The sequence below is a fragment of the Vulpes vulpes genome, chromosome 6, assembly GCF_048418805.1.
Source record: "Vulpes vulpes isolate BD-2025 chromosome 6, VulVul3, whole genome shotgun sequence".
NCBI lineage: Eukaryota > Metazoa > Chordata > Mammalia > Carnivora > Canidae > Vulpes > Vulpes vulpes.
In genome coordinates this window covers 20727787-20871965 of record NC_132785.1, presented here as the reverse complement: position 1 = coordinate 20871965, position 144179 = coordinate 20727787, and the positions used below count along the sequence as shown (strand labels likewise).

Here is a 144179-nt window from a genome sequence, read left to right as displayed (position 1 = left end):
CTTCATGCCAAAAATAGTGTGTGGAGGAAATATTTTCCCATAGGAGCTTCCAATCTTAAAGACAATACAAACAATTCTTTTGCTATCCAGTCTTTGTTGGCAATGGACGTGGAGAAAAATACCCTTTTAAGCCAGTAAAACATTAATCTCTTAGACACTTCTCCCTATGAAACTGAAAAAAATAGTCTTAGATCAAAATATGTGTTGGCTTTAAGTCTTTGGGGGATTTTTCCTCTTTTTAATTCCTTTTAATGCTGGAAATTTAAGGCATCACTTTTGAGTCCAGAACCATCTTGTGGATACATAAAATCTTGTTTTGCCATTTTAAGAATTCAGAGAGGAGAGGGAAGTGAAAAGACAATTGTAGAATACAATAGAATAATAAAATTAAGTTGTCACTGAATGCTATGAGAGATCAAATATGGTTGTTTTGTGATACATAATGAATCTTCCATCCAAATTCTCTCAGTTTATAAAGGAAATCTTCATTATGGATAACTGGCAAAAGAAAGATGCAGATAGTAAAATTTAGAAAAGTTGAAAACATTTTGGTGCTTTTCATGAATATGAATTATCAGATCCAGAGAAGAAAAGATTGTCTTGAAATATGGAAAATATACTTTTATATTTTATTCTGTATATTTCATGGAAACTCTTTGCTTTCATTCAGACCTATTAGATTCATAAAGTCTAAAATATTCTGAACTTTTTCACATTATGAATTACCTATAGATTAAAATATTTCTATGTAATGACTGTTACCTGTTTCTCCCAAGTCTCAGCTTTGTGTGTTTGTAATTAAAAATGTTTTATTTTTTGAAAGTATTACATGTTAATGGTTTGTGGAAACTCTACCTAGATGTTTTTTATCACTTAGTATATGAAACCTTGATAATATGCTGATATAACTCACAAATGACATTAGATCTGAAAAAGTTTTCTTTAATATAAATAAAAAGCAATTATCAATGTAATAAATCATTTTTTGGATACATTGGTATTTCTTCCCATGAGAACATTATCTGTGGAAAGCATTGCTATCCATGGAGTATTTGTGGCCCCTCCCAAAATTCATAGGTTGAAATCTAATCCCCAATGTCATAATATTTGGAGGTGGGAGCTTTGGTAGGTAATTAGGTCATGAGGGTGGAATCTCCTAGGTGGGATTAGTGCCCTTAGAAAGAGACCTCAGACATCCCCTTTGGCCCTTCCACCATGTGAGGACTGGGCAAGAAGTGGGCTCTCATCACAAACTCACCACACTGGCACACTGAGTTTGAACTTTCAGCGTCCCGATTTCTGAAAAATGACGTTTTCACAAATAAACCCCAGAGTATGTGGCAGAACATTATAGCAGCTCAAACAAAGGAAGATATGCAATATTATTTTCATAAACTATTAGACAAAGTTCCCAATAACCAATAATGTGGAAGTATTCATTAATCTGGTTAATTCACTGGTTAATACAACTTCTTCCACTTCCCAAACAGATACAAAACTCCACCACTTTTCCTTTTAAATTCTTTTCACCTTTCAGAAATCAGTTCTTTACTAAAAGCCTTCAACACATTCATTACTTAGATTTTTCTGAATACAGTGAGAGAAAATACAGGTAATGAGTAAAAAAGGAGAGTACCTCCTAATGCACTACAAAAGGCCCTATTCCATTTTGTCTATCAGCATGACTTACTTCCACATTTTTTCCCTCAGCTCATTGAGCTAAATTTACTCATAACACATTTTGTAAGAAGCCAGCAAATAGTCCCTTGGTTTCCAGGAATGAGAAACACTTCTTTTAGTCCACCGAAATGGAAAATAAGTCTTGAATGTGTCATGAAATTACAGATTCACCTGTCTTGCATGACAGTGGGAACCTCATTATAACCCTCTCTTAAATTTTAAAGCAAGGATGCTTAAGACACTGCAGAATAATTTCTTAGGCATTGCTTCCCATTTGTTTTACTGTAGATTAAAGAGAAGCAAATGATTGCACAGGAGCAGGAAATTGGAAAACCATACATTTTAGCCTATGAGAGAAAGAGAGAGAGTGAGGGAGAGAGAGAGAAAAACACAGGGCAATCTACAAAAATTTAGGAAGAAAAGTGCTGCTATTAGGGCCTTTCAGAAAGGAGTAATGGGAAATAAACTTGGTAAACTCGCCCTTCAAGGAGTAAAGAATGAGACCAATCCTACTAAACTCTGGGAGTGATTGAGCCCAAAGATGGCGAGTTACTTAGGATGGCTCTGCTTTTTTTTTTTAGTGAGGCATTATCATTTTGGACTTGATAAATGATTGAATCTTATCTTTTAAAATGGGGATAATAAGTTCACTCCCTTTGCCATTATTTCAGAAGACTGTTCAGCATCACCCTACGCTTGATCCTTGCTTATCACCTGGAACAATGTTAAAGTGACAGATGGCCATAGAAAATGGACGGAGCACCATCTACCATATCAATAATCTTGGGTATGATAATGAAAGTAAAATAACAAAAAGGTTCAGTCTTGTTTATAGATAGGATAGATCTATTGGTCTCTAGTAGAGGACCAAGTAATTTAACTTTGTTTTGGGTAGTGGTGCTAGCTTGTTAATTAGCCAGCTGCACACTTTCCCCTATTAGTTCTAGTAATTAAAAGCTCACTTTCACAAAGAAACATCCTTGATATCAGAGCAGAGTCTAAGGTTATGCAACAGACCACAGTTAAATGGACCACAGCGAATAGTGATGATTAAAGTTTGTTTTTATTCCTGTCACGAAATTTCCTAAGACTGGAGGGATTGGGATACACAGCTCATCGTTTGCCCAGTGAATTTATGGGTTACTGATTTTTGGATGAATGCTGGAGAATCCAGCTGGTTTTCTTTGTTCTTCTGTTTTCACTGTTCATAAGGAGAATTTACAATCTTAACTGTTTCTGCAGATCAGTGTTTATCTAAGTGTTTGTGTATTACAAGTGGCAGGGAATATTAATTTGTGCTTGACATAAAAAAATGGGTTTATGGTGGATTTGAAAAAAAAAAGTCAAGCAGGTGTTTTCAGTGCAGTATTCTCACAATCTCATGAATCCTAACATAAATTGTGTATGGAGAGGGAAAAATGTATATTTCCAGAAGTTACTTGACCATGTACATATTGTTTCCTCCATGAAACATGACTAGGAAGCAGGAACTAGATTTCTTGTGACTAGACTGGAAAATTCTATTGTACTATTCTCCTTAGATTTCTTGTGACTAGACTGGAAAATTCTATTGTACTATTATCCTTATAAAGTTTATTAAGTAAAACATGTACAATATTCCTTACTATGCATTAACTATATAATCCTGGGTAAATAAAATTTCTAAGGCTCATTTTTTCCCCACATATAGTTAGGACAAAAATTCTTTCTACTTCATACAGTTGCAAAATTAAAATATTTCATATTTGTGAAATGCTTAGCGCAGGACTTGATACAGTAGTAAGTTACATATAAATTAATAAAGACTAACACATGGTCAAATAAATAAATGAATGGATGAAATCATGTAGGTCAAGTGTCCATTTCCTATGTCTAGGGACCATGGATTTAGACTGCAATTGCTATAAGACAGTCCTTACTGGTCATCTTAGTGTGCCCAGAACCAAATCTATTGTTTGGTTTACAGTGAGGACTTCAAAGTGTTTGCTAAAAGAAAACATAAATTAAAATATTTTAATTTAAAAAATAAGGTAACTAAATAAACTGAAAGATCTGCATGACTTTGAGTCTTTTTCATTGTAGCACTCTGAGAGGTGGCATTTTCCTTTGCTCTCTCTGAAACCACAATGGATTATGTGAAACTTAAAAATGAAATGAAAAATACAAGCATAAAAAATTATCCAGTTTCAGGTCTACAAGTCAATATATGGATTTGCCCCCTCCGAAATTCTAGTAATAAGGCTTTTAGAATTTAGATTCTGTCTTCCAGTCAGAAAAAAATATCAGCAAATGTTTTTGATTGTGTTAATGAGATTTTAACCGTGTGAGAGTAGCTATTCCTTAGAAGGTATCAAGCATTTACTTATATTTCAAGCAAAGAATAGACAATTAGGAGAAAGTGTTACCTTACCTGTAGTGATATGGTAGAGGTAGAAGTATTTACACCAAAGAATTGACAGGAGTTCATTTTTATTAAGCTTGTATATTAGAAATTTTAAAGATGACTTCTACATGGAAAAATATCCCCAGCAAAGACTGGAAAGCTAGATGAAAACTAGTACCCACTGAGACTTTAAAAAGAGATGCAAATACAATATACATTCATTTCTTTACTTGGCACACTATTTTATGTAATAGTGTCTTCAATGCTGAGTTCAGACAATACCTCACATTAATCAGTTAAGGGCCCTTAAAGTCTCAGAATATTAAATGATTTAACCAATGACCTGCAAATAAAGTATTTTTAAATAAAACATGCTGTTTTTCATAGAACATTTTTAGATTTTTTAACTTGCAGTATTTTCCTCCTTAATGTTGTTAATTGTTTTATAATTACTCCTTTATGTTGTTAATTTCTTATACTGTTATGGAAGACTGGATATAGAATTTACATCTTTATTAATTCAGAACATTCCACCTGGATGATGACCTAATCATAATTCGAAATCATGACTGTTTTAACAAATGTTTACAAATTTAAGGTTTTCATCTGTGAGTTTTAGTGTTTAACCCCCTGGACAGCAATGAATGTCCTTTCACTTGCCCCCTATTACTTAATTTGTATTACAACATAATCATTTAATGCACATCATGCTTTTGAGGTTATAATGCAATCAAATTTACTTATTACCAAAAAAAAAAAAAAAAAAAAGAGAGAGAAATAATGCCTTTTCCTCTTCAATAATTCCTATGGAGGGAGAACATGAGCCACAATTTGCCCTTGTGTCGTGTCATATTTGACTTATCTGATTTACACAGCAGAATAAATAGTTCTTCTAACAGAAAAGCCAAAAGGCATGCCATCAGTTGCACAATAGGCATCTGGGTAAGTACACAAATAGCTGATTACAGAGGGTGTCGCTGCCATTACTCAAGTCCCACTGAGTCCAGTAATATGTATTGACCAAGGATAAATGTGTTTCCTCTCTGTGGGCCAAACTTTCAGCAGATTTTATATTGCTCCAGTGTCAAAGAGACAAAATAGATTTTGATCGGGCATAGGTAGCTGCCAGAGGTCTCTAATTTGTGAATGGCATTAAGCTAATTATACCCTAAGTGACCTATAATAATCATTTAGCAGTTTTTCTTCAGCATTTTAACATAGTCACCTTTCCTATTAAGTTCCAGGATCCACTACACAAAAGAACATATTGTAGAAAAAAACAGAACAAACACTAAGCATGTTTCCCCTTTATTGTGCAATAGACAACTTTAATGGTTCTGTGTGAAAACTGAAGTTTTGCCAAGCTTGTTTGAATTCTAGAAATTGCTTCATTATAATAGGAAGGAATGAAAAAGAAAAAACTAGATTCCCTTTAAAGATTACTTTAAAGTAAATAAAATTGTATTTATGAGTAATGTCATTGCATGTTCCCAGCTACCCTGTTCTTTGCAAAAATTTTATAAAAGGTACTTTTTATAAAAAAAGTGATAATCTCTGCTTGTTTGTACTAGTTTCTCTATGAAAACTATACCCCTTATGAAATGCTTCTTCTTTCTTTGTATTTGCCTGTTTGCTTATCACCAAATCTTTTCACTTTTATCTTCCTGCAAAAGAATGTAAGTACTCACTCTTGATATGAATGTGGCTCTAGTTTGAAGGTATATTTATATTATAAATAAATATATATTTCCCATTGTGTTTATGTCTCTGTAATCACACACTACTAATGTTAAACTAATACCTTGATTTAATACTTGTTTTCATTACAAGTATTAATTAATTGTCATCATCATATATTTTTAAAAGATTTATTTAGTTAGTTATTTGAAAGAGAGAGAACATGAGCTGGAGAAAAGGTAGAGGGAGAGGGAAATAGAGAATCCTCAAGCAGACTCCTGCTGCCTGCAGAGTCCGGTTCAAGGCTCCATCAGAGGACTCTGAGATCATGACCTGAGTGAAATCAAGAGTCAGCTGCTTAACCAACTGAGCACCCAGGTGCCTATATATATTTTTTTATTAGTAGGTCTTGCACATGAGTCTGTGGAGTTATGGATGGCATACTTCCTATCTAATCCTCTTTATAGTCCCTAAAGCTCATATGGTGATTGGAACCTAATAAATATTCAGTAAATATTAGCAGAAAACATGGATGATCACATCATATTCCAGTTTTTCTCTCTTTTCCAAGGAAGCTTTTGTAAGGGCCTGCTTGAAATATGTTCATTTACCAGCTTAGTAATATTAAGATGTTAAACTAATACCTTGATTTATTTAGACAAGGAAAATATACTTCTGAATTGATTGGAAATCTCTATATCTTATTATATTATTTACTTATAAAACACATATAAGTCATACTTAGTCTTCTCTTACTAATGTATCTTTATATTTTCAATACAGTTGTATGCTTCTCCAAATTTGCCTATTACCAAAAATCAAAATAATCATAAAATGGCATATTTTTAAAAATATATATTTAACACACTTATTCAAGTAACATTGCTCTTAAATTTTGACTTAAAATTCCATTCTTTTGATTGTATAATTTTCCATTTCTGGCCAATATTTTTCCACAAATCACCTCTTTTGATCAGGTTTTCATACACAATACACATTTTCTATGGACCAAATTATCACTTGACCTTGAGCTTTTCTCCTCTTAAAACAGAAAAATATTTATGTGTGTGTGCATGTATGTGTTTCAAACATGAAGTTGATGTGAAGACTAGCAGGTAAATAATTGACAATTATTCATTCCTAAAATTTGACACAAAAAGGAAAAGTACCTGACTTCACGAGGAATCTTTTTTTTTCCCCCTGAGGCTATTTCAACTTCACTTAGTAAAATTGCCAATGTGTCTTTCCCTTAAATATATGTCTCCTCAAAAAAAAAAAAAAAAAAATTTCATGTTTAGATAATAAAAATTAGCTATACAATTCAAATTGGAATGTAACAAATATTCTTAGGTAGAGTGAAATTAAAAGCATGCTAATATACTAATGTTTAATTTTTCTAATATTTTAAATTCAAAATATATTTAATTATAATACAAATTAAGAAAACACTGAAAATTACATGTAATATTTTCATAAGGGAAAGAATATTTCTTTACTGCTATAGTTTAAAGTTTTTAGTGTAAAGTTTTTTTTAAAGATTATTTATTTCTTCATGAGAGACACAGAGAGAAGACAGAGACATAGGCAGAGGGAGAAGCAGGATCCTCGCAGGGAGCCCGATGTGGTACTGGATCCCAGAACTCCAGGGTCACTCCCTGAGCCAAGGCCGGCACTCAACGTCTGAGCCACCCAGGGGTCCCTAGTGTAAGCATTTGTAACACCTGTTGTCCAAAATTGGTTGCTTACCAGAGTCACTCAGGATATATTAAGATTATATTGCTTTCAGTGCCCTATTTAGAGATTCAAATTCAATAAGTCTGAAATAGGAGCCTGAAATAAATAATTTTAAATTTTAAATATCCTAATTTTTCTGACTCAAATGAAATGCAAATGTTTGGGAACACTGTTCTTTCTACATGTTGAAGTTCATGAATACATACTAAGTCACTATATTTTAAGGGCAGAAGGGATGCTTAATTTGGAAAACTGTTTATTCCATCAGGAGTTGGAGTGATACATGTCACTGTGAAAAAGATTATAATCGATTTCATTTTTTACTGTATACACAGAGTACATGAATAATTGTATTCTAATAAAGCTTAGATATCTATATACATGCATTTTATAAAGTGTTTATGTATATAAAATCTATATGCAAGATATGCATGCATGTATATAATTAAAATATATGTAGCTAGTTGGAAGTAATTCTTAAAAATTATGTTTGTTTTTTTGTATGTGTTTTTTAACTTGCAAAAGTTAAATTGTGTTACATATGTTGTACTCTCAACTCGGGTTGTATTAGTCTTCAAAAATTATGTTATCTATCCCTACTGCTGAAATAATGTCTATACATTCTTACCTATTCTTAATTTTATCCCACATTCTAATTTTTTGCTAATCTGAGTGTCATAAAGCAGTGCCTCCATGTTATTGAATTCAAATTTCTATGAACATGATTTTGCGATGTGACATTGATTACAAATGAAGCCCTCAGGTATGTATGTTTATAACTGACTTTATATTTTATTTATTCAACTGATTCTGAGCCATGCTAAATGATAGCTAACATGTCTCCCTAGGTAAGTGGTGTGTTTTGCCATTTCCTCTTATTTTTGGCATAAACACTTTTGTCTTTTTAATATTGAAGTCTTATCAATCAAAGCTGCTGAACTCTCTTATTGGTCTACTATTTAGTCCAATTGATTCTCTTGAATTTTTTACTTAAAGCATTATAGTGTCTCCAAATAACAAACCTTTTGACTTTTCACTTCCAAACATTATACTACTTACATTGTCTTATTATTTTAGTGCCAAGATCAGTATGATTATTATATTTCTCAGTATACAGTATACATTTCTGAAACTAGTACTAATAGTGAACATCCTTACTTTGTTGCAAACATTGAGCAATACTTTTAGAATTGTTTCATTTTGTACAGTACTGTGGTATTTCCTTGATAAATAACTTTTTTCAGGTTAATAAAACTATCTTCTATTTCATTAGACTTTTTGGCTCCAGAAATTTTAACCATAGCCACTGGCCAGTTTCACTGTTCTTTATTATGAGCCCTCTAACAATTTATCTTTAGAATAATTTTCTTCTCTGTAAATGTCCCCCCACATCTCTGGTTCTCCTGGCTACCCTTGTTTTTAGCTGAGCTTCCCCATTCCCCAATTTGTCCAATTAAGAATTATCCACTTTGCATCTCCCAAAGGTTTATCATCAATATATCATTGTTGCTGTTATTGTTGTTTCTTAGAAAATACTCTACTTCTTTTTCTTCTTCCTCCTTTCTCTGGTTTGTTTCTAGAATGAACCTGGAAATATTGGTTAATTCAACATATTGTCCTAAATTGCACTTATATTAATAAATTAAACTTCAGACTTAAGTATCTCTTTTTTAAAAACAAACAACAAACCAAAAAAAGTAAATGTGATTGTGAAGGCTGGGTTCTGAGCAGTTCCATTACCAAGAACCAATCAAGCCATGCTCCCTACTATATTTAAGAGATTATTAGTCTAGGGCATTCAACATATGCTACTTGGAGAATTTTTGCTGCTGAACTTGATTTTTATATCAAGGATCTAGAAATATTTGCCATGTTCAAACTACTTTGTTAGGGAATAAAAGACATTAGTCAATTTCTTTGTTAATCTTTATTAGAAACCCTGCATTAATTTACTTTTGAGGTATCTTTCTTATTCAAGAGAGCCCAACATCTCCCAGTTCTTCCTTTGACTATGAATAAGTAAGCTCTAGTTAGAAAAGTGCAGGCTCTTTAAGATGTCTTTATTCTTCTTAGAAAGTTACGTGACACAAGATGCCTATATCTTTATTTTGTAATTGAGAATGAAACCATCTCATATATTGTTTTTTGTTCAAAAGACATTCTGAGAGCTTGTGTTCAGAGTGATCAACTAAAATTTAATAACTTAGCCTGGAACATACTTACATCAAAGACACCTAATTAATTTTCATTACTAAAAATGATACCAACATAGGATTTGAATAATAAACACCAAACACGAGTTATTTTTGTGTATCTTTATATGCTTTATAAATAATTACACATAAGTTCTTAATGAGTATCAATGCAGTTCTATTATATAGAATCAAGCCGATGCAAATGTTGCAAGGCAATAATATTGATTTGATCATTTGATTTGATTAAATGTGGTGGATATACCTGTTGTAATAAAAAGAATAAGGCAGTAGCATAACAACCTTAATTCATTTTTGATATATTCAAAATGAACCAATTCTATATGCACAATTTGGTGTCAGCAACCTATTAGTTACTTTTCAAAAAGAAAATAAGATTAAATTAAAAATTAGTCCCAAAACTATAGTAATGGGAATCTTACAATATAACAATACAAACTTAGCTTTCATGGCTGTTCCTCTTTATAGCTGCTAAAAATTAATTTTATTAATTGCAGTGCCTAACATTTTTTTTAATTCAATGATATCCTCACTTCCCACACAAAATGAGAATCAGATATACTGATGATTAAGTGCATTCAATCCTCCCAAAGAAAAATAACTTACATTCATTGAAACAAATAAACTTGGAATTAACTTCTATCGGAGAAATAATTTCCCCAACATGCTGACATAGTACTTAAAGACAATAACCAGAGAAAGGCATAGATTATTCAAGTGTTAAACTGATACTCTTCACTAAGATGGGTTTTGTTATTCACAACAGCATGATAAAATTGCAAATATATAGGATAAATCTGAAAAAATTAACATTGCTTCAGCAATGCATGTCGGTTTGTAGAATGCTTAGAAGATGTGAAGTAACATTTATGTTTCAATGGCTTGGGCTATCAGCATCCATCTGCAAAGTCATTTAATTAAGGATGTTGTTGTTTTCTCTAGTGCTTAACATGTCATTTATTAATGAAACATACATTCATGCACACCCAGAGATGTCAATTTAATGCTTAATAGGAGATTTTTACATCTGCTACCTTCAGCATTTTCATATTGATGATTTTTTTTATAAAATTACAAATTTAAATTTATCTTAAAAATTTTCACCAAACATCAGAGTAAAAATCATTCTATCCTCTCATGTGGATTGCAGGTGACCCTCTCATGGAAGAAAGAAAAAGCTTGGGAAGAAAATGATCCTAGTACTTGTAAACAAAATACAGGCAAATGTTGAGTTACCTATAAACAGGACGACCTTGAGCTTACCTTGATTTGGAATTATAACATTAACTCTCTAAAGGAACGTTCCTCAGTAAATTATGCAATACTATATCTATACTATACTATAAGGGAAAGTAAAGTATTTAAAAGATATGTTAGTTAATATATGATATATTAGGTCTTAACTAATATTTTGAATCCAATATTTAAATGGATATGCAAAGCAAATAATTGAATAAATGTGTAAGTTGATATGTATATAAAATCTTAATAAATCCCTTTAGATATATGTAATTTTAGCTACCAGTAAATTTGACGTTTTGTTTAAAAATCAGTACAATAAGACATCATGCTAGAGAGTCATCTATTTCCATAATGGTAAGTCCCAATGAATGATGATACATTTAATTCACAGAAGCACTCTAATCAATGCTATAATAGAATGTAATTATAATGATCTTTCACATTAACCATTGTATCTTTGGTCCCTGGGTATTGCTTCATAAGTGCTCTCCTCTTTTAGCAAGTCTTTCTGACAGAAATATATTGGTAATCTATTACTAAAGAAAATTCCATAGAAACTAAATTGATTACATCAAGTAAGGTCATAAGAAAGACATATAAAACCAAGTATTCATGCATTTAGTGTGAATTCTTATAGGTAGGTAAACAATTTTGCATATTATTATCCATTAGGATAAAGAAATGACTTTTATTCACTGAATACTTCAGTGAAATTTAAATAGCTAATGCAGACCTGATATATATGAGGCACTTGAGGATAGGCAGTATCAGTATAACGAAACATTATTAAAGTCTGTAGTACTTAACATCCTAGAGTACAATTGTAAAGTTAGAGGGAAAGAGAAATGTGAGTTAGAATTAGAGAATTGTTGGGAAATGTTAAAGGAAACAATAACACAAAGGATTCACCATTTTTATAAAATGTATGTGAGTCAACTGGCTGGCTCAGTCAGTAGGGCATGCGACCCTTAAATTCAGGAAATGCGACCCTTAAATTCAAACCCCACCTTAAGGCATGCGGCCTACTTAAAAAATAAGTAAATGTATGCTGCCTTGTAAGTTATTTATTTTTCTATGTTTTAATTTTCCTAATGCAAAATGGCAATGGCAATATTAACTATCTGATAGTTGTGTTTGTATGATAACTAACTGAGATGATATATGTGAAGTGCTTAGAACAGAACCTCACAATCTTTTCCATGAGGGCACATAGTGGGAGCATATTATTATTTCCAGGGTTTATAAATTTTGCCAAAAGAGGCAAATTTAAAATCAAACTTTTCAGAATTAAAACAATTTAACCAATCAAAAAGTGGAGGAATGATGGAGCTGGGAATTTTTTCTAGACAGAGTTCAATGCACACCTGAAATAGAGGATTGATGTGTTCAGGAAATGTTCATAGGCAAAGGGTGCTATTACTGCAGAACCTGTAGTATTTTGGGGGGGGGGGGCGTATATATAGCATAGCAACAAAGTAACTGAGTTACTAGCTCTAAAAGCTGGACTACTTGCCTGTTCTTGCAATCTATTTAAATAGAATCCTGTATTATGTAGCATTTGGCAACTGGTATATTGACTCAACCTACTGACTGTTAGGATTCCTGCATATTATTGTGTAAAATCTAAGTATTTTATTTATTCTGGCTGCACAGTATTCCATTATGTGAATGAATATGTCAAAATTTATCTGTCACTAACAGAAATTTGGATTGTTTGTCATGTTTGGCATTTAATGAAAGAAGCTGCTATAAATATTTTGTACAAATCTCTTTGGTGACAAATGCTTTCAATTATTTTGGGACTTTATGCCTAGGAACATATATTCAGGGATAAAGTGTAGGCATATGAACAGGTTTTCAAATAGTTATGCCAATTTATACTGCCACCAAGCAATATGTGAGAGTTCAATAATTATTTTTGTAAGTTATTTTAGATTTAGCCATTGTCATGGGTTTGTGGTTATAGAAGACTTGGAATTCTGTCTCTCAGATAACCTTCAAAAGAGAACCTAACACAAAGAATGTAGTTGGCTGATAGTCACCAGCAGTTATTCATATTATCTGCCTTGGATTTTGAGCTGAGACCCTGTGCTTTTCTGGCACTGTCAAGCCAGTGACTGAGTACAGCATTGCTAGAAGGCCTTGCAACTTCTCAAAAGTGCAGAATTTCTCTGTGGGCAACATTTGTACTGACTCTCCTCTTTAGGCTGGCTAAAACATTCTCAGGCCGCCTCTGAAGGCTGAGGTTCTTCCTTCCCAGTACTCCATGTTCCTCCCTCTTCCTTCATAAGCCTGTCCTGCAACCTTAAGTATTTTACTTGCTTCCTCTACCCTTGATCTTTTACAGGTGCTATCCCCTGTGCATCTCATCTATATCAACCCTCTTCCAGACATCTGTGTACCAGAGGAACCAATCAGTACAGTAGTGATATTTCATACTGGCCATAATGTTCATTTCCCTAATTTAAAAAAATTGATCACCTTATCATTTATATCTAATGACTATGTAAATACCTTCTGTTGTATTATGTCAATTCAAACCTTTGCTGACATTTCTACTGGGATACTTGTCTTCTCTTATTGAGAATTTTTGTAATATATTCTGAAGATGAGCAATTTTTCCAATGCAGTACTGTAAATATATTTTGCCATTTTGTGAATTACTGACTGAAAATTTTGATGTTTTCTCATGATCAGAATTTTATAATTTTATTTTTTTTAAGATTTTATTTATTTATTCATGAAAGACACACAGAGAAAGAGAGAGGCAGAGAGAGAAACAGGCTCCATGCAGGGAGCCTGACGTGGGACTCGATCCCAGGTCTCCAGGATCATGCCCCAGACCGAAGGTGGTGCTAAACCACTGAGCCACCGGGGCTGCCCAAGAATTTTATAATTTTAATAACATTCTTTTCATGTATTTTCTTATGGACAGCAGGTGTTTTCTCTTTATGGTTTTTGGTCCTTTTTCTTTTAACTATTTTTCCCTCTTTAGTAATACAGTATTTTAGTATTCCAATTCCTTTATATTTCCATGTAAATTATCCACATAACAAAATAAGGAGGATAAAAACATATGATCATTGTATTCATTGCAAAAGACTATTTGGGAAAATATCCAACATCCATTTATGATAAAAACTTTCAGTGATTGTAAGTAGAAGAGATCTCATTTATACACAGATAGGATATCTATACAGACCTTCAATGAATATATTATTTAAATGTTAAATTAAGTCTCTGTCATAAGTTTAGAATCAAATCAAAGATGTGTACTATGAGACTTCCTAGTAAACATTGAATTGAGAATCCTAGGAAGTACCATAATAAAAGGAAAAAAAAGAGTATGGTATTTGGAGAAAAAGAAGTAAAGCTATCATGATTTGTAAATTTCATAATTTTATATATATATAAAATTTTATATTATATATATAATAGAAACCATGAACCCATGAAGAGATGAATAAAATTAATAAATGAACCAGGTATATTGCTACATACAAGGTAAATATATAAAAACATAAAAATTAATTTTATATGTTAGCAATAGACCATCAAAATTTGAATCTAAAAGTAATACTAATTTGGTGTAATATATACAAATGTAAAGTAATAAACTGCCAAGAAATTTTTCTAAACGTGACACAGGGATGCCTGGGTGGCTCAGCAGATGAGCACCTGCCCCTGGCTCAGGGCGTGATCTTGGGATGGAGTCCCACATCAGGCTCCCTGCCTGAAGCCTGCTTCTCCCTCTGCCTACGTCTCTGCCTTTCTCTCTGTGTGTCTTTCATGAATAAATAAATAATATTTTTTAAAATGTGACATATATGTCCACATTTAAAAATTCCAAACATTGTTAAGGTGGTGCTTTATAAGATGTAAAGATTTTTTGAGAGCATGAAAGAATACATTAACATTTGTATAGATAGAAGGCAGCACTGTTTGTTTTTCACAGCTCCAAATGGGAGAAAGCCACCAGGTAGGATCACACAGGGAGCTGTAAGGACCTGGGAACAGGTCACAGTGAGCTGGAACTGTAGGGGACAGTTTATATATATGGCAGGTGAGGTGGGTGAGCTAGGTTTTGCAGGTTCCCTGTCAGTTGACTAATTTGCATGTTCCAGAGCAGAGGACTGTCCCTAGTTGACTGATACTTAGCCCCACAGGTTACTGGGGAGGGTGTATGACAGACTTGTGAGATCTTGATAAGGGAAATGGTGTGAACTTAATCAGTTGCTTAGGAAGGGAAAGTAACTAGATTGTACAAGGCTTCAAAACTGAGTTGAAACAACATTTCAAAACAAAATAAAGTGAAAAACCTTATATTATCTGTGGTAAATTATGATGATTAATTTTTAAAAATTAATCCAATCTTGCATTTCTGAAATAACATGTATTTCTTCTCCAGATTTTTTTTTTTAAATTTTTATTTATTTATGATAGTCACAGAGAGAGAGAGAGAGGCAGAGATACAGGCAGAGGGAGAAGCAGGCTCCATGCACCGGGAGCCTGACGTGGGATTCGATCCCGGGTCTCCAGGATCGCGCCCTGGGCCAAAGGCAGGCGCCAAACCGCTGCGCCACCCAGGGATCCCCTCCAGATTTTTTTATTTAAAAATATTTGCCTATTATTTTATTTTCTTGTAATTGATGTTTTGATATGAGGGTATCAATATGAGGGTTATACAGGTTTAATAAAATTGCCAGGGAAATGCTCCTTCTCCTATTCTTTGAAGTGTTTTATGTAATATGAGTATTATATTTTTTCTTAAATGCTTAAATGAGTTCCCTTATGAAGCCATTTGGGCCTGGAATTTCCTTGTGGGAAAGTATTCTCTGAAATTTATTAGTCAAATTATTGTCTCCTCTATTTGTATTGATTTTAGTCCATTTTATGATTTTAATTATTTGTGTTATTTACAAAGCCAGTTCTTCTATAGTTTTCTCGTGTTCTACTCAGTCTACTGAAAGATGAAAATTTTGTTCACCTTAGGATGTTCTTCGTGAGTAGATTTTCCAATCTTGTTTTGACCCTACCTGTCCATCTGTTTAAAAAAAAAAAAAAAAAGTTTCAATATATCTAAGTGCTTCTTTTTCACCCATTTCTGACTGATGATAATGACAGATGACATTATGCATCTTGATGTCTTTTGAAGAAACAGAACAAAGGTTTACTTTATGAATATTTAACTTCTTTCACATTTATATGTTCACGTAACAAGTTGGGCTTCATGCTTTATACAATTCATTTTAAAATGTCATTGGCAAGAGTTCATATTTAATTGATACTTAAAAATGTAAAGTATTGGTATCTTATTAAAAATCATAACTCTTGCTATCTACCTAATAACATTAGTTATTACTATTTAATACATGTGAAAATTGGATGAAAGTTTTAATAATGGTTCAAGATACATATCTAGTAAGTGGACACTAGCAAATGACACAGCAAGCATTGAAACAAAGTCTGAATCAAAAACTCTGGGGATCCCTGGGTGGCTCAGCGGTTTGGCGCCTGCCTTTGGCCCAGGGCGCGATCCTGGAGTCCTGGGATTGAGACCCACGTCGGGCTCCCGGCATGGAGCCTGCTTCTCCCTCCTCCTGTGCCTCTCTCTCTCTCTATGTCTATCATAAAATAAATAAATAAATCTTAAAAAAAAAAAAAAAAAAAACTCCTGGCTCCTGGGTGGCTCAGTGGTTGAGCGGCTGCCTTCAGCTCAGGTCATGATCCCCAGTCCTGGGATTCAGTCCCCCATCAGACTCCCCATGGGGAGCCTGCTTCTTGCTCTGCCTATGTCTCTGCCTATGTCTCTGCCTCTCTCTCTGTGTCTCTCATGAGTAAAAATAAAAATCTTTAAAAAAAATCTTGTGTTTATCCATGAAATAACATTAAGTCACATGAACTATATGTAATCTTTAGTTGATTTTACATTTTTGAATTTTCTAAACTGATAGATAGGCTTTTAATAAATTTCTGCAGCATTGGGCATTGTGCTTGATGCTTTTTTCAAGCATAAATCATCATCCATGATAAGCCAGTGCTTTGTAAAGTGCAGAATAAAATTATGATTGTGTAAATGTGCCTGGTTTATCAAAGAAGTAGAAGAGACTGAAAGAGATGTTAATATTGGCAAAAAATAAAATAAAATCTAATACCTACTCACAAGTTTCTTTGAAATCCATCTTTTTCTGTTGAGAAGTGTACCTGGAGATGATTAGATGAGGCTCTAATACAAATTGGCATTACGAGGCCACCATAATTATACTTTAAACTAGTCACAGAAACATCTAGTTCTCACACCCTGTCAATTTTGTTTGACTCAGGGTTAGTCAACAAATTGAATAAAGAGGACTCAATTTCATTGTTTTGGATATTTTCACCATATAATTCACTAAAGGTCTAATTCCATTTTTCTAGCTACTTACATACATGTCAATGTGGCTGTCTTAATTTACTCTAAACTCATAACAGCCAAATCTGAGGGACATTTTGACTTTGCTAAAACTACTCCTCATAGGCATTCCTAGCTCTTGACATTTTACTTGCCAAATCTCTCCTTAAATGCCACTTCTAATCTTATATTCTTTAAACAGCTAAAGATAAAAATTTCAAAATTGAAAATTAGTCAGATAGATTAATCGTAATCTACACTCTGTAAAAGGCACTGCTGAAATTTTAATAACACAAAGAGATCAAACATTCCCTCTAAAATCTCATTCTAAAAACATATTAAACCTTTACTCTATTTTAGAACATGTTTTAATAAAAATTAACCTAGCTTACATATTTTACATTGCAATAATTTTTGATAGTCCCTAGAAAAATCAGGATAAGATTTTAATTCTACTATATTTTTCCATGCATTAGCATCTATTTACATAGAGTCTGAACTTCTCTAATTTAGTGTTTTGTATAATGTTGCTTTAAATAATATTCCACTTTTCAGCAATTACCTTCTATATATTTATTGAAATTTTAGTTGAGGATGTTAGAAAATATTTTAGCTCTCATTAATAGTTCATACTCCCGTGGCACTTCAATATTTACATGTGAATATATGATAGCGGAATGGCATTATGGTTTTTTCTGTTTTTTTTTTTTTTAAGATTTATTTATCTATTTATAGAGAAAGAGTGCACACGAGTGGGGGAAGGGGTATAGTGAGAAAATGTCCAAGCAATCTCTCCAAGCCCTGAGATAGGAACTCAACACAGGCTCAGTCTCACAACCCATGATATCATGACCAGAGCCAAAACCAAGAGTTGGCTGCTTAACCAATTGAACCACCGAGGTGCCTCTATGACTTGACTTTAAGTGAAAATTTTCTCAAATGTGTATCTTCTCTAAAGCATCGAAATATTTTAAGTTCTGGCTCTATGTCCCATTTTCTCTCCAATTGTTCTCACACACTGTTCAGTTGCTCCAGTTGAGCCACATCTTCATACAGTTTAGTCTTTTTCAGTTATAAAAACCCAGCAGAATATCTGTCCACATCATTCTATAAATACTAATTTCAATCAAAACTTAAGTAAAAAGTCTCCATAGTTCCAAACTAAAAACAGTTTGAAGACATTTGCAGCTTCTAAATCTTTCTTATTATGTGGAGGCAGATTCTAATTTAGAAGGCAGTACCTCTATTTCAGCTGATATATATCGCTGCCCTTAGAAGTGCAATTAAGCTGTGTTAGTGGAGAGGTCACATCAGAAATCATAGAAATTAAACATTTATAACATTGGATCAAAAATGATTTGTGCATCACACTGATAATCCTCCATTTATACAATTACCCAGTCCTTAGATTGCTTGGGTCTTGAAACATAAAAACCATTGATAGAGCAAAAATAAGTATGAAATGAGCATTAGATGCAGTTTCTAATGAAAAATGTATTAGTCCATGCTAATGCAAGCAAATAGAAGTTAAAAAGATCGGGGTAAGCACGATCAGCTGCAAGAGCATAATCATTCATGATGCTCCTAGCAGTGGAAAAATCAATGTTTCCCAAGGCTTGGGAATTTTAGCAAAGTGTGTGAAGTTCAAGAAGTATAGTCCATACTTTACACCAGAGCACCACTTTCTGTTCTAGATATTGCATTTTAATGGAAATATTGATAAGATAATACTTCTATCAAATAAATAACTCAATTTTCTTTCAAGTACTGACTATGTGGCATGCTAGAGATAGGGTAGTAAACCAAGAAGAAAACGTAGTTCTTCTCCTATGAACCCAGAGTCTAGTTAAAGGAGGCAGATGAAAATGAATAAATCACAACACAAGATTAAAAACTATGAGTAGATATGTATACAGAATCTTATAGCAAATAACAGAATGTCAAACCTGAATACATGAAGAAAAGGAAGTATTGGAAAAGGGATCATATAGGGGTAAAGTGGCAACATTTTCTTTGAAGGCTGAGGCAGCAGCGGCCTCCCTGTTCATTCCTCTGTAGGATCTCTCTGGAAGTGAAATAGGCTGGATAAGAAGACCAAAGGTTTGATTTTACAATGCAAGGTTGCAGGCTCTCTCTGACCCTTGGGACCACATATACCTTACTCTGAAATTAACCTTCTAATAATGTATACAGGAGACAATCACTAGGTGCATCTATTCGTTTCTCAAGGAGAAAGAAGACTTTAATTTTTCTTTGTTCCATTTTACTGTTTAAATTTGTGTAAAATTCTATACAGACTTGTAGTCACTTTCATGTTAATTTAACATGCATATGCACATCTGATAATGTTTATTTTAATGTTAAATTGTTTTCCAACTTCCTTCTATACTGATATTAAGGGAGCTTTGTTGGCACGACTGTTTTATTTTGTCAACACTGGATAGTTGCATATCATGGATTTGGCAGAGCATATTTCTGCACTGGAAAGAAGATTACTAAATTCCCTTTTAGTTGTATATTTTATTTTATAGATTCAGTTGCTTTCATTAAGGTTTAAATTATAAACAGGATATACTAGGGTAATACATTAACTTAGTTACTAAAAATGAGAGGATTCAACATATTATGTTTTTAATTGATGCATTATTTTAATCAAAACCATCTACACAGAGCTCTCAGTTACTTCCAACATGAATTTATTATTATTATATACAATCTTCATCAACATGAAATTATACTTTCACTTCACGGAACTCTTGATAAGGGAGATATGAATTGCAGATGACTTCGTTGTTCTGAAAAACCCATGTGTACAAAAATTAAAGCTTTTCATATTTTTTAAGATTTATCTTTTATTTATTTGAATGAGAGCGAGGGGGGTGAGGAGAGAGGGGCAGAGGGAGGAAAGTCTGAAGCAGACTCTGCTGAGCACAGAGCACAACCCAGGGCTTAATCTCAGGACCCTTGGAGATCACCACCTGAGCCAAAACCAAGAGTCTGATGTTTAACCAACTGTGCCACCCAGGTGCTCCTTTAAGCTTTCTATTTTTAAAGAGAGCATCAAGTGACTGTTTATTCCCCAAGACTTTTAGAGATAATCAAGTCAAAATCTTTGCTTTATTTGCCTACTAAAACCAACTGTTTTATCGTGATTGTTACCCAAACTTAATCAAGTCTCTTTGTTCAGAGACCAAATTTGAAAAAGTTTTGTCTCAAAACTTCAACATTATTATGACTTTACTCTCCTTCCCCCTGCTTTGGGGTTTACTAGGACTCTGTCAAAGTAGCAATAAGAACAGGATTGTTTCACTGACATGTTGTTTGAGCGGTATATATGCCTAAAGGCATGTATAAACTGTATTGATACATATAAATAAAAGAATAATCATATAATACAAAATCAAGATTTTAGTCCAATTAAATAAAAGTCCTGAAAACCCAAATTTATTGCCAAATTATGATTTATGTTGGCATAGTAAGCCACATAAAATAAACTGTATTTGATACTGGTAAAAATGGGGAAAAAAGTGAAATATGAAATTTTAAATCTGTATATCTGTATCTCTTTATCTATATATTTACATCTATATCCATATTAATATATTTAAATAATCCAAGCAGCAAACAAAAGGAAATGCATCTCATTACCTCTTTTCCCAAGTTGATTTGGCAAGCAAGGAAAGGCAAAGATGAATTTCTTAACTTTTAATCTTCCCCATTCTCCCCTCACATGGGCCTCAGAAAAAGTTCTGTGAGAATGACAAGAAAGAAAAAAAATGAATCAGAGAGAATCCTTTATTTTTTTTACTCCTAATTTGGAGTGAAGTAGATGGTTAGGTTAGGCAGAAATTGGGGAGATAGATACACAAATCCCAATTATCCTAATGACAGAAGCTACTCATACAGTTTTTATTTTTCCACAAGGCATGAAAAGCTATTCAGTGTGTGTGTGTGTGTGTGTGTGTGTGTGTGTGTGTGTGTGTGTCTCATTGGGAAGATAACTGGAGAGTGAAACAAAATTATCATCACCCAGAGTTAATTATCTCCTTCAGTAAACAGGAATTTAGCAAAACGGAAGTTAAATGAGAAAATATATAAACCAAAATACGCCAGAGGAATATGAAGGCTGGGGGGGAAAATACTCCAGGGACTCCGCTGAAGTTCTCTCTCCAGCTGGACATGAGCAGTGCATGGCCCCTACACATTATTATGCCACCTTTCTCCTTTCAAGATCTGTAAATGGAATGAAAATGGATGAGATGAGTTAGTGAAGAGTGGTGGCAGAGAGACAAGAAGAGAAGAATATTGCAGGACAAATGGTCACTATTAAAGTGTATCTTTAGGAGATCCTAAGTTGGAGGAAAACACAAAGCTAAGTCATGTGTTCTATATAAATGCAAGAATTATTTTCCTGTGTGTCCAGGATGGAGTAGAGAACTGGTTACAGGCCTTCACTACCTAGAAAGAAAATTATTCACTAAATAGCCAGGGCAATAAGCTTGAAGTTTCAGAATAAACAAGACACTGTTGGACCTGAAATAAATTCCAAATGAATAAAAATGGTCTTCTTTGTCACCCGTAGCTTGGAACTGTCTAGGAGAAAATATTTTGAAGGTACCTATTGTAGGTGGAGAAGACAGTTTGCAACAATAAGTGAGAAAACTCTAATAATGTTGAATTGGAATCATGTGTTTTGTGAGTCTGAGAATTATTTTGGACACTTCACAGTTATGTTAGGACAATTTAAAGAAGTATCACTTGAAGTACGCTCTTTCACTGATTGCTGTCTCATTGATGTTGAATTTACAGAAAATTTTGAAGAAGTTCATTAACCACAAAATATGGGAGTAATTTCTTTCCAAAAACAGCTAAGTTAAAAAAAAAACAGCTAATTTTTAAAAATAAATTGTCTCCAGTTTAATGTAACAATTAAAAAAAAAACTTAATAAATAAATAAATAAAATAAAAAAAACAAACCTCTTCTAATTAAGTATAGGTTTATTGTGATTCACCTTCTTTAGGAAGATTTTTACAGAAAATAACTTCTAATGGGGCACTGGGTGGCTCAGTTGGTGAGTGTCTGTCCAACTCTTGGTTTCAGCTCAGATCATCATCTGAGTCATGGGGTCAAATACTTAGTTGGGCTTCAGGCTCTGGGTGGAGTGCTTGTTCCTCTTCCTCTCTATCTGCCCCTTTCCCTGCTCACATGTGTGAGCACTCTCACAGGACTCTCTCTCTTTTCCCCCCTCTTTCTCTCTGGAATAAATAAATAAAACCTTTTAAAAAAAGAAAGAAAAGAACTACTAAAAAACAGTAGTTCTTAAGTTCTTATCAAACTGAAATCATAACTCCAAACAAATACCACTAATACTTTCCAGTCATGAATGGACTGTCCACATATCTAAAACATTCTTAGCATCTCAAAGACATATAAACATCTTAAAATTTTTTCTGAGATCTGCTTCTCCACTATAGAGCATTCATTCAAAGTATTATACAATTTCTCCAAAGCTGCAATTTTTTAAAACATTTAGTGTTATCTTAACATAATTTTATAAATTAATATAAATTATATACTCATGCTCGTGAATAGACACAAAAAAAATAGAGCAAACAGATGTTTGAGTTAAAGTACATCTGTTGGCAAGTAGAGAAATTTTATGTATGCTAAATTTCATCTGCCCCTTATTTTTCCCTTGATGGTAAATATTACAACTAAAAATGGTATTTTACCAATTAAAATGATCACCAAGAAGTGAATTTTCTACTACTATACCCTAAATGTTGCATTTATTCCATATTTTTATCTTATAAAAGACATGTGACAAAAATCATCTTGTGTATGAAAAGGGGGATTTACCTGTAAAGTCATACTTATAATGATTAATTGTAGCTTTATAGTATTAGTAATTATTAGAAGAATTGTGTTGGGATACATTATGTCATCAACTGACTATGTTTATTGTTATTAGCAAGAAAGATACTAATTAGAATCACTTTCTAATTACATATCTGCATATTTTATATTGATATAAATAGCTGCATTATTTTCTTGACACCCCAAGAATAAAAAAGAGTCATGATTTATTGCCAGTGTGGCAACCTATAAAAAATCAGTAAAGTAAAGCTGAAGGAGCAAACCCTAAACAATAGTGCAGACATTTTAAAAAGGTGCTGCAACCTGAAGGATTAAGTGGGTGATATTTATGCAACTGACATTTCATACATTTGCATATTGTTGGCTTCTGTAATATCTAAAGAACATGTTTAAGTTGACTGAATAATTTATTAAAATAGACTAGTGGACATTTTTAATTATAGTAAATAGGGAAAAATAATTCTAACTATAGGAAATAGGCAAAAATATCTATTGAGAATGCAAAAGATAATGATACTGTGTACAAGGAAAGAAAAGGGAAATATCTTTAATAAAAATGCTAATCTTCATAGGCTATATCTTTATTTTATTTTTAATTATATATGTCAGTATATGATGAAGAATTCCAGCTCTCTCAACTTTTGCCATACTTATCCCCAGAAACTTTTTATTCATTCAACCACTGGATGAAGTTAAAGGTACTATATTTGGAGTAAGAAAATCTAATTTCAAATATTGGAATAGAAACTTATTTTTGCATAAGTCATACACTTTGCATAAATCATCTGGCCTCCACAATTTTGTATAAAACTAGATTCATTTTTTGGCCTAAGAATTTAGGTAGTATACAAGCATAGGTATCATATTATACTACACAAACTCAGTGTACTAAAAAATTGCTTTTCTCTCCTGAGAGCTACTCATTTTTTCTCAGTGTATTTATTTTAAAAAATCAAATTTAGAAGGTACCAGCTTGTTTAATTTTTAATTAAGTGCTCTTGAAACCTATATTTCTTTTGTAAGAGGCATATTACACATCTCAAAAAATATTTTAAACTAAAATGTAAATTATATGTTATATATATATATATTAGCAAAATATAGGTAGTATGTTCAATATACTTTAGGAATTAGGTATTCATTGAAAATAATAGTGTGGCATAAAAGCATGTGACAGCTGTACATATAATCCCAACAGTGTAATTTTTAAAAAATAAGAATCTATTTCTAGTGCTTACTTCTACCTAGTATTAGTTGGGGGTTTCTTGTATATAACAAATAGGATGGTCTTTAAAGACGTCCTTACTACTTAACTTTTTATCCCTTCTATAAGAAAATGAGTTCTTTTTCTAGATGAAATCTTATAAATCATGTATCTTGAAATTAAGAAGTCTCTTTCCCATGCTATCATCAACTCTATAATTTCTAATAAGAACATTCCCCTATCAAAGCTTTTATTCATAACATAAAGTACTATATATTTGATATCTGTCTCAAATATTTTTTCTTGGATTTTTTTAATTCTGAAGGAAAGGGCAGTACAAAGAATCTATTCACAATTTCACTGTTATTTTTATGTAGGTATATTTATGTATGTCTTTTTGCACACTTAGTCAGTCATAAGTGCTGATATCTGGATCTTTGGGAAACACTTCTGTGTCAAGTTGAACGTACAAATATTTATTAAGATCAATACCTCTGGAAGGGACTTGAGCAAACAGGATGGGGCAGAGAGAAAATGAGCACAGTGCAGGTGCAACAGCTTCTGCTAACCTCACTTAAACTTGTGGAGGTAAAAGGGCCCCTCAGTCATTGGATAGGGGAAATCCTTAAAAAGATGTGATGTGACATCAGGCATGGTGGCATCTGCAGTGAAGGCAATTTCTGAGGTGCTGATAGCTATAAAATGTCTGCTGACAGTACTCTCAGCAATTAGGATAAGTCTTTCTTTGAATGGGGACCAAGGTGACACATTTGCACTACACAGAGTGTTGCAAAGCACATAGCAGAAAAGTTGACATTGGCATCAGGTTGCTTCTTCTGTATTATTGATAGGTATAGATATGTGTGAATGTATGTGGTGAGTGTGTGTCAAAATTTTTTTCTACAAAAGTATTCTTCATTAAATCATTTTAGATATAATCATCTTGGGAAGATGAGAAGTAAGTTTTAGTAATTGATATTTATGACTTTCTGCTTATTAAATATTAACATTTAAAGTTTGTTTTTTACTTAAATTTTTAAAATCTGTTTATTTGAGAAAGAGAGCATGAGTCGAGGGGGGAGGGGCAGAAGGAGAGGGAGAAACAAACTCCCTCCTGAGAAGGGGGCCCATGGCCAGGCTTGATCCTAGGACCCTGAGATCAAGACCTGAGCTGAAGGCAGACCCTTAACCAACTGAGCCACCCCTACTTAAATCTTTTTTATATGTATTTTCCAACTGTTTTCCTTCTGAGTTTGTATAAAATTAGGATTGATTCTTCCCTATATATTTAAAAGAACACAACGTTAAAACAGTGTGGTGGTATTGTCTTTGAAAAGGCGTTTCAAATTATTGATTCAATTTTTAAAAGTTTATAGCAACATTTTAGTTTCTCATTTTTTACTTCTACTTGATTTTTTATATTTTCTTAGGAATTTGTTGATTTTATCTACGTTTGTAAATGTAAGCATAAGTTCTGTATAATAGTCTCTGATTATCTTTTGCATAGTGATATGTGTTTGAAATCACAAAGCAATGCTTTTTTATTTTTATGGATCTTAAAATTTATAACTGTGGGACCCTGAGTCTCTACTAGATGGTCACAAAGTCAAACTTTTAAAATAGTAATGTGAAGAATTACTGGCCTTTCTCATTTTATTGATATTTTTACTGCTTATGCAAAAATGTAATGGGTACCTTCTTATGTATATGTATGTATATAATATATATTCTATATTTTTATTTATGTAGCATATATAATATACATTCACTTAATATTCTTTTGAAACAGAAACAAATATTACTTTAAAATATCTGTATGGAATACACATTTTTTAAAAGATTTTATTTTTATTTGAGAGAGAAAGAGATAGCAACAGATATAGACAGAACATAAGAGGGGAGAATAGGGAGAAGCAGGCTCCCTGCTAAGCAGAAAGCCCCAAAGGGCACAATATCAGGACCCTGGGATCATGACCAAGCCAAAGGCAGACGCTTAACCAACTGAGCCACCCAAGCATCCCTGAATACACATTTTGTATTAATATCTTTAAATATCAAACTGTTTTGTTTTGTTATTTTAAATATCAAACTTTTAATATATTTTTACTTTAAAATATTCTGTAAGGAAATGTGCTTTTGTTGCATACAAAGTTATAGTAGTTCTCTCCAGGGAAAGTACATAAGACATTGTTTGAGTTGCAAACTCAAACGCGTTCCCCTTCCCCCGACCCATGGCCAGCTGTTTTTATTCAAAAAACAACTTGACAAAAACTATGATCATTCACTTGTGAATCTTCCGCAGACATTTCCTTAAATGTGAACAAGGTGAAACTGTCACTTCATGAAAAACAACCACAATGTTTGTTGCCAACAATAATTTGGGAGTGTTCAAGCTTCTCAATACTTAACTTTTCTGAGAGTGATATTAATAAATGTGATTTTTGATAATGTTTAATGCATTACAGAATGTAATGTACAAATATTTGAGATATCTGCTAACTTAGCAAACCATATTTTTACCTCAACTTTAATAAAACTCAAAATAAGATGTGAAATTGTAGTTAGAAACTATAGATGTTTTTCTTAGATGAACCTAGATTTTAATCAAATATAATTTACACGTTATTTTTTGGGTAAAGTTTAATTGATTAAAATCTTGGTTCATCTGTGGGAAAAAAGTACTGTTGATGTTTTAATTAACCAATCAACTGGATAGAATGGACATCTATAAAATACTTATCCAACAACAGCAGATAGAACATTCTTCTCAAGCTCATAAGGAACATTCATCAAAGTAACACCACACTCTGGGTCATAAAACACACCTTACCAAGTTTGAAAGAATAGAAATAATACAATCTTCTCTCAGACCATTATACAATTATACTAGAAATTGATAATCCAAAAATAATAGGAACATTTTCAATTTCTTGAAGATTAAACCACACTCCTCTAAATAACAGAGGTGTAAAGGAATAAATCTCAAGACAAATTACAAACGTTTTGAACTAAATGAAAATAAAAACATAATTTGTCAAAATTTTTGGGATTCAGAGAAAGCGCTACTTAGAGGGAAATTTATAGCATTAAATACAAATACTAGAAAAGAAGGATGTAAAATCAATAAGCTAAGCCTCCACTTATGTAAGTCGAAGAATAAGTTATGTTCAAAGTATTCAGAAAAGAATTGAAATTAGAGTGGAAATCAATAAATATATAATTAATGGTAAGAAAATCAAAATTTTCCCACTAACATCAGGAATAAGGCAAGGACATTTCATCTCACCGTTTCTTTTCGACATCATACTAAAAATCTTGACTAATGCAATAAGGAGAGAAAAAGAAATAAAATATATGCTGAATGGGAGGGAAGAAATAAACTGTCTTTGTTTATAGATAAATAATTTTCTACGTAGAAAAGCCAAGAGAATCAATTTAAAAACTATTCATACTAATAAATGATTACAGTATAGCTGCAGGATAAAATTCATATACAGAAGTCAAACCACTTTATTCTATACCAATAATGAACAAGTGGAATTTGAAATTGAAAACACAATAATGCTATTTACGGTGGCACTCGAAAAAAAAAAAAAGAAGATGTAAGTATATATCTAAAAAAAATTACAGAATCTATATGAGGAAAACTCTAAAATTCTGATGAGATTCAAAGAAGAACTAAATAGATATTTCATGATTATGGATAGGAAAACTCAACATTGTCAAGATGAAAGTTTTCCCAACTTGATCTATAGATTCAATGCAATTCCATTCAAAATCCTAGAAAAGTTATTTTGTGAATATTGACAAACTGATTTTAAAGTTTATATGGGGAGGCAAGACTCAGAATAGCCCACACTATGAAAGGGAAGTGACACAACCCAACTTTGACTAATTATAAAGCTACAAGAATGAAGGAAATGTGATATTGCTGAAAGAATAAACAAATAGATAATGGAGCAAAGAGCCAAGGAATGGGTCCACATAAATATAGTCCACTGATCTTTAATAAAGGAGGAATAGCAATACAATGGAGGAAAGATAATCTTTTCAACAAATGGTGCTAGAAAAAAAAGTAAATCTAGACAGAATTTTTGTACTTTTATAAAAATGAACTCAAAATGCATCACAGAATTTAACACATAACTCCAGAACCTAAAACTCCTTGAAGAAAACATAAGAGAAAATCTAGATGACCTTGAGTTTTCTGATGCCTTTTTTTCATATATAATACCCGAAGCATGATCCATGGATCATGGATAAACCTGACTTCATTAAAATTAAAGCCTTGAGCTCCATGAAAAATACTGTTAAAAGAATAAAAATACACTCCACAGTGGGAGAAAATATTTGCATAATATATATCTGATAAGGAACTGTTATCCAAAGTATTTCATGGTATTTTTACTATCTGTTTTGTAACTCTCTACACCTATGATATTTACCTACTGATTTGCATACAATATATTCAATAAATATTTATTTCATTTCCTGATTTGATGATTTATGAGATTTAAAAAAAATATTTTATTTATTTATTCATGAGAGACACAGAGAGAGGTAGATATAGGCAAGGGAGATGCACACTCCCTAAGGGGAGCCTGATGTGGGACTCGATCCCAGAACCCCAGGATCACACCCTGACCCAAAGGCAGACACTCAACCACTGAGCCACCCAGGTGCCCTTTATGAGTGTTTTTTGATGGAAAAAATGATACATATGGATGATACACTATGCCATAAAAGATAATGTCTTAGGTCTTCTGTGGAATCATAGCCTCAGTTACATCTAGACATTTTAGCAACAGCAAATAATAGTACCACCAGATAATGTATTAAGTAAATGTTATTGCTAATTTTAAGTAATGTTTACTGTAGATCAAGGCATAGAATTTAATAGGAAATATTCACAAATGAAGCTTTACATTAGAAAATTAGAAGGCATTCTTTCAATAATGAAAAAAATAATTAAATAGGTTTGTGAATGGATAGAAAACATATACAAATCTACCTTTAGGAGAGGAGCAGTAAAAAAAAAAAAATAAAGGAGAGGAGCAGTAGCTTATGTTAAGTACTGCAAATTAATGTAAACATATTAAATTAGGGACGCCTGTGTGGCTCAGTGGTTGAGTGTCTGCCTTTGGCTTAGGGCATGATCCTGGTCAGGGGATTAAGTCCTGATTGGACTCCCTTCATGGAGCCTGCTTCTCTTCTGTCTGTGTCTTTGCCTCTCTCTCTATCTGTGTCTCTCATGAATAAATAAATAAAATCTTTAAAATAAATTAATTAATTAAGCAAATACGACATAATAAATTATTGCTTAACAGTACTGATATATTTATTAATTAAAAGCAACATTTTCTCTCTCCCTCCCCTGTCTCGCTCCTTCCTTCCTTCATTTCTCCCTCTCTTGAATTCCTACACCATGATCTCTCAAAGAAAGTACCTGGGATACTCTACCACAAATGTTTATCCATATACCTCAAGTAGAGAAAATTTAAAAATTGAGAATAATAAACTTTACCAACAGCATTATCTATAAATATAAAATACTATTTGTAAGTATGTGTAACCATAAAATTTATGCTATTTGCATATTTAAAATGGGTAATATTACACATAAAGTAATTTGTTAAGCATTATTTATTGCCTACAATTCAGAGTCATAGTTATGCTGGAAGTACATTTAAGTATTTTCCTATCTGAAGAAAAGATAATAGACAAAATGAATTCTTTAAATCACTTCCTAACCTATGATTCTAATTAAATATCACTCAATAAACTAAATTAAAAGTCAGGCCATTATCAGAAACTTCAGTTATTTTATCTGTCCCTAGGCACTGCAATTGCCAGTAAAACCAATATCTTTGATTGTTTTAAATACAAATTAAAGCAATATGCCTGAATATGATTATTAAACTATAGTTTTTAAAAAGGCATCTGCAGTATGTGAAATTAAGTGATTTAAACAATACAAAGGGATTTTTCTTTTCAACTGACAAAAGATCATATTACAACACAGGTTGCTTAGAATAATGTGAATTTGAATTATCACTGTTACTATTAGTAGTTACCAAAAACCTTTCTTTACTTCCTTAGCTATCACAAACCACATGTATCATATCAAATGGCACAAAAGCTAAATTGATTTTCTTAAGTTTCTATTATCTTCTACAACACAGCCATAATGTAGAATGATTGATTTTTATTACATTAATTCAGTGTAATGGCATTAAAGTTAAATAAGCAGCCAGGATTAAAAAGGATAATTTCTAACTGTTTCCTATTAACTTCAAGTCTATCATTTTTCCCTGTGATTGTTCAAAGTATGACTGATGAAGTCGTTGAAAAGATCCTTTCTCTAAAGTAGACAATGAAACATAACAATGTAATGTTGAGATATAAAAGCTAGAAAGGGATTCTCCATAGAAAAAATTGAGACAAACAGTAGAGTTTTTAAAGTTTAATTTTAGGTACTATGAATGAACCATATGTTCTCATCTTCAGCATCTGTTAGTTATGGTGATCAGGTTAAGTATTTTTTCAATAAGTGAAAATATTTTGAATTGCTGCTTTTTTAAGTAGGTGGAGGCCATGCAATAAATTAAAACTAAACGGAATGTGTTGTTGTTTTGCTTTGAAGATCTTGGTTAGGGATTCCTGAAATTTGTGATTTGTAGCTCATAACAACAACAACGACAACAAAAACTCTTAAGAAAGCTCATAAACTTTGGATTTCTTAACATTTTCTAACCGGTTCTAAGGGATGCTAAAAAATGCTTAAGTTTAAAATACATATTTTCATTACGAACCCTCAACAAGCAGAATAAAATCATTTCAGATAACATTTATAACTGTGATTTAGCATTTCAGTATTTTGAAATTTCACACAGGTCATTCAAACTGCTAGGCATCAGAGTGCACTTTCTGACAGTGTAATTAAATCTTCACTCTTCTGGTGGTTGTAAATTTACATTTACCATGAAGCACACCCGAAGAATTCTCCATTGATTTGTGGAGCTAATGAATAAAGAGGATCCTTTTGAGTTCCCTACAGCTGATGAAAAAACTTCAGGACAGTTGGAAACCTCCTGAGACACTTAAATATTCCAATGAGTGGTAGTTTGCAGAGTATAGTCTGACACCTGTGGAGGTTTCTTAGGACAGTGAGGAGGGGGTTCAGTGTAAATGAACAGGGATTGTGATGGTTGAAGAGGTCTTCTCATTTTATGGATAATTAGTATTTACGATGAACCATACTTTTTGCTTATGTGAGCTATTCTGATATTCTTCAATGCTAGTTGTGTAGAAATACATAGACTTTGGATTGGATAGTTTTCTCAAGATTATATTTTTGGAAAATCGATGATTCAAAATTTGTACCTATGAGTATGAAGAAGTTCATATGCATGGCAAAACAAATCTCTTTAATGATGCCTATAGGACAAACATTTTGTTTGTTACTTTACAGAGTAGTTGCTTATAAAACCGCATATGTTGTTTATGATTGTGATTTTGTATAAGAGTATAAAAAAATGATATAATGTTGAAGTATTATTTAAAATAATAAGAGAGAGACAGCAATATAAACTCTAGGGCTTTCTACTTTTTGGTGTCCCTGTTGGAGAAACTTTATTTCCCATAAACTCACCAGGCTGCTTTTCTCCATGTTATCACCAAAGCAGCTAAGCTCTAATAAAGAAAACTCCGTAACAAAGCAAATGGGCCCTATTCTAAATTTATAACTCTCTATTTCAGTCTTCCTTATTATGGTCCAGAAAGAATGCAAATATAATCTTACCTCAAATGATGTTTTGTAAGTATTCTTAATTTTTCTTACAAGTGCATATTATTACATTTTTGTTGGAAAGGATTAAAATGGCACAGAAACATAAGAAATGGTAATTTAGCACTTAGATTTAGCGCTTATACCATGTGCAAGATCATGTCATAGGAGTTACAGGACAGCAGGGAACACAAGCATTCATCAAAACTATCATTTACACGAGTTTAAATTACAAACTATGATACGTTTTTCAATAAGAGGTAACTGATACCATGAAATGAGTCAGTCCTTGTTGGAGCCGTCAGGGGAAATTTCCCAAAGAAATGAAGGGCTTGCTGAGATCTCAGAATGAAAAATAATTAAGTGAAGGGGTCACTATGCAAAGTGGCTCTGGAGTATAAGGAGAAGAACCCATAAGGAAACACTGTAAGAATGTCATTGGAGCTAGGACTAGAAAAGAAGGGTGTTAGTCCAGGACCAGATAGCTTTGGTTCACTAAATTGTTCTTGGACACATAATAAAAGAAGGAATTTTTCACTTGTTCAAAATAGGGAAACCTGTGCTTAATACTGTGTTCTGATGCAATTGTGTCAACCTCTGTCTCCTCAGCGCAAGAAGGCTGCCCTCTTGTGCTGATGCTCTAGTCACAGTGCCAACCTGGGCAAAGCCAGCTACATTCGGATATCATCCATAATGCTTCTCTTCATTCAAAGGTGGAATGTCCTCCAACTTCTACGTGCTTTTGCTGATGCTCTTGTGCCTTCAGTTTGCTTTAAATTTTTTTCCTTGGATTTTCTCTTCTTTTTTTTTTTACTGGCAGGAAAGTAAGTGCAAAAAGGAACAGATCAATCTATCATCTATCTATCTATCATCTATCTATCATCTATCTATCTATCTATCTATCTATCTATCTATCTATCTATCTACCTATCTATCATCTATCATCATAAAATTTTCCCTTTTGTCTCTGTTTTTAGGCTTTCTCTTCTAGACCCTATAAATAACCAAGCTCAACTTCAGATCTGAGGATACACAGTAACTACCAACATACAAAATTTTGTTTTTAAATATAAATTAGAATGTCCACATGATATTTGAATCATCTGAAATAAAATATCTGGACTATTTGAAATAAAATATCTGGACTCAAGGTTGTGATTTTGAGCCCCATGTAGGGTGAGAGATTACTTAATTATTTTTTAAGATAAACATTAGGGGTGTCTGGGTTCATTTAAATGTGTGGTTCTTCATTTCAGCACAGGTCATAATCTCAAGGTTGTGAGACTAAGCCCTGAGTCAGGCTTCATGCTGGGCATGGAGCTTACTTAAGATTCTCTCTCTCCCTCTCCTTTTACCCCTCTTCCCCACACTCTGTCTCTAAAAATAAAAAATAATAATAATAATCTGGTAACATTGCTTCAATGATATGGAATACACTAATTTCTGAAGTATACTGAAAGAACAGGAAATGGAAGGTGAAACTAAAATAAGAATAACTTCAACTGATTAGCAAAGTACTTCTTTGCCAAGCAGCAGTACACTGTTTTTATTTTGTAAGCTTCTTTCCACTAATTTTTGAAATTACTTATTACCCTTATTCAGCCAAATATGCATTTAGTTAAAGGTGATTAACAAATGCATGAGTGGCTGAGTGCTTTCCCTTCTCCTGCTTCTGAGAGTAGAATTTACTTCTGTGTATTTCATGCTTTGCGTATATACTCAAAAGATAAGTTTTCGGTTTATATTTAGGGATTTTCACATACCAGAGAAATTTAGAGTAAATCTATACAGACCACCAAACTGAAAAATCATATTTACTTATGTTCTGGATTTCTGATTCTTATTTCATATGAGTATCAATGAGAGTACAGCTTAAATTCCAGGAAAAATTAGTTGTAAATATCTATTTTTATTTCATTCAGAGTTCTCAGAATGGCCCAGAGTGTTTACACATTCATCAATACAATTCAACATTGCTGAAATGTCCTTTTGAAGTCCCTGACATATGAATGATATTAGTCTATTAATATTTTGTTTTTAATGAAAAGTGGTATTAGTTATATTTGCTATGTAATACAATACCACCAATTTTGTGGCGTAAAACAAAATTTACATTCTGTGGGACAGAAGGTTGGACATTACTTTGCTGGGTCCTCTATCCAGGCAGGGTCTTCCCAAATCTTCAATGAAAGGTAATAGTAAGTCAGCAATCTCATTGGGGGCTCAGGGTCCTCTTCCAAGTTCACCAGTTATTGTAAGTTTCTAGAAGTTGGAGAACTGAAGCTCTCAGCTTCTGGAGATCACCTCTTCTTTCCTGCCACATGGCCCTCTCCATATCATGACAATTTGTTCTTTCAAGGTCAAGACTAGTGACAGTTACTTCCTGTCTTTTACCTCTAGAGTTTCTTTTACAGGGTTCACCTGATTGTGTCAAAACCACAATCAGAGATTACTTCTCTGTTGATTAACTCAGAGTCAACTGATGAGAGATCTTAATTACATCTGCAAAATCCACTTAACTTTACCATATAATGTAATTTAGGCAAAGGAAGGCTATGACATATTTACAGGTCCAGCCTATACTTAGCAGAAGGGAATTATACAGGATGTGTATTCAGGGGACAGAAATGTTTGCTGTCATCTTACAATTCTGCCTACCATGTAAGTTTAAAAGAAAATTTTTAAATGACAAGATTAAGATTATTGTTCCAGAAAGTGTGCAAATCAAACATAGTGTTTATTTTATATATGATACACTGTTGTTTCTAAAATATGGTGGTCAATTAAACATTTAATATTTTTCATGTGAAATGACATGCAGTTCCTCCAACAGATAAAATAAATTGCAGGTTTAGGTAGGGGGAACGAAATTAAGTCAAAACACTGCTTTCTCATACTGTTTCAATCTGTTAACAATTTGCTAAGGACTTTTAAAGCTTCTACATGAGAAGGAAGGTATTTATTGAATGCAGCTGGAATTAACTGCATTTAGTAAGCTGTGATTTATAATGTTACCAAATTCTCTTCCATTGTCTACTAAGAAATGCCCTGAAGGTAGAAGAAGTATCCTAAATTAACTTTTCTGTCACATGAAGTACACTTACTAGTCTCACCCTATTTCAACAATATATTGGGAGCTCTATCATTTGTTTTTCACTACTTGGTCAAAACTAAATAGCAAATAACTAATGTGGTCTCTAGTTTTCTGATTCATCATTGCCATTACCAAATTAAGTTTCATCACTTACATGTACTTGGATCTGTTGCACTTTAGAACATGGTTATATTTCTTTTTTACAGAATTCAGTGTCTTAGAAGGACTGTTATTATTTAAACTGTTTATATGAGGATTGAAAATACATTAAAAATGTTCTTCAATTTTAGAGAGATTAATACAGCTCAATTCTACCACCATTGTTTGTTTGTTTGTTTGTTTTTTAAGATGTCTTGATAGGTGCAAATCATAAAAGGAAAATTATGATACAGAAATGATCTGTAATAATATTCACTCCATTGTAAGAGTTCATCTTGCTAAACAGCTTCTCATTAAGTAAATCAAGCATTCGGGGGCATCACTATAATTATATGTTCCTTAATGTTAAATTTATTCAATATCTATTTTTCAATTAGCTGGATGGAATTTTGTCTTCCGATACTTAACATGCATATGGTGCATACTGCTGTGTGAAACCTAAATCCTTCGGTTTTGCTTTACATGATTAACATTTCACCCAGCTTAATCTGTATATTTGATTTTAAACTTCTGGGATGGTCTGTGATGCATGCTTTGAATGAAAAAACAACAGCCTCGACTCTGAGAAGATGATTCTGTTATGGTCTTACTAGCAGAACTGATCCATCTGCTCTCAATTTCTTGCACTTTACAATTCACTTGTATATGTGTATGTGTGTGTTTCATTCACATTCTGGCTTCTGCAAAAAAGCTTTGGTTACCTTTCAAACACAGTAAGAGATGCCATCAGTTTATTCATCTGTTCCTCCATGTAGAAGATGGAGAAAGTGACTGAAGAAAGTAATTACAAATTTCTATTTCTGGGGCACCTGGGTGGCTCAGTGGCTGAGTGTCTGCTTTTCGCTCAGGTCATGATCCCAGGGTCCTGGAATGGAGTCCCGCATCAGGCTCCCCATGGGGAGACTGCTTCTCCCTCTGCCTATGTCTTTGCCTCTCTCTCTCTCTCTCTGTGTGTGTGTCTCTCATGAACAAATAAATAAAATCTTTAAAAATTTTTCTATTTCTGAAAACTTCCTACAACTGTATTGAATGAAACAAAATCAGAATAAGTACAAAAACAGTGTCAACTGTAGCATTTACAGAGGGTGTGTGGGCAGGCGGATTTAATGACCATACTATATAAGAGTATGTTTTATTAGGTTAAAATTTCAACACAATTCAAAAATCTACTTGTCCTTGCATTTATTCTTTATCTCTTCTTTTACAAGTACTGCACAGGAACTGTGTACCTGTTGTCAAAACATTCTATGCAATTTTTAAGCAAGAATAATTCTAAGTAACCAGAATTTTAATTTAGTTTTTAATATTCTTTACTGCAAAACTCACAAGAGAATAGAGTCCATGTTTCCAATAGTAAAACGTGGGCTGTTCTTAGGGAAATATTTTATTTCCTCAATTCCCTGTCCCTCTCTCCCAAAACCAGTTGCTGGTCCGTTTGAGAATATGGTATATACTAGCAGCCTATATCCTTGCAAAAGTACATAATAACCTCCCACCAACTTGAAAAACCGTACACATTTTTATAACTCCTGATGCTGATGATGAGCTGTTACTTTTTTCACAACCTTAAAAAGATTTTCAGTTTCTTCTGAACCAACGCCATCTTCAGATGTGAGTATAACATCACCATGGATGGCCTTGTGAGCATAAGATAATACACTATGTCCATGGATGGAGGATTTATTATTCACTTAAACAGCTATGTGTGCAACATGTACAGTGTATTTAGCACTACGTCAGTGTCTGCTGTTAAAAAACAACATTCAGTAAAAATATGTTCAGGATAAATGGCTATTATGGAAATGAAAATCAAAGTCACAATGAAATATTGCTATATAGCCATCAAAGTGGCTAAAATTTTTTTAAGAAGTGCTATTACACCGAGGTTTTTTGGGTTTAAAGACTCTGAACCCCAGAAAGCTAAAGGCAAAGCCCAAGCAGCCAACTACTCTTTCAAACCCTTCTCACACTATAGCATTTATTCAAACTAGCAGGCGGTACTTGTGAAGCAGCCTCAGGGAGGCCAATTTCACCCAAAAGGGACTCTTTGAGAAAATGAGGAGTTACTTTTAGTGGAACATCAGTGTTCCTTCAGACATAAATATAAATGAAGTTAAAAGCCATACCAAGGTAAGCTACAGGTGATACCTAAACATTTGGCATATCCCAGTTGTAACCTTAAACCGTACTGCTCAATTTTTAAATTATGTGCAAGAAAAAAAAGTTAATCCAAAAGAATGAAAATATTCATGTACCACAGATTTCAGAAAAATAGTTAACATATCTGCAGTAGAAATCTGGCATAGACTTGTTATACAATGACGATTATTATTTTGTGATCGTGGGTTGCGAGGTGTTTACTTAAATGCAAGCTTATGGATAGGGACTACCTCTTACTCTCACTCCATTATTAAGTCTGTCTTCTTTGTGGACCTTTGTGTTTAACTCAGTACAATATCAAATTGCAGATCAATGTAATGGGTCTCAACCTTTTTATTCAGTCTTACCAACAATTATGTTGTAAATATGATCACATAATAAATAGAATGATGTTCTTTAGCACCATCTAGCTTACTTTTTGAGCAATTCACATGATGAAATTTATCTTTTATAACAACTGGTAATGACAATTTTAGACAGTATAGCTATGAAGGTCTATGAAGATAGGTCAAAATGACTACAAGTATTAATGTCATTTAAAAAAATTACTTTATGCACACTGTTGCTTTCTCATAGCATTAGGGATTTGTCTTTTTGTGCTGTCACTATGTCTTAAGAAATCATTTTCTTTGTGCTAATTGCCAGAAGTGCTTCATTTAAGTGGGAACATTTCACTTAATTGCTCTTCAGTTGCTGATAATCTTTAGAACTAATGTATTTTTTATAAATGGAGATTGAAGGCACTTTGTAAAAATAATTTATTAAGACTTACTTTATGTCATGAAATACAAGTTATTGTCATTGCCTTGAGAAAAAGAGCAAAGTCACATACAAAGTAGAGAAACAAAATTTGTTGTTTAAATAAGTCAATATGTTGACTTATACTTAGCTGATAAACACAGTTAATCATGGGAAAATAATATATATTTTTTAACAAATACCTCTGGAAGGGAATATTTTGATCAATTTCTGATTATGATACATTAGGTTATTTGATATTTCCTAGAAGTTTGCTTTTCTGTGCCACCATTTTAAATTTATCTATTCTGCTTGAGGTTGGCACTCTTCAATTTCCTTTACAATAGCTGCAAGTTACCATTTGATTTATGCCTTCCCATCCCAGCAAATCTATCTAGGAGAAAGCACAGAATTCTGATAAATGCAACATCTACACTAGTGTAATGTATTGTATAAAAACACTTGATGCATGTTAGTTAGGAAAAACATTAAAGCAACTGGAATTTCAATACTAAGGTTTAAAGAGTAATAACTCAAGCAAATATAAAAATATTTTAATATATTATATTTATAACCATATAATTAGGTTACCTTATGTTAGATAAATGAAATAAAATGGGTCTAAAATAATCCATCAGTATTAGAAGTTGCATAATATTTGTTAAAATGAGTACATTTTACAAGTTTCTCATTGAAAAAAAAAATATTCCTAATATACCTGGCTTGAATTGAAACTTTGAATTAAATATAATGGTGTTGGGACACCTGGGTGGCTCAGTGGTTGAGCCTTTAGCTCAGGGCATGATCCCGATCCTGGGATCATGTCCCACATCGGGCTCCCTGTGAGGAGCCTGCTTCTCCCTCTGTCTATGTCTCTACCTCTCCTGTTGTGTCTCTCATGGATAAATAAATAAAATTTTAAAAAATAAATAAATAAAATTTAAAAATGGTGTTAGTTTGGTTATCAAAATTATGTAAAATTTTTAAGTGTTAGAATAATTAATCTTTGGTCTTATTCATTCAATTACCCAACTACTAATTATTGAATAAACATTATTTGCCAGTCACTGTTGTAAATGAGCAGAATTTGGTGGTACTCAATGCAATTGAAGTCTCTTATCTTAAAGAGCTTCTATGCCAGTAGAGGGATACAAACTGGTGTGCATGTATGTATGTGTGTAACATATGTGAGATATTCTTAAGTGCTGTACAGGAAATTTAAGTGATGTGATAGTAATTTTTTTTTTCTTAGATTGGATGGGCAAAGGAGTGACATTTAAGAAGAAATTTGAAGGTTAAGGAATCAACCATAGTAAGAAGAAAAGGAAGAATATTTCAGGAAATCAGAACACCTCTTTAAAAGACTTATCTTAATTGGCTAAAAATTTATTTTATTTGAAAAACTACAGTGTGAGTTGAATGTAGTAGGTAAGATGAAAAGTGATGAGGTATTTGACTGGGACCAGACCTCATAAAGCTTTCTAAACTTGGGGAAGGAATTTCAATCTTTCTTCCTTGTTTCCTCCCTCCCTCTCTATCTTCTTCCCTTTCTTTTCTCTTTTTTACCTTACTACAATAATCCCAGTGGGAGTTGACAGTGGCTTTTATTAGGATCATGGTAAAACATATATAAAAACAAGGGCAGAGTCCATATGTGTTTGCAAGTAGTATAAATGGGATTTTTTGACGAAATAAATTTCAGAGTGTGTAGCTGGGAAAAGAAAACGTGTCAAGGGGAATACAACTATTTTAGTCTTGACAATTGGGTACTAGTGTTTCCTTAATAATTGGATGTTAATGTTGCCTTTTAAGAAAATCTAGAGTTTGGTAAGCATGCGATTTAAGTGATAGCAGAATCAAGATGTCTGTTTTGGCTTTTTCAGTTTTGAGATGTTTGTCTTGTTGAGGTGTCAAGTGATTATTGATATGTATCTAACATTTGGACTAGAAGTAAGGTTAGGAAATATATCTTATGGAATATCTTTTGGAATCATCTTGGCATGCATGCACTTTTTTCTCCCAAGAAACAAATCTATAAGCCTACTTAAAATAGGTTCAATCATGGTTTTACAAGAGATGAGAAAAAAAAATCCTATTTTTTTTTATTTTTTCCATTTAATTATAGTATATTGTTATAGGAAATTTTAAAGCAAAGTAAAGAAAAAAGCAACAATCTCACCACGAATGAGCATAATAGTTAGCAATTTGTTGTATTTATTTATAGATTTTCTATGTAGAAAACAAATTATAAAGGCGAGAATGTTCAACTGAGTAACATTGTTGCAACTAAAATATCACCAAACAACTTTAATTTAATTAGGAAGTTATTTTTCCTGTAACTCCAATACAAGTTCTATTCAAGAGTGTATATTTACCTCACTCATCATTTCCAAAATCCTATCCCCCATGCTGTTTTCTTTATAGGACTTCAGACTCAACAGCCCAGTACATGATAGAAGCAGAAGTGACATGTTGCTACTATGGATAATGTTTAGCTAGATGCAGTGCTCAGGAAAAGCATCACATAGAGCAAAATATCCCAATATGTTCCCCTTACCCAAATATTTAGCATTTTTTCTCCTTTCTATACTGTTTTGTAGGATGCAGCTACTCTCCTGTACTTAATTTAATTTACAATATTTTGCTGATGACCAGGCTTCCATATTTTCCCACATTATCCTCTTAGCATCTGCCTTTTTCATTCCTCGATCATTGCCTATAAGATTAAAAAGTCTTTATTCTGGAGCAAAGCCTTGTTTTTTACCCCATGCTCTGCCAACTTGGAAACTGCTCCAGAGTCTTATCTCATATTTATACAGAATGCCAAATCCTGTTCCCTTAATTGTCTCAGCTGGGGAGCCAAGAGTGCATAAAACAGCTGGTGGCAAGTGTGTATATAGCAAATAGGTAGGACAGACTCTCCTTCTGCAAAATTCAATGCTGTACTCAGAATTTTTGCAGTTAGGGGTTCTTCCCTCTGGAGGAAACCAACACAATTGGTTCTGTTAAAACTCATTTACTATACACAACCATCTTCCAGATGGTAGCCTCTGACACCACAAAGTGCTCGAGGCAGAGTTGTGGTTGTAAAGATGTACATATGAATGAGATAGGGTAAGGAATACTTTTTTAACAAGCAACTGAAAAAGGCATTTAGGAAATGGAGGCTTTGTCACTCTGCTCTTCAGACTCAGTGGTAATGCTGCCACGCTTTGCAGTTAGCATAAAAACTGAGATGCTATTTTGCTCATTTGTACATGTGTTAGAGATCTATTTTAGGTCTTCATTGTTTTTCTATAAATGTGCAACATGCTTTTTAAGACAGAAATGCTAAAAACTTTGCATATTTGGTTCATAAGGCAGTCTTTTGTTTTGAGGAGATTTCTCTTTCTAAGCTTATGAATTTAGGTCACTTTGAAGTTGAATTCTTGCAGAAAACCATTATTGTTTGTCTATCTATCGCCTTTTTCTCATATTTTAGCCTTAAAGATAGAAGGTCACAGTTACTGTGCATCTACAATGTTTTTGTTCATGCCTCTAAACTCTATCTATATATTTTCTATTGATTTCAAAATTAAATCCAGGCTTCGAAGCATCATATGGGTCATAAAGGGGGGCGGGGGTGTTGAAATGAATAACTCAGTGTTTCATTCCATATTTGCAAAAAAAATATATTAGTAACAATCACACTTAAGACATTTTTTTCTTAATTTGCTCATATCTTGCTAATGTTATTTTAAAAGAAAGCTGGGTCCCAGAGTAGTTGCAGATTGATACTTGATGTATAAAACATGATATAATCATTTTGATTTTTTTTAAGTATCTCCCTCATCCTGAAGAGAATGGATTAAAACCAACAGAATGTAAATTTTTAAGGAATTCAAAATAATTACAAAGGGACATATGTGTAGTTAAAAAATGTTACAAATGATCTTCTGGTGTATAATAGAATTGTTTATGATAGCTTGTTTTTGTTTTGTTTCTGGGATATCAGAGTATTGATATTAGGACATCAAGATTTTGGACAGATGTAAAGTCAGTTCATAATGTAAGTGATTTGACAATTAGCTTTATGCAGAATTATGTCATTTACTCACCCATTAAATGTATTGATGGTCTACTGTGTGCCCAGATATTGTTGAAATTGCAAGGGTATATTGTTAAGCTAACAAGCATACAGGTGAAAAATGTTAAAAATATGGCCTTTTTGGCACAAAGTAAAAGTTGCATGAAATAGCTAAAAATTTTAAAAAGCAAAAGCCACCAACTCTCACTTTCAAATAATGCAGATAAAAGGGAAACAAGAGAACTGATTCTGTAATTTGCTAAGAAACTGACATGCCAGAAAGAGGAAAGAACTTATCAATGTAGAATAATATAAACAGGAAAAAAAAATGACTACAGCCAAGTTCCTCCAATTCTCGGTGACAGATTCATTGGATTTTGAATTGCATAGAAACTATACATCCATCAATTTGCTTTTATTCAGAGATATTTCTGAGGGGGATTTCGCTAGACTGTTGTTCTGGAAATTAGTTTTCTGAGTTGCATATGCCAGAACGGCACTCCTGGAATTTGTTTTTAAGTAAATGCCTTTGAGATTATAAGGAAATACACAATATACACCATCAAAAAGTTATTTTCAAATCAAATAATAAAATGTTTTTTCATGTATATTTTATATCCCCACTTAATAATAAAATAATTTATATTTTCACCAGATGTCTTTATTATATCAGCCCAGATTTTTCTATTTCTCATGTGAGATCAGTACATTTCATATACTACACATTGGGGAAATAATAGAGAAAAGTGAAAAATAAGAATTTATAAGCTTGTGATTGTTCCAACTAATAGGACCCTAGTAGATTGTTTCTCCCATGTACTCCTTAGAAGAATCAGGTGGATTTTTGGACTACGTATTTGTTCCTAGTTTAACAAATATATTCAGTCATAGATACTGAAGGATGCCAGGAAATTTCGCACACTTTTTAAAAACTTGTCAGAGTATGTATATATGAATATAACAGTAACATTCGCATATGAGAAATTATAGATACCATGTTAAAAGTGAATATATATATATATATATAAATTCAAAATATTTACAAATATATACAAATTACAATAATGAGTAAACATTAATGATCAAATGCTTTAAGTAAACATTGAACTTGTGAGGAATAACATTGAAATAAATTTAAAATTAAAAGAAATAATTTATGATGGGGCCTTACTTTTCCACAAAAAGGGCTGTGCTTCAACTAAGGTCAAAACCAAATCTATACTCCAAAATATTCTTTCATTATGTATCTGCATCTTTTTTTTTTAATTTTTATTTATTTATGACAGTCACACAGAGAGAGAGAGAGAGAAGCAGAGACACAGGCAGAGGGAGAAGCAGGCTCCATGCACCGGGAGCCCGACGTGGGATTCGATCCCGGGTCTCCAGGATCGCGCCCTGGGCCAAAGGCAGGCGCTAAACCGCTGCGCCACCCAGGGATCCCATGTATCTGCATCTTTTTATATCTTCATTTGTGTTTATAAATATACTTAATTAAATCAGTACAATGATTAATTAGAAATTAAATTAAAACAACCCAAATATAGATCATATCTAGAACTTTAAGAATCTGATATTGGGTAGGCTTTATTTTGTTTTATTTTAGTTCTTTGTTTTGTTTCATCTTTTTGTTTAAATTCTAGTTAGTTAACATATAGTGTAATATTGCTGTCAGGAAGGACGGGCTTTAGTTTATAATAATGTTTGTTGACCCTACAAATTATTACATCTACTTTATTTATTTTATTTTTATTTCTTTTGAAGATTATTTTTAATAATTTTTGATAAAATGACACATGCAATAAGTTCTGATATATTAATATAATGTCAGGTTGAAAGCAAAAATGAAAGCACAGACACACTGAATAATTCTTTGTGGATCTTTAGCAAGACAGTAGCAGTGGTCTGCATTTAAAATACTGACAGATCAGGGTTCCTGGGTGGCTCAGTCGGTCAAGCATCCAACTCTTCATTGCAGCTCAGGTCATAATCTCAGGGTCATTATCTCAGGGTTATGATCTCAGAATCATGAGATCAAGTCCCACTACTTCATCTGGGCTTATGCTCAGCAGGGACTGCTTGAGATTCTCTCTCTTTCCCTCTGCCCCTCCCAGCCCTGCACTCTCTTGCACTCTCCCTCTCATTCTCTACTAATAAATAAATAAGTCTTCAAAAAGAAAAAAAAAAAAAAGAGGGACATCTGGGTGGCTCAGTAGTTGAATGTCTGCCTTTGTCTCGGATCATGATCCCGGAGGTCTGGGATCAAGTCCCATGTTGGGCTCCCCACACGGAGCCTGCTTCTTCCTCTGCCTATGTCTCTGCCTCTCTCTCTCTCTGTCTCTTATGAATAAATAACTAAAATCTTTAGGGAAAAAGAAAAGCTTTAAAAAAAAAGAAATACTGACAAATCACAAAAAGTTTCTTCATACACCTTATGATAAACTATCAGCATAATAAATACAAAAATAATTAGCCTGTGCAAATAAACATGTTTTCTAATACTGATTAGTATATTATAAGATAAAACTCACGGATCCATTTGTCACACTTCCAATTTTAAATGAAGGATGCAGTAGATTGTATGATTTTTTAAAAAAAATCCATTTGTTGTATATTGAGGTCCAACAGATTGTCAGCCTTCTAATTAACAGCTACCAAGACAAAATAAATCCTAAAGACCCTGACTCTGTCAATTTAGTTATCACAATAATCAATTTTATCATTTTACAAAGAGACAAACCAAAATCCAGCAAGATTAGTGCCTTGGACAAACAGAGCACACAAGGTTTACAGACAAATGTAGGGAAGCCACAGGGACAGTAGCAGTGAGGGGAAATGTTGAATGGGGGAAGAGCTCTTACCATTATGAGGTCTGAAAGGTCAAGAAGAGGGTTTGGTTAATGAAATCTAGAAAGAGAAAGCTGGGAAGATCTTCATGCAGTGATTATAGCCTTTGGTGGAGGGGCTCTGCTTAAATAAGGTGAACCCAAAGACAGGAAACAGATGAAAGAAATAATCCCACCTCCCACTCCTCCCACCCTCTGATCTCCTGCTGGATTTCTGGTCTCACTCATTGGTTTCAATCAATTGGAAGCAAGAAAGCATTGGAGCCAAATTAAATACAATAAGCAGCCAACATCCTTGGGCACCAAGTAAGATATAGCAGGATAGAGAGTGAATTCGGATTGGCAAGTGAATGATATCCCATAACCTTCATTCTTTATACCTTAGGCATCTCCTTTTTTTTTCATTTTCTTTTTTCTTTCTTTCTTTCTTTCTTTCTTTCTTTCTTTCTTCCTTTCTTCCTTTCTTTCTTTTCTTTCTTTCTTTCTCTCTCTTTCTTTCTATCTTTCTTTCTTTCTTTCTTTCTTTCTTTCTTTCTTTCTTTCATCTTCTTTCTTTTTCTTTCTTTCTCTTTTTCTTTTCTTTTTTACCTCAGGTGAAATACTGTGTTCCCAGTTCAGTCTTCACCTCTATTGTATAATCATAGGTGATATTAATTTGAACATACTTATTCCAGAAACCTAAAATATTAGCTCCAGGGTTCTTCATATGAGGTAGCAGGAGAGGGGTTAATAAAATGAAATAATTTATAAACATAAAGAATATTGCCATAGTCCTCTCTTTTATATTTGGTCATAGGCCTAATATTATGATCATATTCACCACCTAACTCGTCTATATTTCCTTTAACTTTAGCTGGATAGGGTCTTCTACCTACTAAATCTCCACTCCTGCATTATCTGAGTCCTTGATAACTCTATATTTATTGAGTTGCATTTTATCAGGACTAATAGGAAGAATTAAAAAGCATCATAGTGAGTCATACTGGTTAGAAAAAAAATCTTCACTGTTCTTATTGTGAAACAGTCAACTTTTTCTTTTTCTTTTTTTTATACAAAACCCTGTTACAGGATTAGTGGATTTTTTTTTAAAGATTTTATTTATTTATTCATGAGAGACATACAGAGAGAGAGAGAGAGACAGAGACATAGGCAGAGGGAGAAGCAAGCTCAATGCAGGGAGCCTGACGTGGGACTTGATCCCAGGTCTCCAGGATCACACCCTGGGCTGAAGGCAATGCTAAACCGCTGAGCCACCTGGGCTGCCCTCAACTTTTTCTAAGTACAGTTAATGCACAACCTTCTCTTATGCTGTAGGCTCAGTGGACAAGGACTCCCGAGTGCCCAATGACAACCTTAGCTTCTATTTTGTCAGAAATGTGACTTCTCGGGATCCCTGGGTGGCGCAGCGGTTTGGCGCCTGCCTTTGGCCCAGGGCGCGATCCTGGAGACCCGGGATCGAATCCCACGTCGGGCTCCCGGTGCATGGAGCCTGCTTCTCCCTCTGCCTGTGTCTCTGCCTCTCTCTCTCTCTCTCTCTCTGTATGACTATCATAAATAAATAAAAATTTAAAAAAAAAATTAAAAAAAAAAAAGAAATGTGACTTCTCTCAGAGAAGAATTCATCATTCTGGCACTAGAACCTCCTCCCATCAAGACTGTAGGGACAAAAAAAAAATATTTCCTTTAGTCAGTTGATATTTTAATAGTGTAATGAGCCAATCCTTTTATCTCCCTTGGTCTTTATATATTCTGTCTGTGGGATAGACATCAACATAAAGATATCTGTAATTTTAAAGATATACTATTGGTGGGAATGCAAACTGGTGCAGCCACTCTGGAAAACATTATGGAAGTTCCTCAGAAAGTTGAAAATAGAATTATCCTATGATCCAGTAATTGAACTACTAGCTATTTACCCAAATAATTCAAAAATGCCGAACTGAAGGAACACCTACTCCCCAATGTTTATAGCAGCATTATCAACAATAGCCAAATTATAGAAAGAACCCAAATGTCCATCAACTGATGAATAGTTAAAGAGGTGAGACATAGAGAGAGAGGTATAGATAATATATACATAATAGAAAATTAGTCACAAAAAAAGAATGAAATCTTGCCATTTCCAATGACGTGAACAGAACTAAAGAGTACTTTGCTAAGCAAAATAAGTCAGAGAAAATCAAATACCACATGATTTCACTCATGTGGAGTTTAATAAAACAAATGAATGGAGCAGGGAAGGAAAATCAAGAAATAGACTCTAAATGATAGAGAACAAACTGGTAAACAAACTGATGGTTACCAAGGCCGGGGGCGGGGGGCAGAGAAGGGGGTTAAAAGGGAAGAGATGGGTGAGACAAGTGATGAGCATGAAGGAGTGCACCTGTGATAAGCACTGGGCATTATATGTAAGTGTTGAATCACTAAACTCTACACCTGAAAATAACATTACACTGCATGTTAACTAACTGGAATTGAAGTAAAAAAATTAAAAAAAATAAAATACATAAAAAATACACTCTATCATGTGGGACAGCAACTCATTTGCATAGTTTTTGTAAATTAATATTGTCTGGCCATTTCACCAATGCCAGCTGCCCCTGGATGATGTAGAATAATAAGGCCAGTGAAATTCTGTAGGAATGAGCCTATTTTCTTTTGCAGGAGAGTCATGTTTGGATAAAGTCACTTTATAAAACAAGAACTGATTAAAACATTTTTGTTTGAAAGCATTTAATAACTTTTTATTTCCCCTAAAATAAAACTCAAAAACTTTATTATAAAATATAAGCTTAAGATCAAGCTTTAATATTTCCTTTTGTTTTCATTGTCTACTAACAATTTCTGGATCCTCAAATTAAAACTACATTCGACCACTTGCTATTACTTTTTTTACTCTTTCAGACCTTTGTCTATAGTTCTGCATTTCTAAAAATATCCTAATTCACCATTTCTACTCATACAACATTCATTATTAAAATTTTGCTCAAAAACTAGTTCTTCTAAATTTGCTAGAACCTGAGGGCACTCTATATGTATATTTTTTTCCTTCTGTGCCTTGTTTTTGTGTTGAAATATCTGAAAGCAGTCAATATACATTGATTGTAACTCTATGTGACTCTGGCTCATTTCTGATTTTAAGCCCCTTGAAGCTAGAGATTACATTACATAATTTTGTGAACCATGGTACCAAGCTTAATAGGTTTCATCGTTTCTTTATTGAATTTGAATTAATGCACAGTTTTATGTTGAGAAGAATATGATAAAATCATAATGATAATAAATCAATCATACTTTATTACTGAATGTTACAACTTGTTTTTCTTTTTCTTTTTTTTTTTCGGGATTCAGTATCATAAACAGACTGCATCACTGGTCCTATTTGCATTCCTGATGTTTTGTAAGGCATATTTGATGCTTCTCTGCTATCAACTTTTACAGAAGTGGCTGCTCCAAGCAGAGAAGCAAAACATCTTCAAAGTCTCCTGCTGACTTAGTGAACACTGAAAAGACTTTCAAACAGGTTAGTGGGTACTTAGGGCTTATTTGTTATCAATGATGATTAAATTAGTAAACATTTATTAAAATATTGAATAAACCAATACTTTAAGAGGATAAAAGCATTTTACTGTAAGTGTGTAGGATTGTTGCTACTTTTGGTGACTAAAGTAAGTGTAATCATTTAGTTCTACAACAGATTCTACTAATTACAAAAGCATGGTAAGTGTTAAAAATATTCTTAAAACTGAGATTGCACAAAAATATTCACTTATGTATATTTTCTCTTATTCTCTGATATTGCAAAATGTTCATCCATAGTTATGTGAAGATGAATGTTGAAAATTTCAGTCCCAAAGACATTTTGAAAAATTATTATTCTCACTAGGTAATAATTTATCAAGAAAAATGCAAAATTGGCTAGATAATATAGTTTTTACTAACAATACATGAGAGTATGATGTTCACAAATTTAAGTAAAACAAAAGCTTGTGATTTAAGATAATATCATTTTTTAAAAGATTTTATTTATTTATTTATTTATTTATTTATTTATTTATTTATTCATGAGAGAAACAGAGAGAGAGAGAGAGAGAGAGAGAGAGAGAGGCAGAGACACAGGCAGAGAGAGAAACAGGCTCCATGCAGGGAGCCTGACGTGGGACTTGGTCCTGGGTCTCCAGGATCACTCCCTGGGCTGAAGGCCGCGCTATACTGCTGAGCTACCTGGGCTGCTCAAGATAATATTATTCTTTTATGTGTGATTTTTATTTTATTTTAAACCTTTGCAATCATATTTTTGTATTAAATATGGAGCTGATGTTAAGTATATTAATTTTTTGCATTGAATCAATTTCTGAAAACTTAGGCATAATATTAGTAAGTGTAAATGTGTTCATATTAGGAAATTTGTCAATTTTTCACTCATTCAACAAATACTTAATATATATTGACTTTCCAACAGCATGAAAAACACTAAAAAAAAATTGATAAACAAAACAAATACAAACACCTTTCATGATGCTTAAAATTAATAAAGAATCCTAGGGCACCTGGGTGGCTCAGTCGGTTAGTCCTCTGCCTTTGGCTCAGGTCACGATCTCAGGGTCCTGGCATTGAGTCCCTAAATCAGGCTCCCTGCTCAGCAGGGAACTTGCTTCTCCCTCTCACTCTTCCTCTGTGTTCTCACTCTCTCAGATAAATAAATAAAATCTTTTTAAAAAGTTAATCAAGAATCTGAACAAATGATTACAGCTAGATCATAGCTACCTACATGATGGATGAATGGACTGATATATGGATAGATGGATTGATAGGCAGACATAGATATGTAGTTAGATAGATCAATCAATATGAATACACATTGAAGATAAATTTAAGTGAGTATAACAGGAATACTTCCTTGGCATTTGAGAGTCAAATTAGGACTATTTGAAAATAAAACACTAATAGGAAGTAGCTAAACAATGAATAGTTTATGAAAAGAGAAGAATGTTTACTTTGCTTCCATACATAGTTCATTCTGTTCAATAAATTGAAAAAAAAAAAAAGTCCACAGTAAGTAGAACTGACACATGAAGGGGAAAGCCTCGGCAAGAGAGACAAGATTGGTAAATCAGGCATAAATGGAAAATGGCACAGAAGTAGGGAGCAAACATGTAGGCTTTGTGAATAGCTTAATTACTCTGAGAAATATTGAATTGTCTGAATCACAGACAGGTTGAAGCATTATGCTTATTGAAAAATCTCTCCACTCTATGGAGAATGAATTGGAAGTGGGCTTTCTACTCTAAGAGTAGAATGAAAGAAACATGTTAAAGCCTCACATAATTCAGGATGATGCTGATTATACTATAATGATGGCAGGAGCCATGGAGGACAGAGAAGGTACACCTATTTTAGATGTTAGATATTCACAGACTGGTGATATTTTAAAGATCAAAATAGGAAGGAAGTGAACATATAACATTATGTCAAAGATAATCCCTAGCTTTTTGGAAAAATCAACCTGTTAGATAAAATAAAACTTATTGAAATGGAGACCACAGGTAGACTGAATTGCTTGACTAAATTGGTGGGGGGCCAGGTGCAGAGTAGGGATGAGAAAATAGTAGAGTGAGAAGTAAATCAGGCATTCAGTTCTGAACACATTAATTTTAAAGTGGCTAATAAATATATGTACCACTGAAATTATCAAGAATATAGTTGAATATATGGGTCTGGAATTTCATAGATGAAAAATATAAATTAAGAGATGATACCAGATGATTTTTAAAATGCATAAATAAATAAATTCACCTAGAAATAGAGTGGATAAGAGTCTACGTATTAAGGAATTCCAGTATTGACACATCAGGTTGAATAGTAAGAGTTATGAAAGAAAACTGAGGAAAAAAAAAAAACATGTAATCTGATGGAGATTAAGGAAAGAGAATATTTCAAAAGAAATGTTCATTCAGTTGTGTTGAATGTTGTTAAGATGTCAAACTAATTGGCTAAATATCCAAAGAAATAATTTCAATATTAAGATTACTGATTACTTTGTTTATACTCTAGAAAAAGACTTATATGATTTGCCTCCATGCATCATGCCTCGAATTAAAACTAAGGGGGATTTGAAATATTAATGAGTAACATTGCATCAATAGATTTTTAGATAAAACCCTTAGAGAAGAATAAAATCGCATATGTGTTTTCTTATGAAATGAAATTGATTTATAGCATTAATTAAATTTAGGAATTGTTTATATTTAATCAGTCTTTACATAGTGTTACAACATTTTATGAACTTATAAAAAGAAAATACTACTTGGGATTGTTATAAATTCTATCAAATATGGCATAAAAACTGTTAGCTTAAGTGATAATATTTAGAGATAGCAAGTACAAAAGTTAATACATACACTAAATGGTTTATATCAGGTAAGCTGAAATTCTTCAATGTGTAAGAATTAGAGTTATATTTATTAAGAATAAAATCTTCATGACATTCAGAACAAAGAGAAACATTATTTTCTCCATTACATTCCATGTTCGCTTCAAATGCATTGATGTTTAATAGCAATTACTTGAATCAAAGCAAAATTAATCCTTGTTTTATCTGTATTTAAAAAACACCTTGGCAGTTTTCACAGAATTCAAAGATAGACATACATGGGATTCTATTTCCTACCCACTCCATTATTGCAGGATTCCCTAGAAAAGCTCCAGTCTTACAAAAGCAGCTGCTTGTATTTAGTGATAATCCTCTGTACTATTAGCTTTGTCTTTGGGGATAGGAAATTGATTACCTGACCTTAACATAGTGAAGACTTTGCATGTGTCTTGCCTTCTGCCTCAGACAGTAAATTAGTTATATAAACAGTGTAAAATAATTAAGAATACAATGATGGTTTAGTTTGATTAGGAAAACTTTGAGAAAATGAAAAATGAGCTTTTGTTTTTATTTTCCAAAATATATTTTATTTTATTTATTTTTATTTATTATTTTCATTTTCTACAATAAATTATAAACTATAATGCTACTGCCTTAAATAACGCATTTTATGGTGAGTTTTTATGTTTTTTGTAAGTACATCCATAAACTTTTTAGCAGAGAGAGCTGATGGGTAAAGGAGTAACACTGAATAGAATTACCTATCAGGATGCCTATGTTTCTATCCAAAGGGAGAAGTGCTTTTCAGTTTGGGTATTCACAAAGTATGACAATATCCACTCAAAAACTGAACAAAACAGATCAGTTACAAACAACAAAGAATTGAACATCTCTTAAACATACTTGGCTAGTTAGTACTGAGGAATTAAAAATTAGTGTAAATACCACTTTGAATAGCAAATATTTTATGTGTATGTAATTTTAATTATTTGCAAAACGAAATTTATATTGTCCTTGAATATAGTGAACATTCAGCCATAACTGACAAATTCTTTTATATCTTGTCCTTACACTAATTTCTCAGCTTCTCATGAAGTCTCATATCCTAGTATAAGATAGACTCTATTCAGAAAACTCTCCTGACAAAAAAAATATGTATTTCCTTCTACTAAGTATCTAGTGTGTCCTATCAACCTTGACAACAACTTTAAGATTTTTGGGGATCCCAAAAGAAATGCAAGTGGAAAAATAAAAACGTGGCGGGAGTACTATGATTGTGAATTGTCACAATGATTGTGAAAATAGACAGTATATCTAGTATATTAAATATATTAAGCGTATACTACATTAAGTACATAATTAAATATATAATTAAATAAATGAAATAAATATCTTCATGCTATATATTAAACATGTATGTTATATATAATTAAATTATATTATAATAATTATATATAATTTAACATATATGTGTCCGTATATATACACACACACACACATACATACAGTCTGGTACATACTAGCTTATTTCATAATTTTCCTTGAAAATGTGATATTTTTTTCCCTTCCAAGTTTACCTTTTCTTTCAAAATGTAACCTTTCAAACACACTAGACTTTTTGTAAGTCTTCATGTTTTACCCGATGTGGGCCAGAGGCCTCACTTTGTCCTCCATCACTTTCAACAATACAAATCATGTCCCCAGTGCTCCCTAACCCTCTGGATTATGTAAAGCTTTATTGTAGGTTCCTATATCTATATCACCTCTTACCTTCTAATTTATTTATATATGCACTTTGAAGGATATTTGCTCTGTCCAGTATTTCTTATGCCAGTTCTACTAGGTTTTAGTAGCAGGAGGGTTTTCAGACACGTAGTTTATTATATTTTTGAAGTCAAAGTATCATAGCATTATGATATCTTGCTATTAGATTTGGAAAATATCCACATGTTTAAAATTTTTAAATTTTTTTTTGATTTTTTTAAATTAATTTTTAATGGTGTTCAATTTACCAACATACAGAAAAACACCCAGTGCTCATCCCGTCAAGTGTCCACCTCAGTGCCCGTCACCCATTCCCCTCCAACACCCGCCCTCCTCCCCTTCCACCACCCCTAGTTCGTTTCCCCGAGTTAGGAGTCTTTATGTTCTGTCTCCCTTCCTGATATTTCCCAACATTTCTTTTCCCTTCCTTTATATTCCCTTTCACTATTATTCATATTCCCCAAATGAATGAGAACATACACTGTTTGTCCTTCTCCGATTGACTTATTTCACTCAGCATAATACCCTCCAGTTCCATCCACGTTGAAGCAAATGGTGGGTATTTGTCGTTTCTAATTGCTGAGGAATATTCCATTGTATACATAAACCACATCTTCTTTATCCATTCATCTTTCGATGGACACCGAAGCTCCTTCCACAGTTTGGCTATTGTGGCCATTGCTGATAGAAACATCGGGGTGCAGGTGTCCCGACGTTTCATTGCATCTGAATCTTTGGGGTAAATCCCCAACAGTGCAACTGCTGGGTCGTAGGGCAGGTCTATTTTTAACTCTTTGAGGAACCTCCACACAGTTTTCCAGAGTGGCTGCACCAGTTCACATTCCCACCAACAGTGTGAGGGTTCCCTTTTCTCCGCATCCTCTCCAACATTTGTTGTTTCCTGACTTGTTAATTTTCCCCATTCTCACTGGTGTGAGGTGGTATCTCATTGTGGTTTTGATTTGTATCTCCCTGATGGCAAGTGATGCAGAGCATTTTCTCATGTGCTTGTTGGCCATGTCCATGTCTTCCTCTGTGAGATTTCTCTTCATGTCTTTTGCCCATTTCATGATTGGATTGTTTGTTTCTTTGGTGTTGAGTTTAATAAGTTCTTTATAGATTTTGGAAACTAGCCCTTTATCTGATATGTCATTTGCAAATATCTTCTCCCACTCTGTAGGTTGTCTTTGAGTTTTGTTGACTGTATCCTTTGCTGTGCAAAAGCTTCTTATCTTGATGAAGTCCCAATAGTTCATTTTTGCTTTTGTTTCTTTTGCCTTTGTGGATGTATCTTGCAAGAAATTACTGTGGCCAAGTTCAAAAAGGGTGTTGCCTGTGTTCTCCTCTAGGATTTTAATGGAATCTTGTCTCACATTTAGATCTCTCATCCATTTTGAGTTTATCTTTGTGTATGGTGAAAGAGAGTGGTCCAGTTTCATTCTTCTGCATGTGGATGTCCAATTTTCCCAGCACCATTTATTGAAGAGACTGTCTTTCTTCCAATGGATAGTCTTTCCTCCTTTATCGAATATTAGATGACCGTACATTTCAGGGTCCACTTCTGGGTTCTCTATTCTGTTCCATTGATCTATGTGTCTGTTTTTGTGCCAGTACCACACTGTCTTGATGACCACAGCTTTGTAGTACAACCTGAAATCTGGCATTGTGATGCCCCCAGCTATGGTTTTCTTTTTTAAAATTCCCCTGGCTATTCGGGGTCTGTTCTGATTCCACACAAATCTTAAAATAATTTGTTCTAACTCTCTGAAGAAAGTCCATGGCATTTTGATAGGGATTGCATTAAACGTATAAATTGCCCTGGGTAACATTGACATTTTTACAATATTAATTCTGCCAATCCATGAGCATTTTTAAATTTTTAAAAAAATTATCTTGTTTCTCTCAGGTTTGTATGTCCTTTACTTATTTGAAGATACATTTTTCTCTAAGTGTTGTGGAAAAGTAGCATTGGAGTTTTTATGAGAATGTTTTTAAAAGTTTGGATATACTGATCTGTTCATAACTTTGAATATTGTCATCCTTTATATGGACAATCTCTCCTCTAAGATTCTTTTTAAAGTGTTATTTGCAATTCCTCCATCAATGTCTCCTAATTTGATGTTTTTCTAAGAAGCTTGTGTTATTGTTGATGGAAAATTTATTGTATTGCATATTTTTTTAGTTAATGTCTTTTATTAATCTGTATAAATTCCTTGTCTTCCAGTTTGTTTAAACAATAGGTCAGACATCCACCACAATAGTGTCTGTCAAAGCCATGAGCCATAAAATCTCTAGCACCACACTCATTTGAAGGGCTCTCCCCACAAAGGCAACTGATTTTGCCATTCTTGTCCACTTTAAGTATTTCAGAACAGCCAGCTTAACCTTCTTCTTAGCCTCATTCTTCTTGGGATTGGAGTGAGACTTATTCTTCCTTTTCTTAGCACCACCAAGAAGTCTCAACACAAGATGAAGAGTGGACTCCTATGGAATGTTGCAGTCAAATACATCCATCTTCCAGTTGCTTGCAAAAATCAGTGTCTGCTAATCAAGAGAAATTCCTTCCTGTCCTAGATCTTGGCCTTTACATTTTCTATTGTATTTGGGGGTTCAACCTTAAGAATGATGGCCTTCCCCAAAAGATTTTTTTCATGAAAATCTGCATATTGGCAGAGGTTCCACCACAGATAATGGATCAAAAAGGGATTCTATTATATTTTTTATTTAGTAATTGCAATTTTATAAATTTAGGCAGTTATATTTTCTGCAATTGACGTTTTCATTTCTGTCTTGCCAATAATCATGATCCTAATTTCCCTTTTCTTGTCTTATGGAATTAGCTGACTTCTACTGTAATGTGAAATGACTAAGGTATATCAGTTTTTGTTCCCACTAAGCTGAATGGAAATGTTTTTAAAGTTTGATCACTCTGGATGACCTTAGCTCTGCATTTTTAAGATCCCCTTTACTAAGCTAAAGGAGTTCCCTTCTATTCTTAGTTTTTAACTGTGTATGTCTTTTGGGGTGTCTGAGTGGCTCGGTCAGTTAAAGATTGGACTCTTGGTTTCAGCTCAGGTCATGATTTCACAGTCCTAAGATCAAACCCCTAGTGGGGCTCTATGTTCAGTGCAGAGTCTGCTTTAGATTCTCTCTCCTTCTCCATCCAGCTCCTGTGTTCTCTTTCTCTCTCTCCCAAATAAATAAAGTCTTTTTAAAAATTAAAAATAAAGATATACACATTTAAAAATCATTTTTATACATTTTATACAACTTTTATACAAAGTTATTTTTGCCTTGATTTTACCTTTATGTTTTATATTTAACCAATTATGAGGTAGAGTTTATTAATAAATGTTCTCATGTTTACCTATCCTTAGATTCTTAGGAAAAACACTGCTAAATGTGATATGGGTAGATTATTTGAAAGCTAATAAATAATAATTCTCTCACCTAAAAAAATTGGAAAAAATAATTTTGGTTGATCAATTAAGAATGCAGATCAAAGGAAATCAAATTATTATTTATATTACCAAAGAAGACTGTGATAGGATATTTGGCTTATTTTTCTTACTCACGTAGACTTGCTAATTCTCCTGCTCAAAATTAGACAGATTTCCTCTTGGGGTCATATACACTGTTAGAAAATTCCAGGTCTTTCCATTAAGATTCTGTCATGGTAGGTAATTTTGGATTCCCCCTGTTTTCTTTTTTAAGATTTTATTTATTTATTTATGAGAGACACAGACAGAGAGGCAGAGACACAGGCAGAGGGAGAAGCAAGCTCCCTGTGGGAGGCTCGATACAGGCAGGACTCAATCCCGGGACCCCAGGATCATGCCCTGAGCCCAAGGCAGACGCTGAATGGCTGAGCCACCCCGGTGTGCCTTTCATTAGATTTCTGATTTGACTTTCTATGTCCATTATTGATTTGACTTTCTATGTCCATTATTGTCACATTTATTTATGTATCTACATATTTCAATAAATAAATATATCTTTATGAGAATGGAAGTCCCTGATTATTTGTAATTTACCTTGCCTTATCTAGCAGGTTTTATTATGGGAACCTTAAGTGGGAACAAAAACTGATAGTACTTCATTGAAATTCAGTTCTGTTTCAAAAGTATTTTGGTTTCTATTGTATACTATGTATTTTTTTATTTTTCTGTTCAAAAAAGGCTATTTCTTTTTTTACTCTGTGTGTAGATCATATTAGTTTGTTCTGGTAGTTTAAAAAAATTTAATTGTTATTGAGAAGATTATTTATTTTTATATGTGTTGTTACAGAGTTTATTCACTCAATGAATAAATATTTATACATCACCCAGTATGTATCAGATACTTTTCTAAGAACTAAGACTACATCAGTGAATCAAACAGATAAAAATCCCTAATTTAATGGATTGCATATTCCAGGAAGAAATTTGGGAGGGGAAAGCAAGATAAAGAAGCAAAATACGTTGTATGATAAAATCTAAGAGAAAAAAATAAGTAAGATAGGGAAAAGGAATAGGAATTTCAAGAAATGTAATGGGTCCAAATATTTATCCTGCTTGCAAACCAATGCATTAGCTTGCCACAATATTATGGATGTTGATTAAAAAGATGACGCCTGAGTCAAAGGTCAATGACATTATTACTGATGGCATAGCAAAAAACCATGAACATTAGCATATTTGCCTCAGTTCTGCTTGAACTTGAGTCCTGCAGGGTCAACAGTGATCAGCCAAGAAAGATAGTTGTACCCACAGGTTGTTACATTATAGAAGACAAACTCAGAGCATAAAGATTCTGAATCCTCTATAATAGAGAGTAAAAATATGTGTTATTTGTTCTGAAAGAGACACTATATTTTCCAAGATAGTTCATCATACAAATACAACAGAAAGATAGTAAAACAAAACAAGCAAAACAGAAATTTGTGTCTTTGTTCACAAGACATGCAGAAATGTAAGAAGCCCAAGTGTCTCCCCATAATAATCGCCTATTGCTTTTACAACTCTTGGCTTCAGTTGAATTTTCTCATGTGTAAACTGCTATTGGGCATTCTGAATAATATGATCAACAGTGGTTGAGATCAAACCTGTTCTATATATCTCACAGAGAACTTAATTAATTAAGGCTATCTTTTACAGGACTCCAAGCACCAGAATTTCTCAAAGAAAAGTTCACCAGGAACTGTGTTTAGGCTCATTTCAGAGAAATCATCCTAGTCATGTAAGGGCCACATGACCTACTAGTAATGTTTAAATATTTGCAAATGTTTCATAATCACTTGTAAGTGTATGTCACAATCTTAGGAAGGAAATAAACTAATTCCTAGGGTTGATTCCAGAGAAGAAGCACAGTTCCCAGAGGCCCAGAAAAAGAAAGTGTTGGTTACAACTGTTGGGGCCTTGAAAGTTGTACTTATATCTGCTAAGAGGCACAAGTCAAGAGTGCGTCCAACATAACCTCACAAATGGTAGATCTTAGGGTTTCCAGCTCAATTGAATAATTGAGTTTAGTTCTTATTTTTGGAGGGATAGTTATTCCAAGCTGCCTAACTCACCCAAACCACCAATCAAATGGCATTCATTTTCCCATGAAAAAACAGAGAAACAGCCAAGAGGATGAGAGTGAGAAAAACATCCTGAGGCATTGACAGGTATTTTGTGGAGGACATACAGGATCCACGGCCATCTTTTTGTTTCTGATAGATGCTTCAAAAGTTAGAGAAAATACCATTCAGATTGTAGCAGGGTTTTTTGGACTGCCAGAAAAATCAAGTATTGTAAATATGCCCGCATAATCCCAAGGAATTATATTTAGTGCTCAGGCCTCTGAACTGTGTCAGGGATTATTACTTACCTCTGCTGGTAGAGATCTGATAACAATGCAGTCAGGGCTGATGCAGCTGAAGCTTTGACTTGTCAACTAACAGGACATCATCTATAGAGTGAGATGTTAATGACATCAGAGATAGAGGCACTCATGCTAAATTCTGACTGGCCCACTGGGAGAAAATGCCAAAAAGATTTGTTTCACTAACACTTCTCTATGAAACTCTTCATTATCAAGATAATATGGGCAGCCTCAGCGGTTTAGGCGCCACCTTCAGCCCAGGGTGTGATCCTGGAGACTGGGGATCGAGTCCCATGTCAGGCTCCCTGCATGGACTCTGCTTCTCCCCCACCCACCCCTCTCTGTCATGAATAAATAAATAAAAGTCTTAAAAAATAATAATACTCTCCGGTATTCATGGTAGAGTGAAGTTCAAACATGTAACCCATTAATTTCTATTATGCACTCAGATGTAGAAGCAACAATAGTATATCCTAAAGGATCTCCCATACCAGGTCATCTTAGTCACCCTTCCCCACTGTGAAATTTACGGGAACTTCAGCCACTGAATCTGGGCACCCATGGTACAAGGCAGTATTGTAACTTTGTTGCCTGCAACTAAAACAGACATGAAAGTTTTATTTCTTCTCCTCTCCAAAGTTACTCAGAGTACATGGACCAATATATATGGTTTTCAGTTCTGATTGTGGGCAATGTATCTTTGGTTTACCTCTAATCATCTTAAAGCAGGTTAGATATACATCAGGGTCGAGAGAGAGGAAGAGGTCAGGGTTGCAGAGAAGAGTAGTTCCTTACTATTCTTTCTTTATCAAGGCTTTTGAGTTACAGTAGCCTCCCAATAAACAAAGCAGCACTCTAATAACAAAGCCTAACAAAGAAAATTTATTTGTAGGTCCAGCATCAGTATGGGAAACATGGGAAAATGATGGATTTGAAACAAATAGAAACTGACATGGTCCACTCTTTTGGCCATTCACCTTCCACATATATATTCTTGAAACCTAGATGTAGCCATTTCTCTTTCAAGTATAGATAATTTCACTTTGTTCCCAGAATATGGAGACAAAAAAGTCTCAGTAGTAATTGTATTCATCTCCAGTTACATTATTCAATTTCTGTCAAAGTATTATTTTTTAAAGATTTATTTATTTATTCATGGGAAACACAGACTGAGCGAGAGAGGCAGAAATGTAGGTAGAGGGAGAAGTAGGCTCCTTGCAGGGAGCCTGATGTGGGACTTGATCCCAGGTTCTGGGATCATGACCTGAGCCGAAGGCAGGCACCCAACCACTGAGCCTCCCACGCATCCCTGTCAAAGTATTATTGAACATGGATATCCAAATGTTCATTAGTACTCCATCAGAAATTTAGGAGAAATTGATAAGATTTAATTGTGGAAGCTAACAAAAATTATATGTAAAGTGAAAATGGAAAAAAGCCAAAGGAATAAAATTTTATATATGCATGCACATACATATACACATAACAAGCAAGGAGAAAATATACAAAGCCCTTAACGTCATCATTTTGAGGCCATAGTCTATAGCTATGACTTCTTTCTTCTACCACCCATTCCATATTTCCCTTGACATTGGTAAAATCTTCAAATGGTCTGAGTTCTTTACTTTGTAAAGTTATATAAATCTTCATTTTTGAATGGTCTGACTTTAGAATTTCTGCCTTACTTTGGATTCTGTAGCTTCCTGCTGATCTTTCCTATGGGAATGGAAGTACTGGGATGTACCTCAGAGAATCCCCTGGTCTCCAGACATATTTTTTCCTGTGTTCATCATACAGCAGTAATCCAATTTTTCCTGGATAATCAAAATTAATTATTCTGACCAGTAGAGACATCTTTTTAAGACATGTTTATTTAGTGGAGTAAGGACCTCAAAATGACTAGGTACTGATCTCATCTTCCAGTTCAATGGTACCGTCCTTGTATTCATTAGTGGAAACATTGCCTAAGTGAGAACTAAGATTTCCAAACTATCAGCGGTAAAAGTCATTGGTATGGAAAGCAAAACCTTTCTGAATGGGTTATTAAGAATAATGGAAGATCTTCATATATTTCTATTCCTTGATTCTCAGACCCACACATTCAGACTGTGAGGAAGACTGCACCATATTGCAGTCCTTCATTGAAAGCATATCCTTATTTGTGGGTCAAAGCCCCATCGATTCAGTGTTGTGTCCTGAGAGGTGTCATAACTGAGTCTGAATTAAGACATTCACTCAGATAGTTCTAATTAATGGGATTTGTATTAAGATCAATTAATTTAATGGATGTAACCTCATTGCTTTTCTTCCTTTTCTATAAAAGTAATTTCTTAACCAGAAACTATGTTCTGTATAGTATCATAGTGATAGATAAGCACTTTGGATGTGCATGGATGGCAGTGCCAGCAGAACCATTACAGGCAAAGAAGGCAAAACCAAATCTAGAATATGCATCTATTCTAGTGAAGATAAATCTCTGTTTCTTAATAATGGAAGAGATCCAATGTAATCAGCCACTAGGTTGCTGGCTAGTTTTCCGGGTAATAGTTCCATATAATGGGCTCAATGTTGGACTCTGCTCTTGGTAGAGCTGTAGCTTAACAGTAATGGTAAGAGGTAAGTCTATGTTGTGAAAACCATTACTAGACTCCTTTCTGCCAACATGGCCACTTTGTTTATGAGCCAATTGAACAAGCACTTAAGATATTTGGGGAAAAAGTATGACTCACATCCCAGAGCATATTATTTGTCTTTATGATTACTAAAATTCTCTGATTCAGTGGATGCTCTTTGGTGGGCATTCAAATATCTTTAAAGTCTGTGACTATTCTAAGAGATTCACCCACATATCTCTTCTCACATTCAAATGTGGCAGAGGTTGCCTTCAATCCAAAAAAGCTTACCACATATTATGCTGCAAAGTACAGCAACTTTTCTTCACCTTAGAGGGAATGTCTTGGCATGTTGCAGACCACTGAACCCCCAAAAGGGTTCATTTAGGTAACAAGGCTTCATTTAGGTAGCAAGCCCCTAAGATTTTGTTGTGTTTATCTCCTACCCTCTATTTCAAGGGCTGGAAACCTTTTTCTGTAAAGGACATATTAATAAATATTTTAAAATATGTGGTAGATATGACATCTGTCACAACTACTCCATTGTTTTAGTATAAAAATAACCAAAGACATTATATAAACAAATGATTATAGTTTTGTTCCAATAAAACTTTATTTATAAAAGATTGAGTTTGTCAATCTCTCCTATAGTTGGAATATGTCATACTAAGATATTCAAGTACTTCCTACTCTCATTAGATCCAATCAAAATTATGCAATCAGTAATGAGCAGTGGAATGTGAAAAAAAATCAAATGATTTACAGACAACAATATGGCAGAGGACAGAATTGACATTTCCCTGAGACTGTTGTGAAGCAGCACTGTTGGCCCTATTAGGTAAGGGAAAATTGCATCTCATAATTTTTACATACTGATATGGGGAAGCCAGTATTAGCCAAACCAATAGCTGCATACCAAGCGCCAGGAGTGATGAATTGCCCAATAAAGATACTATATCAAAACAGCAGTTGCAACAAGAGTTAAAACCAGATTAAGTCCGAAATAATTCAGTTTTACTTATTCTCTGACTTATGTGCGGACTAAACAGATGACATACATTGAGTTTAGTAAATATTACTACCAATGATTTTTAAAATACATTTATCATGACATTAACACCTGCAGTTTCACCAAGGACACAGCAGTGCTTCTGTTTATCTGGTAGGGAGGAGCAGGAGGAAGAGTCTCATGGTAATTGAATATGACTGTGAGAGGCTTGAGAAGAATGAACATGCTGTTGCAAGGCATCTCCCTAGGGTGGGGTGGGGGGGAGGTGGGGACACATGTTGCAGGTTTTCAAGTATAGAAAGGTGAATTGCAGAGAAGAAATAAGAGGGCATGATGATACTCCCACTAGCAAGGAAGGCTGTGTAAACTAGGGTCCAAAATCATCAGTTTCATCTGAGTCCAAAGTTTCCATTCCAAGTTTCAGGGCCCCTTATTTTTCCTAACCTACACCCTACTTTGTCACATGGGAAACTTGTTGAGGCAATGAATCCAGCTGACGTTGTATTTCTGCTGCACACAATTAAATACTGGATTTCTTTTTAGCAATATTGGTTCTGATGTTACAAGAAATAACATCATTTTATGGCTATCACAGAAGTTCTTTAGTTTTCAGACTGGATTTAAACTGAGAGATAAGACTTGAGCTGGTCATTTTCTTTCTGTAAGCAGTGAATTCAAAGGGGGGATGTAACACCACAGTCAGACAGTGATCTATAATTACCTGCATAACAGTCAAGTGGAGCAGCTTCTTGAGCTCTCAAGGTACCTGCTTCAGTTAGAATTTTATCATGATTGACCACATGTGATGACTTGACAAATGAGAAGCCATTGCATGCTATGCATTACCAGCTTCCCAGTAATAATTTACAAGGAGCACAACACTGTATTGAAACACAATCCAACCCATCATAGAGAGGCTGTCTGCCAGAATCATTCCCAGTGTCAACTCTATCAGTGAGATCCAATCACGGGTTGGAGAAAGCTCTTACTTTGAGAAAGGAATTTTTAATATAAAGAGTGTTCGATTAGACAAAGGTGGATGACTACGTAAAGAGGTAAGGCAATACTCAAAGAGATTTAAAATTAGTGAATACAAACAAAAAGCTACTATCTGTAGAGTAAGGGAGAGTGATGAGAAAAAGAAACCCACCCAAAGACTGACTTAAATCTATCTGAAGAGGATTAGGCCAACTCGGAAGCCAATAGCCCTCCTGATGTCTCAAAGCAAGTTGCCTGAGAGTGCAAGCTGGAGCTATGCTGTTGGAGTCACCCCCAGTTGTCACAAGGTGACATATCAGGATGGACATATCAGGTCTCAAGATGTGATCACTAGATTGGGAGAGTTGATGGAGATTACGGCCATGGTTGCCATGAATGGGGCTACTCTCTAGGGAAAGAGTTAATGCAGATAATAATAAGAAGTTGTTAGGTAGGGAAGTCGTTGTCTCAGTGGTGGTAGGAGCTTGCTCAAAGAAAGGGCCCACCGACTGGGAGACTGTGGCCTGAGGTTGTAGGCAAAAATGTTTTTTACATGGGGCCCTAGGGGTAGGTAGAAAAATGTCCCTTGAACTTGAATAAAATCTACCCATAAAAGCACCTTTGTGTCGGGAAAGTCTATGAGGCCAACTAATATTGTTGGGGAAATCTAACTGAAAACAAAATCTCCTGCCACCCAAGAAAAGTAGAAGGGAAAAAGCAGAAGGGAAATAAAACCAGTTTTATTATTGAAAGAATATTAAGCCATAATGTGACGTGCATCACAGCAATTCCTAAAGAGATTGCAACAACACTAGAAAATCTTACCCTTGTATATAGCCCTTTGATACATTATATTGTAAATTTTTTTTCAGAAAAAAAAATCCTTGATTAAGAGGACTTGACCCCACTATTTGTTAACTATAGCTTATTCTAAATCAGTTGTAATTGGAGTAGCCACTTGTTTTGCTAAATGCTTTTAAAAGAAAAAAAGTAATTTCTTGTATCTTTATGACAAGAGAAAGTTAGGTTTGCAACTTAGAGCCAGGAAACTGGGAGATATGGCTGACGTCTTGGATTTCCAAAGATGGATCCTGGACGTTGACCTGATGGTTCCCAGTTTCCTGGGATACTCTCACCCTTTGAATACAATTTAAAGGGGCAAAGAAAAAATGTACAAGTCTTCAAAAATAAACATATTATAAAAGAGAAGGAGGATGGGAGTCTCTTTCCTTATTTTTAGCAAGGAGAATTAAGCCTCATTTTTAATCTGAATTTATTCTTACAAGATGAGCATCAGTGGACCTCAGCAACCATACTTAACACAAGGAAAACTGGAAGCAGGACCAGAACTGGGAAAAGAAATGGCATCCTACCTCTGTCTCCTTAGAGTGTCACTCTAGTGCTTTCTCTTGACAAAGCTGAACATTTTGGTGAGCTGTAGAAAAGAGATTTTTAGGAAGAGGATATTGCTCTAGACAAAGAAGTATTGATTAGGAGCTGAGAGACAATAAATTGATAACCTTGCCCACATCTTATGCACACTTTGATTACTCTATTTTTTATTTCTAAAATGACTAATCCCAGAAATTATATCATAAAAGCATATAGAAATATAAATTATTACTCTTTACAATGATAAAGTCCCCATGTGGGACCCCACTGTTGTGTGGTACCATCATTTATTCAATCCATTGATGGACAGTAAGTTGTATCCACAATGCACTATTTAAAATTGCAGCCAATATTGCATTAATATATACTTGCATATGTATATATTTGGATTTTTGCCAGTGTATTTTAGAATAGATTTCTCAAAATGAGATCTCAGTGTAAAAGGGGAAACGCATATGTAATTTGCCAAATCCCTTCCATAAGGTTGTACCATTTTGCTTTCCCAACAAAATGTATGGGTTCTTGCTTTTCCGTAGCCTTGGCAACAAAGTATTTTTGCAAACTCTTGAATGTTTGCCAATCATATAGATAAGATATGGTGTATAAGCAAAGCTTTAATTTGCATTTGTATTTAGTTATATCATTTAATTCTCTCTTTTAGAGAGTTTATTCTTTTTACTCTTAATAAGTAAAAGAAATGAACTTAGGATTTGATTTTGGAATGCTGCCCTAAGCAGGCTTCTTTTATTCTCCTAGACATATGTATCTTTATTTTAATATTGATTTAAGCACAACAAAGCATTTATTAATGAGTAAGATATATTTCAGAAACATGCATTGTTTCTGGAAACATGGTTATTAGATAAAGAATTAATATAGAAACAATCTATTAATAGATTTAAGGGGATTGGCAAAGTAAGCTGAGAACACTATAAAAATAGATAAATACTGAAAAAGCTACATGAGACATGTAGAAAAACAAAAACTAATATCTGTGAATCTTGGGGAAAAAAATGTTAAGTTCAAATGAGAAGTCAGAGGAGATACAATAACATTGCTGATTAGATCTGTCTTAAGGTAAGATGCATTACTGGACCGGCAAAAAGTAAGAGAGGACAGGATACAAATCCTTCTTCAAAATAACTTGTTACAATAAGTTTCAAAAGTTATATTTAGATATAGAAATACAAATTAAGAACTATTTTCATAAGGAAAAAACAAACACAACAAAACAAAACTCCATTTTAAGCGTTTAAATCTTAACGCCACCCAATCACAACCAAACTTTTTGGACTAGATTTTTTTTTTTTTTGCATGATGAATTTATATCTGTTTCTTCTTTACTTCCTCACAAAAGATTACTGTTTTTAAAACTTACTTTTATTAGAGAATTTATACTCCATTTGATTTTTAGAAATAACTGTTTTGACTGCAAATATTCACTATATCATTATAATGGCAAACTCATGGAAATCAAATCTAATTTATCTGAGCTTATATTTGTTCACTTAACTACCATACTGATATGTACACTAGCCGGTCCCACTTTTACTGATATGGACAATAGTCGGTCCCACTTTTGTTGGAAGAAAATGTACAGGATGTATAGGAGTGAAGTAGTATGCATTAAGGCGAATGATGGATAAGAGAAGTATTTATAAATTCAACACCAAAAAAACCCAAACAAATAAAAGAAAATTTAGTAAGAATTAATAGGAGCTGATATACTTCAGCTGGTGGTTCCTTATCACTTTTTTATGCGTGCCTGACCCTCAAACAATATCTCTGAAAGTACTGTAACTCTTACAAATTCATTCACTTCTGTCTCAGCAGAATAATTTCATTAATACATAAAGTTAGAAAATAGTGCCCCTTGTTTTTATAAATAAATGAATTTTAAATACTTACATGCCTTGGGTTATCTTCTCAAACAAAATTTTAATTTTCGTTTGACTTAAACATAATTATTTGCAATGAGTTTCAGAAACATCAACTTCATATATACAGAAAAGAAAATGTAACCTGATTTCTTCATGTGAAAAGGTTGTTTTTTTTTATTTAAAAAAATATGAATTGTCAGTATAATTTGATGGCTTCTTAGAAAAGTAGATGTAATCTCAGACTTAAGTTATATAAGAATAGGATATAGATCTAGTGAAAAGATAGCCTCATTTAAAGTTTGATGGTTAGAATTTATCTAGAGATGATATAGAAAAGCCCACGTGCAATCTCATTATAATTCCACAGGCAAAGAGTTCACTAACAATGTTAATTTGAGATGGCGAAGAGATGAAAATACTTTTGCTTGTGACCTTCAAGTACTCACTCTAAATCAGGTATCAGTAAATATAGACAGGTCTCAGAGATTATACCAGATGTAAAAAGTTATAACAATTTATAAATAGTGATGAAATGAATAAAGGATTTGCACCTAAAACATGACAAATGGGAGGTTTATTATTATCTCAAATGATATTAGAAAAAAATTATATCTGCTCAATATAACTTTTTTCAAATATTTAAAACAATATTAAAATTAAGATTGACAATCTTTGTGGTAGACTGTGGTTAAATGAGACTGGATTGGCCATCCTATCAGTTCATTCTCACTGTTAGCCACCAGAGGGATGGTCATTTGCTTGAGGTAAAAGATATAAGAAGCTATAAGGCACAATTGCTGCTCCCCAGTTTACATCAATCTATTTTTATTGAAATAATTTTAGTACCTTTTTCAGTAAGTTAACCAGATGACTTTCATTGTTTCTTTGTTTCTTTTTAAGAATACTCCTTCTCCAACACACATACACAAATGCATACACATGCACACACATGGACACAGGCATAGAGCAATGAGTTTGAAATTGTTAACTTTTTGACAGTTAGCATATATTTCACCTGAATAACATAAGTTTAGATCGGATTTCCGTTGTAGAATTTGTCTGATTTGTAAGCATTTTTATTTTCTTTGTTTTTACTTTGTTCTTTTTAAGAGTATGTCAAATTTCATATATATAGATTTTATCCATGTTCAAACTCTACTGGCATGGCTAAGACATACTAAATTCTTTTATCATTTTACAAATTCTGTTGTGTGTTTGTTTTTCTATTTGTAGTTTATCTGGGGAGATACAGATAACATTTATGATCTTTACTTGCTCATATGAGAATTGCCGCTGTTAAAATACCCTGAAAACAGCATTTCAAATTAAGCCAAAAATGATTTGCCCCATGCTGTTGTCATCTTGTGTGAGACTTAAACAAGAAACAACTGTGAAATAAAAGCTACTAGTAATGCCCAGAAAACTGAAGTGAAACATAAAGAAACTCAACCATGACTGGATAGTACATTTTCTTTCCCCATGCTTCTACTAAATGAAAAGAAGATGATAATGTGTGACATAAAGTTGTGAGAGATCACAAAACAACAGATTTTAATTCTAAATATAGTAAGAATTTATAAAATGGATCATTTCTCTAGTAGTTTGGTCTTCATAATTGAACAATGATGCACTAATGGTGTATTAAATGGTGATCCATTAAGTGTGATATTCTTTAAAATGAAAAGAAACGCTTCCTGAAAAATTGAATTTTTTATAACATGAGCATCCATATTAGAAGAATTATTTCATACTGGATTATTTCTATTAAAATCACTGTATATTTATTGTTGGGCCAAGAACACCAGTTTTTAGAGCAATATTTTTCCAAGTCTTTGACTGCTATAGGGGCCATTTTCTTGACAAGTTTTGTTCTATTTCTCAGGTTTTAAAACTCCAGACCCTGGGGTCATGTGAATGCAGTACCTGATGGAGTAGAAAGAAACTGAACATACTTCAAATTGACTACACTTCAACTCAGTGTTCTCTTAAGTTACATGAAGCATGATGAAAATCGTTAATGTATGTGAGATCATTAGTTCCATTCCCAACATTATCCTTTTTAAAAGAATCAAACACGATTCATAATTAAAATGATACCATCAATGAAGATGTCATTTAGAAGGATGATTATTAGCCATTAAAAAGTGAAAAGAGCTATTTATTCCCACATATGATCTCCTGTGTGGGCATCTTGGAAATTGCAATAGTATTTGAAGCCATGTTTCAACTCAGAATTCATGTATCAATAACCATGTGCTATAAAAGCAATTCAGAATAGTTCTATAAAAATCAATTTACAGTTAAATTTATATTTAATATTCACTATGTGATTTTCTCTTATGAAGTTCTTATGAAATCTTACTCCAGTTGCAATTTGTTTAATGGAGAGTGAGGCACACATATATCTGTTTGTACTATTAGCTTATTATTAGGTGAACCATAAATTTTTAAATTTGTGACCCCAATATCTAACATTTTGCTCTATGATGGACTAAAAATAAATGAGCATTTTATGGATTTTTTTTGTTTTTAAACATTTCTTAGCATGTGAATGATTTAAAAATTAATTTAGGCTTTTTAAAAATAATATAATGTAATATAGGAACTATATTTTAAAAGCTCGTCACGTGTTGTTACACTACTCCATCAACTGCATTTTTGTGCATACATAATATTGAATTTGAGCCTCATAAAAACTTTATTAAGTTAGTACTATATGTTTAGAGAGGAGACACACCAAAGAAAACTTGCCTGAGACCCAAATGTTGGTAAATGACAAAGTCAGAATTCTAAAGCAGACTTGTCTGGTTCCAAATGCTTTATTCCTTGCACTGTGAGAGAGTATTTATTATTTAAACCTGGCTCTGGAATCTTTTATAACATTTAGTCGATTTAGTCTAAATCAGTAGGGTAATATGTAAAACACATAACAAGAGGGGATCAGGGATCCCTCCCTGGGTGGTTCAGCAGTTTAGTGTCTGCCTTCTGACCAGGGCGTGATCCTGGAGTCCCGGGATGGAGTCCCACATCGGGCTCCCTACATGGAGCCTGCTTCTCCCTCTGCCTGTATCTCTGCCTCTCTCTGTCTGTCATGATTAAATAAATAAAATCTAAAAAAAAAAAAAAAAAAAAAAAAAAAAAGAGGGGGGGTATTTAGTCTAACTAAAGTAGAAGGGGAGAAAGTTTTGGCAAAGTCTCTATACTTAAACCACAATAATCTCATAGTTTTCAGTCTTAAAACTTTCCTTTTATTTATGTGTTTGGTTTTCTTTTTATTCTGATTCTACAAATATAGATTACTAGAGCTCTGTTTCCAAATATTTTTACAAATTAATTGAAATCAGTAAGTTAATAATTTTAATACATCTATGTGTTAATGTCTGTGCCAACCCATATACTTTTTTTCTAAGACAAGTAAAAATGTTATTGTATTTCCAAGGTTGGAAGCATTTTTTTTGTGATGATATCAGCTGATCTACATCTGATATTTATAACAGATATGCACGGTAAGGATCGGTTCAATAAAGAAAGGGTTATGACGTGAGAAATAAATGAAAGACATTGATAATCAATCATGGAGTTCTTTCCTACTTAGCATGGACAAGACCTCAAAAATCCTCAAGAAGTACTCCAGGCAGCCACTACCAATTGATCAGAGTTGGCATATGAGTTGAAAACCTATTTACCATCTTTGCCCTCAATTCCATTCTTAACACAGTTGCCAATCCTGTCTTTCTAACATTCCATTCCCCTACTAAAATCCATCGTTGACTTGACATTGCCTTTAAGATGAAGTACGAGCTCTTGAATATAACAGAGAATGCTAACACAGCTTCTGCCTATCTCTTCAGCCTCAATGCCATTCTAGTCCCCAAAATACATGTCAACACAGACATATGTGTATACCTTCTTCCTCTCTCGCTCTCTCTCTCTCTCTCACACACACACACAATACACTCCCCAGTAGACACACACATACTTTAACGTACATTTATAGACAAACACACAGACACACATCTGTATTTAATTAAAATGATAATAATTTGTAAAACTCCTCCAAATCTTCAAAAAGTTGTATATATTGTCTCTATTTCACTCCCCATTATCCTTCATGCTTTTTTTTTAAAAAGATTTTATTTATTTGACAGAGAGATAGCGCAAGCTGTGGGAGTGATGGGCAGAGGGATAGGGGAAAGAAGAAGCAGACAACCCTCAGAGCTTGAAGCCCAATGTGGGGCTCCATCCAGGACCCTGAGGTCATGACCTAAGCCTAACTGACACTTAACCCAATGAGCCACTCAGCATCCCATCTTTCACGCTTTTTGGATTACATACTCCCTACTTAGTCTTTTTGACAAATCTCTTCTTTGATTAGCTGGACTGAGATTTGTGTCCAAGAAGCCTCCTTTATATTACTTTTTAGAAAACCATTAGCACATACTATGTGCTAATGTCATCATATTGACTAGATTTCATTTATTAATATTGGGTTAATTATCTCTCTATATAGATTAAACATATGTGAGAGTAAATATGATAATTTACTTGATACTTGTTTTCTGATGCATAGGATGTATACACTATGTAGTAAGCATTCAACAAGTTATTTGTTGTATTAATTGAACATGTATTTTTCACTATTTTATAATATACATACTAATACATCTTTATCACATTATATGTGTTATTGTTAAAAGTGTTTTGTATGTACTAATTCACTTAACCCTCACAACAGCCTTTGAATTAAAGACTACATTCCAACTATAGAGATGAGAAACTTAATGTCTTTATTCAATTCTCCCCAAAGGCCACTAGGATGAGGATTATTAAGCAAATGATTTATCTAGAAAGTGTTCCCAGGAGAAACCAGAAAGAAATGGAGGAAGCAGGTTGGGAAGGTAAAGAAACCAAGTAAGGTGTAATTTCTGGCTAAGCATGGCCTTATCCCAGAGGAAAGTTCTAGAATATAAATTAGGCCTTATATATGGTCCTGAAGGCAAATGAGCTGAATTTTCACCCTACTGCACCAGTTAGTCCTCAGCTAACAATACCCCAGGCAGGTATAAGCTTCCAGGCACATCCTATCTCTCAAACTACAGTTAAAGTTGTTTCTTCATCTTTTACTTTATCTTCATGTTTTCTTTATCTTCTTATCATTATTAGTAATTACAACATTGTTAGTTCAAACCAAGAATTAAATAGCATAGAATGAGATAGTACAAAGCACTGAACAATGTAGCCCATAATATGTATTCCATAAGTGGGAATATTTACAGAAACCAAGTCTAATTATTTCATTTTTCTACCTCAAAGTTTGTGGGTTTGGAGATTCAAGGCTTGAAAAGGCACATGTTAATGATTAGCTTGTTTGAATGATTATAAGGGATCAGAACATACGATTGTTCCTTTTATAGTGCCCATTTCTTTGCCTTTGTAGAAAGAGAAGAACAAAATACACAATGTTAAGAATCCTAAAAATAATGGTATCATGAATAAAAGACTTTAATTTGCAGAAAAATAAGAATGTTCCCCTGCTGAAAATGACTCATTTATAATAATCTAAGTTTCAGGAATATATTAGCTGTCTCAGAACCTAAGAAATGTTTAATGCAATATTGCTTTTCATGTATTAAATTGTTTTTACTTTGTTTTTCTTTTTTGGTGACTAACTGTGGGAAAAGAAATTGAATATCTTATACTATTCAATGGCTACTACTTCACACAGAACGGACAACACAGAAATGTTTGCTAATGGTATATTGAAAGCAATTTTTGCATTAAACATTTAAGTTTTATACTCATTATCAATGAGACATACAAACAATTAACAAGGCACACACTGCACAACAAAGCCAAGTCTGTCAAATGGGAATTAGTAAGAAAATTCAATAGATAATAATATTGAGTATGACAGGCTGCAAATTAAGGTGACAAGAGGTAAGAAATGACTTTCTGTAGAGATAACCTAAATCATGACCCAAAGGAATGGAAGGAGTTGATCACCAAAGAGCCAGGAGATGCGTTTTTAGGCATAAGGGAAATCAAATGAAAAGTACCTGAAATAGGAAAGAAGATAGTATGATATAGAGTCAGTCAGAGAACCAATAATGGGGACATAATGTGCTGGGGAGAGAGTGAAGTAACATTAGAGGTGCAGAAGAAGGCCAGACAAGAATTGGCCCTATTGTCCACTTTATTCTAAGTTAATGAGAACTAGGTGGTTACTGATCAAGAGCTTTAGAGAGCATAATGGAAGTTGTGAGAAGGACCATGGAGCATGAGAGTATACAATTCAGAATACTGAAATGAAAATAGAAGGCTAATTGACAAAAAGCAAAAAAAAAAAAAAAAAATCTTTTTTAAATCAAGGGAATTTAGTTCTAGAAAGATGGTATCATATACATACATCACATGGTATCATGGCCACATATTCTATCTTTCACTACTGCAAGCTAGTGGGGGTATGATGTAGTGATATATGCTCTGATTTTTCCTAGAATGTTGAAACAAACACACACTCCCCTTCTCTGACTCACAGAACAATTCTAAATCTCCCTATAGGTATTAGCATGACGAAGAAGCCCTCTTTCATAAATAAGAAACTTTTCCCTATTTGGGTACCTCTTCCAGTTACACAGTTACCATAGCAAATTTGTGCTAAAATCAAGATCCTTACTCACAATATTTTGACTTTGTCAGTCTCTCTAATCCATTTACCTCACCATTGTTCTGTCTTCTCACATCCTGTCTTCACTTCTTTCCATAACTCACTTAAATTTTATAATCCATCATCAATAGTTTTAAATCCTTTCTATTTAACTTATTCCCCTGACACTTAATCACAATCTTTGCTTAATTGTTTAATTTCCTTGACTCTATGATTCTTGGCCTCAAGGATATTGCCTATTTATATGATGGTTATTTACTTAGCACTAAGAAGGCACTAACTATATTTATACTTATATCTTTCTATTAATGTTATAACTGAGTCTAAAGATTTATTGATATAGCCAACTTGCCCAGTAAAAAATATTAAATCAATAAGAAGCAGAGTATTATAATAAGAAACAATAATTTAAGAACACATTCTGGGACCAAAAAAAAAAAAAAAAAAAGATATACACGTATCTATCTTCTAAGTTCCAGGCACACAGAAAATAAGAAGAGTGGAAAAACAAATTATAAAATAGTAAATAGGCAAATAATACATACATTACTAATATTCCCATTTAGCACTGTAGCTATAAAAACTGAAGTAGCAAATAATTCAATTTCAAATTAGTGATAGTATATTTTTATTATATTATTTATTAATTCCTTTAGGAATAAAGATTCTGTTGGAACAAAAATTAACATCTTGTTATAGCAGCACATACACTAACACTGGAACTAGACAGAGAAGATTTGTAAGGGCCTTGAACAAGGATGACACACAAATCCAAGAAGTGTTTCATATTAAAAAAATAACATAAGAAATGTCAATTAAACTTTTATATTAATTTAATCAGATTTGGGGGTGACATTTTATTTTGTAGCCAAGGCTACAATGATTTTAAAATATCATCGGTATAATTGATCCATTTTTATGTGTAACTTCACAGTGAAAAATAGTATTCTAAATTTCGAGACAGAACAATGAAATTCAGTCTCTCAAATGACCAATGAATTCAGGCTGAGGATTTGATTATCTTATTATTTTGGTCTCATAAAGTATATATGTTGATATAGTGTATACATATATATATACACATAAAATTAAGTAATATATATTATTACTAAGTAATTTATTAGTGCTTGAATCTTATTCTTTTCTAAAATCCCCTCTGGGACAACTGAAGACCAGCTTTATCAACACTGAACAGATTCTTAGATAATATCTTTAAAACTTGTTGCAGTATTTACAAATAAAAATATTGCTTTAGTATATGTGTCATGGGTAATGAATGAATATACCCACTTTCTATGTTTTAGCAAAAGAAATGCATTACAGTTAAAGAGAACCATAATTTCCGGGAGCCATAACATGCCATTTTCTCTCTCTTTTGTTATTTAAAATAATTTACAGAAGCCAGAGCTGAGGTTTAGTAAGACATTTCATAACCCAATGTATTCATAATTCATTGCTGTGTAACAAATTAGCCCAAAACTTAGCAGCTGCAAGCACAGACCACCTATTATCTTACTGTTTCTGTAGGGCAACAATTTGGAAACAATGTAGTTGAATGAATTTAACTAAGGATATTTCACAAAACTGCAATCAAGATGTTATCGAGACTGCATTGATTAAAGGCTCATATGGAGGAGGAGCTGCTTCTAAGCACACTCACATGGCTGTTGGCTTAAGACAACAGGTTCTTGCCATGTGGTCAGTTCTACAGGAATACAGACACTGTGACAACCTTTCTTTCTCCAAAGCAGAGTAAGAGATAGAGACAACTAAAGTGAGAGCAAGAGAGAAACAAAAAAGGATTCCCAAGATGGAAGGTTCTTTTAAAAACCTGATGCCAGATATGACATCCCATTACTTCTGCCATATTTTGTTTATTAGAAGCAAGTACAAACTTACAGCCCACATTTAGTGAAGGAAATTACATCAGAGCATGAATGAGGAGAGAGAGTTCTTTGAAGGTCATCCTAGAGCCTGCCTACCAGAGTTTTCCATTAGGTCTCCAATGAGTCATGTATTTCTACTATAAAATGTACTCTATCTCCTCCAAATTACCTGGAGTCTCATCCTTATAGCATTAATTCAAAGTCTATAAGCACAGCATCTAAATCAAGACTAGGTATAAATAAGGCAATCAAATGTAGTTGCTTAAGTACAGCCCCTCAAGTGCAACTTCTCCAAATCTGTAGATCTGAGAAAGTAAAAGAGATAAGCAACCTGCCTCCATTTCCCCCACCAAAACACCCAACATATATAATACTGGGATAGTCATAAGGTGGTCACTACAGGTATTCTAGTTCAAAAAAAAAAAAAGAAAGAAAGAAAGAAAGAAACATTGGGAAGACAAAGGGAGAAACTAGTTCATAGAAATTGTAACATCCAATCAGACAAATATAGGCAGCTCTTAGAGTAGGTTTCAGGCCAGGGAATTATTTTTTATGAATTTCAATTCAGCCCTCAAGGTTCTGGGTACCATCCTCTTAGTCATGTTTCTTTTTTTCTTTTCTTATTTTCATGAAACATAACACACATCTGCAACTGATAGACTAGGCAGTTAACAAGATGTGAGCAGGGAACATGGGTTTTGTGACTGTTAAGAAGTTTCAAACAGCTGAGAGACAATGTGGGGAATATGCATGCACTCTCTTTTATGACTGTGGCCCTACAGTAATCTATAGTTTCATGGTAATACATTTACTTCGAAGTTCTGACCCCCATTGTGGAGGATGGCTGCCATGACCATTCCAACAAGCACTGTATAGGGCCGAAAACTTCCTATACCAACCAGTAGGAAGAGTCCCTAAAATGATTGGAGGCATACTACCCCAGCTATAACCCATAACCTATTCAAACATAAAAAGAAAAGATGACCCAGGCCCCCATGTAGTCGTCACCTCTAGGCCTGCCCACTCTCCAACCTCCAGAGTGTACTTTTGCTTTAACAGCTATACATGCTTCCTTGCTTGCTTGCTTAAGAGTTTGGTTCTGAATTCTCTCTTGGTTGATCTCAAGAATTGAAGCCAGGGAATGGGATTAGCCAAGGACAGAACTGATAGATCTCTCAGAGTCCTTCTTGCTAGTTGGATTCCAGGGATCCAAAGTTCTCTCTTAATTTTATACAATCTCTGACTCTCAATCCAAGCAGATGATGTTTTTGCCTCTCAAATACCAAATCGGTGTCTTAACCTTATACCAACAAAAGAAGAGGAGCAAACAAAATCTGAAGATAGCAGACCTAATAAAATGATAGGCTCTTCACTTGAAATGTATGTAGTATGATTGTGAATATTTCAATAAAGCTGTTATGTAAAAATTTTCTATCAGATATAATTTACGTTTTAAAAAAACAAAAGTAACTTCAGCATGTTAATGATGATAGAAATTTTCACTTTAATCCTCTTTTCTAATTTAGAAAATAAACCTTTAAAAGTTTTCAGAAGTATTAGCCAAGAGCAAGTAAAAGGATGTATCTGTAAGGATAGATAGGTGATGGTGAAAGGTCTCTATGTTGGCTAACATAAAATCATGTCTAGTATTTGTCACCGTAATACAACACCCAGATATTTGGACAAAAATGAGCCTACTTTCTGCAGCCTAATACTCTTTTCTTCCCCTGGGCCTCACATTGATTGGTCCACAAAAGTAGTTCATCTGTGAATGAATGTTTGGATTGCAAAGGGTAATAGTAAGAATATGATGATAATTACCTTGTATGCTTAATTTTATGTGTTAACTTGACTGGATTAAGGGATGTGCAAATTGGGACTCTTGAGTGACTCAGTGGTTGAGTGTCTGCTTTTGGCATGAGGTGTGATCTCGAAGTCCAGGATCAAGTCCCGTATTGGGCTACTTGTAGGGAGCCCGCTTCTCCCTCTGCCTATGTCTCTGTCACTCTCTGTGTGTCTTTCATGAGTAAATAAATAAAGTCTTAAAAAAAAAAAAAGAATAGCCAGTAAAACATTACTTCTGGGTGTGTCTGTGAAAACGTTTGTGAAAAAGATAAGCATTTGTACTAGTAGACTGAGTCAAGAAGGTCTGCCTTTACCAATATAAGCATCTCCAGTCCACTGGAGGCTGAAAAAAAAGCAGAAGGGGAGGAAGGACAAAATCTTTCTTTTGTCTCTTTCCACCTGAACTAGAATGTCCTTCTTCTCCTCCCCCAGAGCTGGAATACTAAAAATTAAATAAAACGGGATAAGAAAAATTGAAATTTTGCTCTAGTTGAATAAAGGAAACATAGATAATATTCACTTGTTTGAAGAGCTTATTTTTTTCTAATGACTCTGTAATATATTTAGAGCTATGAATATCTATCAATATGTGTCAGGTTTTAAGTTATAGTTGAATAAAAAGCATACTTTGCTCATTTTACCAAGTTTGCTAGTCAGTTTGTCAAGATTTTCCATCCACAATTGAAAAACTTAGAGAAAACATTGTTTTCAGTCTTATATTTTTTAACAGAGGGCAAAATGTGAGTTGAACTGCATATTTTTCCATTAACATTAGTTCACTTCTCTCTTAATTCACGGTTTTCAATAAAATGTCCTACCTTTTAAAATATGCATTGTTTTATTGTATTGTTTTGTTCCAGATAAGCTACTATTCAAAGCATATCCTATTAAGTCTAATTCTTTGTAACTTGGGTTGCCTTTCATATGAAAGAGCTCATTCATCCTCCAAGAAATGACAGTACTTACTGCATGTTAAGCATTGTGTTAGCTTCAACCAGCTGATGGAAAAGACAAAGGTACTGCCCTGAGGTAAAAGACCTTACCATGTAATGTGCCTCATCTTTAAAACCTTTTTTATTTTGAAAGAACTCAAAGTGCTTTATTCCAATTTTGTATCATGGTTGGATTTTTGACTGACAGTTTAGAGAAGGTCCTAGAGCCATTATTAATAATAAAACAGTTTTGTCTTTTTTCAGTTCTTATCAGGTCCTACTCACCAAGGCTAAATACTTTACTTTTTATGACAAAAGCGTCATGTTCATAATGGCAGTATGAGTCAGGCGCTACTTTTTAATCATCATTTTAAAGATGTTTTCCAACATCCAGAACTGTGAGAGAATAAATTTTTGTCATTTGGAAAAATAAATAAATAAAATAAAGATGAAAATAGTAAATATTAATTTATGTCATATGCTCAATGTAAATTCACTAAGTGACTCATAGGTGAAAAACATTATTTTGATTAGAAAATTCATATTCTATCTAAACAACTGCTTTCAATTGTTTCTATATCTTTGTGTTCAATCTGTCAGACACTATCAGTTTATTGTTTTAATATTAATGGTTCCTTTAAATGTATGTTTAAGACTATTTTTTAAGACTATTTTTTAAAAATGTATGCCACTGTCATATATAGTTGTATAAAATTAAGGATGTATAATATGATAATACTACCTTTAATCAATTTCTAGAATGAGGAGCTGAGTGATATAAAGCCAAATAAAACTTCTAGGCATGAAACATGAGCCTTGCAAGAAATTTATCTGTATTCTCTCTCTTTCTCTCTCTCTCCTATTTATTTTATTTTTATCTCCTGTTCTTTTAGATATTTTTATCCTGACTATCCTAGCATATATATATATATACCTACAAAATATTTGATTTAAACTCAATTGCTAATCGTTATGTTAGTGTCTACTTGCTAAGTACTGAGATGATTGTGGCTGGGCTGTTTCTTAAATTTTGTGTATTTAATTAGTTTTTGTTAGGAGTAGTAGCAGTAGTAGCAGTGCATGTGTATGCACAGGGTGACTGTGGTAGTGGGGGTAGAATAGTTGTATCCTTTTTTTTTTGTCCTCTATTTCTGTTCTTCAGTCCTTAGTTGTCATTGTACAGACATGCTTAATTCTTCTGAACAGATGCTCTTTTCAGGAATGTTCCTATGGAATTTAGAACCTGACTTTAAAAAGAAAGGAATATCTTGCAGAGGAAACAAACATAGGTATAACATCAGATATAACAGAAATAAATATATATGTAACATAATATATAGTATATCTGCCAGATATAAATGTATAATAGTTTTTATTCAGAGACAGAATTAGTTTAAGCAACAACTCTTCCTAAATAGGGAGTAGTAATGTGCTTTGGAAAATATGAAGCTAGTTTTGTTACACCTGTGATTTTTCCCTTTTCTAATTCTACTAGATCATGCTCTATTCTTGGGGAAAAAATTATTTTTCTCCTCTAGATTCCATTTCACCTCTTAATTATGTGGTAATTTTGAATGAAGTATTTAATATAGTATCTGAATAGCAGCTCTACTTCATAAAAGAATGAGATGGATACCAAAAATCATCCTACATATGCTGCATAAATAATTCATTATCAGGACTTTAAAAAGCAAAGAAAGTTGCTAGTAAGTTTTTTTGTACTAATTATCAGAAGAACCAATGATTGGAAAAAGCTTTCTAAAAATGTAGGACACCACAACCTAAATCTTTTCTTGGAGATAGTAGCTAGCAAAGCTAATGAATAATTGCAAAGAAAAGTATGCTGGAGGACAATGGAAGAAAGTGGAAAGGCTATCATATGAAATAGAACAATTGGAAAGGATGTGTGATTTTAGCATAAAGAAAGGTGAAGAATAATAACAAAGCTAGAGAAAATGTTGAGACATTCGTAGCATCATGGCTAAACAAAGTTATAAAATGCAGAAAGAAGTGAGAAATGCTAGAGAGGATCTGGGAAAAATTACAGTGATAATTGAATAAAAAATGAAGTGTTTAAAAGTTCCATGTGAACTAAAACATAAGGGAGAACTACATTGCAAATAACACTTATAAAAATAAGGATTATTTACATTTATTAAAATTGATATATTTTCAATTAAAGAATGTGTATGGGATTTCTAAAAGTATCATTTATAAAGATCATTAAAACTCTTCAAATATATGGATTTGGATTTACTCATGAAGTTGGCAAATTTTAATTCTTTGTTTTTTTTCTTTTTTTTAAATTTTAATTCTTTGTGTACTATTATCATTAGATGGTTGTTTTTCTAAGTGATCACAGCTAATCAAGATAAAAAAATTTACTTTCAAAAGAATTTATATGATTTTAAATTGATTTTTTTTATTTAAAAAAATGGGATCCCTGGGTGGCGCAGCGGTTTAGCGCCTGCCTTTGGCCCAGGGCGCGATCCTGGAGACCCGGGATCGAATCCCACATCAGGCTCCCGGTGCATGGAGCCTGCTTCTCCCTCTGCCTGTGTCTCTGCCTCTCTCTCTCTCTCACTGTGTGCCTATCATAAATAAATAAATAAATAAATAAATAAATTTAATAAAAAAAAATAAATTCTTTAAAAAAAAATAAAAATAAAAATAAAAATAAAAAAATGACTTTTGGGGCACCAGGGTGATTCAGTAGGTTAAACATCCAACTCTAGATTTTGGCTTAGGTCACAATCTCAGGTTTTTTAGAACAACCCCTAAGTCGGGCTCCGCATTGGATGAGGAACCTGCTTATGATTCTCTCTCCCTTCCTTTGCTCAATCCCTTTCCTCACCTCTAAACAAAACAAAACAAAACAAAACAGAACAGAACACGGTTTTTATATTGAAGTCATTCAATTGAAAGTCATTTGACTTATCAAAGAAAATTTGGTTGGCCTTTCAAGAAGCCTGAGACAAGTTTTTTTTTTTTTCTTTCTCAATCTTCATGGATATTTCCAACAGCATGTGAAAACACAGAAGATAACCATTCTTCTTTAATCCTTACTTTGCTGGGTTTGAAATACTTTACATTTTTCTCAATGTTCAAAAAATATCTAGAGAGAGAAGAGCATCTTTTTTTTTTTTTCTGAGAAAGTCGAAAATTTGTTGAGGATTTGGTTGATCCTACTCTGATAAAGTATCACAAACACCTAATGGCAGCCAGCAGAAGTTGTGGCCAAGTTAGCAGAAAGAAAAACAAAACAAAAACTTTCTTGAATCTGCCTTGAAACCTCAGTTTTCTAATTGATATATATTTGCATGATCAGATCATCTCACTTGAGATGTCATGAGCAAAGGCATGGATGAAGTATTCTTAGGTTATTTCTGGGTAACTTGTTTAGAACAATTTTATTTTCCTTCTAATAATCTAAAAAATTAATGTAGTATATATGAAGCCAAGCCATGATAAATAGAAATGTAAACTTTGGTGATGAAATTTCATGGCAGTCCCCAGCTATGAGGCAGTCATCTGAAGGATCACATAGATGACTATGGATATATTCAGATTATCATGAAAATGAACACACAAAATGAAATATTCACTCAGAGGATACATAAGTAAAAATAATTAAAGCATTTTATGAAAGTATTTTATCATTTACAAACCGATAAAATATAATGCTCTATAGTCATATTCTTTATGTTCCTTTCCTTACTCCCAAATACATCAGAACTTCTTGCCTTATATATCACTTGAAAATGCATCTCCTTTCTTCTTTCTATTTAATTTTAAAAGATTCCAGAGACAAAAAGAAGACAGTGCCTTAAATTTTCAAGAGTAATATTTATTTTTTAAAATAACATTTACCCCTGTGACAGTCATTTGTTGTTTGGGGGTGTGATTGTGTTAGCGGAAAATGAGGCAAATGAGAGCCAAATTGACTGACTTTGTTTGTATATACTTGATCAAATTTGATAGAAAGTGAAAAAAAAAACCATAGAACTTTAGTCTCATGCCTTCCTATTTAGACAATGAGCAGCTTCTGAAGTAAGATTAAAGCCTTTTGAAGAATTATGTATATTAAATACTATGACAATGGGTCCACAGTCACTGTCACCCTTATTTCAGAATTAAGGATAAAATATTTTTGTGCCATATTTTCCCCCCAAATTTCTTAAGAACATCTGCTAAAGTCAGGACTACTTAGTTTGGGGTTTGCTGTTTACTACACTGATTTCTATTAAACATACTTCAAAGGAAAATGAAAACTTCAAAATTAGGAGAGAATTGTACTTGAGAATCAATGCATTTGGATATTGGTCTCTTATTAAAATCCAGATTCTCATTTAGAGCTGTCAGTGTGGTTTCTATACATTTAACTTGCTGGCAGTAAACTTATGCTACAGACAGTAAGATTCCCAGGTTGAAAGTTGGTATTTGCAGCTTTGCTCAGGCTTTTTTATTTTTTTTCCTCCTCTCTTAACAAGCCATCTGTGTATTCTCATAATTACACCACTAGCAAGTGACATCCTTTAAATTTTGATTACTCATGGTTTTGAAATACGCTTAAAATGAAAGTAAGGAGTATAAAGCAAAACTAGACAGAAAACACAGAGAGTAAAAAAAAAAATGGACATAAACTTAAAATTTGGGCATAAAATAGCAACAATTACTACAAGTAAATGGGGGGTGGTGGGAGCTCATTCAGTTAAACGTCGGACTCTTGGTTTCTGAGGTTCACAGGTTGTGAACATCTGCTATCTCATGTGTAGTGAGATATCTCATGTGTAGTGAGATAAAGTCTCACAATGGCTCTGTGCTCAGCTGGTAGTGTTTGAAGATTCTCTCCCTTTCCCCCTCCCTGCACTCACTCGTGCTGTCTCTCTGTCTCTCAAATAAATAAATAAATATTAAAAAAATAAAACCAAATGGAAGACTACAATTGGAAGCATTTATTGGCTAATTTAAATTGCACAATGGCAAGTGATTTTATACACATCTGAAGTCAACTTTTTTTCAAGCTGTCATTTTAACTCTTCAATAAGAATCGAAGATGTGCATAGAATACCTTGTAACAATGTCACTGAAATAATACACATGCATTAAGCACCTACTATGTTGCCTTCCCTATTCTAATTTTATAAAGATTATTAAATATACTTGTTATAGAAAAGGCAGAACTTGGCTGAGGTACAGCTCACAATAGATTCTCTGAGTCCACAGACCTATCCATTATTCATTTCCCTGGTTGCCAAATGTATAAACATAATGGAAATAGTTGGGAGTTGGCTGACTTCCTACATTGATCACTTGGTCAATGGTGTAAGGATTTTTGCAATAGGGAAGGCAACGTGGAAGTCTATGATAATTCTCTCACTCTGGTCAGAATATTCAAATATATGTATATATATGTATATATATATATACATATATATATTCAGTTCTATATATATATTCAGTTCTATATATATTCAGTTCTATATATATATTCAGTTCTATATATATATATTCAGTTCTATATATATTCAGTTCTATATATATATTCAGTTCTATATATATATTCAGTTCCTTATATATATTCAGTTCTATATATATATTCAGTTCTATATATATATTCATTCAGTTATATATATATATATATATATATATATGAATCCTAGGATGGTGTGTGTGTGTGTGTGTGTGTATATATATATGTGTGTGTATATATGTGTATATATATATATATATATATATATATATATATATATGACAGTAATTATTGCCATCCTTGAATACCAATTGGAAGCAGGGTCCATGTTCCCAATCAGGACCTCATTTAATTTAATCATTGTCTGCCCCCCCCGCCCCCCAGAAAACAAGATGGATGCTAGAAGAAAACAGTGGATTTCAGGAAAGTCAACCAAGTAGTAATTCTAATTGCAGTTGCAGTGATAAATATATTATCTTTTCTACAAAAGAATAACATGGCTGCAGGTGCAGGTAAGAGATCATTAATCAAACAAACTTGTTCTCTGATATTCTATGTGGAAGGATAAGAGCAGTTTTCATTAACAAAAGACAGACAATAGGATTTGTTGATAGTCATGCCCAAGGGCTACGTTATTGCCCTATCCTCTGCAAATCATCATCCAAAGGGATGTAAACCATCTGGATGTACTGATGGCACCATGTTAATTGGCAATAAGTGAAAGTGAAAAGTAGCCTTGGAAGCCTTGTTAAAAAAACATGTGCTCTATAGAATAAGAAATAAAAACGAAAAGATTTAGGATAATGTCACATCAGTGAAGTATTTAGAGTTTAGTGGTTTAGGCCATGCCAGGCACTCACTGTTGGTGAGGTTCTAGAATTAGGAATATTACACATTGTTGGTGAGAATGCAAAATTGGTGCAACCACCCTGAAAAATGGTTAAAGTTTCTTATAAAGATAAATATGCTTACTGTGTGACACAGAACTCTCACTGCTAGGTATTCACTCTGGAAAAATGGAAAAACATATTTATATAAAGACCTATACACAAATATTTAGAGCAACTTTTTCATAACTATAATAAAATACACTGGAAGTTGCCCAAATGCCTTTCATTGGTGAATGGATAAACAAACTGATATATCCACAGGCAATATTATGGTTTATAAGAAATCTATATTTGGTCATTCAGATGACCAAATATATTTTTTCATATGTATTTGTCTTTGTCCATGGTTCTTGTCTCACAGTTCCTAAAACCCTTGAAATTTCCTACGATAAGGGCCATAAAGGAGTCTTTTGTTTATTAAAGGAGGTGGCTTTGAACACTCCCCACAAAGGCAGAGGCTGATTTCCAAGACCAAACATGTATTTAGATTGGAACTTTCAGTTCCACCTTCTGATCTCTAGGGAGGAGAGTAGGTCTGGAAGTTCAATTCAATCAGCCAATGGCCAACAACTTAGTGAATCATACCTACATAATAAAGTCCCCATAAAAATGCAAAAGGACAGGGTTCAGAGAGCTTCCAGGTTGGTAAACAAGTGGAGATTAGGAAGATTAATACACTTGGAGAAGGCTAAGTAGCTCCAAGGCTTTCCTCCATACCTTGCCCTGTGTATCTCCTCATTGGCTGTTGAGCCATCATCTTTATCATATCTTTTAATACACTGGTAAATGTAAATGTTATCCTGAGTTCTATGAGCTGCTCTAGTAAATTAATTAAATCTAAGGAAGAGGTTAGTGGAAACTCCAATCCGTAGCCAGTCAATCATAAGCACTGGAAAGAGTTGGGAGTGTGTAATCAATGTCTGAAGTGGAGAATGGGGGGACAGTCTTGTAGGACTCAAATTTTGACCTATGGAATCTGATACTATCTCTGGGTAGATAGTGGCCAAATTGGGTTGAATTCTTGGACACCCTGTTGGTGTTTAAGAATTGTTTTGTGTGTGTATGGATGGATCCCCCACTCCCTGACTACTGTGTTGGAATTGGTCCAGGAAACTTTAAACAACACACAAGAGAAATTTTCTTGACATTTAATAAAATAAACTATGCAACAACTTGGGTAATCTCAAAGGCATTTTCCTGAATGAAGGAAAGCAATTTCAAGAAGTTATATACTGTATGATTCCATTTATAGGACACCATCAAAAAGATAAAACTATGGCGATGGAGAATAGACCAGTGGTTGTAGAGATTATGGATCAGGGGAGTGTGTTGTAAAGAAATACAGCATGAAGGAATTTTGATTGATCAATGGAACTTTTATGTATCCTGACTTTGAGGTCTATTGCACAAATATTAAAATTTATAGAAATATACATCAAAAAAGTCAAATTATCATTTTAAAATATTTTTATTTGAATAAAAATAATTTCCTTCAATCAGTAAGAATTGAGCACAAACCTGGGCATCCTCTTTGATTTCTAAAGCTAGTGTACTCCACACACAGGGAAACTGTTCTGACCTCTCTACAAAGTGACAAGCAAAACTGCCAACTGAGTTCCACCTATTCCAGCAAAGCGTGCTGGAGGAAGACTGTGTTGTGATACAAGCAACCAGTCCACTTGAGCTCTATAACCCGGCACAGTTTAAGGTTAGGTGACTTAAAGTATTAAGCACCTAGAAGGTTAGGACATAACCTTCTAGTATGAATGATAAGGCAACTTGTAAAATGTATGGCAAGCCCCAGTAGAAAAATCACGGTGCAAAACCTTAGGCTTACAGAGCTAGGCATTGCTATTTGAGTAGAGCTAAGCACCTCTTAAAAACACTAGTTGGCCTGATATTGGGTTCTGGTAGAGAGGGTGAACTTGACTGGAGGACATCAAATATTCATGCATCCCAAACTGCCTATGATGAACAGGGCTGTCTTAGACTGTAGAGTCATAAAATTGGACTAGCCCAGCAGCACTCAATAGGAAAATAGAAGTGATATATCAGGATCAGGCATGAGCAGCAAGTATTGCATGCCAGCAGTATGGACAAGTAGACCAGACACTTAGGCCATTTATCAAGATTGCATCAGCACTTCTACCAGTAGTGGTTTGTGAATGGATCAATGTGTGTGTGTGTGTGTGTGTGTGTGTGTGTGTGTTTAGGTTTGGTATTAGGATACACTGACCTCAAAGCATGAGTTAGGAAATATTTCCTCTTCTATTTTCTGGAAGTGTTTCTACAGAAGTGCGATCTTTTCTTCCTTAACTGTTTGGTAAAATCTACTAGTAAAAGAATCTTGGCTCCAAGTTTTCTTTTTCAGAAAGCTTTTGAACTACACATGTAATTTCTGTAAGAAATATTGAACAATTCAGATTATTTAATTATTCTTGGGTTCGTGCTGTTAGTGTGTCACTTTCAAGGAATTGGTCCCTCTGTTCTACGTGGATAAAAAGTCGCTCACAACATATTTCTATACTACTAATATTTGGGGAAGCAGTGGTGACACGATGCCTTTTGTTTCATTCCTAATGTTGGCATTTTTGGTTTCCTTTCTTTGTTAGTTAGCATGGAAAGAGATTTTTAGTAATTTACATAGGCTTAAATTACAAAGTTTTTTGGGATTTTTTCAGGCAAAAAGGTTAAATTTAACTATAAAGTGGACATCAAAGAAATGTCATTTCCTTAACCGTGGTAAAAGATGAGTAAATAAAATTACATCTTTTTTTTCTGTGTGACTGCCTAAATACAAATTAGTGGAATGTTTTTTTTATGATTTGAGGTGTCTTCTCTCCTAACAGTCTTCAAGTTTTATCTTAGGTGTAATGCATGTTGGGGTGTCCCAACTTACTATATTACCTGACTAGAACATCACTCTGACCATACAGGCAGAACAAGTGCCTGTTTTCTCATAAATTCAATGGCTAATGTTTGGAAATATCCCAGGAATGAAATGCTCTGACAAATCTCAACTCACTAGCTGATTGTAGTGAAGGGAGTTCTGTGGCTTTGGATGCTAAGTATAATGCCAGTTGTCTGCTGTGTTCAGATTAGATTTCCACAGCATTTTATTTCTTCTTGGAAAATGTGGTTTCTATATCAATATCATGAATTTGTCCTTCATCTGAATTCTTGCATCCTTGGGCTGTGTGAGATTTGTGTCTCCTTTTTAACATCTGTCTACTCATATCCTTGTGGGCATGCCCTAATTCAAACCTCTTACTTTCAAATTGCATGCTAATGTAAACCATATCAATCAGCCTCTATTGTTCCCCTGGTGACTCTGCTTACATTTTCAGGTCATACGTGTACAACCACACTTTAATTATCAATTTAGTTGCCACTGGCCTGTCTCATAAGGCCTGTTTCTTCTGTGTTTAGGGCAAGGATTGACTGACAGGAAGATCAATGGGAAATAGTAAATCAATTCCGTAGTCTTTGTAAAATGCCCTTACTTAGGATTGAAAGCATATTTTCTAGCGACTCTCACTAAAAGAAAGTCTTATTATTAGAAATAAATCACAGTGATTTTTTCCGTTTTTTTTATTTTGAAATATATGCCTAAAATTGCAATAGGTGGAATCTTTGCTCTGTCCCCCCAACTCCCAGAATCTTGTTTCCTGTCCCCTCCCTTCCTCTCTCCTCTCTTGTCCTCCTTTCTCTCTCTAAAGGGTGAAATGAGATAGTTATTCTTTTTAAACAAAATGGAAAATATACGATTACAGTTATAAACACAGCATTTCTTTTCTTTTTATTTCAAATCAAAACTATACATTCAAGATTTTGAGATAATATAGAGCTTTATGGTAATTTAAAAATATGGGCTATGGCAATAAATATTTTGTACATAGATTCCATTTATACGGGTAAACGGCCAAGATGATGGTTTACAGCTATTTATCTGGTAATTACTTGTATTTAAATCTGATTTGAATATACAACAAAAATAAACAACCTCTTGATACCTTAAAAACTCAAAGTTTTAAAAGTCCTTTATGGTTATTATGAGATCATATTTTTAGTTACTCACCTATTCACATTCAATTCTTAAATGCAAAGAGAATAAATTTTTTTCTCATAGAGAAATTAATCAATATCCCAAATTTTTATGGAAAAAGTTCTATGACACATGCCTTAAGTCTTGCAAATAAAGAAAACAGGTGTTGGGGGGGTTGCTTTTGGTTTTTTGTCACAACTGTATAAAATGAACAGAACAATCTGACTGGCTGGAGCTCGGTGTTTTGATTACTTCCCTTTCACTCTGTTGATGAAGGAGAGATTCCTGTCCTAGAATTAGGGGATGGCCAAACATATGACACCCAGCTCTGGTCAGAGGAGATTGACAGCAGTCCACCCATTCTCACAGCCCAGGGTGGGGACACTGCCTACCATGTACTCTGGAACAGAGTGAACAAGCAGGAGCTGTGGGAGCACAGGAACAAGAGTGAGGTGACTTCTGGTTCCCACAGGAAGATGCCGCGCCTTTGAATAATTCAGCAGTCTGGCTGGGAACCAAAGCCTGCTATTCAGCAGTCAGCAGGTGTCATGCCTGATGCCCTTCATGAGAAGGGTTATTTGGCTAGAGGTCCTTATCCACGAGAGTTCAGTGGGAGAGGGGAACATGTGCTCTGCCATTCAAGGCTCTCGAGGTTGCAGATGTCAAGGCAAGAGATCATACTGAATCTTGATTTCCAACCTTCACCACAACTTGTCATATGGAGAGAGATAAGGGCAATTTGACTTTTTTTACTGAAAATATGTGATTTGTTTTCTTTTCGAAATCATATCAGGTCCCTTCTTAATTGAAAATTTAGGACATAGTAAAGATATGCTTCTTGCTGTCTCACTTTTTCCAACATTGGATATTTGTTAAAAAATGTATCTGTGTATCTTTTTAAGCTTAACAACATACACTTTCTGGGGCTTCCCCTTATTAATCCCTATTAGCCATGTATATTTAAATAAATACAAAGATCACAATTGTTTTTTTTTTTTTTTACCAGTGCTGGCATATTAAGCAATTCTTTATTTTGATTATGACTTTTTGTCTGGATAACATCACTGAGTTGTGTTGTGTTGTGTTGTGTTTTCTTCCAAGAAATTTTCTGGGTGCTGTCATTCCTCAACTCCCCATATGCTTCAGCCTGTCTTACTTTGTCATCATATGTTCACGTGCACATTTTCCCATAGACATTAATTTTTCCCACCTCCTTTCTTGCAATACGTTTTGCCATCAAGAAATCATTTGCGTTTATTTTTCTCAGCAACAGATGGCATTTTTCTCAGCAGTGGATGTCTTGAGGCTGCTCACCTCACTGGATCCAAACTGGCAGGGTTCTGGGCCTGTGGGAGGGCTGTCATTCCTGTTTTTCCTTATTTTCTTTCTTTCTTTCTTTCTTTCTTTCTTTCTTTCTTTCTTTCTTTCTTTCTTCTTCTTTCTTTCTTTCTTTCTTTCTTTCTTTCTTTCTTTCTTTCTTCTTTCTTTCTTCCTTTCTTCTTCTTTCTTTCTTTCTTTCTTTCTTTCTTTCTTTCTTTCTTTCTTTCTTTTCTTCTTTCTTCTTTCTTTCTTTCTTTCTTTCTTTCTTCTTTCTTTCTTTCTTTCTTCTTCTTTCCTTCTTTCTCTCTCTTTCCCTCCCTCTCTTCCTTTTGTTTTTATATAAAGAAAGTGTTTGGTTTTCTTTCTTGATTTACCCATTCTTACACATCTACTTGAGTTTTTAGACCTTGTTTTCATTATTGCCCACCCAAAAAACCTTTTTACACCTCTGCTACCTCAATCTCCCTCCCATACAGAATTCTAATAATTACAGATACAGTGTGTTTAAATCATAATGGTAATTTTTTTCCTACCCCAAGAACTAATTTTTACCCCCTTGAAAATGATATTGTCTCACTGAAAATGCATTTTCTACTTTGTTACAGAGCAAGAAATCCAGAACCTTCCTGAGAAAGGAAGAATTAGTTAACGATTAATATATTAAAAAAACAATGATATATTATGATTCTATTTGTATTAAGTTCAAAAATCCCTACTCCTTCCACTCTCAGGAAAAAGATAAAAAAAAAACTTTTATTCAACTATCTGAACAAAATAGGAAAGTCTTTAAAAAAATAAAAAGGAAGGGTAGCCTTGGTGGCTCAGAGGTTTAGTGCCGGCCTTTGGCCCAGGGCATGATCCTGGAGACCCAGGATCAAGTCCCACGTCGGGCTCCCTACATGGAGCCTGCTTCTCCCTCTGCCTGTGTCTCTACCTCTCTCTCTCTCTCTCTCTCTCTCTCTCTCTCATGAATAAATAAATAAAATCTTTTAAAAAATAAATAAACAAATAAAAAGGAAAAAGAAACAAAATTCAATAAAGGGCAGTGGAAAAGGGAAGGAATGTGAGATGTTTGTAGCCAAGCAGATAGTTTCGAAACTACTAGTAATGTTCTATTTCTTCATCTGCAGATGGTTGCATGTTGTTCATTTCTTTATCAATCTTTATGCCATCTAGGCAGCTGCAATGTCAAACAGGGAGTCCCACGTTCACTGTACAACTGACTTCAGTGTGGCCTCTGCCTCCTTCATTCTGCTGTGCTTGCTTCATTTCAGATTGTTATTCAGCTGCTGTGCACACCTACACCCTTACCGTTTGCTAAGCCACAAAGCAACTCCCATTCTGGTGCATTTTTGCCACCCTGAGCTTTTGAGTTCCTTCTCACCATGTGGCTGTCCTACCCCCTCTCTCAAGATACCAGATCCCTTCCAGATCTAGCACTTAAAGGGTTAATACTTGGCATAAGACGTGGTCTTGTTGACCCTGTTCGGGACTAGAACAATGTCTATTCTGATCAACTGGTAATATGGCTAGTCTGGTTGCTAATTATACTGAATATTATTTCCGCATATATCCATGTCACCAGCTGTGTCCATGATGCCAAATTTATAGGTCGTTTTGTTCCCCCTCCTCAACCTTCCCTTACAATAGTATCACAAGTGGCTTCCCCCTCTGTCTGGAGGGTCTCTGCCTTCCAAGCTCTATTACACCACATCCTTCTGAGTTTCCTTTGAGACTTTCCGTAGCTTCTCTTTTTCTTGATCTCCAAACTTTGAGTTCCCTCATGACATACATTAATATTATTAACTATTTATCTGCCATTCATAATATATATAACAGCTACATTTCCTTTCATTCATACATACAGTATTCATGAAACAAGTATTTATAAGCTGCACCAGGTGCTGAACTAGACAAAATTGTCACTGCTCCTTTCAGTCTGAGGATACCCTAAGGAAGAAGGACAAATAACGGTAACATAAAAATTCTGATGGCTACTGTAAAGGAGAAGATCTGGATTCTGTGAAAGGTGTGAATTGAAAGAGACAATTTTAGGTAGGAGTCAATAATGGACTCAATTTTTAAGTTATTTTTGAACTCAATATTTTACTTAATTCATTTCTACATGCATATGCTCTGACATTTATAGTTGTGACATAAACAATGCATTACATGATCATATCATGTGGATTTTTTTAATACTTATGTAGTCGGTTTTTTTAAGATTTTATTTATTTATTTGAAAGAGAGAGAGAATGTGTGTGTGTGCCCCGCGCGGGCATGTGAGGGGGAGGGGCAGAGGGCTGGGGAGAGAGAATTTTAGGCTCCACATGGAGCCTAACATGTGGCTCAAACTCTCAGCCCTGAGATCAAGACCTGAGGCAAGGTCGAATTTGATGCTTAATCGACTCAATCACCCAGGTGCCCCAAATTTATGTAGTCTTTTAAAAAAAACATTTAGTTTTCATTAGTTTCTTTCTGCTATTCTCCTACACTTCCTTCACTTTGGTTATCATTTATCCTTCATCTATGACCTAGTATATCCTTTCACATTTTTGTTTGTGCCTTTACAATATATACATTTATGTATCACTGCTTTTATTTATTTAATTTATTATTATTTTGGGGGGGAGATGGAGGAAGGGGCAGAGAGAGAGAGAATATTAAGCAGGCTCCATGCCCAGTGCAGATTCCAAGGGGTGCTGGATCTCACAACCCTAAAATCAGGATTGAGCCAAAATCAAGAGTCACACACTTAACCAACTGAACTGCCCAGGCGCTCCTCTATCACTGCTTTTAAAAAAATATTTATCATATTATTTTCACTTGTCTAAATCTTGTTTAAAAAATAACTTGGAAAAACCTCTCTAACTTAAATGGCATAATTCTAACCTATGCATTTTAAAGAATGTGCAATATTCTGTGGGGTGAAAAAAATCCTGTTGATGAGCACAAACTTTCAGTTTTTGTGAATAAGAAAAAATGCTGTATCAAACATATTTATAATCAAGCTTATGTATTAGTGCTTTTATTTTGAGATCTATTGCAGAACCTCTTGATGAATCAATGTGTACATGTTTTTGTGATTTAAATAGATTTGGCCAATGTCCCTTATGAAAGAGCTGGGACATGACATGTGTTCTCCAGTAGGATAACCATCCCTGAACATCTTTAAGAAAAATCTTTACCGGCCTTTTTTAGTCTATTTTGTCCCAGATTAGCAAGACACCTAATGTTGTCACACTACAATGGCATTAAAAGAAACCATCCATATTTACAAGAATGAAATGTGAGAACTCTTCCTTTTTGTGTCTCTGACATTTGTCTATTCTGTAAATAACATAACATGCTATTTCTCCAGATGAATTGATTCATAGTCTCCTTTACCCATGGTTTTGCAGGGGGTAGGCATTTACATTTGTATGATGAGTGTATGTTAAGACGGGCCATACATGTTGATAAACAATTTCTGTCATTTCAGCTGCCACCAAGGAAAAGAAGAGATGTTAGTAGAAGCAAGATAGAGAAATCAAATGATTTTCCACAATTGTCTTTATTCCTGTGCTTGCTAAGCACCTCAAATCAGAACAAAAACCTTTCCTAAAATAATAAAACTAATTTTCCAAACTTTTGGTGGCTGAGAGAAAAGGTCAGCTTCTTTTCTAATGCAGATTCCATAGTAGCCAGAATTAAAGAAAATGCTTTTTTATGACCTAGACATATGGTATAGATTAGAAAATGGATAGAAGTGTGTTCTGATTGGCTGGCTAATATTCTAATGAGATAGATTAATCAATGTAAACCACACAGCTCAGTTAAAACTGCCTTTCAAATTGCCAATTTCATTTTCTTCCAGCAGAGAAAATGCCAATCTTTTCCTATGTAGTAAAATCGTCTTGTTATAACAACGAAGAAACTCCAGAGTTACTGTTATTGTGGAACATCTGGTAACTACAAGATGTGGCTCCTCAGAGAAAACCACATCGCTGGAAAATAAGAACTTGCTCAGCCTAGTCGTATTTCATGTTTTGTTATACTCTAGAGTATGGCTGCCTCATAATACAGTAATCACTTTCCTTAGGCACCATAAATGAAACCACAGATGCTACAATTTGCTCTAATTGGAGCAGCTTACTATAAATAAATAATCAAAATAACAATATATGCATAAAATATATGCAAGTTTTAAAGGTTGGATTAAAAAAATTACAAAATGATTACCTAAATACCATGCCTATCAAGTTTATTCTTTAAGAAATAGGGAGATAGACTGGATTTTTGATCTGAATCTCATTATTTTTCAAACTATATAATTTATTTTGAAATTTATCACAACAATGAAATTACAACAGATCTGGAAGTGTAGCAACCTCTTTTATGTGACTGTCAGCTCACTGACTTGTCACATCTGTCTGATTTATCACATATCAAATTTATAATTGGACTTCACAACAGTTTAATGGTTTGGCATGTTTCTATTTTATATATGTGTTAAACTTATTCCTGGATATGGTGTTGTCTTCTATACCTACATACATTTCTTTTTTTGTATTGATTTTGTACTCTTAAAAACTAATCAAATTTTATTTTGTTGAGCTAAACATTACAACAGATAAATAAAATTGATCCTGTATTTTGTTTAGAAAGTTCTTCTAGAGCTTAAAATAAATATTTTTTTCATTCTTTGCTCACATAACCTGTCAGTTTGTTTAGAAGCATAAAGGCAATAAGAGTAAATAGTAAGCAGCTCAGATATCATGTATCAATGATGAGTTAAGTTTTTGTGTGTGAGAAAAACATGGCGTTTGAAAATGTTTAGGTTATAGATAATACCTAATTTGATTAAATCTAGAATCTTTTAGAATAATAACATTTGAGATCTAAAAAGCTCAAATACCACTTGAGAAGTTCTTAAAAATATAATTAGGGTTTTCAATGTAATGAGGTAAACTTTCCCTTGATTGGAATGCATGAAGAAATGTCCAAGACTTAGAGTAGCAATAAAATGGCAACAGAACTTTTTGTTGTGGTGGTTATTGCTGTTTTTGATTTCCATTATCAGCAGATTTTTTTTCACTTGCGTGTTTGGCCATCAACATACAAACAAGTGTGAATATATTGTATATATCATATATATGTATAATTGGTAAGTATTTGGCACCAGTACTTAATAGGCATTATATATATATATATATATATATATGTGTGTGTGTGTGTGTGTGTGTGTGTGTGTGTATATATATATATATATTTGTCACCTCTAAGCCTTATGTTGTGCTTATGTGCTTGTTTTGTTTTCCTTTTTTTTTTTTTAGGTAAATAATTTTGAGAGGCTAAGCCTTAAAGAATAGTAAAACATATCTTCAATGAGTTTCCAAGGACCTAAAAATTGTAAGAACCATTGTGAATGCAACATAGTTAGTCTATCATTTTCTCTGTTGTTTATTGATTGGTAACCTCAGCCCTATGGTTATGTTTATACAAAATTATAGTTAAGAAATAAACTTGAATAGCTTTACATTTTGGAAAAACACTATGCATTGATGGTTTTACAAAATATACACACAAATTAAAAAAATGACTTTCCACAAAGTCTATTAGGCACTGTTCCCAGAATTAACACATGTCTACTACTTTCTAATTTATTCTGTACTAAAAGTTTTCTATATTCCAAAGGACAAATAACCCATTGGTCATTTGGATGTACTCCCAATTGTGTTATTGTTTTATTATCTGTGTGAAACAGGTGTAACTAGGAGTACCTGGGTGGCTCAGTGGTTGAGCGTCTGCCTTGGGCTCAGGTGGTGATCCTGGGGTCCTGAGATCGAGTCCTACTTCGGGATCCCTGCAGGAAGCCTGCTTCTCCCTCTGCCTATGTCTCTGCCTCTCTCTGTGTGTCTTTCATGAATAAATAAATAAAATCTTAAAAAAAAAAGAAACACAGTAACTAAAGCTTATTTTGATATATTTTTTTTCTGCATTTTGACTGTGGGTAGCTAAATCACACAAGCTAAATAACCTTTGAGATATTGTGGATAGAAAAGTGATTTAATCTTTGATTTTCTAAAAAAAAATCTGAAACAAATTAATATACTTACTCATTTTAATTTTCCAAAAATTTGCCTTATTTTTTCACTTTTAGATCTTATTATACCTAAATTAAATAAAATATTTGAACATCTACAAAATCCAGCATACACTCTGATTCAGTTCCAATTAAAACAGTGTTCTCTTTATGCATGGAAGAAAAGAGTGTGTTCATCTTAGTTACTTATCCATTAAGATTTGGTCTGTGTCATTAAGACTCCTTCAAAGCAAGAGTGTAATTCTTTCAACTGATGAAGCAGATGTCGCATTAAAAGAATGTGAAATTTGTGTCATCATTTTATTGACTCAGAGCTTATGAAGATTCAGCGAGTTATTGTATTGCTCACAAATGTCTTCTTTCTGCAGTTATGACAGACATAAATTAGCAAGGCCAGGACAAAGTAGAGCAAGTCATGATCATTTTAAATTAAAACATCCTAAATATTTCTGTACTAAAAATTTCCAGCTACAATCCAGTGGAAAGATTTTGTGCCTGAAAGGTGACATCTGATTGTGACGAGAATATAGATTATGTACAATTTACTCTCTAGGGCTCAATCTGCCTTTCCTACCATCTGATTAGTATAGACAGGTATTCAAGGAGGGGAAAAATGCAAAGTGAGCTTTATTTAAGTTTTAATGAAATCATTTGCTCCTCCTAGCAGTTTTCTATCATATTAGCAATGTTTCTTCATAATGCATGAATATTAAATTTATCTAATACAGTACAAAATTATCTTATTAAGAACTCACATCTTATAATAGTGGGAAAGAGGACTAATGCAATATTGCACTAATTCAATTTCATCAAAGTTACTGATACAGAAAAGCAGCTCGTTTTCCTACACAGATGTCAAAAATATTTATAATGCTTCATTTCTAAGAATGTCTTCTATAAAACCAAAATTATTATTCTAGCCCATTGTGTAACAGACTGAGGACTTAGCTGTAGCCGAGCAAGATAGGCTAGTCCAGACTTAGATCTGATTAAGAGGGTAACTGTTTATATAATGATCTGAGGAATATATAAAAGGGAGACAAATATGTAGACTGCAGAGTAACATCAAATTATTCAATGTACAATTCACAATGGGTTTGGAATATTTGGAAATGGAAAAGTTTGCTACCTCAGGGAATAAGAGAAATGAAACATTAGAATTCCAAAGACAAATTTGTTTTACAATCGCACTGGAGATACAGCTGGGAAAATAGAGGTCATGGATATATGCATGTACTTATTACTACAAGAATGCACATTTCTCAACTAGTCCTCACATTTACTCTATTTCTGTGTTTAGTTGGATAGTCTGCGTAAAGGATTCCCTACATGCACTTTGTCACCAGTCTGCAATGTTATTTATGCTAAATGAAAAGGTCTTATTCAACCCAAAGTAAATGCCTTTCCCTCATTCAAAATTCTGCTAAAAACTTCATCTCTTCTCCTATGTAGTTATAGTCGTTACAGAAGGATGGAGGCCCTAATGTATTGACTTGGAAGCCAATGTGTTCTGTAAACATTGAGCTCTCAACAAAACAAAGGTAAAGGGTTAATATACCTTGATCATGGAAATAATATGATTTAACTATGAAAGTATTATCTATAAATACACCAAGGATAACATAAATTTAGAATTAAATCAGACCAACTTTACCAACAAGTAAGATAATTATGTAAGTTATACTTTACCTGTCTTGACTACCATAGTTGAAGATGTATCAAATGTTTCAATGTTCTTTATTATATATTTTAACAATTTACCCCCTTCCATTTCTCCAACTTTACATCAGCTTGGACGTTCTTTAATTTTTCTCTTCATAACTAAAGGTTGGTTTAAATGTTATCCTCTTTTTTTTAAGGTTTTATTTATTTATTTGAGAGACAGCACAAGTGAAGGGGAGATGCAGAGGGAGAGGGAGAAGCAGACTCTCTGCCAAGGAGGGAGCCCCACAAGATTTTTAAAAAAAAATGATGCAACTTGTAAGTTGAAGGGTATGATGGATGGGAGTGGAGTGGATGGATAAGATTAAAGGAGCAGGGAGGAGACTTCTCTTTTTAAGGAAGTTAGGATAGAACATTATTTTACAGTTACTGCATCAAGATATTTAGGGAACAAAAGCAATTATGGTAAATTATGTTAATTACGTAATGTTTTATTAACCTTATGTGTTTATTTTATATAAGTTATATATTTGTCTAGTCTCCAGCCAGATTGTGTTTGAGGGCAGAAGCAGGCATGTATGTGTACTTTGTACTCCTTAGAATTGTGATTTATTCATGATTATCAAAGAAATTTTTTGAAGATTTTATTTATTTATTCATGGGAGACAGAGAGGGTGGGGTAGAGACACAGGCAGAGGGAGAAACAGGCTCCTCGAGGCAGCCCAATTGGAACTTGATCCAGAGACTCCAAGATCATGCCCTCAACCAAAGGCAGACGCTCAACCACTGAGCCACCCAGGTGTCCCTACAAGTTGCATCTTAATGGTGAATCTTTTTTTTTTTTTCATTATTTCAGCCCACTTATTGAAGTTTTGATTGAATGATTACTGTTGTAGGAAAAAAACAACCACTAGCTGTGAACAAAAGATGTGAATCTGCCACAATTTATCCACTCCATTTACTGTTGATAGTATTTTACATTATTTACATATTTGGCTATTATAGGCAAGTCATTTTGGACATTTATTACTTGTCTACCAGGGCACACATGTACAATTTTTCTCTATGATAAATATGCAACATCAGAACTGCAGAGACATGTATCTCAGACACAAAAGAGTATGTGCAATTTTAATAGGTTGTGTTAGATTCTTTTTTTAAAAAAAGGTATTATTTATTTTAGAGAAAGTGAGCAGGAGGAGATGCAGACGGGGGAAAAACCTCAAGGTGATTCCAAGCTGAGCCCAGAGCCCAAGTGGGGGTACAATCTCATGATCCTGAGTCATGACCTGAGCCACATAACTGACTGAGCCACCCAGGTGCCCAGGTTATGTTAACTTACTTTCTAAAATATTACTAAGTTTTACTCTCACCCAGAGTACAGACTTGCCTGTTGCTTTACCTAGTGTTTTTAGACTTTAACTTTTTACCAACTGAATGGATGTTTTTATGTATCTTACTGATTGTTGATAAAATATTGAGTATTTATTTCCATTTAGCTATTATTTACTGTCTTTCCATACAGTTAGTTGTATAGTATTTTCCAGAAAGACTTTGCACTCCTTTTGGTTCTTGATTCAACTGGGGTTTAGACAGGAAACAGGAATACCCTAACTATCTTAAAAATAAATAGATTTAACATAAGGAGTTAGATACTTACAAAATTTTCTTATGGGCTGGAGGATTAAATTTTAAGAAAGGCCATCACTGCAGCTGCGGTTCAGAATATCGGGAAGTTGCTGCTGCTGCTGTTACCAAAGGAAAGGTACAATAGGCAAATGCTGAAATAAACTTATAGGCCAAATATGGAGCTGCTCCTGCCCCAGGTGCCACATCAGCAAAAGGATTAATGTTCCTGTCCCTGTAAGTACTCTACTTGACCAGAAACACAGCTACGTTTCTCTATGGCAAGTAAAGGAGACATGACTTTGTTTCTGGTGAAATAAGTGGCCCCTAATGGATAGCTTTCTAATCTATCCATAGGCCCTACCAGCCTAATATTAATAATAAACCTTTGGGCACCTGGGTGGCTCAGTTTGTTAAGTATCTGACTTAGGCTCAGGTCATGATCTCAGGGTACTGGGATCAAGCCCCACATTGGGCTCCCTGCTCAGTGGGGAGTCTGATTGTCTCTCTGTCCCTTCCTCTGCTCATTCTCTCTCTCTCAAATAAGAAATAAAATCTTTTAACCCAGTGCTCATCCCATCAAGTGCCCCTCTCAGTGCCCATCACCATCACCCCATCCCCTAACCACCTCCCCTTCCACTACCCCTTGTTCATTTCCCAGGTTAGGAGACTCTCATGTTTTGTCATCCTCACTGATATTTCCCACTTATTTTCTCTCCTTTCCTCTGTAGTCCCTTTCACTATGTCTTATATTCCCTGAATGAAAAAGATTCTATTTATTTATTCATGAGAGACACATAGACAGAGGGAGAAGCAAGCTCCATGCAGGGAGCCCGATGTGGGACTCAATCCCAGGACTCCGGGATCACACTCTGAGCCAAAGGCAGATGCTCAACTGCTGAGCCACCCCGGCGTCCCAAATTGTAGGTTTTGCATGCAACTTGGTAATTTGGAACATAGAAAACAGCATAAGGAATAAGGTCCCTGATATTGTGGGCACTGCATAACATATAGAAAAGTTGAATCACCATGTTGTATACCTGAAACTAATGTAACATCATGTATCAACTCTATTCAAATTTAAAAATATATAAATACATAGTAGAGGGACCAAGAGGGTATAATGCTAGGTTGGTCAGAGAAAGACAAATGCCATATGATTTCACTCATATGTGAAATTTAATAAGACAAATGGGTAAAGAAATAGAGACAAAAAATGGACTTTTACAGAGAATAAACTTGTGGTTGCCAGAAGGAAGGTGTGGGGATGTGCAAAATAGATAAAGAGATTAAGAGCTCACTCATCTTGATGAGCACTCAGTAATGTATAGAATTGTTGAATCATTATATTATATACTTGAAATTAAAATAACATTGTATATTAATTATACTTCAGTTAAAAAACTCAAGGCCATATTACTCTACATTTATACTTGATTCCTTTTAGCCTTATATCAATTATTTTGAACTTCATCAAATTCTCTGGGCTATGAGTTTATTCCCACCAGTCAAAAAAAATTTTAAATATTTTATTTATTTATTCATGAGAGACACACAGAGAGAGAGAGGCAGAGACACAGGCAGAGGGAGAAGCAGGCTCCATGCAGGGAGCCTGACATGGGACTCGATCCCGGGTCTCCAGGATCATGCCCTGGGCTGAAGGCAGGTGTTTAACAGCTGAGCCACTGAGCCCTACCAGTCAAAATTCTAGCAATAATTTTAGCTCCATTTAAATGTTACAGTAGATGGGACATTGATGTAACAATAGTCATAGATATAAAGGTGGTGTACTTGACAATTGTGGTTTATTTGGTTTATTTCAATTCTCCAATAAAAGTTTGAGAGCATGTTATAAACATTATATGAGGTGTAGGAAATTTTTGAAAAATGGGTATAGTTTTTTACTGTCATTCTATCAATGCATATCAATATATTGTTTTTCTCTCATGTATATGTTTATTCCATGTTTGTTTGGCCTCTGAGAGACTGAATATTTCTAGATAGACAGTTAAAACTGAGATTTTGGCCCTCAAAATTGATAATCCTTTTTTCAATTATAGCAATGAGTATAAGGGGTATTCAGCAGCCAGGTGCATTTTCTAGATGGTATCAGTAACTTTCTTTCTTTAGGAGCTAAGCCCAAGATTCAATGTTCCAACCCTAGGGTTATCTTTTCTTAGTTCCATAACTACCAGCTGCATTCCATGGCAGCATAGCTAATAACAAATGCATGGCATGTATACTGCTGTAGAGTATGAAAAGAGAGAACTTTAGTTGTACTTAAAGATTTTAAAATTATTTTCAGTCATTCTTATGAAGAAACAAACATTCTGGGTCAAGTTTCATCTAATCTTTTTTCTTTCTTTCACATTTTCTTTTCATTTTTTATTGCTTTTATTTTTCATTTCATTGTACTAAATTGAAGTATACTTGACATGCACATAGTATATTAGTTTCAGATGTAAAACATAGTGATTCAACATTTATATATATTATGAAATGCTCCCTATGAGATACGTTTACCATCTGTCACCATACAAAGTTCGAAGCATATCAAGAGTTTCAGCATCTTATAGACTAAGATACAAGAACAACAAAAGGAGTCACTAAAACGGTAGTCTAGCTTTTTATCTTGGTAGTTTAGTATTGCAACTAAAACAAAACAAAAAAAGGAAACAAAATAAACAAATTTATTGACTGTATTTGATTAAAGGTAAGACAGTTAAGAAGATTCAGAAAATAGAGTTAAGTGAGTGCAATCTGAGAAGCTGAGATGGCCAACATGGCCAGAAGTTGACACATGAAAAAGATGCTCACCATCTCTCATCCTCAGAGAAATGCAAATCAAAACCACAATGGTTAAAACTTTCAGATTCTAGGAGATTTTATTCTAATGCTTAGTTCTATTCAAGTACTACTGTTAGCTGAGAGAATATTAGGTGAAACAATACTTTCATAGAAATGCAAACTTATCTGCATTAATATAAATGTCTCAAATACATGATCTACTGGATCATGAATTAAATGTATTTTTGTACACACATACACATATAAATACTCCTTTATATAGGTCTATGTTGTGTGATTTATGTATTATCAATAGAGAGCACAAAATGACTTCTGAATTACCTGGATACTTGGAACTATATTATAGGTTTCCTGACACACTAATTTTCTTTATAACACATTCTAGGCCATATACTGACATTAAAATCTTGATTAAGTGTAATTTTTAGAATTGAGAATCCCCTTTCTATAGAAAAATTTCTTTTGTTCCATTCTACTAAGCCAATGCTCACCTTTAGGTGATGAATTTTCAGTGCAGTTCAAGTCTGTTAACTTTAACAGGGGCTTATTGGAACAGTCATAGTGAACTATGTAAGAATTGTGCCACTGAGACACAATTATAAGGTAGACTACTGCTCAATCTTGATGGTTACAGTGCAGCTGGGATTATTTTTTTCATCTTTCTTATCTAGTTCTATGTCTCAAGTTGGTATTTTCATCTAGTCACATAGATAAATTCAGTTATCTTTAACACTGGTGATTTTAATCCATATTTCTATATTATTTCATTCTTTTTTATTCCTAAAATATTACGTGGAAGCTGACTAATGTTTTTTTTTACTCTAACATTTCTGGCAACATTATGGCATTTAAAATATACTTTTTTACATTAGTAGGACAATTTCAAATGTGACTATGGACATCTATCTACATTTTAGTTGCAATACTAAACAGTACCAAGATAAAAAGTCTTTCAGACTACCATTTTAGTGACTCTTCTTCTATCTCAATCTTTAAGATGTTGAATCTCTTGACATGCTACTATTTCAACAATTTAATGTAAAATAGATATAACCATAAGAACATATTGGGAATCAATGACTGCATAAAGATGCATTTTTATCTATACTATGTTAAAAATAATCTTTCATGAATAATGGATCATTATGAAATGGAATATTGGATAAAAGAAAAATCAGATTGTTAATTCTTTATGTTACCTTTGTATTTTTCTTCATTAATATGGAAATAGTAAAATAAATCTAGTTTATGGGACTATTCAAGCTATCAGAATGGAAATTCAAATAGAGAAGTAGACTAGAGTATAGAGAAACTCTGACATCCTAAATCTAATCAACAAAGGAATTATTGATAAATAATGCAGTAAGAAGTGGTTATGTACCACTTCTCAGCCTTTTAGCTAAGATCAATTCTAAGAAGTGGTTATATAATTATGAAGGAAATTTTATCACTGGCTAAATATTAAGATATTGCTAATTTTCTGTTTTATAATACTATCATGGTTATATTAAAACATTAATTCTTTTAGGATACCTAAGAAAAGAATGCCAGATAAAAATAATATGACATCTTTGATTTTCTTTAAAATCTATATTGAAGGACTGAGTTAGATGGCAAGTTAAACAAATCTGATAATATGTTCCTAATTTTAGAAGATGATGGTTAAATGTGGGTTTATGTTACTAATTCTGATTTTTCATTTTAAATATACCTGGTCTAAAATTTTCTAGTATATAAGTATTGACATGCCTATTCTCGAGTTTTCTGATCAAAAGTTGGAGAGTGGAAATATCATGACTTTGGGATTAAAAGAGACATAGATTTAAGTCTGTGAGCTTCTCCACTTACCAGTTGTGGATATTGAGGACATCAGTGAACACCCAGGAATTTCACATTTTCATCTATAAAATAGGAATATATATATATTTTTATATACATATATAAAATAGGAATGTGAGTATACACACACACACACGCACATGCACACACGCACACAGTTGACCCTTGAACAACATGCAGGGCAGATGAGGAGCACCAACTCCACACATGTTTGCTACTAGACAACAATGAAAGAACTGAGGAAGATACAAGGCAAAGACCATGTGGAACTAATCAAGAGTTGGACACCTAATGGCCTTAGAAATGTTGACTGGTCAAGATCCAGTAAGCAAACCACAGAATTTGAGGTTACAAAAACTTAAGATGCAAAAGTCAATGACATTGACATAAGCAAAAGACAAATATTTTTAACAAGCATAGATTTTGACCAGACATAAGAGTCTCTAGCTGTCAGCCTGCTGACCTTGAACAACATGGAAAAATTTTGGTTTAATATTGGAGATGAGGGTAAGCCTGACTTAGATCATTTTAGGTATCAGTTGGCAGAACATGATTGTTGCCTTTAAAATTCAAAACAGCTAAAATTTTTTACACTAAAGAACACAGGAAGCTATTGAAAATTTTTTTTGCAAGCCTAGGTAGGCATCGATGGTTGTTCAAATTCCATTGTGTTTGGGCCAAGAAGGGAAATTTGGATGAAGCTATCTGAATTCACAGGCTCCACAGTAACATTCTATGTTCTCTCTATTGCTTAGCACCTACAATATAAATATAATCTAAACAAAACTCTTGTCCAGAAAGAGGAGTAAGCCACCATAGCACAGGAATAAACGTGTATGTTTCAGTTAGGTGTGGAAGCCATGTAATTACTGAAAGTCCACAATTGGGAAACCTGGGTGACTCAGTGGTTGAGCCTCTGCCTTTGGCTCAGGTCATGATCCCGGGATCCTGTGATAGAGTCCCACATCACGTTCCCCACAGGGAGCCTGCTCCTCCCTCTGCCTATGTCTCTGCCTCTCTCTCTGTGTCTCCCATGAATAAATAAAATCTTAAAAAAAAAAAAAGCCCACAATTTATGATGGGGTATGAAGAGGAAATAAAACTAAGATTTGAATATAGTAAATGGAAATGGAAATAAAAACCACTCAGAAAAAAATGTATTAGCCGTAACTACTATCATCCATTTCCAAAACTTGGGAGAAGATAGCAATGTCTCTAGGCTTTGAGGGAAGAGAGAGCATACACACAAATCCCATTATTTAAAATTCTGTGATATCAAAAGTAAGTTCTCTCTTAGAGATTTCTGCTAGTTGAGTTTGAATTCACACTGGCAAATTCTTTTTTTTTTTTTTTCTTGGTCTGCTTTCTCCTTTCAGCATCTGAGTCTTCTCTGTGGTCATTAGAACCTATTGGGTAAATACTAGGTTGGAATGTTGGGTTAGCATTTTTTTTCTTTTTTTTTGGACTGGAAGACTTTACTTTGGATTACTGTACTAGGGATTGAAAACTGATTTATTTTCTATATTTGGAAGGAGGTGGTGCCAGAGCTGAAAAAAATGAAGTATGTCTTTTAACTCTCTTAGCTCTTTAATATATAAGACTTGTGAGGGAAAGTAGGGTAAGTATCTACCTTCAGCTCAGGTCACGATTCCTGTTCCACAGTATTGCTGCCCTCTCCCTCTCTGTGTCAGATAAATAAATAAAATCTTTAGAAAATAACCATAAATCTTATCACACACTTTTAACTAAAAAAGGTCAACTGCTAAGATTATGAGGGAACTATATGCATTCCTAGAAAAAAAAAAATAGCCCAAGAAGCAACTTCTAAAAGACTTGATTCCTCCCAGTCAACAAAAACTTTTTAGGATAAGGCCAAGCAAATGATAAAATTATAATAGACTCAAATTTCTTTATCTTTTTCTACTCAAATATAGTTAAACATTGGTTTCAGATTTTAATTCCTTCATGTTTGACATTATTATATTTTCATCTGCAAGATAATTAAGTTTTTAGACTCCTTTTCCCCAGGAATTTGAATAGGTTTTTTTTTAAATAAAGTATCCTATGGTTGAGATCTTATTACTGAAATATTTTAACATTATAATCTGATGTTTTGCAGATCCTTTGCTAGACTGTACTGGATAAAGTGGTTTAAAAAATTTGGATGGGAAATTGACAGATATAAAATTTTGACTTTGAACATACAATGACTTGGAGGATATGTTAACACATTATTCTGACATCATTTCAGAAACATTTGCACGAGTCATAGGTGGTCGTCAGAGGAAACACAGAAGAGCAGTGGGTGATATTGACAGATTCTCTTCTTGAACTTATCTAGAGGATTGTTTAATAGATTCCTGGACTCCTCTGAAAAAGATGGCCACATTGATGGTTGATCATGTCTAAAATGATTGTTTCAATAGGTTTGGATTAGAAAAAGCTGTGGAATGTTTGATGAGAATATTATTTTCCATTTTTGAAATGTCCTTCCATATGGAAGAATAAATACCTAGAATAAAATACCTCGGGGAGAGTGTATTTGTTGTGGAAAGCTAACTGCTATCACAATTAGCAATACTCCCAAATTTCAGTGGCTTAGCACAATAAAAATGTATTTCTTTTTTTTTTTAAGATTTTATTTATTCATGGAAGACACAGGGAGAGAGAGAGGCAGAGACACAGGCAGAGGGAGAAGCAGGCTCCATGCAGGGTGCCCAACGCAGGACTCCATCCCAGGTCTACAGGATCAGGCCCTGGGCAGAAGGTGGCCCTAAACCACTGAGCCACCCAGGCTGCCCTAAAAATGTATTTCTTAGAAGAGGTCACAGTGTCCTGGGGCCTTGTACCATGCATTCCTTCTGGGACCAGAATCCTTCATTCTGGGACTGTGATCTCTTACAGATCCTTGGCATTCTTTAACTCAGCATGTGTTCAAAAGCAGTTGAGGCCAAGTGGGAGGTATTTATGACTGGCCTGATATTGACAGCACTACTTCCATTCCCATCCATTAGCCAGAATTCAATCACGATGACACAACTCAAGGGGAAAAAAAAAAAAAAGCAACAGCACAATTTATGTAAAAGAGCCTGAAAATAAGCATTCTAGCCATGCACCCAGGAAGAAAAGGAGGACAAGAGTTTTACTGAAGAGTAACATGCTCTCACACAAAACGTGATTTGTTATGGTAATCCCAGAAGAAAATACTATGCAGACATAGCCTCCCTCTTACTATTCAGTTTAGCATAGTGGATAAGAGTGAAGCCTTTGGAGTCTGACTACCTGGATTTGAGCTATAGTTTTACAGTTGGCAGGCTGAGTGTGGGTGGGTAAGACAGTGAACTTCCCTCAGCTTTCTCATTCATAAAAGGAGATAACAGTACATATCTCAGAAAATCTTGCAAATATTAGCATTTAATACCTTTAATGGCTGGAAAATTATCTGCTCTATAGAAGTTTCATATGCTTGGGTTGGATTAGTAGGTGTTGTGAAATAAGCTCCTTCTCTACATTGTTTCCTCTGTGTCTGTATACAGGCTCAGTTTTAGCTAAAGTGTTCTATGTACATGTGAAAAGTGCATAGTGTTTACAAAATAATATGCTATGAATACCTACTAAATCTCCATATCAACCAAAGCATTAACTTTCTTCTATATTTTTTTCATTTTATTATATCTTTGTGATACTGAATTTGATTAAACATCACTTTATATTTTTTAATTATAAATGTTCTTTCATTTCTAAGAAATTTTATTCAATTATTTTCTGTGTTGGTGCATATAGTTTGATATTGGATATATCTTCTTCATATGATACACCCATCTTTATATGTGTCTTAATTTTTTGTAATTACATTTTATCTTAAAAACATAAGTTCTTTCTTACGTGTTTCCCGTTCTTTTTAGTTACATTTTCTAGTAACTCTGCTTATTTTCTACCTATCCATCTTTCTAGTTTTTAAATAAAATAATATAACCAAGTTTTGCATGTGAGTACCATCTATATCTGTCTTTTAATAGAAAAATCCATTCCTCTCACATTTCTTCTAGTTAAAAATTATATGTTTCCAAAATAATTTGGTTTACTGTAAATTCTACTTCATGGTTTCTCTTTATTTTTTGCTAGTTTGATCAAATTGTATTCAAGTTCCTTATTCTATCATCATGATGAAGTTTTTACTCAACCCTGTTTACCCATGCTGATTTATAAATTCTTGCATAAATTCTTCCTTCTTTCCTCTCTCTCATTCTTTCTTTCCCTTCCTATGCCTTTTTTCTTTCTTTCTTCCTTCCTTTCTTCTCTTATTTGTCCTTTCTTCCTTTCTGTTTATGGCTCTGGTGTATACCATTCTCCAAAGCATCAGTTCTCTCTTTAGCCATAAAGTAAAAGTGTTTCTGTCTTTTCAATCCTTTATATTAGACCCCTGGGTAAAGGTGATGGCACACTTTTAGTTCCCCTTTGCAACTACAATCCTAGGTATAGACCAGCAGGTACCCCATAATTTCATCATATGGGATGTTGACTCCATGTTTCTAGGAGTTCCATGTATCAGGTGGCCAAGCTTTCAACATTCTTTGTGGGCTGGCCTTTACTGCAGAGTTGTTTTCTACAAGCCCATCTCATGTGTCCAAGAGCAGCAAAACATCCTGTCTAATTCTGTGCTTCCACACCCTTTAGTGCAAGATAATAATGGCACAATGTGATAAAAAGGACTGTCAGTACAAAAAGTTTTGTATCTCAACTCTAACACAATAAAGAATTAGAGAGTGGTGCAAACTGAAAGAAGAAGAAAAGCTTATTAAAACAGTACACCCTCTAAAGGAGAGCAGGCAGGTTCTGGGAGGTGGAAATGGCCCGTAGGTTGTTTGGGGATAGGATATTCATTGGGTCTTTCAGGGTTGGGAGGAACTGTGACCTATAATGAGGTGGTCTCTAATGGAAGCTACTTCCAATCATTTGGGGGACTCCTTCCACAGGTTGAGAGGGAGAGTTTTTGACCCTTCAAAGTTTGTGAGGAACCATCATGACCCCTTTTCTCCATTAGGGTAGGAGGCTAAAACCACAATACACACGCATTATAATGAGTCTGGGGTTACCCTGGCACAGAGATGGAAGAGGAGAGTGCATGTTCTGCACCTGTGGCTCTTGGTCTGTTAGCCCCAGGGTCTTGGAAACCACAAGGTCAAGATGTCGTGCCCCCATTTTTTCTCCAGCTCACGTTTAACTGTCTACTCTATAGAGATAACCAGTCTATAAGTCTTAGATGCCCCAGATTCTATTTGCTCCAACATCCGGTGATTTGTTGTTTGGATAAATATGTTACCACTTGTGGTATGGCAGCAGAAGTAGATGTAGAATTAATCAGGTCTGAACATTTAGGCTCTGCCTTCTTTCATAGGCAGCTCTTCATCCTCTGAGAGATTGTCATTAGATGATTTGCAGTTGGCAGAATAGAACAATAGAAATATGATCAAGTCACTTGCATGCATGAGGTTTTAGAACATAGTAGGATTTGTTTGAATCATTCAATCTAAAATTTATCCATGGTTGCTGTACCTTTTTCATCACAAGACTGGTCTTTCTGTTTTTGAGATGTGTTTGATAATATGTATATATCTTAGAGTAATTTCGCATCTTAGTTATTTTTTTCTTTTTTTTCCAGCTTCTTTTCTTTTTAGCCTTTTCTTTTCTTTCTTTTTTCTTTTTTGTAGTTAGGGTTTCCAAGTCTGAGTCGATATCATGCATGTTCTTCCAAACAATTTAATTGCTTTAATCTATTTCATTTTACAATATTTGCCAACATTTCTAAACATTTTATGAATATTTATATTTATATTTATATTTATATTTATATTTATATTTATATTGCAGGACTTGCATATTTTTAATCTCTGCAACATTTTAATTTTTTTCTTCTGTTTCTTTTACTGATTTCTATTTGTTTATATTCCTTTTGTAGTCGTTACTATTGTGGATTTTAAGCTTTCATCAGCACATTTTTCTCATTTTAATATACAGATATCATCTGTATAATTTTTAACCCATAAAGTATTTGTCTGAAATCCTCATGTGTTTACTTTTTACAATTCGTATTTTAAAATTGGTTTTCATCGGTATTCATTTTTAAAATTTACTATATTCAAAAAGTACAAGTTAGCTTTTTTATGATTATTCCTTATCTTTTAAAATGTCTGGTTACTTATTTTTCCAAAACCTATATCACATTCAGTATTCAAGGAAGGATACTGTTTCTACTTCTTTCAACTTTTTCTCTCATTTTGATTCACACTTTAAAGTGTTTGTCAGGTGTCCTTTATATAAAAAGTTTATTCTTTTTTTTCTTTTTTTGGTGAAATCACAGGATTTGAGGAGAGTAAAATAACAATAGTCTTCTCTATCATTTGGAAAAATGAGTTTATTAACCTTAAAAAGACATAATCTGTTAAAAAATACTAACTCACTCTGTTAGTACTATATCAAGCTCTATTCATTTGGTTTCTCAGTGTTTCATCCAATCAATTAATTATCAGATTTCTTAAGTACAGGGCAATCTAATTAACCTCAGATAAACAATTATGACCAAAAACTATAATTTTTGCTCTCATGACAATCAATACCTCCTTGATCAAACAATCATAAAAATTATATATGGGTAATTAAAATAAAATAAGTGTTAAAAAGAAAATGCATGCAGTATAATGGGAATAATCAGCAGGGAGAGTTAGTTATGTAAGGAGAAGGAACACTCTTGAGCAATGTGCTTAGCTGAGATCTTAGGCTATGTAAAATTTTTTCTTTTTTTTTTAGGGTGAGGGTATTTTAAAGAAATAGATGGAAAATGAGATGTTAGGAGTGATTGTGCCATCTTTGAGATATGGGGGAAGGCCAACATAGTTTCAAAACAGAGAGCTACTAGAAAAATGGTGTGTAAAATAATGCAAGATCTAGAACATCCAGAGCTTCACAAGCCATGTAGAGATTTTAATTTTATTATAGAAAAAAAAGGAAACTGTGGTGGCCATCATTAATTCCCTACCAATGATCCCTTCTTACATTGTAACAAACCAGATTAAAGACTTTACTCAGCCTCTCTTGTAGCATGAAGTAATAATGTGACTAAATTCTCGCCAACCACACTAAGACAAAGTACTTGTACAAAACATAGAATGCTTGTTTAAAAGAACCTGACTCAGCTCTGAGGAACACATTTTCTCTACCAACTTCTTGAAATATGGATGCAATTGCTGGTGTTGTATCAGCCATTTTGTATTATGAGGTGGTTTTGTGAAAGACACTCAGTAAATGAAGATGATAGAGTAAAAAAACAAGAAGCTGGTTTCTTGATGACACCATAAAGTTAATGAATCAGCCCTGATATTTTTACTTCAAAATTTATTTTATGAAAAAATATGATATTTTAAGTTTTTTAGACATTGCTATACTTATGGTTATATTTGGTCAAACCTAATTACGATTCATATATATCACTTAAAGAATATTTTGAGAAGTGGAGGTAATGAAAGTAATAAAACTACAGTTTTAAAATATCACTTTTATATGTAGAGAAGGACTGGAAGAGAGTAAGAATAGATTCAGGAAAACTGGTTATCAGAGCATTACACTGGGTGAGCTGGGAAAACACATTTACTTGGCTCAAAAAATACAAGTGGAGAGGGAAAAGAATAGGATGGATTAAAGAATGAGCTGAAGAGAAAATTGACATGAATGACCTCTGGCTAATTCTTTATGAGCAAATTCTGACACCCAAATACATATTAATTTTTTAAAGATATTAAACATTTCATGTGATTTCCATGTCATTAAACTTATATAACATAAACTTCAATGTCATTTGTATGCTGTATTTAAAGTTGCAGAGTATTTTGAGATTTTATAGTGAAATCATAAAGTAAAACCTAGCAGCCTTATTATAGTGGTATATAGTGAAATAATAAGAATATTTAATTTGGTGTCCATTAGTCAAAGATTTATTCTTCTCAGAATCTTTGATGGGCATATTTTAAAAGCAAATAATGTCTCTTCCATTTTCAAATATACTAGAATAAAATTTAATAGATGGAATCAACCAAACACATTTTACATGTGAGAGTAATATATTTCAGCTTTTATATTTCTATTTCTTGTCATTCTATCTTTTGTACATATTCCATAAAGATACAAAAGTAGGTACTACTTAAAGAAAATGGAAAATAAACTTTAAAGTTTTAGCTATAAAAGCCTTAACAATTAACTAAAAATTGCTTTTAGGTGCTTTTACCTTTTCCAAAAAATATGAGACAAAAAAAACCATTTCTGACAATATATCCATTATCCATATGAAGTATTTCTCAATCTCATATTTAAAAGGTGGACCAAGGTAAAAGAATATTAAAACTAAGTTGTTTTCGAATGGTTTTGATTGTTTTCCCTGAGAAGAGGCATAATTCAGAAACATGATGTATTTCTCCAAGAAACTGTTGTCTTGAACAAAGGACAGTACAGAAACAGTGAGTGGATTAAAGCTTCAAAAGAGACTGAGATTATCAGAATTAGAATGTTGGATTATTAAATTCTAAGGTAACATTAGTTTTAGGTAAATTTTAAATATTTTTAAAAGTTTTAAAATACTATAACAAATCAAGACCAAAGAGGCAGGGGCGAGAAAGCATATTTACTTCTTGTTGTATTTCATGGGAAATCGAGGAATTTCAAAATTCCAAATTTTTGGACCATAATAAGTTTTCAGGGTTTATAGCAAGTATAACAGGACACATTAAATAAGAGTATAAACATATTGATCACAGGGATGCCGGAGTGGTTCAGTGGTTGAACATCTGCTTTCAGCTCAAGTTGTGATCCTGGGGTCCTGGGATCAAGTCCCGCATCAGGCTCCCTGAGGGGATCCTGCTTCTCCCTCTGCCTATGTCTCTGCCTCTCTCTCTCTCTCTCTCTCTCTCTCTCTCTTTGTGTCTCTCATGAATAAATAGATAAAATATTTTTTAAAAAAATATTGAGCATAGAAAATACTGAGGACAAACTGAATTAGTCTCTGAAAATGCCATATTTATACCTTAAACTTACTTAGAAAATTATGGGAAAAACAAGAATACACAAACATTTCATTAACATTTAGAAAAAGTGTATCACCACATTTCGTGGGACCTCTGAAAAACTCTGCTGACTATTTTTGAGTGAAAAGGGGAAATGATATTTTAGAATTATGGTGAAAGTAATTTTGACATTACAGACCCAAGAGGGACTTAGGGACTCCAAAAGACCTTAGAGCATACTTTGAGAACTGCTGACATCGAAACAAACACATACATTATAAAGAGAAGGAGTTTTGAGGAGGGTTGCTATAGGCTATCTCAGGCAGAAATTTATTGTAGGAGTGTGGTGCTGCTGGAAAAAAATAAAAATGAAAAATTGAGTTTTGGGTTTTGAGAACAAGTTACTAGGAGAATCTGGCGAATTAATGAAGAGACTACTTGCAGGAGTTGAAAGAGTGGTGGGAGAACCGTTACAGAATGCTGGAAAACTCATAACCCCTATGATAGGGCTGTAAAACAAAGGATAAGATTGCTATTTGTGGTACCTTGAAGGATAGAAAAAGATGTACCTAATGAACTTTCAAATTTGAGCAGTGATATTTCTGAGAAGAATATTGACATAGTATATGGATTTTAGTAGGTGAATATAAAATGTCAGAGGAAAAGAGACCAACTAAAGACAGAACGAGAGAAATTGCAAGCAAAATTTAGAAGAAATAAAAAGAGCCCAAAGCTCTCTAGGTTGGAAAATAAAACTTTCTTATCTCTAGCCCCTTTAAATAACAACAAAAATAAGCCTTCTCAAAGTAAAATACAATCTGGGGGCAAAGCCTATATTGAAGGCATGGCTATAAGTTTCCTTGTCAATATCATTGGCAAAGTTAGAGTGCTGTGTCCTGCCAGGCAAAAAGGCTTCTGTTTTTTTTTTTTTTTTTTTTTTTTTTTCCAAAAAGGCTTCTAGAGACTTAAGGGCATTGTCTCCAGCAGTATCACAAGAGCAACAATGGTTAGATAGCTATATAGGGAGAGACATGGCTTTAAAAATTTGTGAATGTGGCTGTTAACACTTGGAGTGGAATAAATTCAGATTTATAGGAAACACATTTCACAGACACTGTATTAGCAAATGTTCATCCACCTTGGATGAAAAAGGATTAATAGTTTCAAGATGGAAATGTACCTTAGGCCTCCAAATTTTTCCAAGCTGAAAACATGCTGAGAATTCTGCTTAAAGAGCATAGAACCCAATGCCATATTCAGAAGTGGCCAAAAAGGGTAAAAAAGGACTTCCTAGAGGACAGAAGCAAAGGCTATGAAGAAAAATAGACTAGAGAATCCACTTTCAAGAGACTAAACCAAATTAACATTCCTTGCCCCCATAGTCTGGGTTCCTTGCCAAATGTTCCCGCTGGACTACAGAGCAGCTCTTGGGGCAGTGACAATAGCTATCTCCCATTTGTCCCCTATTCAACTGGAATGCTTATGAATTATTCTCTTCCTTACCGCCCATTGCATTTTGGGTGTGTGAAACACAGATAATTGGTCTCTTAAATTCATAAGTATCCAGATCAAGAGGAGCAGTACACATAGTGCTACATCTGGACCAAATGTACCTCACAAGGTCTTAGACTCCAAGTTCATTGCTATGATTTGATGAGAGATTTATGGTCCCTGGATAGGTGTTAACATACACTACATATGGGAAAGACATAAGAAATTGTGGCCAGAAGGTGAATTCAGGTAGATCAGTTTCACTGACGCATTGATACTTAAAAAGTGCTTGGCTCAGAAAGTGGGAGGGCCCTTCTCTGTGATTTGTTTTGCCCAATGGGGATTTGCTAATGGTAGCATCATCAGAGGCCTGTAAAGCACTTACCAAGTGGTGCATTTTTCACTTCACTGTGTTCCATTGCTATATGTGTACAAAAATGTCCAGGATGACTGATTGCAGGAATATGATAGACATATGGAAAATAGCTTTAACAAAGTCCTAAACTTTATTTTAAACAATAGCAATGAAGATTTAGAAAACTAAAATTTAAAATGCATCACTTCAAGTAGGATTAAAACATGTCAAATAATAAGAATAAATATAACTTAACATGTATATAACTTTTCATAAAAATTTTCTTTTTTTTGGGGATCCCTGGGTGGCGCAGCGGTTTGGCGCCTGCCTTTGGCCCAGGGCGCGATCCTGGAGACCTGGGATCGAGTCCCACGTCGGGCTCCCGGTGCATGGAGCCTGCTTCTCCCTCCGCCTGTGTCTCTGCCTCTCTCTCTCTCTCTGTGACTATCATAAATAAATAAAAAATTAAAAAAAAATTTTTAAAAAAATAAAAAAAAAATTTCTTTTTTCTATGCTGTCATTTTTAATTTTAATAAAATAGATAATTTCATATTACATAGAGAGCAAGTCCATCCACTCATCATTGATAAAATTTTAGAAATATTTTCTATAAAAAGTTTAGTAATTGATTGGGAATGAATCCATTAGAACATGATTTCTATAGGTATAGTGTTCCCATCCTCACCCCCATTCTTATTAATTTTGAGAAAATTTAAAAATACAGAAAAGTACAAAAAATAAGACAAGATATCCATATACCACAATCCAGAATTATCCAGTATTTTGATATATTTACTTGCAGTCTTTTTAGTTTTTAAGAGAAATGGATGTTTATATATTAAAAGATCTCTTAAAAGATCTAAATAATGGATGAATATACCATGCCCACAGCTCAGAGCACTCAACTCACAAAATTTTTAACTTGTTCTAGACAGATTTATAAAACTAGGGAAGTGCAATGATATTCATGGAAGTCTTCTTTTGTTCTTTTTAAAAGACTTATTTATTGGGGTGCCCAGGTGGTTCAGTTGGTTAAGTGTCTACCTCCAGCTCAAGTGGAGATCTCAGTATCCTGGGATTGAGCTCCCTTCCATCCTCCCCCACCCGCCTTGGTCCAACTCCCTGCTCAGTGGGGAGTCTGTCTCTCCCTCTACCTCTGCCCCTCCCCAACTCACCCCCATTTTCATGTGCTCCCTCTCACAAATAAACCAATGAAATCTTTGAAGAAAGATTAAATAAAGATTTTATTGGTTTATTTGAGAGAGGGAGAGATAGCAAGTGGAAGGGAGGGGCAGAGGGAAAGAGGGGAAATAGAGTCCCAAGACTCCTTGCTCAGTGCAGAGGCTTATACTGGCCAATCCCAGGACTCTGAGATCATGAAACCAAGAGTCAGATGCATAAACAACTGCACCACCCACAGGTGCTCCATGGAAGTCTTTTTATGTGTTTGTGTGTTAAAATGTACAATAGATAAGACAAATTATGTGTCAATGCAAAGTATAAAGAATAGCTAAGACAATTATACAGAAAACGATGAAGTTATTAATTTAACTATCAAAACTTCTTATAAAGTGTTAGCAATTAATATAGTATAGTTTTGGTATCAGGATAGGCAGAAAGGCCATTAGGATAAATAGATTGTATAATTCTATTTATAGAAATTGCAAAATACAGAACAAACTAAATTGTAGTGTTTACCAGTGTGTGCTTATTTGGTAAAAGTATAGAGAACATCAAATAAGTATGAATTAAAGTAAGGACATTACTTAATCCAAGAACACAAATGAGATAATGGATGATAATGATATGTAAGTGATGGATCACTAAATTCTACTCCTGAAACTAATATTACACTATATGTTAACTAACTGGAATTTAAATAAAACCTTGAATCAAATCAACAAACAAAATGATATTTTGGTGGTTCCATGTCCTAGTACCATATCACTTCTTTACCTTGATGTTGCTCACTTTCCTGATTGATTATATCACTGAGCAATGATGTCAAAATATCAAATATCTAGAATTAAATCTGGCAAAGGATGTATAAAGCATATTATTAACCATTATTAAATTATACCAATAACAGAAAACTCTTAACCATTATTGATATATATCATGTTTATTAATTTCAGGAATTAATAATATAGAGATATCAGTTCACATTAATCCATACAACCAATATATTTTAATTAAATTTAGTAGGAACTGATAAACTGGTCATAATATTTATGTAAATGTAAATATCAAAATAGCCAGGACACATTTACAGAAATACAAGGTAGTCAGCAAGAATAAAAGCTAAATTAATTGAGACAGTGTCATGTTGATATAAGGATACATGATGTGATCAGTGGAATAGAGATCCCAGAAACAGACCCAAACTTACCTGGGAATTTTGTCTGCAAGATAAAGCGGCAATGCAAAGAAATGCTGTCAGTGAATGGCCCAATAGAAACTGGAGAGCCATGTGGGAAAATTGATGCCTACATCATACATACACAAAAATAACTTTCAAGCAGATGTTATATATAAATTGAAAGGAAAAATAGCTACTAAAATACAATATAGAAGTTTCTGCGTGCTTAAATATATAATAATAGCACCATTTTATTATTTAATGTACCTTGCAAAAATAATTTAGCCAAAGAGATATGAAGAATTGTGGTGATTTGGATTTTTCTTAGCAAACAATGGCATTGCTAGAAACCGAACTGTGAAACTCAGAAAAGTCTATGTCAGAATCACAGTCACAGTAGGACAGAGAGAAGACCACTTAGCAACCACAAAAATAACTAAATGGGTCCCTTTTCTGACTAACCAAATTAAACAGCCACACTTTTAGCCTCTTGTTTAATAGGTAAACCTTCTTAAGAAATCCAATCACTGTATTGTCCTCATTTCTTGACAATACCTAACTGAAAACCATCTCTCTTTTACTTAATCCCTCCTTAAAATCTACTACAATCCCAACTCCTAGAAGAGGTCTCCCCACTCCAATTTTCTGGAGACGTCCTCATATTCCTTGCTACAGTAGGTTTAAATAAACCTAATTTTATTTAAACATAGATATATTCCCTGTAGTCTTTACTTCTTGACTTTAACAACCAACAAGAAAAATGAGACAAAGTATTTGGTCATCTTCATGTCACTGTATGAATGGGTGATTTAATTATGTGACTAGTTTTTATACTTCCAAATTCAAACACATATTATTATAGTATAAAATAGTGCTTTTCATCTCTTATCAAGAACAATGTTAAATAGTTTATTTTAGTAACTACTTAGTGATTTGATCAATGATTGTAATATTAAGCTATAGTTCCCCAAATAAGTTAAGCTTTTAAAAGACACATTTCTGTGACTTAAAAATGTTTGAATTCACAAGAAAACTCATGCCTGCCAAATTACAGATACATATTTAGAATACAATTTGTTGTAATTATATGTCTCCTTAGGGAGAACATGTGTATGCTACAAGAGTATGCCGGCAATCATTTTCAGTGTTCTGATTATACCCTTTATAATGTGCCTTCCTAATTCAGAGGGCAGGCACATTTTTTCTTACTATGTTAATTAGTTTCTCTTCAATAATCCAGATGTTTTGTTTATGTAATTTATTCCTTCCTGTTGACTTTTTAGTAATGAGATTAATCTGTCTGATTTCCCGCCTTCTAGCTCAATATTATGCTTCTATAATCATCTCCTTTAAAATGGGAGTGAAAACCTCATTCTACCAGCGTCTCTATTCTTCAGTCATGGAAAGGTTTTCTTATCTAGGGAAAGAGCACTGAGCATACTTTGTAAAGGTTTTTACATTATTCTCACCTTGTAACTGTACAACAAAAATCTCATCCCAGCACAAACATAGAAATAATGCATAGTGCTATTAGAATAAAATGTAAAATTAGATATTCTCTTCAATATGATTCAATAGTGATGTAAGAATACAAAATCAAGTAAAATGTGTCTATTTCTTCTTTTGCATTTCAAGAACAAGTATCTGTTCATTGCTTGCTGTCCCAGGCCTGTTCCATTTTAGACTCCCTCCTTTTACTCATGAACTCCTATTTCATAAGCATCTCCAGGCTCATAGAAGAATGAGCTACATAAGACTTTTAACCAAACACACAACTAAAAGTAATAGTGGTTCATTTCTGCAATGATATTTCAAGGTATATATGGTTTAACTAGTATAGTTTTAGTTAACTTGTCTAAGATCTTTAATGGGAATATACACAAGGAAATTCTAAATATGAACATATGTCAAACAATTATTTTTAAAGATTTTATTTATTTATTTATTTATTTATTTATTTATTTATTTGACAGAGAGAGAGCAAGTGAGCACAGCAGGGGGAGAAGCAGAGGGAGAGGGAGAAGCAGGCTCCTTGCTAAGCAGGGAGCCGGACGTGATGCTCAATCCCAAGCTCCTGGGATCATGACATGAGCCAAAGGCAAATGCTTAACTGACTGAGCCACCCAGGCACCCCTACCATCAAATAGTTAAAAGTTATTTGGGTTGGAATCTGTCATTTAAAGTTTCTAAGATATGACTCTCTAGATTTACATAACAAGCAACCCTCAATCTGTACTCCTTAACAATATCTTCTATATTTAACCTACTTTATAATTAAATTATTTTATTTTTTTAATTTGAATTTAATAAAAAGGGAAATATTTTTTAAAAAGAAATATTAGGAGCATAGTAATTTCTAGGCTCTTCAAACATATTTCTATGCTTTCCAAACATAATTTAATTATATTTTCAGCACTGGGCTTAGTAATTTTTTTCTCTTCAAAATGCCTTATTACAATACATCAACATCATCTTTTAATGATTGCTATTCCAGAATGTATTTAAATATTTTTTTTAAATAATCATTGATAATCCTTGTTTATATATACTACCTTTAGCTGCTACATGGTAAATTTTACATCACTATAAAATTATAGATATATAATAGATATATAATAGATAGATCTATATAGATATAGATCATTATATCTAACTCTCAAAAATATTTCTTTGATTTTGATGGAAAATGTAAATCCTATCAATTACTGTTTGGGGAAAGAATGTAATACATGTATTTTATATTATGTTGTTCTATATTATATTGTGCATTATTTTTTTTAATTTTTTTTATTTATTTATGATAGTCATCACAGAGAGAGAGAGAGGCAGAGACATAGGCAGAGGGAGAAGCAGGCTCCATGCACGGGGAGCCCGATGTGGGACTCGATCCCAGGTCTCCAGGATGGCGCCTTGGGCCAAAGGCAGGCGCCAAACCGCTGCACCACCCAGGGATCCCCTATATTGTGCATTATTACATGTTATATATCATTTGCCATGTATTTATAACATATAAATGTTAAATATATATTGTGTGAAATTTAGGAATATGTTACAGCTACCAGATAATCTTTGGTTTCATGCATATTCTTGTCTCTCTCCTCTTCTCTATCTCCACTATCTCTTCATCTGTCTCTTGTTAAAACACACCATTTACAATTTAATATGTTCCTCCAGATTTTATAGCTGTACAATGTATATCATATATATGACAGGAGGAAGCATACAATAATTATAAGTGTGTGCGAGTGAATAAGAGTAATTAATAATAATTAATAAGAGACACATTGTGATGCTTAATTTTATATGTCGGTGTGGCTGGTGCTCAATTTAGAGTCAAACTAGGTTAAATGTCACTGTGAAAACAGAGATGATTAATATCATGGTCAGTTTCATTATCTTCCATAAAGTAGGTAGGCTTCATTCAATTAGTTGAAGGTCTTAAGAGCAAAGAATGAAGTTGCCTAAAGAAGGAATTGTGTCTCAAGCCTGAAATATAAAAATCACACTTGAGTTTCAAGCTTAATGGCCTGCCCTGTGGATGTTGGTCTATAACTCTACTCTCCCTCTCTCTATCTATGCTTTGCATAAGTTGTGAGGAGGTGGACATCATCTTCAGTCTCTTGGTGATGATCAGAAAAATATGTATCTGGGAGGTTCCCAGGCTCAAAATCTTTCTTGTCTTGTGTCACTCAGCAGATATGTGTTACCTGTAGCTCTCTGGGAAGGCAGAGACCCCGCCTTGGGTTCATAAAAAAAAAAAAAAAAAAAAAAAAAAAAAAAAGATAGACCAAATATTTCATTCTTAAAACATCAAGAAAGTCAGAGTAGTAGAATAGTGAAAACAAGATTGAGTCAATAAGTTTGAAGTTACAATGGATTTGAGGAATTATTTCAGTATTTTAGTGATGTTTCTGGTGATTATTAGAGAATTCGAGATTTTGGAGTTTACTGCAAACAATTTAATTATGTGACTTTGGGACCAAGTGTCAGCAGTAAGAGGCTGAAAAGAAAACAACCCTAGAAGCACAGAGACTAAGAAATTATAATACCAAGGGTTGAAAAAGATATGCATATGGGTAGTTGGTATAGTTACATCTCTCACTTTTGCATGTGATGTCTTCTGGATTTCCTGTCTGACTTAGGAAGACTTCTACACACTAAGTCTTAAACCATTATTTCATACCCCTTGTATTTTCATTTAGTTTTTGTTACTTTCAGATATTAAGTAACTCCAGTTTATTTTTATATATGTTATGAAGTAGAAATTTAACACAAATTATTGTTACAAATAGATTTTAGAACTCTTTAAAAATTGCAGATCTTTGGATGGTAAATACTGTTTACCAAATTATTCAAATAAATATGTTCATTTACTCTTTAGAAAGAATACAAAGAGTTTAGAAAAAAACCACATTATTTAGGAGGATGTGATAAACTCTTCTTTCAACATAGCCACTCATTTCATGAGAAATTTGCATAATTATGTTATTTTCTCAGATTTGGTTGAAACTTTTTACCTGGTCTTTGCAAATAAAAATAATTGAAATATACTTCTGATGGCAGACAGCTAAAAGTTTTGTCCTCAAAGTTAACAATAAAGTCTTTTTTTTTAGTAAGAGAATACTGAAATTATAGTTTAAATGGTTTAAACAACTCACAAAAATATTATAATTTTGCTTTGGGAAAGGATGGATTATCTTGCAGCAGATCAACTATCCTAAAGTGAATAGCAGCAGAAGCCAGTTAATAAGAAAAATTGATTAAAAAAAATCTAAATTAAATATACTCAAAGGCATCAGACATCCTCAAGGCAGCAAGGACTTTTTTTTTTTTTTGAGTAAATACTATTTTAAAATCCTATTTTACAGATGAGAAGTCCAAAGTGCAGAAAGGTTAAACAACTTGACTAAGGATGTAAGCTAATAAGTGACAGATTTAGAATTTGTTTTTCTTTTTTTTGGGGGGGGGGAGGTTGTATATTTTTTTTATTGGAGTTCTATTTGCCAACATATAACACCCAGTGCTCATCCCATCAAGTGCCCCCCCTCAGTGCCCGTCACCCAGTCACCCCATCCCCCCCACCCAGCTCCCTTTCCACCACCCCTTGTTCGTTTCCCAGAGTTAGGAGTCTCTCATGTTCTGTCTCCCTTTCTGATATTTCCCACTCATTTTCTCTCCTTTCCCCTATAATCCCTTTCAGTATTTTTTATATTCCCCAAATGAATGAGACCATATAATGTTTGTCCTTCTCTGATTGACTTACTTCACTCAGCATAATACCCTCCAGTTCCACCCATGTTGAAGCAAATGGTGGGTATTCATCGTTTCTAATGGCTGAGTAAATACAACTGGGAGAAGCCAGGAGTTGTGCAGGAATCTGGGATGACTCTCTGCAGCACCTATTCCCCTCAGGGCATTTTCCAATTTTGAGAACAGAGTCAAGGGTAAGGATTACAGCACAGTGCCTGGGGAATAGACTAATAAATAGAGAAAAAGAGATCTTGTAACAGTTGTTTAGGCCCAAAAGGCAACAGATAGATACTTGAGGGACCTGAATCACAGTGCAGTTTGGACATATAGGTATCAGAGCTGTAGAACATCCAGGTTCAGCTGGAGCTAGACTAGAAGGCTTTGGGACTAGAGGTGAACCAGAGACTGGAACCTTCCCCAAACTATAATACAACTTTTACTCATTTGAATTTGGATTGAACTAAGATGATTAGTCACTCTTTCTAGGAAAGGTAAAGATAAATCCTCTGTGTAGAAAAAAAAAATCACCCAGAGACTGTATTGAATTTTAAAATATGGCCTGGCATTCACTGAAAACATCTTACCCATGGCATGAGAGAACGCCAAGTGACCTAAAGCCAAGAAAATAAGCAAACAAAACTACCTAGTGGTCCTACACTTAGGGATTTGTAGACACATCTTTAAAGTGGTTATGGTTAAAATGTGTAGAAAAATAGGGAAAATACGTAAAAAATAGAAATGAAGGGCAACCCGGGTGGCTCAGCAGTTTAGCACCACCTTCAGCCCAGGGCCTAACCCTGAAGACCCAGGATCGAGTCCCACGTTGGGCTCCCTGCATGGATCCTGCTTCTCCCTCTGCCTGTGTCTCTGCCTCTTTCTCTCTCTCTCTCTGTGTGTCTCTCATGAATACATAAATAAAACCTTAAAAAAATAGAAATGAAGATGGTTTATAGCAACAGAAAATCAAAATATGCCAAAAAAATCCAAATACACATTGTAGACCCAGAAAATACAGTAATCCAAAACAGTGCTTGATGGATTTAACCATGGATAGCAGAACAAAATATCAGTAAACTGAAAGATCAGAAAAATATCTGGGTAGAAGCACAGATATGGAAAGGATACAAATGGGGGGAGGGAGCATGTAATATAGATATAAGGGAAAGGGAAAAAGTCTTTCATAGTATTAAATAAAGTCCCAGAGGAAGAAAAAAAGAGAGAGAATGAGACTGAGGTAGTCACTGAGAAGGTAGTCACTGAAAGTTTTCAAAAATTCACCAATAATCAATTAGAATATATACAAAGAAAACCAGAGGCAAGGAGAAATATCTTCTAAGCAAGGGAAACATATATGTTACTTTTAAAGAACAAAAATACAATTGAAAACTAAATTTCAGAAATGTCACTAATCATAGGTTAATGAACATCTTTATTTTTTTTTAAGGATTTTATTTATTTGAGAAAAAGAGACAGCCGTGAGCAGGGGGGGAGGGGAAGCAGCCTCCCTGCTGAGCAGGAGCCCTATGAGGGACTCCATCCCAGGACCCTGGGATCATGACCTGAGCGGAAGGCAGATGCTTAATCGACTAAACCACCCAGGCGCCCCCTGGGGTGGTTTACATGTTTAAAGTATATTGTATAAAAGAACTGTATACCCCCCACAAAAGATGTCTTTCAAAAATGAAGTCAAAATAAAGACATGTTCAGCCAAACAAAAGCTGGAAGTTTTCCACACCAATAGATACACACTAAAAAGAAAGCCTATGGAGAATCCTTTAGGAAGAAATAAAATAATCTCAGATCAAAGTATGAAAATGCAAGAAGAGAATTTAAGGTAAATACAAGCATAAACATAAACAAATATTGAGATAAATAAATATTAAATGTAAAAGAAAACTACTAATAGAATCAGTAATGTTATGTTGGGTTCAACATAAATGTATAATTAAAGAATATGGCTGTGTCTGAGAGATAGTAAGTGGTAACTAAGTAATTTTTAACTAAGAATTCTCTTTATAGTAAATACATAGAGAATAGTAAAATTAAAAATCTGTCAGTACAATAGAGGAAAATAATTTGAATAACCAGAGAATATCAATCCTACATGACTCTCAGCCATGACTAATTTTGAAATGACTGAGGTATATGCATGGCTTCTTGGAGCCTAAAAATTAAAATGTATAGCAACCTCTGTAGGGATTTGAATTTTTATCCACATCTAATAAAACTTTTCTATTAGTATGTTTTCATTAGACACCTTTGGATGTGTATGTGTGACAATCACTTACATTTTCTCCTATATAACATCAATTAAGGATTTTTCTCCTCCTGAAGTCTATTTTAATCCTGAGAATTATTTTTTGATCCAATACCTTCTCTTTTTACATCTTTTAAGCTACATCGTTATCTTTATTAGAATGAATAGCTAGAACTGATCTTATTATCACAAGTTTTCAGAAAATCTGACAGTTGATAACTAGAAGGAGATTATATTAATTTACTTGCCATCGGCTTTTGACATAACTATTTCTTTAGCATTTTACCTCTTATTAAAGGAAGGAAAGCCAAAGCTGGATAATGGGGCTTTCATTAGTTTTCTCTCTAAGGCCAATGATAAAGACTCTTGTCATAATATCTCTAGGTTTTAAAAACTCATAGACTTAACCCAATTCCTTTCCTCCTAAATCACATCTTTGATACTGAGTAATGCCAATTTTACTATGCTATACTGTATTGTTTTATCAGATTGCCCCTCCAGAGAAAAAAATGAGTATTATTTAAGAGCTTCTTGATATTTCTAATTAAATAAGGGTATTGTCAAACAAGTTTGTGATTGTGTAATACATTGTATCCATGTATAATACATTGTATAATATGATACATTGCATGCTAGTGTTTGATGTAAAGAGACTATTAAAGAGCATAGGATTCTATTTGCTAAACTAAAGCCAAACATGACTAGTAAGTTTCATGGTATCACAGGTATGCCTCAAATTGTACTCTTTCTGCACTTTTGAGATTGATTGGCTAAAATGTCTCTTGATTCCATGAGATATTTGCATTTTACATCTCCCAGTTACAAGCTTAGATCTTGGGTTTCAGAGTTTAATACTTGTTAACTATCTACTATTTCTGTGAATTTGGATAATAAATTTCCGACTTCTTAATCCTGAATCCACATCAGAATACAGTCAGGTAAATAAATATACATATATATCTTTCAAGATATCAAAGACATTCCTCAGTATATTTAAAATATTTTCCTAAGTATATTAAAATATTTTAATTTCAAATATAAGGTATTGAACAAAAGATGTTATTTTCAAGAGAACTGTGGTATCCTAGCACTGTAACTGGTTTGTCTAGTAGCAATCTGACTCTAGTAGAATGGGAAAAAAAAATTAAAGAGAGAAAACTAAGTGTGGAATTAAAGTTATAAAGAGGGGTGGAACAGAACTAGTACATAAATACCAGCAATTAAAAAATAATTCATATTTATAAAGCTTCCACAAATAATCACTTGCCACTCAAAATATGGGAAATTCCACTGTATGTATGAGTATTTATACATAAAATTTGGGCCATTGGGACTAGTTTGTGGATATTGTTGTTTTTAAAATATTAGCCCAGAATTGTGGCATCTTCTGCTTACAGAAGGATGTAGTTGAGATAGTAGAAAAATGCTCCTACTGCAAAACTAGTAAGAAATAGATAAAATTACATATCTGTATAAAAATACATATAATTATGTTAATAAATTGATAAATATTGCATATTATATATATAATTGTATATAAATTTATAAACATTAACATATATAGAAAGTTATTTATATATGTATATATTATAAATATATATTTGTATATTTTTACTTATGGCTAAACACATCCAACATCTGTGGAAGAAAACACTGTAAATCAATTAATTAGTGTTCCAAGGAAATGAGAATACTCCTGAAAATTAAACATTATAATACATTAAATCTTAATTTAAAATCCTGGAGGTAGGGACACCTGGGTGTCTCAGTGGTTTGGTGTCTGCCTTCAGCCCAGGGCATGATCCTGAAGACCCAGGATCGAGTCCCACATTGGGCTCCCTGCATGGAGTCTGCTTCTCTCTCTGCCTAGTCTCTGCCTCTCTCTCTGTGTCTCTCATGAATAAATTAATAAAATCTTAAAAATAAATAGATGATAGATGATAGATAGATAGATAGATAGATAGATAGATAGATAGATAGATGATAGATATATAGATAAAATAAAAACCTGGAGGTAATACCTGAAAAACAAAATGAATAAATAAAATCATTAAAAAAAAAAAAAGAGCCAAAATTAAGACTGGCAGTTAGCTTTACAAAGAAATTACAGAGCCGAAAGAAAATTTTTAAAAATGTTTAAAATGAGAGAAGAAAAGAAAAATTTTCCCACGTGAATTCTCTAATGTTTTTCAAAATAAGCCCCAAACTATTACATTTTAGAATCAACAAAAGTTGAAAGAACTAACTGTCCGTAGACTTGCATTAAAAGAAATACTAAGGAAAATTCTTCAAGATGAAGGAAACATGATTCCAGCTAGACTTTAAAAGGAATGATGATGGCTAAAGAGATAAAAATGTGAATGATTATAAAAACATATTCTGTTGAAAACCATAATAGTAATAACAATAGTCTAATATGTAACTATTTGTAAAATCAAAATACCTACTAATAATGGCACAAAAGTCAGAGTAAAAATAAGCTGAAATATTTTAATGACTTTCCATTTTTCATTAAATGTTCAGAATAAAAATAAATAAATAAAAAATGTTCAGAATACAACATTCAAGTAGCCACTAATATGTCTACTGTCGATTATAGAGTATCATAAATCAATATATAACACGTTAATGAGAAAAATGAAATTCTTCAAAGGAAGTCTTGATTAATCCAAAATAAAGCTGAGAAAAACCCCAGAAAGAACAAAGAATAGCTGCAGCAAATAGAAACTAGAAGAAAGCTGACAGACTTTAACCATAGCATTAATCTCATGAAATGTAAAGATTCTGAGTTATTCTAAATATTATGTTCCAGGATTATAAAAAAGTAATCATCAGAATGAAAATCTAATCTAAGTCGATGTTTCTTAATAACAGATGACATAGTTAGAGTTACAGAAACTCCCATAGCTTGCAAATGCATCAGGAAAAAGCTGATGTGCCCAGCTCACAGTAGAGATGAGAGGAAGAAGACTTGATGACAAGAAGCATACCACGGTAAAGAGGACATATCACATGACAAAGGCTCATTTCATGAGTAAGATAAAATAATTCTTAATCTATATATTCTCAAGAATATGACTTTTACAAAGGAAAACTGACAGAACTGATAACAAGAATTAGAAAATATATATTTAATTACTGTTGGTGATTTTAACACACCTTTCTCATTAACATTAAACAATCTGGAAAAAATCAGCAGAGATGTAGCCAATCTGACAAACATAACAAACAAATTTGTAACTGACAGCTAACTAACATGACACTCGAAATCTGTTAATCATATATTAATTTCAAAATCACCAGTTGCTGGACCATAGAGAAAGTCCCAACACTTTTTAAAGTTACATGATCGTACAGAGCACATTCTCTGACCCTAGTGGGAATGAAGTTGGAAACTAATAACAAACAAGAAGATAATTAGATTCTTACCGCAAATATTTAGAAATTAAGCAACTCATATGCACATACTTTTACATATGTCTGGAGCAAAGAAAAAAATCACCAGAACACGTAGGAAATAGTTGGAAATGAATTTGAATTGTATTGAAAGCCTGCCATTTCAAACCATATGGAATGCAGCTACTAATCGCCCATAACAAGAAATTCGGGGCCAGTTTTAGTAAGGTTGCTGTAAGTTTTTGTGACAGGTTTCTACATGGGTAAATGTTGGACTTTCTCTTCCGTAAATATATAAAGTGGAATTGCTCGGTTGTATGCTGCACTAATCACACTGAGCTGAAGGGAGAAACAACTGATAAGACTCCACAGGATTTAGCATCTTTAAACCAGGCTACTTGTTTTACTTCCTCTGATAACCAATCATAAGAAGGAGTACATTCAAAGGGTACCCCGTCACATGTTCTTCAACATAAATCTCCATATAATGTGGAAACACTACTATGAATCTTTTTTTCTGCTGGACTAATGCTTTGACATAGCCTAGGAACTAATGGTAAGTTCAGTGTCAAAATAATTGTATGTTCCTCCATAAGATAATCAAATTCAAATAAAGCCCAACAGTAGGCCATTCAAATGCGAGTGTAACTTAAACATCAGGTTACTTTTTAGTCTAAAATCCCAGTGGTCACCACTGGGAGTCAAGCAGGTTTCTGTCAAAGGCTCAAATCAGCATGATTGAGCATAACAGACACTTCCAATATCATTTGAGCATGGACGGCCAAAGGTACCAAAGGGATTGATTGTGCAATATCTCTTTGAAACATTAACAAAGCCTTTTGTTCAGAGCCTTCTTATATTCAGTTCTTTCCCTGGTAACTTTGTGAACAGCAGCTAATAAAATTCCCAGATGTGCTATGTGATTTCTCCAGAAACCAGCATCTTAATCAATACCTTTGGAGCTGTCAGGGACAATATGTTTTTTGTTGTTGAAAGAATGTTTCTATTAACTTCAATCAAAGTTACATAAGAATCTTCCACATTTGTTGGGAGATGTACTTTGGTCAGATTAATCAGCACCAGCATTCATCAATCCCTATGAAGTATCTTCAGATCCTCAATCCGTTTTATCCATACCCATGCAAATTGTCTTAGGTTCTCTACTGAGAATTACAGCCACAGCTCTTGCATCCTGTCACTGGGGTCTTAATCCTCTCCTTTGCCTTGTACCCATTTTAGTAACCATGAGTTCTAAAAAATAAGTTTCTCCTTTTTGACATCCTCATATTTCAAAGTTAGAATAACATATTAAAAATCTTTAACACTTTGAGAGGTTGTGAGGACAGTGAGATTACCTAATGTCTTATGGAGATCCGTTAAAATTTTAGTCATTTCACAAGTGTTCAAATGGCTGGTTAGCAATAAATGAAAAAAGGAGAAGATAAATTAATAATATTAAACACTCTCCCATCATTCATCCCCATTCGTTGGAGCTGGACAAAGAGATTGGCAACAAACTTCTCACATTATCCTCCCTACTTATTATCCTCCCCAAACTCTTATTATCCTCCCCAAAACCAAAACCTCTTAAGAGCTAAGTTGAAACCTCTTTTATCACAGCATCAAGAATCACTTGGATCAAAGACATAGAATTAGGGGAAACTTTACTTGCATCATATAGAAACCCCAAAGTTGACCACATTTTCAATATTTCAGCAGCCTTAGAAAAAAATAATCTACCAGTTTCAAAAGGTACAATTGGAGACATATCACGTTTCAACTCTACTTTTATCTAGTTCAGTTGGGATTTTTTCCCACCTATCTATATTTCTGCAAAGACTGCACCTAACTGTGGACCCTGAAAAAGACAGAACAAGCTCTTCTCTTTGACAATATCTATGGTAAGGGAAAGAAGTTCCTTATCACTGATATATAAAATCCGGTTCAAGAGAGGCTCAGTAAAAATATTTCAGCAGGAAGTTGCTTATAGAGGTCTACAAATAACTATTGCCTGGATATTCCTCTATTTCAGTAGTTTTTTGTTTAATTAGCTGTACTTGTAAACTATACAATCTTTTTATTAATTACCAATCAGATAGGATCACATACATATCATGAGAGCATCTGCCCCTTTCAGGACATATCTTTCCCCTTTTAGACTGAATTACTAGCCATAACAAGTGAGTCTATAAGCCTGGAGCTGTTCCTCTTTTCCTATCCATTTCACCAAAACAGACAAAAGCAGACAATGTACATCATTTTTAGTTCATTTTCTCTTTGATTTTTGTTTTCTAATGCATTTAGCTATCTCCCCAGCCATGAATTTGCCACCAGCAAGTACCACTAATATGTGTCCATTGATCATAGTGCTTGAGTAACCTCAAACCAAGGGGGTTCACGAAGTGTCCATAGGCTCATGAGACATATTGTCTTGCAGTTTACTTTACTTGTAATGTCTTTGTCTGACTTTGAAATCATGGTACTATTGGCATTATAAAATGATTTTTTCATCTTCTTTTATTATTTGGACTACTCTATAACAATAACAGCAAACTGATTACCTTTGAACATTAGTGACTGGGAGAAAACACAAAAGACGTCTTTTGAGATGCTGATACTGTTTTATATTTGATCTTGGTAGTAGATATATTGCAAAGTTTGCATTGTATCTTATGATCTGTATACTTTCCTATGTTATATAGCAATAAATATTTTAGAAAATATCAACCTAAGTCATCCATTTCAGGGTTAACTTTTTTATTTTCACCAGGATATCTTACTACCTCAAAAGCCACTCTACATAGGACAAAAACTTTTCTGTCCTGTCAGATTCAAATCTACTAAGCCTCAGACTCTATTTCCATCAAAATTTCTTTAACTTAGACAAACCTCACAACGTCCTACATATCTAGAAAATCTTTCCTGAACAGGCTATTTGGTATTTATAAAATTATGGAGAATATTCTTCTTTCCATAAAATCCAGATGCCAGGCTTATGACTACGGCTTATGGGCAAACCTCTATAAACACTAACTTAGCCAGCCAGAAGGACACTGTGTCTGCCTCTTGACTTGAGCGGAGACATTTCTTATAAGTTATATGCCCCTTCCTGGAGCCCACATAATTAATCTGGATCAATGTTGACTCATTTCAGAGGAATGAAAATATTCCACCAGTAGACACAAGATCTATCTACAGTGTAGAGTCTTGAGAGATCACAAAAGGTTTTTTATCATGTTGAGTGCCTCCTCATTTATACGGAAAAATATTATTCCCTTTTAATTTTAATATTATTATCTCTAAAACTGAAGCTTAGGTTAAGAAAGTATGTCTCACTTTTTGGTTATTCTTAATCACTGCACAAGTAAAAAGATCTTTTAATTGTACCTGTTCTCATATGCCCAAATGTCCTTAGTGTTTAATCACTTCTGCCCCAACCCAGCATCTCAATAGTAGGCTTACATCCAAGTTTTTCTATTCTATATGCAAGAACACCTGTTTCATGACTAAAAATTGTGCTTACAGATGCATACCCTCACTGAAAGTTTCCCTCAGCTTTTTTGCCAAAAAGCAGGCCCATGCTGCGGACACCACCCTGTCACGGAAGGGCTGTTGGTTCCTATGGATTTGGAGGAGAGGAATCTTTGCTCTCCTGAATCCTCGCTGTCCCTCCATCATATCGTGTCACTCTTTACTCTTCCTAATCACTGTTTTCCATCCACTGTATATTTAGCCCTAATTCCTTGTTTGCAATATGTTTGTTCAAGATGAAACTAGCAATCATGTGAATGAATTCTACCTGCCATCTCCATGACCTCATCAATCCTTAACACTTTAGCTCAACTACACCTTAACTTCCCAATTCCCTGTAATTTGCTGACATTTTTTGCTATCCAAATCATTGTACCTTGTACAATGAATTGTAATTGTTATAAGCTCTAACATTATAATATTAAACTCTGTATTAATAAACTCTGATATTATAAATCCCTTTCCTTTATCCCTAATGCTCATTTACTCCTATTTATTCATGTCCTTCCTCATAGATATGCTAGATTGTACAGTGTCAATGTGATTGACCTGGGAACATTTCCTAGAATCTCCCTTCCTGTATAGTTCTGGGTTGGAATTGACATGAGAAGAAGTGGAATTTAGAAGATAGATGTGAAGCTGTAGACCTCACTCTCAGGAGATCATTGCCATCAGAAATGTTGATGGACAGATAGAGACCTTGGTCTTACTTAGTCTTTTATCAGTTTCACTGTTGGTCTTAATTAACGGTGGCTCCAGGCTCACAACCAAAGTGCAATAACTACACAGAGGCAACACGCCAGTTTTCCTAGGACTGAAGAGGTTCTTTAGATATGAGACTTTTGGTGCTAAAACTGGAAGTCTTAGGAAAATTGGATGGCATTGTCACTCCCTAAATGGTTCCTCAATGGCTTCTTCATTGGCCTTAGCATAGCTTGCCTAGGAACAATACGTAAGAACCATGACCCTAGTCAATTAGGGTTATCTACTTATTTAATAAGTAAAAATCATTATACCCTTGTTACTGGAGTCTGATGCTAAATTTAGGATTTTCCCTGAAGGTTTCATTTATTTTTTTAAAGATTTTATTTATTTATTTATGAGAGACACATAGAGGCAGAGACATAGGCAGAGGGAGTCAGACAGGACTCGATCCCAGGACCCCGGGGTCACGACCTGAGCTGAAGGCAGACGCTCAACCACTGAGCCAGCCAGGAGTCCAAGAAGGGTTCATTTAATGTTATAGGAAATGTATGGGCAGTAAATATTAATAAATATTGATAACATAAATAATTTGATGCATATAAGCTTTTTTAGTTATGGGAATTATGATTGCAAACAAAATGAAAGAGTATACCCCTAAATTTAGAATAATTAGACAAATAATAATATTGAAAGTATAAAGAAGAAGGTAAAGTGCAAAAATTAAAAATGTAATTCCTACATAATTCATAAAAAGGTTTTAACATCCTTAAAAATAACGAGTCAATAAGTATGTTTTGTAAGGGTATAGAGGGGTAACTGCTAAAGAAGGTTAAAAGATAAAAGACTGGAAAATGAAACAAAAATAAAAAGGACATAATAAAATCCAGACTACATATTATGAGACCACAAAAGCTAAAGAATTGAAAGCAAGAATTCACTTAAAAACAAAGAAGCAGAATTTAAATAACGAAATTTATGTATAAATGTAGACGGGATAAACTTACCTATTGGATCAAAAAAAATGGCATCTTTGCTTTATATGCAAGATATTGATATAAAACAGTGATTTGAAGGTTTGAAATTACAAGGATAGATGAAAAGAGCAGGATAATATTTTTAAAAATTAGGTTTATTTCATACAAATATCAGGCAAGTTTAAATTTAAGTCAACAAGTGTTAAATGAAACAGGCAGGCACAAAAAGTAAAGTCCATCAAGATGATTTGATTTCATGAAATTTAAGTTTAAAAGTCAAATACCATAACATGAAAACACATGAAAATCTATAGAAAGTATACAAAGAAATCAAAGGAAATTCAGTGTTAGTATATTTTTGTTTACCCCTCTCAAACATTGTTTAGGTAGAAAAGTTAATAAAATATAAAGGATCTGAATAAAATAATTATTAGTATTGAACCAATTGGTACATTTGAAACTTAATTTTACATTGGAATAATCCTTTTTAGGGACACAAGGAATGTTTACAAAACATGTCCATATGTTACACCAAAAACAAAATCTCCATACATCCCAGAAGGTAATTCAAAATAATAAACATTTTCTGAACATAAAATTCAAATAAAAAGATCATTAAAGCAGTTACAAAGATAAACATGAAAATGATCTGAAAATTAAAACAATATTGATATCAATTCTCTCTTAACTTTAAGATGAAAGAGAAAAATCAAAGCTGATAACCCATGATAGTTAGAAAATAATAATAACATTACATGAGTAACTGTAAATTAAAAAACAAGACAACACTGCATATATCATATATATGTGTGCATAGAATGGTTCAAACACAGGCAATTCAGAAGCAATCTTTTTTCATTGTCTCTTTAAGATGTGTATGAATCTGTGTTTGAATTTATTTGTTCTTTTTTGTATTTCATTTATTCAACAAATATTTATATGCCAGGTGTCATTCTATATACTGGGACATATAGACCATATACATGGGGGTGGGGGAACTAGTCCGCAAATGGAAGTAAATAAGCAAGATAGCTCAGTAGTGTCACATGCTGCAAATAAAGGATGGAAAGAAGAGAGTGAAGGAAGGAGGTAGAAAAGCCACTCAGATTGATGTGGTTTAGAACAGTTGGCAAGAGGAGATTGAAAGTCTGATTTTGATTTGGGGTCATGGGATGATCTGCTTTCGAGTTTGGTCTTAAATGTCAGTAAGTGGCCAGCACCCAGGGCAAAGAACTACAGATAGAGAGAAAAGTGCAAAATGCAAAGATGCAGAGATAAAAAGGAGCTTAAAGACTAGAAAACTGGGCTGTTTGGTGAACATAATGTGGAGGGAATTAGAACTGGCACACACACCATTCAGGAATTATTTTCCAGAAAGCAAGGTTTAGAAACATTCTTTCATTCTGTTAAAACCATCTTCCTCTTTGTCACATTTGATTTATGAAAGATCCCTTTCTAAAGAAATCTCTAACACCTATTCTCACACCAAAATATATTTTATGACTTCAAAACTGCACAACTGCAATATTTTCCATAATGGTAAACATATAACATGGTAAATTATTATGGTATGGTAAATATAAAAATATGGTAAAAATACAGTGAAACTAACTATTATTAACAACATAAAACCAATTGTATTTAAAAGCCAGTTTTTTGTACCTAGTCTCATGGTGGTCAATAAATTTAATTTCCCAATGTTGAGGTTCTTTTAGGTGAAATCACAGTTACTGAAGGGACTCTCCATGAGAAATCACAAAATCTTTGCTGTGTGGCACGGCACTTTTTTTTTTTAATGTTAACTCTCAGCTTCTTCTAATTAAGAAACTAAAATGACCATACCGAGTCCCTTAGGAGGCTAATGCCTTTTGCAAGTGACTTTTCAAGCCCAAGGAAATAAAACAGGGAGTGTGGTCAAACAATAGAAGCAACTACCTTGATTGGGAAATGGCTCTAAGAAGGCCTCATGCCCTTGGTTGTATTTGATGGATTATCTATTCAGTATTTCAGGACTCTGTTCATCTATAATTGACCAAGAAAGTGATGAGCTCCAGATGGTCCAGGTTTTTTATGGCACCGAGGCAGAATGCAACAGTTTGTTTGCTTTTGCACATGCAAGCAGTTAAGTTTCACAAGTAAAGCGTAAAAATAACTTCTGTGCATAGATAACACAGTTCATCTGTTAAAATATAGGGTAAAAGCAAACCCAAAGAGCCTTTTGGTTGAACAAACAAAGAATTATAATGAATAATGTTGCTGCAACATAACAGATGTAAGACAATGACAGTCTGGCTGATATATGAACATAAAAATGTTTTAGACAGGAGGCCACAGGGCACTATGGTTTCTCATTATTTATTTAAAAAAAAAGTTGGAATCTAAAATCAAATTAGGATACTTAAGAATTAAGAATTCTTAAGTGATACTTAAGGATTAAGTCTCTGCTTGTCTTTGTTTGTGTTTGGGTTTTATTTGTTGAATTTTAGATTTAAGAAATAGGCCTCCTTAAAAGTAAAACTTTGCCTCTCAAATAAGGTGAAGTAAAAGTAAACTAATATTTACATTGAAGTATGTGAAAAGCTTTAAAATGTAAAATCTTTGATATGATGTTTTTTTTTTTCTCTCTAAGCTTTCAAATACCAACATATTGCTTTGGTAAATTTATGTTCCTTTTGATTAACTGTCATTTAAAGTATTTTCCAAGATGTTGAGATGAGTTAATGAGAATGATGTAGACTTGATCTGTTTTACTTACCTCTATATAATCTCTGCACTTAGTTTCTAAGCATTTAACAGATAACTTTTGTTTAAAGGAATATATGTAAGATTTTATGTATTTATTCATGAGTTACACAGGGAGAGGCAGAGACCCAGGCAGAAGGAGAAGCAGGCTCCATGCAGGGAGCCCGATGTGGGACTCGATCCCGAGACTCCAGGATCACGCCCTTGGACCAAAGGCAGGCGCTAAACCGCTGAGCCATCCAGGGATCCCCAAACAGACTTTTATTAACACTATTTGAAATGGTTACATATATTCCGGATCGAGTCCCACGTCAGGCTCCCTGCGTGGAGTCTGCTTCTCCCTCTGCCTGTGTCTCTGCCTCTCTCTTTCTCTCTCTCTCTCTGTGTGTCTCTCATGAATAAATAAATAAAATCTTTAAAAAAAAAAGTCTGTTTATGTTGTAATATAAAGTGGGAAATAAAAATATCTGTATATTATATTCCCTAGTAAAAAATATTGTGCCAGAGAAAAGTAAGAACAACAACAACAACAACAACAAAAAACATAAAAGTTACAACTATTTTCTCTTTAAGATAATTAAGAATAATTTTTTTTCTTCTATGTTATTTCTTGACCTTTGCATTTCTATGAAGAACATGTTAAATTACATATGTGTGTTTTTCAATCCAGGAGATATTTAGAGTTTATACATGATACCCACTGGGGGGAAAATATTTTAGAATTTACATAAAAATTATATGCAACTTCCCAAGCAAATGCTTTAATTTCATTTTTGGTAGCTTATACAAAATCTATGTCCTATGGAAAAATATGTTAATGTATTAAATATTGTCACAAGGTACATAATAGTAAGGAAAGAAGAAAATAACTAGCAAAATAGCTATCTTAATTTATTATGTTAATTGAATATAGTTATTCAAATTTCATTCAAATTTAAACAGAATATTCTTTTATCAAGTATTTGATAGGATAAGGCTTCTGGTTACTTTTGTGGGTTTCTTTTATTTTTATATTAAGCTTTATCTTATTTCATATTTTTATAACAACGTTTATATTTTTTGACAATGATGATGGAGAGCTTAGACATATGCATTTCCTTTTCTCATTATACTAGATGTTATTACTCACACTCTTATAAGAATGTGTTCTTTGGTTGTTTGTCTGAGAGTATAGATAATCTTTGCTGATCTGTCCTACTTTCTTAGAAAATTTCCCTTACTGGATCAAGCATGGACTTTTGAACATGTTGGTTGTGCATAAAGGCTTAAACGGTGGTGGGACCTTTAAAGACACACTCTCCTTCACCCCATGGATGCTTTATTCACTTATTCATTTGATGAACAAACATTTATTAAGGCCCTATTAAGTGTTGTGTACTCTGCAGATGTAAAAAGCCCCCACAGGAAATGAATGTGTAGACCTGGCTTCCTTAGTGCATTGCTTTAATTAGCTGAGCTGCTCCAGACAAATTCATGAATATAATCTACAGACATCTTTACACTAAGATCACACACAGAGGCACCTATCCATTCATAATTCATATATTCAAACATAAAGTCACTACTAGCAAATATACATCACTCACTTAAATACATCCCATGAGCGAGAGGTTTCTCAGCCATCATCCAGCCCACACAGCAAGCAGCATCTACAGCTTCTGGGCCCATTATCAGTTTACTTAGCAGTTTCAAGATAAAACATTGCCCAGCCACCTTGGGCAATGTTCTGGCCACAATATTTAGGACCCACAGTCAAGAAAGGCTGCTGAGACTAAATCTCACTAAATCCTTCATGCCTTTCAAACCTGTTTGTATCAGGCAATGCTGACTGATATGTACTTCCTTATCCTTGACCAAACCTCTTCCTCACCCAAACTCAAATCCATCAACTTTGTCCTCTGGGAATAACATCCCATGATTAATGAAGTTTCTCATATCCTTATGCTCTTCTCAACCAGTTTTCCTTACCTTTTGGTTTTAACTGAAATCTAGCTCACTGTTGGTGATACCACCTCCTCAAAAGTTCCTCCCAGATACCTCTCATATCTGCATCTACCTTCCTTTAAGAAATCCTGTTCCATGCTTCCACCACTGTCTAAATTGACTATACGGTCCTTAGCCCCTTATTTATTTATTGGCATCAATTGACTTTTGGTTAGGTCTCACATTTTTAAGAATCTAACAACTGGCTCACAGTCCTTATCCATAAACCATGCAATCAATCACTACGGGTATCTTCAAAAGGCACTTTGATTACTTCCAAATTTCTAGACTTTTAGTTATCTCCTTTCCTTTAAAGAACCAGTCTCTCTGCAGTCCACTAATCCCTGCTGACTCTTAATACATAGGGTTATTTCCCCAAAATCTCTATTAAATCTTCTATTGTATGACAAACAGCACATGTTGTATGGGGTACTTTTTAAAAAGATTTTATTTCTTAAATGTTTTTAAAAAATTATTTATTTATTTTAGAGAGAGAAAGGGAAGGATAGCATGCATCTGTGCATGCAATTGAGCAGGGGGAGGGGCAGAAGGAGAGGGAGAGAGAGAATCCCAAGCAGGCTCCCTGCTGAATGTGGAGCCCCACCAGGGGCTTGATCCCATGACCCTGAGATTACAACCTGAGCTGAAATTGAATCAGATGCTAGAGCCACCCAGGCACTCCATATTTGTTCCAATATAAAATATATAAAATATATAAAAAATATAAAATATATAAATCTGCACAGGTGGGTAGACTTCCCACCTTTTAGACATATATGCTAAAAGCACAACTCCATCCTCAACACATAGTTTGCACTGTTATCTCAGTCATTATGGTTTTCTACTCTGCCAGAATGGGTAGAGTGAGTCTAGAGTAACTTGTCTTTGGGGATGTGTTCACACTTCACTGTCTGAAAATTGCTCGTGTGGCTACTGCTAGCATAAGGTGCCCTGAGAAATATAATCAGAGGCTAAGCAACTACGTCTCCAGTTAAAGATTTAGGGAGGGGTCTTCTAATACTAGAAGGATGATGACAAGAATTCATACAGTGTGACTTATGCCACAAGGAATGTGTTGGGAAAAATTTAAGAATTTATGGCCATATTGTGGGTCCTTATGAGGATTATGGTCATAAATTAAGAGTAAGTTTATGTTCTGTTCTTCAGCTGCTCTTTAAATAATTTATTGAAGAATCACTATGGTGCAGGGGATGTTATAAGCACTAAAGACAATACGGCAAACAATTCATACAATCTTTTGTTTCATAGGGTCTTAGTTCTAGTAGATCAAACATACAGTAAACTAATACACAATCAAACAAACAAACAAATGTATCAGAAGATGAAAAATACAATAAAAAAATAAGCTGATGTGACTGCAAGGGAGGAAATTCCCTTTGCTAAGATGGTACTTAAGGTAAGATGTGAAAGAAAAAAAGAGGACAGTCATGCAACCAGAGGATGGGAGAGAATTCCTGGAAGTGGGCCATTTGTCACAAATATCTAAATAAAGGGCATACCTAGATGGTGGTGCAATCAGTTAAGCATCAGACTCTTGGTTTGAGCTCAAGTTGTGATCTCAGGGTCATGAGATAGAGCCCCATGTTGGGCTCTGTTCTCATGCAGAATCTATTTGGGACTCTCTCTCCCTCTGCCCCTCCTCCTCATGCTCTCTCACTCTCCAACAAAGAAACAAATCTTAACATAAAAAGATCTATATGAGAAATAATTTATGATAGAGGAACATGAAGAGGGGCAATGGTGTTAAGACACAGTGAACAGAGGGAAAAAGGGATGAAAATAAAACTTTATTTGTGGATGGAGGCAAAACGTACAAGGCTTTACAGAGGACATGAAGAGACTGGCTTTTATTTTAAGTGAAGAATGAAGCCATTTCTTGAGTTATAGAGTTTGAATGATGATATCCAACTTTATCTGTAAAACAACCAAGATTAGAGTTTTATAAGAGTGAGCTGGCAAAAGTTTTACAAAAATAAGTAAAAGAATTCAGCCATTCACACTTCGGCTCATTAGCCCCCTCCCAAGATGAAAATGTATGTCTGTAAAACCACTTGTCTGCACGTATTTATAGCAGTTTTATTCATGATTGCTCTGGACTAGAAACAACCCAAACATTTATCAGCAGGTGAATGGATAGACACATTGTGTTGTATTTGCATACTACTTAGCAATAAAAGAAAAAGTTATGAACTATTGAAACACACACAAAATGTATGAATCTCAGAAACATGGAGAATGCAAAGAGTCTGATTTAAAAGAGTTTATACTGTATTATTCAATTTTACAAAATTCTCAATATGAAGTTAATTCATAGAACAGAAAGCAAGTCAGATGTAGTCTGGGTGTTGAGTAGGGTGAAGGCTCACTGCAGAAAGGCATGGATAACTTTGAGTCGATAAATTTTCTCTAACTTGATTTTGGTGATGGTACATAGGTATACATATTTGTCAAAATTCATCAAACTTTACACTTAAAAATAGGCCTTTCGGGCAGCCCCGGTGGCGCAGTGGTTTGGCGCCGCCTGCAGCCTGGGGTGTGATACTGGAGACCCAGGATCGAGTCCCACATCGGGATCCCTGCATGGAGCCTGCTTCTCCCTCTGTCTGTGTCTCTGCCCCTCTCTCTCTGTGTCTATGAATGAATAAATAAAATTTTAAAAAAACATTAAAAATAGGCCTTTCATTGTAGATAAATTATATCTCAGTGGTTTTATTTATGTATTTATTTATTATCTATTTTTTTAATTGGAGTTCAATATGCCAACATATAGCATAACTACCAGTGCTCATCCTGTCAACTGCCCCCCTTAGTGCCCATCACCCAGTCACCCCAACCTCCTGCCCACCTCCCTTTCCATTACCCCTTGTTCCTATCCCAGAGTTAGGTGTTTCTCATGTTGTCACCCTCTGATATTTCCCACTCATTTTCTCTCCTTTCCCCTTTATTCCCTTTCACTATTTTTATATTCCCTTAATAAATGAGACCATATAATGTTTGTCCTTCTCCGATTGACTTATTTCACTCAGCATAATACCCTCCAGTTCCATCCATGTTGAAGCAAATGGTGGGTATTTGTCATTTCTAATGGCTGAGTAATATTCCATTGTATACATAGACCACATCTTCTTTATCCATTCATCTTTCGACAGACGCCGAGGCTCCTTCCACAGTTTGGCTATTGTGGCCATTGCTGCTATAAACATTGGGGTGCAGGTGTCCCGGTGTTTCACTGCATCTGTATCTTTGGGGTAAATCCCCAACAGTGCAATTGCTAGGTCGTAGGGCAGATCTATTTTTAACTCTTTGAGGAACCTCCACACAGTTTTCCAGAGTGGCTGCACCAGTTCACATTCCCACCAACAGTGCAAGAGGGTTCCCCTTTCTCCACATCCTCTCCAACATGTGTTGTTTCCTGTCTTGTTAATTTTCCCCATTCTCACTGGTGTGAGGCGGTATCTCATTGTGATTTTGATTTGTATTTCCCTGATGGCAAGTGATGCAGAGCATTTTCTCATGTGCGTGTTGGCCATGTCTATGTCATCCTCTGTGAAATTTCTGTTCATGTCTTTTGCCCATTTCATGATTGGATTGTTTGTTTCTTTGCTCTTGAGTTTAATGAGTTCTTTACAGATCTTGAATAGTAGTAGCCCTTTCTCTGATATGTTATTTGCAAATATCTTCTCCCATTCTGTACATTCTCTTTTAGTTTTGCTTACTGCTTCTTTTGCTGTGCAGAAGCTTTTTATCTTGATTAAGTAATTCATTTTTGGTTTTGTTTCCCTTGCCTTCATAGATGTATCTTGCAAGAAGTTGCTGTGGCCAAGTTCAAGAGTGTTGCCTGTGTTCTCCTCTAGGATTTTGATGGATTCTTGTCTGGCATTTAGATCTTGCATCCATTTTGAGTTTATCTTTGTGTATGGTGTAAGAGAATGGTCCACTTTCATTCTTCTGCATGTGTCTGTCCAATTTTCCCAGCACCATTTATTGAAGAGACTGTCCTTTTTCCAGTGGATGGTCTTTCCTGCTTTGTTGAATATTAGTTGATGATAGAGTTCAGGGCCTATTTCTGAATTCTCTATTCTGTTCCACTGAACTGTCTGTTTTTGTGCCAGTACCACACTGTCTTGAAGATCAAAGCTTTGTAGTACAGTCTGGAATCCGGCATTGTGATGCCCCCAGCTCTAGTTTTCTTTCTTAATATTCCCCTGGCTATTCGGGGTCTTCTCTGATTCCACACAAATCTTAAGATGATTTGTTCCAATTCTATATAGAAAGTCCATGGTATTTTGATAGGGATTGCACTAATGTGTAAATTGCCCTGGGTAGCATTGACATTTTCATAATATAATTTCTTCTAATCCATGAGCATGGAATTTTTTCCATCTCTTTGTATCCTCCTCAATTTCTTTCAGAAGTGTTCTGTAGCTTTTAAGGTATAGATCCTTTACCTCTTTGGTTAGGTTTATTCCTAGATATCTTATGCTTTTGGATGCAATTGTAAATGGGATTGACTCCTTAATTTCTCTTTCTCCAGTCTCATTGTTAGTGTATAGAAATGCCACTGACTTCTGGGCATTGATTTTGTATCCTGCCACACTGCCAAATTGCTGTATGAGTTCTAGCAATCTTGGGGTGGAGGATTTTGGGTTTTCTATATACAGTATCATGTCATCGGCGAAGAGGGAGAGTTTGACTTCTTCTTTGCCAATTTGAATGCTTTTATTTCTTTTTGTTGCCTGATTGCTGAGGCTCGGACTTCTAGTACTATGTTGAATAGCAGTGGTGAGAGTGGACATCCCTGTCTTGCTCCTGATCTTAGGAGAAAGGCTCCCAATGTTTCCCTATTGAGAATGATATTTGCTGTGGGCTTTTTGTAGATGGCTTTTAAGATACTGAGCAAAGTTCTGTCTATCCCTATACTCTGAAGAGTTTTGATCAGGAATGGATGCTGTATTTTGTCAAATGCTTTCTCTACATCTATTGAGAGGATCATATGGTTCTTGGTTTTTCTCTTGTTGATATTATCTATCATGTTGATTGCTTTACGAGTGTTGAACCAGCCTTGCATCCCAGGGATAAATCCCACTTGCTCATGGTGAATAATCTTCTTAATGTATTGTTGGATCCTATTGGCTAGTATCTTGTTGAGAATTTTTGCATCCATGTTCATCAGGGATATTGGTCTATAATTATCCTTTTTTGGTGGGGTCTTTGTCTAGTTTTGGAATTAAGGTGATGCTGGCCTCATAGAATGAGTTAGGTAGTATTCCATCCCTTTCTATCTTTTGGAACAGCTTTAGTATAATAGGTATTGTTTCTTCATTAAATGTTTGATAGAATTCCCCTGGGAAGCCATCTGGCCTTGGACTTTTTTGTCTTGGGAAGTTTTTGATGACTGCTTCATATTCCTCCCTGATTATTGGCCTGATCAGGTTTTCTATTTCTTCCTGTTCCAGTTTTGGTAGTTTGTGGCTTTCCAGAAATGCATCCATTTCTTCTAGATTGCCTAATTTATTGACCTATAGCTGCTCAAAATATGTTTTTAAATTCACATGTATTTCTTAGTATTGGTTGTGATCTCTCCATTTTCATTCGTCTTTTCTCTTTTATTAGAGTCTTTTCTCTTTTCTTTTTAATAAAGCTGGCTAATGGTTTATCTATTTTATTAATTCTTTCAAAGAACCAAATCCTGGTTTTGTTGATATGTTCTAAAGTTCTTCTGGTCTCTATTTCATTGAGTTCTGCTTGAATCTTTATTAACTTTCTTCTTCTGCTGGGTGTAGGTGTTATTTGCTGTTATTTCTCCAATTCCTTTAGGTGTGAGGTTAACTTATGTATTTGAGTTTTTTCCAATCTTTTGAGGGATGCTTGTATTGCAATGTGTTTC

General features: G+C 34.0%; 1 non-coding gene and 1 pseudogene across 1 annotated transcript; one reads left to right on the top strand and one right to left on the bottom strand.

The window, feature by feature from the left end:
- Nucleotides 1–55567: 55567 nt before the first annotated feature.
- On the bottom strand, nucleotides 55568–132011 carry LOC112933481 (ubiquitin-ribosomal protein eS31 fusion protein-like; annotated as a pseudogene).
- On the top strand, nucleotides 74458–74560 carry LOC112933493 (U6 spliceosomal RNA). Its single transcript, XR_003237682.1, has one exon. It is a non-coding gene; the product is annotated as a U6 spliceosomal RNA (small nuclear RNA).
- Nucleotides 132012–144179: the final 12168 nt, after the last annotated feature.